Source organism: Dipodomys merriami, unplaced genomic scaffold (assembly GCF_024711535.1).
Source record: "Dipodomys merriami isolate MVZ:Mamm:240054 unplaced genomic scaffold, mDipMer1.0.p SCAF_59, whole genome shotgun sequence".
Classification (NCBI taxonomy): domain Eukaryota; kingdom Metazoa; phylum Chordata; class Mammalia; order Rodentia; family Heteromyidae; genus Dipodomys; species Dipodomys merriami.
The window spans coordinates 4,301,001-4,414,264 of NW_027206168.1; the positions used below are offsets into that span (position 1 = coordinate 4,301,001).

At 48.4% G+C, this 113,264-nt stretch overlaps 5 protein-coding genes across 19 annotated transcripts; 4 read left to right on the forward strand and 1 right to left on the reverse strand.

Annotated features, from left to right (window-relative positions):
- The first annotated feature begins 1,717 nt into the window (after positions 1-1,717).
- Positions 1,718-5,066, forward strand: Psmb6 (proteasome 20S subunit beta 6). The gene is made up of 6 exons (XM_070001633.1): positions 1,718-1,847; positions 2,215-2,282; positions 3,238-3,369; positions 3,483-3,612; positions 4,022-4,166; positions 4,840-5,066. The coding sequence occupies exons 1-6, from the start codon at positions 1,746-1,748 to the stop codon at positions 4,980-4,982; spliced, it is 720 nt and encodes a 239-aa protein (XP_069857734.1). The 5' UTR covers positions 1,718-1,745; the 3' UTR covers positions 4,983-5,066.
- A 12,547-nt stretch (positions 5,067-17,613) lies between these two features.
- Positions 17,614-37,774, forward strand: Pld2 (phospholipase D2). 2 transcript variants are annotated; one of them, XM_070001635.1, is made up of 25 exons: positions 17,614-17,636; positions 18,327-18,436; positions 18,513-18,643; positions 18,756-18,898; positions 19,359-19,464; positions 19,780-19,845; positions 19,986-20,044; positions 20,169-20,261; positions 20,344-20,496; positions 21,665-21,814; positions 27,477-27,560; positions 27,683-27,761; positions 28,462-28,572; positions 28,691-28,861; positions 29,886-30,012; positions 30,185-30,303; positions 30,439-30,552; positions 30,721-30,825; positions 31,030-31,118; positions 31,226-31,339; positions 32,073-32,122; positions 32,357-32,491; positions 32,685-32,838; positions 36,363-36,477; positions 37,037-37,774. In XM_070001635.1, exons 2-25 carry the CDS (start codon positions 18,328-18,330, stop codon positions 37,262-37,264), a joined length of 2,805 nt encoding a protein of 934 aa, XP_069857736.1. In that variant the 5' UTR covers positions 17,614-17,636; position 18,327; the 3' UTR covers positions 37,265-37,774. The 2 variants fall into 2 exon arrangements, with proteins under 2 accessions (XP_069857736.1, XP_069857735.1); XM_070001634.1 differs by lacking the exon at positions 17,614-17,636 and adding an exon at positions 17,748-17,928.
- A 6,947-nt stretch (positions 37,775-44,721) lies between these two features.
- Positions 44,722-99,611, forward strand: Mink1 (misshapen like kinase 1). 13 transcript variants are annotated; one of them, XM_070001636.1, is made up of 34 exons: positions 44,723-44,995; positions 82,033-82,098; positions 84,809-84,865; positions 84,950-85,075; positions 87,383-87,493; positions 87,845-87,935; positions 88,338-88,468; positions 89,108-89,162; positions 89,302-89,380; positions 89,609-89,784; positions 90,173-90,242; positions 90,540-90,750; positions 91,693-91,809; positions 92,272-92,358; positions 92,565-92,795; positions 93,010-93,183; positions 93,518-93,778; positions 94,098-94,183; positions 94,329-94,439; positions 94,575-94,693; positions 94,924-95,015; positions 95,249-95,272; positions 95,380-95,543; positions 95,859-95,964; positions 96,047-96,184; positions 96,332-96,437; positions 96,808-96,972; positions 97,059-97,202; positions 97,449-97,583; positions 97,729-97,829; positions 97,912-98,061; positions 98,148-98,307; positions 98,394-98,533; positions 98,763-99,611. In XM_070001636.1, the coding sequence occupies exons 1-34, from the start codon at positions 44,939-44,941 to the stop codon at positions 98,844-98,846; spliced, it is 4,125 nt and encodes a 1,374-aa protein (XP_069857737.1). In that variant the 5' UTR covers positions 44,723-44,938; the 3' UTR covers positions 98,847-99,611. The 13 variants fall into 13 exon arrangements, with proteins under 13 accessions (XP_069857740.1, XP_069857745.1, XP_069857743.1 ...); XM_070001637.1 differs by having other exon boundaries at positions 95,862-95,964; XM_070001641.1 differs by having other exon boundaries at positions 93,578-93,778.
- A 725-nt stretch (positions 99,612-100,336) lies between these two features.
- Chrne (cholinergic receptor nicotinic epsilon subunit) lies at positions 100,337-105,301 on the reverse strand. Its single transcript, XM_070001651.1, has 12 exons — positions 105,225-105,301; positions 104,877-105,019; positions 104,708-104,752; positions 104,493-104,602; positions 104,194-104,349; positions 103,418-103,518; positions 102,894-103,094; positions 102,703-102,817; positions 101,112-101,226; positions 100,848-101,034; positions 100,653-100,759; positions 100,337-100,573 (listed from the first exon to the last, which is right to left on the reverse strand). The coding sequence occupies exons 1-12, from the start codon at positions 105,268-105,270 to the stop codon at positions 100,418-100,420; spliced, it is 1,482 nt and encodes a 493-aa protein (XP_069857752.1). The 5' UTR covers positions 105,271-105,301; the 3' UTR covers positions 100,337-100,417.
- CUNH17orf107 (chromosome unknown C17orf107 homolog) lies at positions 101,324-102,711 on the forward strand. 2 transcript variants are annotated; one of them, XM_070001652.1, is made up of 4 exons: positions 101,324-101,499; positions 101,616-101,834; positions 101,912-102,211; positions 102,305-102,711. In XM_070001652.1, exons 1-4 carry the CDS (start codon positions 101,434-101,436, stop codon positions 102,392-102,394), a joined length of 675 nt encoding a protein of 224 aa, XP_069857753.1. In that variant the 5' UTR covers positions 101,324-101,433; the 3' UTR covers positions 102,395-102,711. The 2 variants fall into 2 exon arrangements, with proteins under 2 accessions (XP_069857753.1, XP_069857754.1); XM_070001653.1 differs by having other exon boundaries at positions 101,329-101,499; positions 101,933-102,211.
- Positions 105,302-113,264: the final 7,963 nt, after the last annotated feature.

The window sequence follows — 113,264 nt, forward strand, 5'->3', positions numbered from 1 at the left end:
GGGACATTGCTCAGGCCCTAAGTTCAAGCCCTATAACCAACACACACACACATTCAAGGCTAGCCCGGACTACCTAGGAAGACCCCATCTCAAAACAAAACAAAATTTCTTAGAACTAAACAGGTGCAGACTGGGAAAGTGTAGAGTGCTTGCCTAGCATTCATGAAGCCCTGGGTTCAGTTCCTCAGTACCATATACACAGAAACCAGGAATGGCGTTGTGGTTCAAGTGGTAGAGTGCTAGCCTTGAACAAAAGAAGCTCAGGGACAGTGCCCAGGCCCTGAGTTCAAGCACCAGGACTAGCAAAAGAAAGGAAGAAAAAAAGGAATGGAGGAAGGAGGGAAGGAAGGAAAGAAAGAAAATGAGAAGTGGTGCTGTGGCTCACAGCACCCAGGCCCTGAGTTCAAGACCCACCACAGGGCCTGGGAATGTGGCTCATTGGTAGAGTGCTTGCCTAGCATACATGATGCCCTGGGTTCAATTCCTCAGTGCCACATAAACAGAAAAATCCAGACGTGGAGCTGTGGCTCAAGTTTTAGAGTGCTAGCCTTGAGCAAAAGAAGCTCAGGGACAGTGCCCAGGCCCTGCATTTAAGGCCGAGGACTGGTGAACAATAACAAATAGACCCACCACAGACTTAAAAAAAGAGAGTAAAGAGCAAAGACATGGATTTAATGGCCTGCACTTGTAATCCTAGCTACTCAAGATGCTGAAATTAGGAATATCAAAGTTCAGTGCCAGGGAACATTGCGTGTGTGTGTGTGTGTGTGTGTGTGTGTGTGTGTGTGTGTGTGTGTGTGTGTGTGTGTGTGTGTGTGTGTGTGTGTGTGTGTGTGTGTCCATCTCACCAAATTTAGATAGAAGGAAGGAAAAAGAGAGGAAGAAAAGAAAAAAAAAATAAAAGAGAAAGGCTGGGCATAGTGGGGTAAATCTATCATTCTAAGTATGCAGAAAGCATAAACAGAATCATGCTCCAGGCGCGGTCCCAGCCTAAAGTAAGATACTATTTGAAAAATAATAAAAACAAAAAAGGCTGGAGTTGTAACTCAAATGGTAGAGCACTTCTCTGGCAAGGCCCTGAGTTCAAAACTCCACAACTCAAACAACAAAAAAAAAATCTAAGAACTTGAATACACATTGCATGACTCCAAAGATACACAGATTGCCAATTAGCACGTGAAAATCTGACCCACATCACTAATTATTAAGAAAATATAAATCAGAGCCACAATACAGCATTCATACCCACTATAATGACAGCATGAAAGAGTTAGTGAGGACTTCCAGAATTGTGCAAATGAAAGCGGTGCAATTGAGAAAAAAGAAAAAAGAAAGCGGTGCAATTGGTAAGGCAAAGTTACTGGTTCTTCGATAAGTGAAAATAGCATAGGGCCCAAGTAATTCCATCTCTTATGCTACTCAAGAAAATGAAAACATGGCGTGGTCATTCCAACTCTCACTCTCCAGTGTTTACCACACTCCAATCAAATAGATAATTCAGCCCAAGGCCAAAGGGTTTTTCGTTTTTTAAGTGAACACTTATGCTTTTTAATTGCTCTTTCCCTGCCACACTGCCATCAAGTGTTCCAGTGTCGCAAAAGAACCGCGTCTATGCGTCTCTTTTCCCTTCTGCCGTCAACCGCGCTCTAGCTTTGCCCCCTTTCCGGAAAGACGCAAAAAGCTACTTAACGAGAGTGACAGCGCGCTTTACGACAGTTGCTTTGTGGTAGCGCTGGAGGAGGAAGATGGCGGCTGCCTTAGTAACTGCAGCGGGAATGGGACCTTCCCCGGCATTGGGGCCCGAGGCCCTTGCTCCTGATTGGGAAAACCGGGAAGTGACCACAGGGGTGAGAAAAGAAAGAATCAGGGTTCAGGAGATGTGAACCCAGCCGAGCTCGGGGGAAGGGGGAAGCCTGAGTGGGGTTGCGCGGGGCGGGTGGGGGAGGGGAGGCGGACCCTGCGGCGCGGGAGGCTGCGGGAGGCTGCGGGAGACGACTCCTCGGGATGCTGGAGTGGGCGAGAACTTCATTTCGTAGAACTTCATTCTGCCTGCATCCTGAAAGCGACTGAGTGTGAGAGTTGACATTCTGATCTTCTGCAGGTGTTGACCCCCTTGAGTGTGGCACAGATTTGGTAGTCTGGAAACTGGGTGAGGGACGGTTGAAGTTGGGGTGTGAAAAAGCCTAGACTCACCCTTCCCTTCCTTTTTCCTAGACCACGATCATGGCTGTGCAGTTTGACGGGGGCGTGGTTCTGGGGGCTGACTCCCGAACCACCACTGGGTAAGCCGTGCTCAGGACAGATTGGTGAACACCCATCTTTCCTTACCTGCCCTGTCTGCCAGCTCTTTTTTTTTTCCTGCCGTACTAGAGATCAAACTCAGGGCTTTGCACATGCTAGGCAAGTGTTCTGTCACCGAGTCATCTCCTCAACCCTTCCAGCCCATCCTTGCCCTTCACACACTGTGGAAAAAGAGGTTTCAAATCCCCCTGAAGATAAGGATTTATCCCTGAAACGACTACTTCCAGTTTCCCTCATCCTTTGGTGAAATATTTGTAAAAATCTGATCTCCATCCAGTTTTGGGTGAGAATCACTAGGTAATAATTTGATTTTTTTTTTTTTTGGAAGGAGGATGATTTGGAGTTTTAACTCAGAACCTTGACTTTGCTAGACAAAAGTCATTGCCACTTAAGCTAGTCTCTGATAATGCTCTTAGATAATTTCTCCCCCCAAGTACTGGCCAGCACTGCCCTTTAGCTTTTTCACTCAAGACTGATGCTCTACCACATTTAGCTTCTTTATTTTTGGGTCTGGTCCTGGGTCCTGAACTCTGGGCCTGGGCACTGTCCCTCTCAGCTCTTCAGCTCAAGGCTAACGTTCTACCACTTGAGCCACAGCGCCACTTCCGGCTTTTTTCTATTTTCTTATGTGGTGCTGAGGAATTGAACCCAGGGCCTCAGGCATGCAAGGCAAGTGCTCTACCACTGAGCCACCTTCCCAGCCCCCACATCTAGCTTTTTGATGGTTAGAAATAAGAGTCTTAGAGACTTTCCTGCCCCAGGCTGGTTTTGAAACTATGATCCTCAGATCTCAGTCTTCTGAATAGCTGTCAAAACTGACTTGAGTCATCAGCACCTAGCCTTGAATTTCTGTCCATGAGCCCTGAAGGAGTGGATGGGATGGATGGAAGTAGAAGGAACATGAGGTCCTTCCCTCACTATTCTGCCATCCTGCAGGTCCTACATCGCCAACCGAGTGACTGACAAGCTGACCCCCATTCATGACCGAATTTTCTGCTGTCGCTCAGGTTCAGCAGCTGATACCCAAGCAGTAGCAGATGCCGTCACTTACCAGCTTGGTTTCCACAGGTGCTTGTGGGCAGGGGAGGAGCAAGTAGCCAAAGGGATCTGGGACTTAAGACATTAAGTGATCTGACTTAGGTTTTGACACTTAACTTTCTCGGTGTCCTCTCCTTCCCCAGCATTGAACTTAATGAGCCTCCACTGGTTCACACAGCAGCTAGTCTCTTTAAGGAGATGTGTTACCGATACCGTGAAGACCTGATGGCAGGAATAATCATCGCAGGCTGGGACCCTCAAGAGAAAGGGCAGGTCAGGCTCTCCCTCTGCCAGAGCACTGGAGTCATGTCTGTGATCACCCTATCCTAGCCATTTTTTTATTTCTCTTTTTTGTCTCTACCTCATTTTTTTTTTTTTTTTTTTTTTTTTGGGTCCGGTCATGGGGCCTGAATTCTGGGCCTGGGCGCTGTCCTCAGCTCTTCAGTTCAAGGCTAGCGCTCTACCACTTGAGCCAGAGCGCCACTTCTGGCTTTTTTCTTTTTGCTTATGTGGTGCTGAGGAATCAAACCCAGGGCCTCATGCATGCAAGGCAAGCACTCTACCACTGAGCCACCTTCCCAGCCCCTCTACCTCATTTTTTAACTCTCCCTAAAGCAGCCTAAAATGGACACCTGTATTGGGAGAAAGTAAATTTGGTGACTCTTCTCCCTTCATCTGGCAGGTATACTCCGTTCCTATGGGAGGTATGATGGTAAGGCAGTCCTTTGCCATTGGAGGCTCTGGGAGCTCATATATCTATGGCTATGTGGATGCTACCTACCGGGAAGGCATGACCAAGGATGAATGTCTGCAGTTCACTGCCAATGGTGAGTATTTGGACTTCTGGGCCTATGACCTTCCTGCTCTCCTTACCCAAAACTTTTTTTATTTTTTTATTTTTTTATTTTTTTTTATTTTATTTGAGAACATACTGTACAGAGGGGCTACAATTACATGGGCAGGATAATGCATACATTTCTTACCAAGCATTGCAGCCTCCTCCTTTGTTTACCCTTCACCTCCCTTCCCCGCCTCCCCCCTCCCCCCACCCAATTATACCCCCCTCCCCCCCCACACCGACATTGTAAAGCTGGTTTTGACATGACATTTTGTACTTCTCATTGTTGCAACAGGTCCACCTGAATCCTTAAACGACTTGTTTGTCCCCATCTCCTCCACATGTTATACTGACATCAAATATAGTGAAAGCGGGGGTTACACTGTGGGGGAGGGAACTTTTTTTTTTTTTAATGTGCTGTTCATGGCTAGTTCTCTACTACTTGAGACACAGCTTTGCTAACAGTTTTTTGATGGTTAGTTGAAGATAAGAATCTCAAGGACTTTTCCTGCCCAGACTGGCTTCAAACCATAGTCTTCAGAGCTCAGCCTCCTGAGTAGCTAGGATTACAGGTGTGAGCCACCAGCACCGGGCGCTTTCTTTATTCCTTATGGCATTCCCAGCAACTAACTCTAAGCCCAACTTTCTCCTTATATCCACAGCTCTCGCTTTGGCCATGGAACGGGATGGCTCCAGTGGAGGTGTAATTCGCCTGGCAGCTATTGAAAAATCAGGAGTAGAGCGACAGGTCCTTTTGGGAGACAAAATACCTAAATTCACTATTGCTACTTTACCGCCCTCCTGAATTCTGAGATTCTAGAATACAATAAGAGACAACCCTCCACCCCCATACTAATACCAAATTTAATAAACAGTTTGTCAAACAGAATCTTTGGACTTTGGGGTTCTTTTCTTGACTTCAAGCCTGAACTTGTCTAGACAACTCCTATTTGTGCACTGAGCTTTCAGGAAGTTGGGAGAGAGATAAAGTGAGCTTATGAGTGCTTCATTACTTCTAGAAGGCCTTTGAGTGTGTGGTTTATAAGCATTTTTTCAGACCACCTGGATAAAGCCACTTAAGCCACCAGAGTTGGTAGATGTGGGGGCTACCAACTACTCCTTTCCTGTTCGTTCAAGTTTGGGGTAGAAATCTAAATTTTTTTTGGGGGGGGTCTGGTCGTGGGGCCTGAACTCTGGGCCTGGGCACTGTCCCTCAGCTCTTCAGCTCAAGGCTAGTGCTCTACCACTTGAGCCACAGCGCCACTTCCGGCTTTTTTCTTTTTGCTTATGTGGTGCTGAGGAATCGAACCCAGGGCCTCTGGCATGCAAAGGCAAGCGCTCTACCACTGAGCCACCTTCCCAGCCTGAAATCTAAATTTTTATATGGGGGAGTCATCTTCCCTACTCTTCCTCCTGCTAGTCATCAGTGTTAAAACACATAAGAACTTGGGCTGGGAAGGTGGCTCAGTGGTAGAGCGCTTGCCTTGCATGCCTGAGGCCCTGGGTTCGATTCCTCAGCACCACATAAGCAAAAAGAAAAAAAAGCCGGAAGTGGCGCTGTGGCTCAAGTGGTAGAATGCTAGCCTTGAGCTGAAGAGCTGAGGGACAGCGCCTAGGCCCAGAGTTCAGGCCCCATGACCGGACCCCAAACAAACAAACAAAACACATAAGAACTCTCTGATTTTAACCCTTCCATCTTTATCCCCTCTCATCTCATCCTAATGCCAGTACGCAGCAGTGTGACGTCTTGGCTTTGGGGAAAGAAGTGGGCCTTGTCTGCAAGTGGAATTTAAAATGGATGTTGGGTGACAGTGGTCAGACATGGGAAGAGCTTTTGGCCAGCTCTGGAAGTCACCATTTCCATAGGAGGCTGAGAATGAACTCTGGCCCTTCCATACCTCTCCCTACTTAAGCCAAGGACTAAAAGAGCTTAGTGGCTCTTGTTAACAGTGATACATTCCCAGTCTACTAATAAACCTCTTTTTCTCCCCACCTATGGGTCTAAAGTTCATAGAAACTACATTTGAAATACTCCCCTGAGAGGTTCAGTGAACAGGAGGGAAGATTTCTACAAAACTGATCTGAACTAAAAAGCCAAGAAGTGATAGAGGAGAGAGAATTCCTAAGGAGATAATGAGGTTTTTGATTCAGTGAAGAATAGAGGAACCTCTGAACCTAAACATGTATACCTCAAAGTTAAGTAACATGCAGTACTTTTTTTTTTTTTTTTTTTTTTTTTTTTATGGCACAGCCCTGGGACTTGAACTGGGCCTGGGTGCTGTCCCTGAGCCCTTCTGCTCAAGGCTACTGATCTACCACTTACACCATAGCTCCACTCTGGCTTTTTGGTGGATAGTTGAAGTTAAGAGTTTCACAGACTTAGCTGCCCAGGCTGGCTTTGGACTGTGATTCTTAGATCTCAGCCTCTTGAGTAGTAAGAATTACAGGTGTGAGCCACTGGTGTCTGACAGTACTTTTTGTTGTTGTTGTTGTTGGTTTTGGGGCCTGAACTCTGGACCTGGGCGCTGTCCACCAGCAGTTCAGCTATAGACTAGTGCTCTACCACTTGAGCCTCAGCCCCGCTTCAAGTTTTTTCTGCTTATGTGGTGCTGAGGAATCAAACCGTGAGCCTCATGCATGCAAGGCAAGCACTCTACCACTGAGCCACCATCCCAGCCCCTGACAGTACTTTTTGATTTTTGTGGCAGAGCCTGTTCTTACAGACCTTCCTGTCTTACCATCATTTTTTTTTTTTTTTTTTTTTTTTTTTGGTTATGGGGCTTGAATTCTAGGCCTGGGTGCTGTCCCTCAGCTCTTCAGCTCAAGGTTAGTGCTCTACCACTTGAGCCACAGTGCCACTTCTGACTTTATCTGCTTATGTGGTGCTGAGGAATTGAACCCAGGGCCTCATGCATGTGAGGCAAGCACTCTACCACTGAGCCACCTTCCCAGCCCCCTTACTATCATCTTTGATTCTTTTTTCTTCCCCCTTGCACGACAGGTTCAACCTAGTAGTTATGTTCTAAAAATGTGTTCAAAGGGGGCTAGAAAGTTGGCTCAGTGGTAGAGTGCTTGCCTTGCATGCATGAGCCCCTGGATTTGATTCCTCAGCACCACATAAGCAGAAAATAATCTGGAAGTGGTGCTGTGGCTCAAGTGGTAGAGTGTTAGCCTTGAGCTGAAGAGCTGAGGGACAGCGCCCAGGCCCAGAGTTCAGCCCCCATGACTGACCAAAAAAAAAAAAAAAAAAAGTTCAAAGTAAATGATAGAATTAATCTCCCTCTAACCATCTCCACACAACTGTTCTGAACCATACTTAGCCTTGTACAATCCTTTTCCCGTACAGCAACCAAAGGATCTTTGTAACGGAGACTGTGTTGCTTCCCTGCTTAATGTCTTCCCACTCCTTACCATGATCTGGAAGACCCAGCAAGTCCCCTCACATCGACACTCAAAAGCCACTGGCTTTTTTCTGTTTCCTTCTATGGGATTTTGCATTTGTACTTATAACACTTGGCTATTTTCTCTGCCTGGTCCTATTCTTTCATAATCCCTGCCCCTCTCCGGTTCTAGGAATTTAACCCAGGGCCTCACACATGCTAGGCAAGCACTCTACTGCTAGTACAATGCCACCCTTACACATTCTTTTTATAATAAACTTTATTTTTTAGAGTAGAGTAGAAAGCCCAGAGAGCCCACACCCCCATGCACAGACTCCCTCACTGTCTATACTCTTCCATCAAAGTAGTACATTTGTTGATATCAGTGACTCACATTGATACATCACTCCTTGGTTTTCCTTTAGCTACTCATCATTCAAGTCTCAGATCAGATGTCACCTCATCAGAAAGGCCTTTCCTAACCTCCTGAAACTGGAGAAATCCCACTCTTTCTGCCCCACTGATATTACCTGTTTGATTTCTTCATAACAGCATCTGTTAGTATCATATTATCACTCTTATTTACTTGCTTCTTGTCTGCCTTCCCCTAATAGAAAGTCAGCTTAGAAGAAACAATTTTTATCTCGGTGCCAGTGACTCAATACCTGGAATCCTATAATCCTAACTATATAGGCAGCTGAGATCTGGGAATGACAAGTTCAAAGTCAGCCCAGGCAGGAAAAAGTCCATGAGACCCTTCTCTCCAGTTTACCAGCAAAAATCCAGAAGTGGAGGTGTCACTCAAGTAGTTGAATGTCAGCTTTGAGTAAAAAAGGCCAAATGAGCATGTAAGGCCCTGAGTTCAAGCCCCAGTACTAGCACCAAAAAATAAATAATCAGCCAGGTGCTGGTGGTTCATGCCTGTAATCCTAGTAACTCAGAAGGCTGAGATCTGAGGATCACAGTTCAAAGCCAGCCCAGACAGAAAAGTCCCAGGAAAGTCTGTGAGACTCTTATCTCCAATTAACCACTAGAAAACCAGAAATGATACCATGGCTCAAAGTGGTAGAGCACTAGCCTTGAGCTGATGAGCTCAGGGACAGCACCCAGGCCCAGAGTTCAATACCCATGACCAAAAATAAGTCTTTTTTTCTTCCTGGCTCATTGGAGTCAGGAAATAGGCACTAGATACTGTGTAGATATGCTGCTTCTTAATCCCATCTAGTGTATTGCCCAGACCCCAACCCTGCAGATACTGTTACCACACTCAACTTGCTCAAGGGAAGTTTGCTTGATTTCAGCAAATTTACTTTCCTGCTAGCCCCGCCTGGGATCAGTGTTTTGTTCACCATTCACTGCCCCATTCCCAACACACACATATACAAACACTTGGCAACTCAGGACGAATTTAATGAGGCCATTTCACATTTAGAGGAGCCCAACTCTAGGACCGGAAGGAAGGTTGCCAATTCTTCCTGGAAGTTCAGTCCTCCTGAGAGTCCCCTTCAAATGGTGGAGTCATTGGCTGAGGCCACATCATGGAGCTGGTGGCGAAAGGAGAGTCGGGCTTTCCTACTGAAGTAGGCACCAGTGCCCTGGGAAGACAGCCCTCCTTCAATCACAATGGGAACAATAGCTGGGCTGGGATCTGGAGGAGCAGTGGGATCCAGGCCTAAAAGGGGGATTGAAGGAAGAAAAGAGGGGTTCAATGTTTAACTCCCCTCCACCTTTACCCACAGTTGAGAAGGAAAGAAGCTAGAGAAGATGCCTGGGTTTTTTTGTTTGTTTCTGTTTTGGGGTGCTGGTCCTGAGGCTTGAACTCTGGGCCTGGGTGCTGTTGTCCTTGAGCTTTTTTTTTGCTCAAGGCTAGTACTCTACCACTTGGGCTATAGCTCCACTTATAGCTTGTTGTGGTTAATTGAAGATAAGATTCTATGGACTTTTTTTTTTTTTTTTTTGCCCAGGCTGGCTTTGAACCATGATCCTTAGAACTCAGCCTCCTGAGTAGCTAGGATTACAGGCCTGAGCCACCAGCACCTGACTATGCCTGGAGTTTTGAAGAGGTGAGGAGTGTGGTGGTAGAAGCAGGGTTGTGAAGAGGAGATACTGAGAGGAGAAATGCCTTCATGGAGATGCAGCCAGAGCAATTACAAAGTCTCCCTGCTCTCCCCCGAGTCTCTTTTGCTCCAAAGAGCCCCCATACTTCAGATAGTGTTCTGCCATTTCCATGTTGAAATGCTTAAAGCTTTATCATCTGCACTGGCCCCTGCACGGTGAAGAATCCCCCTCCCACTAGGGATCCTCTTCTGTTTGCTGATTTGAAGGTTGGTGTCTCTCCTACTCAGCTGCCTGCCTGCCAGCCCCCTTTATCCTCATCTACCTCCATACCTGCTCCTCTTTCAGTCCTCCGCTGTCTCCGGCACCCACACCATGGGAAACACCAAGCGCCCTTCAGACCCATCTCAACAATGGAGGGATAGGGGTTGCTGGGAATGGCCAGGATGGCCCCTGGGGCAGGCGTGGTTTCTAAGCCCCCCCACCGTGGGCAAAACTACCACTTAGCCTCAGACCGACTAGTCATTATAGGCGCCAAGGGATAGAAGGGGGGAGAAGAGGGAGGAGGAAAAGGATGGGGGAATACCCCCATTCAAACACTTACTTTTGTGCCCCCTTAATTTTAGGGTCCTCTCATACTTATGGAAAAGCTGGTGGATGTTGGCAGGGGTAACATGGCAAAGACAGATACAGGGGGCTATGGCAGAGTGAAAATTCAGTAGACAAATACTTGGTGCCCTGCTAGATTGCCATTGTGTGTGTGTGTGTGTGTGTGTGTGTGTGTGTGTGTGTGTGTGTGTGTGTGTGTGTGTGTGTGTGTGTGTGTGTGTATGTGTGTGTTGGGGTTTGACCCCCAGCCTTCTTTGGTGTGCTATAGGTCAAACACAGAGCCACCTGCATGCTAGGCAAAGGCTCTGTTTCCTCATTAATCTTCTTCCTCCTCTTTTTTCCCCTTATACTTTAGAATGAGAATTTGGAGTCCCAAGATGTAATTGTTTTTATTTTTGGTACAAGGTTGGAACTTGAACTCAGTACTTGATTCTAACTGCTTTTTTTTTTTTTTGGTCAGTTGTGGGGCTTGAACTCTGGGCCTGGGTGCTGTCCCTCAGCTCTTCAGCTCAAGGCTAGCGCTCTACCACTTGAGCAATAGCGCCACTCCCAGCTTTTTCTGTTTATATGGTGCTGAGGAATCTAACCCATGCATGGAACTCATGCATACAAGACAAGCACTCTACCACTGAGCCTCCTTCCCAGCCCAGTACTTGATTCTTTTCTTTTTTTTTGTCAGTCATGGGCCTTGAACCCTGGGCTAGGGCGCTGTGTCTGTGCTCTTCAGGTCAAGGCAAGCACTCTACAGCTTGAGCTACAGCACCACTTCCTGTTTTCTAGTAGTTTATTGAAGCTAAGAGTCTCACGGCCTTTCCTGCCTGGGCTGGCTTTGAATGGTGATCCTCAGACCTCAGCCTCCTGAGTAGCTAGGATTACAGGGGTGAGCCACCAACGCCTGGCTCAGTACTTGATTCTTTTGCTCATTGGCTGGCATTCTACTAACTGAGCCATGCCTCCAACCCCTCAAGATGCAAAAAAAATGTTAATTTTTTTTTTTTTTTTTTTTTTTGCAATACTGTAGTTTGAACTCAGGGCCTCATACTTGTTAGGCAGGAATTCTAACACTTAAGCCACATACTTTCCCCTCAGCCTCCCTCCTTTTTATTTCCCAGACATGGGGCTTAAACTCAAGGCCTAGGCCTATCCCTGAGCTGTTTTGTACAAGCTATCTCTCTATCACTTAAGCCATAGCTCCACTTCCAGGTTTTGGGGGATTCATTGAAGATCAGAAGAGTCTTAGGGACTTTCTTGCCTGGGCAGGCTTTGAACTGTGATCCTCAGATCTTAGCTTTCCTCTGAGTAGCCAGGATTACACGGAGCCAGGATTACATGCATGAGACACCAGTGCTTGGCCTCCACAGTCCCTTTTGTTTTAGAGTTTTTGTTTTTGTTTTTCTGACTGGATCTTTAGTTTTTTCCCAGGGTTGGCTGTGAAGCACAAATTCTACTTAGAGCATCTCATATAAATGGGATTATGGATGAAACTACCATGCTTTGATTATTTGTAGAGATGGGGATCTCACTAACTTTTTGCCCAGGCTGACCTCAAACCTGAGTACAAGTGGCTCATGCTTGTAATCCTAATCGGTGGGTAGGAAGACTCCATCTCCAATTAACCAGCAAAGAGCCAGCTGGAAGTATGGTTCAAGTAGTAGAGTACCAGTCACAGACTAATAAGCCAGGCAGCTCAGAGCCCTGAGTTCAAACCCCAGTACCACAAAGGGGGAAGATTATAGATAGACAGATAGATAGACAGATAGATAGACAGAGAGCTGATATCATGCTTATCTCCCTGTCTCCAGTATATGAATACAGGCATAAGACATCATGCCCAGCCTCTTTTTTTTGGGGGGGGGAGGGTCCAGTCGTTGGGTCTGAACTCTGGGCCTGGGCGCTGTCCCTCAGCTCTTCAGCTCAAAGCTAGCGCTCTACCACTTGAGCCACAGCGCCACTTTCGGCTTTTTTCTTTTTGCTTATGTGGTGCTGAGGAATCGAACCCAGGGCCTCAGGCATGCAAGGCAAACGCTCTACCACTGAGCCATCTTCCCAGCCCTCTATTTATTTATTTATTTTTAAGAATGAGAAATTTTTGCAGAAAACTAAAAGTGGACCCCAGCCTATCACCATGCACCAACATCAACTCAAAATGGATTAAAGACCTTAACATTAAACCTGAATCTCTGAAACTACTGCTGGACAGAGTAGGAGAGACACTTGAACTAATAGGCACAGGAAGGAACTTCATGAACAGAGTCCCAGGTTCACAACAAATTGGAGAGAGACTTGACAAATGGGACTACCTTAAAATAAAAAGCTTATGCACAGCTAAATCTATCGCAACCAAGCTAGAAAGACAACCAACTAATTGGGAAAAAATATTTACCAGCAATATATCAGTCAAGAGGTCAACATCCTGTATATACAGGGAACTCAAGAAACTAATCCCAGGAGGAGGCTGCAATGTTTGGTAAGAAATGTATGCATTATCCTGCCCATGTAATTGTAGCCCCTCTGTACAGTATGTTCTCAAATAAAATAAAATAAAATTAAAAAAAAAAAAAGAAACTAATCCCTCCCAAACCTAACAAACCAATTACTAAATGGGCAAGGGAACTAAAGAGGGACTTCTCAAATGAAGAAATAAAAATGGCAAAGAAACACATGAGGAAATGTTCATCATCCCTGGTGGTGAAGGAAATGCAAATAAAGACTACCCTGAGATACCACCTTACCCCAGTCAGAATGTCCCACATCCACAAATTAGCCAATGACAAATGCTGGAGGGGATGTGGAGAAAGGGGAACCCTATTACACTGCTGGTGGGAATGTACACTTATACAACCACTTTGGAAAGCAGTCTGGAGGGTCCTTAGAAAGCTAAAGATTGACCTCCCTTATGACCCAGTCACACCACTTCTAGGCATCTACCCTGAACAACAGGAACCAATATACAAGGACACGTGCACCTCCATGTTTATTGCAGCACTGTTCGCAATAACTAGGATATGGAAACAACCCAGATGCCCCACCACAGATGAATGGATCCAAAAATTGTGGTATCTATACACAATGGAATATTATGCAGCCATTAGAAATGACAAAATAATGGCATTTGCAGGGAAATGGATGGAGCTAGAAGGAATCATGTTGAGCGAGGTAAGCCAAGAGCAAAGAGACAAACAGTACATGGTCTCCCTGATAAGTGGATGCTAAATCCAAAATGTTAGGTGATACGACAAAACTAACAGGACTTAAGAAACAACTCCCACTCATCTGGTCGAACCACTACTAAATATCCCCATACTGCTGATCACATGTATGGTGTATATGTGTACACTGTTATATGTTATAGACTGTGATAGACAATTTGCTCCAGGAAAGTTAGAATGAACTTGTGACTTTAAATGAGCATCATTATTCCACAATACTGTGAAATTCGGGAAATTATGTAATCACTTAATCACAATTAAAAAAAAAAAAGAACCTCGGGGAAGGAAGGGAGGGAAGGGATGGTAGGGGGAAAACAATGGAGGGGGTAACAATGCTCAATAGGAAGTGTACTCATTGCCTTACTCATATAACTGTAACCCTCTGCATAGTATCTTTACAATAAAAAATTTAAAAAAAAGAATGAGAAATTTTACTGGGGAAATGGTTTGGTAGCCCTTTTTAAAATTCATTTTGGAATCTCCTGGCCATGACCTCCTGAGTCCTGGATTTCAGACATGTATGACCCTTTTGGTTTGTGTTTTGTTGTTTTATTATGTGGAGCTCACTGGGTTGCCCAAGCTGGCTTCAAACTTGAATTCAAGTGATCCTTGTGTGTGTGTGTGTGTGTGTGTGTGTGTGTGTGTGTGTGTGTGTGTGTGTGTGCGCGCGCGCGCGCGCGACACGCGCGCACAAGTCCAGGGGCTTGAACTCAGGGCCTGGACTTTGGTCCTGAGGGCTTTTTTGTTTGTGTGTGTATGTGTGTGTGTATGTGTCGTTGTGGGGCCTGAACTCTGGGCCTGGACACTGTCCCTCAACTCTTCAGCTCAAAGCTAGTGCTCTACTACTTGAGCCACAGTGCCACTTCCGGCTTTTTCTGCTTATGTGGTGTTGAGGAATCGAACCCAGGGCCTCATGCATGCATGGCAAGCACTCTACCACTCAGCCACCTTCCCGGCCCTGAGGGGTTTTTGTTTGTTTTGTTTTTTAGTTGTGGGGCTTGAACTTTCAGGGCCTGGGCCTCTTTGTGATCAAGACTAGCCCTCTGCCACGAGAGTCACAGCACCATTTCCTATTTTTAGTTGTTAACTGGAGATATGAGTACCTCCAGGGATTTTTCTGCCCAGCTTGCTTTGAACCAAGATCCTTAGATCTCAGCCTTTTGAGTAGCTAGGATTACAAGGGTGAGTCACCAGCACCCAGTTTCAAATGATCCTCTTGATTGCTGTGACTACAAGCGTGTGTTGCTGTATGTGGGCCCAAACAGTCTTGTCCCTACGTAGATGCTAGAGACTTTCACTTGTTACCGTATCTCAATCATCTCAATCATAAAGTCCTATCCCTGAGGTACCCCCAGCCCTCAAAGGTCTTTTGAGGTGTTATTACCATCCTGATTTTACAGATGAGAAAAGGGAGACACTAAGAGATAAGGTAAGTATATTGCCCAAGGTCATATGGGCAGTTATCCAGGCCAGAAACCCTGCCCCTTAAACCCCAAAGGCTCTATTAAGGAGCACGCTGAGCTTCTGCAGCACATTCCTGCTGCAAGCCTCAGGACCAGCACCATTGCCAAGGACCCAGAAATGTTCTGGAGTAAAGCTGTGCAGAAGCACTGATGAGTACACTGTACCATCACACGTATACAAACTTGATCATTTGGGGTTGTTGTTTCATTTTTGCAGTACAAGGATTCAGGGCCTTATGTAGACTAGAGCTTTACTTATTTAATATTTTACATAGTTAACACTAGGTAAGGGCTCTACCATGGAGCTTCTGCCCCCAACCCCTGAATTAAAAGTAAAAATTACTGAAGCAAAAAAATGTAGATGTAATTGATACTTTTATTATGTATCATATCAGTATCGAGGCTTGACCTCAGGGCCTTGCACTCTTACTTGGCTTTTTCCACTTAGGGCTGGCGCTCTACCACTCGAGCCATATCTCCAGTTCCAGCTTTTTATTGGTTAATTGGAGATAAGAGTCTCATAGTCTTTTTCTGCCTGGGTTGGTTTTGAACTTTTATCCTCAGATCTCAGCCTCCCAAGTATCTAAGATTACAGATCAGAGCAGGTGCTCATCACTTACACTTGTAATTTCTAGCTATTCAGGAGGCCAAGATTTGGAGATCAAGGCTCAAAACAAGCCTAAGCAGGAAAGTCTGTGAGAGTCTTATCTCCAACTAACCACCAAGAAGCTTAAATGGAGCTGCATGTAGTAAAACATTAGTCATGAGCCAAAAAAGCTCAGGGACAGCACTTAGATCTGAATTCAAGCCCCAGTACAGGACAAAAAGAACAAAACAAAACAAAACATTCCCATTATTCCAGTATATTTCTTTGAAGAGGTCCTAGGCAACTTCTGATCAGATTTCCATTACTATCTATTGGGTTTGCCTTTTTTCAGAGCTTTATTTACTTTAGGTTTTTTCTTTTCTTTTCTCTTTTTTTTTAATTGTGAAAATACTATACAGATAATGAGTACATTTCTTATCAAGCATTGTTGCCTCCTCCTTAGTTTCCCCTTCCCATCCCCCCCCTCCGCCATCCCACCACCAAATTTGTAAAGTTCTTCAACATAATGACTTGTACATCTCGTTCTTTAGGTCTTCTTCTTCTTCTTCTTCTTCTTCTTCTTCTTCTTCTTCTTCTTCTTCTTCTTCTTCTTCTTCTTCTTCTTCTTCTTCTTCTTCTTCTTCTTCTTCTTCTTCTTCCTCTTCTTCTTCTTCTTCTTCTTCTTCTTGGGTTTGAACTCTGGGTACTGTCCATGAGCTTCTTTTGTTTGTGTTTTATTGGTCGTGGGGCCTGGACTCTGGGCCTAAGCACTGTCCCTCAGCTCTTCAGCTCAAGGCTAGCACTCTACCACTTGAGCCACAGAGCCACTTCTGACTTTTTCTGCTTATGTGGTGCTGAATAATCAAACCCAGGGCCTCATGCATGCAAGGTAAGCACTCTACCCCTGAGCCCCCTTCCCAGCCCTTCCCTGAACTTCTTTTGCTCAAGGCTAGCATTCTACCGCTTGAACCACAGTGCCACTTCTGTTTTTTTCTGTTTATATGGTACTGAGGAATTGAACCTAGGGCTTCATGCATGTGAGGCAAGCACTCTACCATTAAGCGACATTTCCAGCTCTTTAAGTCATTTTTAAATTTAGAGAATATTAGTTTTTGAAATCACATTCATGTAGTAAAGACTACATATTAATCAGATTTTTTTTCTTTTGGGTCGGTCGTGGGGCTTGAACTCTGGGCTTGGGCGCTGTCCCTGCTGTTAAGCTCAAGGCAAGTGCTTTACTGCTTGAGCCACAGAGCGCCACTTCCGGCTTTCCAGTGGTTTATTGGAGATAAGAGTCTCACGGACTTTCCTGCCTGGGCTGGCTTTGAACCGTGATCCTCAGATCTCAGCCTCCTGAGTAGCTAGGATTACAGGGGTGAGCCACCAGCGCCCGGCTAAGACTATGTATTTAATACACTGTGTTATTCTGTACAAGTAGGTGGGGGTTTTTTGTTTTTCATTTTTGCCAGTTCCAAGGCTTGAATTGTCCTGCTTACTAACTGTAGCACAGAGCAAGTGCAAAATAACTGTTTTGTTTTGTTTTTTTGACAGTCCTAGGGCTTGAACTCAGGGTGTGGGTGCTGTCCCTGAGCTTCTTTTGCTCAAGGCTAGTACTCTACCACTTAAGCCACAGCATGGGTTTTTTCTGTGTATGCGGTACTGAGGAATGGAACCCAGGGCTTTATGCATGTTGGGAAGCACTCTACCACTAAGCCACCTTCTCCAAATAACTGTTATATGAATGAATGCTACAATGTAACATTTTATACAGTGATGAACTTGTAGTCATCATCCTTTGGGGCTTTTGTCTTCTCATTCCCTTCATCTACAAACGCAATCTGGACCAGGTCGCATAGACTTCGCAGCTAGCCTGATAAGGGGGTGGCACCAGCAGGTCGCCGCCAAGCAGGCGAATCCTGCCACGGATCCCGGGGCCGGAGCCGCTGTGGAGGAATGTGTGTAGCGACGGACGCGCGCACTCCGGATGGCAGGACACACTCCGCCCGACGGCGGCATGGGACAGACGCAAGGACACTCACCGGGAAACAGAGGGCGGGACCGGGGAGTGGGCGGCCCCTGGGGCCGGGTTGAGCGCCGGACGGCGGGGCGGGCCGAGGGTGGCGAGGGCGGGACAGGACGAGTGACAAACCCGGGGAGGTGAGGCGCGGGGGAGGGGGAGGGTGAGGGTGGTGGTGGTGGAAGGGGGGGGCTCGTCCCGCCCCCCCGGAGAGGCAGGCCCCGAGCCCCGGCCCCGCCCCCGCCAGCCCGCTGGGGTGTGGGCCGATGCTCCGGCTGCGCCCAGCTCGCTGCGCTGCGCGGGTGCCGGCGCCCGCAGCCTGGGTGAACGGGCCCGGGGAGCGGAGGGTCCCGGGCCCCGGAAATCGGGAAGGGTTGGGGAGCAGGCTGGAGCTGCCGGGCCTTTGGAATCAGCCGCACGCCCAGATTTCGGGTTTGTCTCCCGGGCGGGGAGCGCGTGACTTCCTCATTCCCGCCTGGACCCCCCGCTCCCAGCGAGGCTGGCCCGGCTTGAGCCCCGGGGTCCCCGTGGCGGCTCAGCCCTCCGGCGCTTCTTTTCCCGGCTCCTGCGCCGGCGTAGTTCCGGGCCATCCCGGCCTACAAGGGTGTTTCCCAGGACCCCGCCCGTGGAATGGGGGGGCGCGCGGAGGGGGCCGGCGCGGGGGGGGGTTCTGCGTGCCGGACTGAAGGAGTGGTGGGGGATAGAGGGGTGTCGACGGGGCGGGGTCTGCGTTCGGGCCGAGGTCGGCGGTGGGGGAGGGACTTGGGTTCGGGGTCGGGGAGGTTTTCTTTAGGGCCGATCGCCTCCCTGAAACGACCTCATATTCCTAGGATGACGGCAACCCAGGAGAGCCCCTTCCCTTATGGAGACTACCTGAACTCCAGCCAGTTGCACATGGAGCCTGATGAGGTGGACACTTTGAGAGAAGGAGAGGACCCAGGTACTTAGGAGGATGGCCCTCAAAGAGGTGAGAATTTAAGGTTGAGTCTACATCCTTGGGCTTTCTGTCCTCACAGCTGATCGGATGCACCCCTTTCTGGCCATCTACAACCTTCAGCCTCTGAAGGTGCACCCCTTGGTGTTCGCCCCCGGAGTCCCTGTCACAGCCGAGGTGGTGGGCACTGAGAGATACACCAGTGGATCTAAGGTAGCAGGGCTGGCACTGGTGTGGGGGGTGTGGTCAGTAGCGGAAGGTCTGCCCAGACCCGAGGGCCTAAGACTCCACTAGGGGACATACATTGAATTCTTGACACCCTTAGGTGGGAACCTGCACCCTATATTCTGTCCGCTTGACTCATGGCGACTTTACCTGGACAACGAAGAAGAAGTTCCGTCATTTCCAGGAGCTACATCGCGACCTCCAGAGACACAAAGTCTTGATGAGTCTGCTTCCCCTGGCTCGGTGAGGGGCAGCCTACTTCCTGTGAGGGGCAGGTCCCCCTCATTCCTGATCTGTCTCTCCACCCAAGGCCATCATCACCTGTCTTTCTGACTCCCCAAGACACAACCCCCTTTGTTTCTAACCCCCCCCTTCTCAGGCAATAACACTCCTGTCTCATTCCTTGGCTGTTGGTTCCCCCCTCTCCTGACCCTGGTTACTAGGAAACTTTCCCTGCTCAGCTTTCCCTGTTCATGGTTCTGTGCCAGCATCTCAGGCAGGCTGGATGCCCAAAATGCCCTTGGCAACTTCCCCCTTCTCTTGTCTCCAATCCCAGGGTAGAAAGCCCTTTTTTTTTTTGGTTTTGTTTTGTTTTTTCCCTGCTAGCCTTGAGGGCTCTGCCCCTCCTCCAAGCCCCCATCTCTAGTATGTCAGGTACCCAAGCCTCCCAGCTCTTACTGACCTCACTCCATCTGTTCTGCAGCTTTGCTGTTCCCTATGTTCCAGCCCAAGAGGCAACTGACACGGAGATGCCCCCTCTACCCAGAGGAGGCCCTGAGGGCTCCACCAGACATGCAGCCAGTAAACAGGTATGACTGTACACCATGTCCTCTGAGCATCCAGGGTGCAAGAGCCTTTCTGGTCTATCTTCTCTTTTTTAACTTTTGTTGGTCTTGGGACTTGAACTCAGGGCCTGGGTACTGTCCCTGAGCTTTTTCACTCAAGGCTAGTGCTCCACCACTTTGAGCCACAGTTTCATTTCTGATTTAAGTCTCATGGGCTTTCCTGTCTAGGTTGGTTTTTAACTGTGATCCTCAGATCTCAGCTTCCTGAGTAGCTAGGATTACAGGCTTGAGCCACCACCACCTGGCTCATCTTATTTTCCCTCTTCCATCTCCCTTCAGAAATACCTGGAGAATTACCTCAACCGTCTCCTAACTATGTCATTCTATCGCAATTACCATGCCATGGTAAGGTCCAGGGATTGGACACTGGGGTTCTTTTGAGGTGGAAGAGGATCTCGGACCCCTAGGAGGCCAAGAGAAATGTTAGGGGCTGGGAAGTTGAAAATCAGGTCTCCCCCTAAACCTGTGTGTTTGTTCCTCTACAGACAGAGTTCTTGGAAGTCAGTCAGCTCTCCTTTATCCCAGACCTGGGCTCCAAAGGACTGTGAGTGTGGCCCCTCATCCAACCCTCTGCAGATATCTCTCCATCTCTTTTGGCTTGAGAATGAGGCAGACAGTAAAGGAGTCTGGAGTCTCCATCTAGCATTGCTTCCTGATTTTCCCTACAGGGAAGGGGTGATCCGGAAGCGCTCAGGTGGTCATCGAGCTCCTGGTTTCACCTGCTGTGGCCGGGACCAAGTTTGTTATCGCTGGTCCAAGAGGTGAGGTCTAGGGCCAAACAGCCAGGTAATGGCTGGGGCAGAGCGCAGGCAGGGAGGATTGTACACAGCCCTTCCACTGCAGGTGGCTGGTGGTGAAGGATTCCTTTCTGCTGTACATGTGCCTGGAGACTGGCAACATCTCATTTGTTCAGCTCTTTGATCCTGGCTTCGAGGTGCAGGTGGGGAAAAGGAGTACAGAGACCCGGTATGGAGTGCGGATTGATACCTCCCACAGGTAAGATATCCCTGGTATGAGAGTCATCCCTGAGGGAAGTTGAGCAGGAAAGAAGTTTGGTTTTGGAGTTTTTGGTTGTTTCTTTTTTTTGTCAGTTGTGGGGCTTACACTCAGGGCCTAGGTGCTGTCCCTGAGCTCTTTTTGCCCAAGGCTAGTGCTCTACCACTTTGAACCACAGCCCTACTTCCAGTTTTCTGGTAGTTAATTGGAGATAAGAGTCTCATGGGGACTTTTTTGCCCCTGCTGGCTTCAAACCAATATCCGCAGATCTCAGCCTCCTGAGTAGCTAAGATTACAGGTGTGAGCCACCAGTGCCTGGCAGAAAGCCTGTTTTACACCAGGTTCCCACCTTCAATCTGGCATGGTAGGGTTTGTTTTGGTGCCAATACTGGGTCTTGAACTCAAGACCTGGGTGTTGTTATCTATTTCACTTAAGGCTAGCGAGCTATCACTTGAATCACACCTCTGCTTCTGGCTTTTTGGTGATTAATGGGAGATACAAATATCATAGACTTTCCTGCTTGGTCTGACTTTGAAATTTGATTGTCAGATCTTGCCTCCTAAATAGCTAAGAATACAGGTGTGAGCCACTGGCACCAAGTATTTTCTTTTTCTCTTTTTTTCCTTGTTTCATTTTGAGACAGATTCTTCTTATGTAACCCAGGCTGGCCTTGAACTGTGTGAAGCACCATACCTGGCTGATGAGTTTTTTTAAACTAGGAAACTAGTCCAACCAGATGCTTTGGATATCTTAGGGTCAGGTATTAGTCAGTGTAAGCCTGAAGATTGATGTGATGGGTCATATTGGGTTATCCCCATATTAAGGAAGATCAGTCAGGAGGAACTCTTGGGAAAGTCCAAAGCCAGCCTGAGATACTTAGCAAGTTTGAGGCCTGGGTGACATGTCTCCAAAGCAGAAAGCAAATCACAAAACCAAAAAGAGAATTCTATTCATTTATTCATTCAACAGACTTTGCGCCTGACACAGTATTTGTGGATTGTTGGTAACCCAACTTTGAGCAAAGCAGGTATCTGCCCTGTGTCTACGGAGTCCTGATTAGAGACTAAGAGATAGGATGGGTGACAGCCAAAAGTGGGGAGGTCTCTGGGAAGACCCTAGGTATGAAGGAGAAGGAGGATTAGTGGTCATCTCCTTGTTCCGGTCCAGGTCCTTGATTCTCAAGTGCAGTAGCTACCGGCAGGCACGGTGGTGGGGCCAAGAGATCACTGAGTTGGCACAGGGCCCAGGCAAAGACTTCCTCCAGCTACATCAACATGACAGCTATGCCCCACCCCGGCCTGGGACCCTCGCACGGTGGTAAGATGCTGATGTCCTTCTCCAGCTCATTTGTGCCTTTCTTGATGCTGTTGCTTCTTTCTGACTTCTTCTGACCTCTTTAACCTCATTGATTTTTCTGATGCCTTTTTAACATTCCTAAGTGCCAGACTCAGTGATCTGCTCAGAACCTCTCTTGACCTTATAAGTTACATGGACTCTCTGTTTATGGTGTCAAATCTCTCCAATTTATCTTTCACATAAATATTTAATAAGCATCTTTTTAAAAAAAATTTTTTTGGGTCCAGTCGTGGGGCCTGAACTCTGGGCTTGGGCGCTGTCCCTCAGCTCTTCGGCTCAAGGCTAGCGCTCTACCACTTGAGCCACAGCACCACTTGTGGCTTTTTTCTTTTTGCTTATGTAGTGCTGAGGAATTGAACTCAGGGCCTCATGCATGCAAGGCACGCGCTCTACCACTGAGCCACCTTCCCAGCCCTTTAATAAGCATCTTATTAAGCATCTACTTTGTGCCCATGGTCTGGTGCTGGCTGTAAGGCACAGGCTTATCTATCTGGTTTAGGAAAGAACATGATCTAATTGGAAGACCCTATGAATTTGCCATACTGGTATTGTGGTGTATAGTTGAGGAAGGGATGTCAGGACCAGTTCCCTGAAGGCACATGGTAAGGTTTGCATTAGTAGGATAAAGAAAATAGAGCAGGGAAGTCCAGGCAGATAATAGGAATAGCTTGGTATATTTGAGAAGTAGATTGGGAGTTGAAGCAACTGATTCTATATGGTCCATCATGCTAAGCCTTGGAGATTGAACTTTATCATAGGCAGAGAAGAGTTGTGGAAGGGGGGATGGTGGAAAGGGAGGGAGAGAAAATGCTGGTCCTGGGGTTTGAACTTAGCCTGGGCGCTGTCCCTAAGCCTCTTTGTGCTCAAGGCTAGCTAGCACACTACTAATTGAGCCACAGTACCATTTTTGACCTTTTTTGAGTAATTTATTGGTGATAAAGTCTTTTTTTTTCTTTTTTTCTTTTTGGTTGGTTGTGGGGCTTGAACTCTGGGCTTGGGTATTGTCCTTGCACTCTTCAGCTCAAGGCTAGTGTTCTACCACTTGAGCCACAGTGCCACTTCCAGTTTTCTAGTGGTTTATTGGAGATAAGAGATTCACAGACTTTCCTGCCTGGGCTGGCTTTGAACCGCAATCCTCAGATCTCAGCCTCTTGCCTAGCTAGGATTACAGGCGTGAGCCACCAGCTACAGGCTATCCCTAAGTTTTTTTTCTTTTTTTTTTTTTTTTTGTCAGTTGTGGGGCCTGAACTCTGAGCCTGGGCGCTGTCCCTCAGCTCTTCAGCTCAAGGCTAGCACTCTACCACTTGAGCCACAGCGCCACTTCCAGCTTTTTCTGCTTATGTGGTGCTGAAGAATTGAACCTAGGGCCTCATGCATGTAAGGCAATGAGCCACTGAGCCACCTTCCCAGCCTCTCCCTAAGCTTTTTTGCTTAAGGTTAGCACTCTACCACTTGAGCCAGAGCTCCACTTTTGTCTTTTTGGTGATTAACTGGAAAAAGAATCTCACAAACTTTTCTGCATGTGCTAGCTTCAAGCCTTGATCCTCAAATCTTAGCTTCCTGAGTAGCTAGGATTACAGATTTGTTGACCTGGGTTTTTTTGTTTGTTTTGTTTTGTTTGTTTTCATGTTGAGCTGTGTTTTTAGTTTTTTGGATTTTTTTTGGTCAGTTGTGGGGGTTGAACTCTGGGCCTGGGCACTGTCCCTCAGCTCTTCAGCTCAAGCACTCTACCACTTGAGCAACAGTGCCACTTCCAGTTTTCTGAGTGGAGATAAAGAGTCTCATGGACTTTTCCTGCCCGGGCTGGCTTTGAACTGAGATCCTCAGATCGCAGCCTCTTGAGTAACTAGGATTATAGGTGTGAGCCACCGCGCCCAGCCTGAGCTGTGGTTTTAAGATTTGGTTTTGAGGGGCTGGGAAGTTGGCTCAGTGGTAGAGTGCTTGCCTTGCATGAATGAGGCCCTGGGTTTGATTCCTCAGTACCACATAAGCAGAAAAAGCCGGAAGTGGCGCTGTGGCTCAAGAGGTAGAGTGCTAGCCTTGAGCTGAAGAGCTGAGGGACTGCGCCCAGGCCCAGAGTTCAGGCTCCATGACCAACAACAACAACAACAAAAGATATGGTTTTAAAACAGGTCCCACTATCTTTTGATTGGGCTGGCCTTGAACTCTTCCTGAGTAGCAGGGCTTACAGGTATGTGCTATCATGTCATATAAGATTAAAAAAACAAAACAAAAAAACATAAGTACTAATAATAGTACTTAAATAGCATTTATTATGTGTCATAACTGTTTTACATATATTAACTTTTGGGATGCTCCCCACAACTCTATGAGGTAAAATTGTTATCTCATCTTATTGATAAGAAATCTAAGCAAAGAGTTGTTAGCTAATAAAGGTTATAACTCTTGTGAACCATGAAACTAGGAATCAGTTCAGACAGCCTGAGTCAAAAATGTTCTTTTCCATCACCCTAAACTGTTGGTTATTAAAAAGTCAGGAATTGCCTGGTGCTAACAGCTCACTCTTGTATCTTAACTACTCAGGAAACTAAGATCTGGAGGAATGAAATTTTAAAACCAGCGCTGGCAGAAAAGTCGGCAAGATTCCCATCTCCAAAATAACCAGCAAAAAGCAGGGCTAGAAGCGTGGCTCAAGTGGTAGAGCACCAGCCAGACAAACACAAAGCTCTGAGTTCAAACTCCAGTACCACCTAAAGGAAGAGAGGGAAGGAAGGAGACAGGAAAGATTCCCAGCCCTGAAAACAAAGTCAAGCAATAAAGTAACATATTAAGTAAAAAATTTTGCATCCCTACTCATTGCACACCCTACTCATTGCACAATCCTTTACTCCACGTCACCTTTTTATTCCTCCTCCCAACAATTCCATTTTTTCTTTCCAGAAGTAACCCAGTAACCCAGGGGTTGGGAAGTTAGCTTAGTGGTAGAGTGCTTGCCTTGTATGCATGAGACCCTGGGTTCAATTCTTCAGCACCACATAAGCAGAAAAAAAGCTGGAAGTGGCACTGTGGCTCAATTGATAGGGCACTAGCCTTGAGCTGAAGAGCTGAGGGACAGCGCCCAGCTCAGAGTTTAGCCCATGACCAAAAAAAAAAAAAGAAGTAACCCAGGCAACAGTTTGGTATTTATCCTCCTAGATCCTTTTCTGCAATGTTAGTTTTTGCTTGTATATGTTACTTTTTGCCTTATCACAAATGACATATCACATGCCCTCTTCTGCAACTATTTCCACTTAATACATATGTTAGAGAGCCCACATTTAGGTCATTTCCTGACTTTCACTCTTACAAATAATGCTTCCATAAATAGAATTTTTGCCTAAGCATTTTAGAATATGTATTTCTAGAAATAAAATTGCTCTTTGTACTTATTAGTACTTAAAAATATGTGCAGCTGCATATGTAATGCATTCCTATAATCCCAGCATTTGGGAGTCGGAGGTAGGAGAAATCTTGAGTTTAAGGCCAGGCTGAACTACATAGTGAACCTTATATAAAAAGCAAGCCAAAAAAGTATATATGCATTTTATATAGGTGTGTATACATATATACGTATATTTAGTTATGGTCATTTGAAACAAATATTTATTGGGTATTGTTTTCCTGAACAATACCCAACAAAAAAGAAAAGAAAAAAGAAATGAGAGAAATATGGTGGCTCATACATGTAATCCTAGCTATTCAGGGAGCTGAAGTCTGAGACTCAGGGTTTGAAGCCAGCCTGAGCAGAAAAATCCATGATAACTTTTATTGCCAATTAACCCACAAAAAGTTGAAAGTAAAAGTTTGGTTCAAATTAGAATCATTGGTAACACAAAATAGTAACATATGAGGAAGTGAGTAGTTTCATAGACTATGGGAATAGATATTGGTTATTTACTTTTTTTGTGTGTGTCAGTCGTGGGGTTGAACTCTGGGCCTGGGTGCTGTCCCACAGCTCTTCAGCTCAAGGCTAGCACTCTACCACTTGAGCCACAGTGCCACTTCTGGTTTGCTGGTGGTTTATTGGAGATAAGAGTCTCATGGACTTTCCTGCCTGGGCTGGTTTTGAACTGCGATCCTCAGATCTCAGTCTTCTGAGTAGTTAGGATTATAGGTGTGAACCACTGGTGCCTGCCTGACTTTTTTTTTTTTTTTTTAGACAAGGTCTAGCTATGTAGCCCAGGCTGTCCTTGAACTTACCATCCTTTTGCATTAGCTTCCCAAGAGCTGCGATTATAGTGTAATATCACACTTAGCTGGTCATACCAACTTTTTAGAAGACAGTTTGGCGGTATCAGTCAAAATAGCAAATATATGAAGTAACATCTTTTTTGTTTTGGTCTGAGACTGGTACTCAAACTCAGTATCTGATGGCTAACATACTACTAACTGAGCCTTGCCACATCTTTCTTTCTTTCTTTTTTTTTTTTTGTCGGTCGTGGGGCTTGAACTCTGGGCCTGGGTGCTGTACCTCAGCTCTTCAGCTCAAGGCTAGTGCTCTACCACTTGAGCCACAGTGCCACCTCCGGCTTTTTCTGCTTATGTGGTGCTGAGGAATCAAACCCAGGGCCTCATGCATGTAAGGCAAGCACTCTACCACTGAGCCACCTTCCCAGCCCCCACATCTTTCTTTCCTTCTGTGTGTGTGTGTGTACCTGTACTGGGGCTTGAACTCAGAGCCTTGTGCTCTCACTTGGTATTTTGCTCAAGGCTATCTTACTACCATTTGTGCTATACCTCCACTTCTGCCTTTTTGCTGGTTAATTGAAACTAAGAGTCTGTCAGGTTTGTCTGCCTGGGCTGACTTTGAATTGTCATCCTCAGATCTCAGCCTCCTGAGTAGCAAGAATTATAGGCATGAGCTGGGCGCTGGTGGCTCACGCCTGTAATCCTAGCTACTCAGGAGGCTGAGATCTGAGGATCACGGTTCAAAGCCAGCCCGGGCAGGAGAGACCGTGAGACTCCTATCTCCAATAAACCACTAGAAAACCGGAAGTGGTGCTGTAGCTCAAGTGGTAGAGCGCTCGCCTTGAGCTGAAGAGCTGAGGGACAAGTGCCCAGGCCCAGAGTTCAAGCCCCACAACCACCAAAAAAAAAAAAAAAAAAAAAGAATTATAGGCATGAGACACCAGTACCTGACTGTATGCCTTTTCTTATTGATTTATATATGGTGTCTTCTACTACCTTAGTTTTTTTTTTTTTTTTTTTTTTTGTCGGTCGTGGGGCTTGAACTCTGGGCCTGGACGCTGTCCCTGTGCTCTTCAGCTCAAGGCGACCGCTCTACGGCTTGAGCCACAGCGTCACTTCGGTTTTCTGGTGGTTTATTGGAGATAAGAGTCTCACAGACTTTCCTGCTTTGAACCGTGATCCTCAGATCTCAGCCTCTTGAGTAGCTAGGATTACAGGCATGAGCCACCGGCACCTGGCTACCTTAGTTTTTTATGTAGCTTATTCTGGCTAATCATACTGATAAACCCTACTTTGATTTATCTGATGCCATCTGACCTCTCTAATCTCAGACACTGCTGTCATCTCTGACCCATGACTATCCTCTCTGATCTTTACTCTTCAGAGCTTTCTGGCTTCTGACTCCCCTGACCTCCTTGGCTTGGCCTCCCCCCAGGTTTGTGAATGGGGCAGGGTACTTTGCTGCTGTGGCAGATGCCATCCTGCAAGCTCGACAGGAGATTTTCATCACAGACTGGTGGTAAGTGGGGAAAGTGGGGTGGGGGGAGCAGGACAAGGCCTGGGGCAGCACCGAGGGGAAGGGAAGGAATGGTTGGTTGTCCAGCACTTAGTTTGCTCCCTCCACCCTATTCCAAATCCTAGGTTGAGTCCTGAAGTTTATCTGAAGCGTCCAGCCCATTCCAATGACTGGAGACTAGACATTATGCTCAAAAGAAAGGCGGTAAGAAGTGTAGACAGGCTGGAAGGGGGAGGCCTGTGGGTAGAGGTTAATTAGGACTGCAGCATAAGAGAAAACTGGGGATCTGAGGTTTCAAGAAGGAAAGAAATGTAGCTGTCCTGGCTCAAGGCCTGACATTCATCACCTTCTCCCTACTTCCTCTTCCCAATACATAGACTTCTCCTCTAGTGTCCATATGCTGTCTATATTCTGTTACCTAGAGACACCCATTCTGTCTCTTTCACTGGAACATCACTAGTTCCAGTCCGGAGCACAGCGTCTGTTGCGCAGAGGGAATTTGTGAGTGTGGATGAATGGGAGGAAGGATACACGAATGGCAGGTGTGCAGATCAGTGGATGGATAGATGGTAGAAAGGGAGAGGAATGGAAGGATATGAGCTGGAAAGGTGGAAATATAGAAGGATGTGTGGGAAGGTAGATGAATGACAGAAGGTAGATAAGATGATGAATAAGTGTTTGGGAAGATGGATAATGAAGTGTAGGTGACAGATGACAAGGCAAGAAGAGAGCTGACAGTCTATGTTTGTTATAGGTATGAAGGCACGTGGGAGAGCATCTGGTCTCTCCAGGCAGGGTGGAGGGTGTACAGGCATCAGAGTGTGGAGAAGGTTTTGGGAGGGTGGAAAAGAGCCACTCTGGAAGAGGCACTGGGATCTGATTCTTCCACTCACCTAAATTTAAGGAGGAGGGTGTCCGTGTGTCCGTACTACTGTTTAAGGAAGTGGAATTGGCCTTGGGCATCAACAGTGGCTACAGCAAGAGGACTCTGATGCTGTTGCACCCCAACATAAAGGTGACGCTTCCTTGCCATTCTTCCCGACCCTTCTCTGGAGGGTCAAATCCTTTCAGCTTTTTCTCCTCATACCTTCTCATGAAACACACACCCTCATGAACTCCGGTATCTACTCCAGGTGATGCGCCACCCAGACCTGGTGACATTGTGGGCCCATCATGAAAAACTTCTGGTGGTAGACCAAGCTGTGGCCTTCTTAGGGGGGCTGGACCTTGCCTATGGCCGCTGGGATGACCTGCACTATCGACTCACAGACCTTGGGGACACCTCTGAGTCAACTGCCTCTCAGGTAATTCCCCTGAGACCTTCTCAAGCTCTCCCAAGCCCAAATAACATAGATTCACACCCCTTTCCAGTTGTATCCTTCTTCTGCTAGTCATCTACTAGGTTTCTCAGCCTCGGTTGCTGCCCCTTAGCTTTTTCACTCAAGACTGGCACTCTACCACTTGAGCCACAGCTCCATTTTCAGCTTTGGGTGGTTATTCAGAGAGAAAAGTCTTGGGCCGGGAAGGTGATTCAGTGGTAGGGTGCTTCCCTAGCATGCAGGAAGCCCTGGGTTCTACTCCTCAGAACCACATAAACAGAAAAAGCTGGAAGTGGTGCTGTGGATCAAGTGGTAGTGCTAGCCTTGAGCAAAAGAAGCTCAAAGACAGCACTCAGGCCCTGAGTTCAAGCCCCAAGACTGGCCAAAAAAAAAAAAGTCTCAGAGAAAAGAGTCTTTCAGACTTTCCTGCCTGGGCTGGCTTTGAACTGTTACTCTCAGATCTCAGCCTGAGTAGCTAATTATAGGTATAAGCCACTGGCACCCAGCAGCACCCACTGTTTTTTGTTTTCTGGCCATGAGGCTTGAACTAAGGGCCTGGGCACTATCCTCAAGCTTCTACCACTTGAAGCCACTGTTCCACTTTCGGTTTTCTGGTGGTTAATTGGAGACAAGAATCTCACAGACTTTCCTGCTCAGGCTGGCTTTGAACTGTGATCCTCAGATCTCAGCCTCCTGAATAGCTAGGATTACAGGTGTAAGCCACCAACGCCTGGCCACCCACTGTTTTTGAAACAGGATCTCATTAGATATCCCAGACTGGCCTGAAACTCTTGTGCATCACCACATGTAGCCAAAAATTCACTTTGAAAATACTATCACCCAATCCCTTCCCAACATCCACGGACCCCCAAAATGCAGCTGAAAGTGAAGGGCTGGCATGAGGGGCTTTCTGTGTCTCTCATACTTTATAGCCCTTGTCTTCTCCTTGGCCTGGTTCTCCAGGGCCTATGACCTCATCTTGCCCCTGGCCTTGGTGTGTCTTCTGCAGCCTTCCACCCCGTGCCCAGACTCTGCGGGCACTCCAGACCTGTCTCACAACCACTTCTTCTGGCTGGGCAAGGACTATAGCAATCTTATTACGAAGGATTGGGTGCAACTGGACCGGCCTTTTGAAGGTGAGGCTCCCCTCCTACAAGGCCTGTGGGAGCTGGGAGCAGGGCAGGAAGATGGGGCTGGAACTGGGGTGGGACTGGGTGAGTCAGTCAGCCTTTGCCTCCTCCCTGTTCCAAGAATTCCTCACACACCAGCCCTGACTTTTCTCCTGACCCTTCTGGGTGGGGCGCTCAGATTTTATTGACAGGGAGACTACCCCCCGGATGCCATGGAGGGATGTGGGCGTGGTCGTCCATGGCTCAGCAGCACGAGACCTAGCCCGTCACTTTATCCAGCGCTGGAACTTCACCAAGGTGTTTGCTCCCTTTGGGGTAGTAGGGAGAGCTGGGGGGCGGGGGGTAGAAAGAGAGAGAGACAGAGACAGAGACAGACAGAGACAGGCTTAATTGCTACCTCCTTCTAACTCTGCCATCCTCCTTCTACCTCAGACCACCAAGGCCAAGTACAAGACACCCATGTACCCCTACCTCCTGCCCAAATGCACCAGCACTGCAAGCCATCTGCCATTCACACTCCCCGGTGGACAGTGCACCACTGTACAGGTAAGACTCCTGACTTCCACCAGCCCCTTCCTTTCTTGCCTTTAGCCCTATGTTCCACTTTCCTTCCTGATGGGAGAACCATTACCCTTCTTCCCTCCACCCCCCATCCCTGCCCCAGATTCCTCTTTTCTTGTGATTAGGAATCACATCATATCCACCATTCACTAGGTGCTGCGGTCTGTGGACCGTTGGTCAGCAGGGACTTCGGAGAATTCCATCCTCAATGCTTATCTCCACACCATCAGAGAGAGCCAGCACTTCCTCTACATTGAGGTCTGACTGGGGTGAGGGTGGAGGTGAGGACCCAAGAGAGAACTTGGGGATGCCAATAGGATCTAGGGCTGGTGTGGCCAGGACTAAAGCACATAGAGAATCGTGGGGCCAAGGCCTCTGGGCTGGGGCTAGGGACTGGAGAATGGGAGCCCAGGCAGGGACCAGGGCCAGGCGGCTGATGTTGCTTTCTGGTCTCTGCCCCAGAATCAGTTCTTCATTAGCTGCTCAGATGGTCGCACGGTTCTGAACAAGGTGGGCGATGAGATTGTGGACAGAATCCTGAAGGCCCACAAGTAAGGTGGACTGTCAGGAAGGCGGGGGCAATGGGTATGGTTTAGACCCAGCTAGATGGGGTGAGCTCCCTGGATCTGTCCAGTGCTGACTCTGCCCCTCTGTCTAGACAGGGCCAATGTTTCCGTGTCTACGTGCTCCTGCCCTTGCTTCCTGGCTTCGAGGGGGACATCTCCACAGGTGGCGGTAACTCCATCCAGGCCATTCTGCACTTCACTTACAGGTGACTCCCACCCCCAGCTAGACTCCACCTTTCCATGGCCCCACCTAACCCCCCCCATTCCTTCCTGTTGGACCTCCCTCTCTCCCTCCTCCCTCCCTTTCCCCCTCCCTCTTCCCTCTCTCTCTCTCCCCCTCCCTCCTTCTTCTCTCTCTTTCTCTCTCTCTCTCCCGCTCTTCTCTCTCTCTCTCTCTCTCTTTCATACTGGTACTGGTACTTAAACTCAGGGTCTCACAGTCTTACTTGCATTTTTACTCAAGACTGGCACTCGGGCTGGGAAGGTGGCTCAGTGATAGAGCATTTGCCTTGCATGCATGAGGCCCTGGGTTCGATTCCTCAGCACTACATAATCAAAAAGAAGGAAGCTGGAAGTGGCACTGTGGTTCAAGTGGTAGAGCGTTAGCCTTGAGCTGAAGAGCTGAGGGACAGGGCCCAGGCCCAGAGTTCAGGCCCCACAACCGGACCCAAAAGAAAAAAAAAAAAAAAGACTGGCACTCTACCACTTGAGCCATGGCTCCATTTCAGGTTTCTTGGAGAGAAGAGTCTCATGGACTTTCCAGCCTGGGCTGGCTTCAAACCACAACTCTCAGATCTCAGCCTTCTCAGTAGCTAGGATTACAGGCATGAACCACCAATGCCCAGCCTTTTGGGCCTTTGAGGTCTACCTTTCTCCTGATACTGGCCCTCTCAAAACAAAACAAAACCCAAGATAGCCTTACTCTTTCCTTTCCCTCAGGACCCTGTGTCGTGGGGAGTATTCAATCCTACATCGTCTCAAAGCTGCCAGTGAGTGCTGGGGACTATGGGGGACTGGGGAGGCCACATTCTGATATATGGGAAGAGGGAGATGAGGGGAAAGGAAGCCATCATTCTAGCATGCCTGGGGGCTCCTCAGGACCTAGGTGGCCTCTCACTTCTAGGACAAGTATACACATTAGACTAGGCAGGGCTGAAGTGAGGAGAGGTGGGAGAGGGGAGCCTTCATCTCACTCTCCCTCCTCTTCCCCATCTCTTGAGCAGTGGGGACGGCATGGAAGGACTATATGTCCATCTGTGGGCTTCGCACACATGGAGAGCTGGGCGGGCATCTGGTCTCAGAGCTCATCTATATCCACAGCAAGATGCTCATTGCAGATGACCGGAAAGTCATCATTGGTCAGTATTGGATTTGAGCCTGGTATTCAGAGGAGGGTGGGGTGGGGCAAGGTTCTGGGAGATGACAGAGACTGCATCTGGGGCTCAAGGTAGAGATTGCCTCAAGTCTGGTACTTGGGTGAAGGTGATGAGGAATTCTGGGAGAGAAATCCTCCAGCCCAGACAGACACCATGTGTCCCATACACACCCCAGGTTCTGCAAACATCAACGACCGAAGTTTGCTAGGGAAAAGGGACAGTGAGCTGGCTGTGCTGATTGAGGACACAGAGATGGAGCCTTCCCTCATGGATGGGGTGGAGTACCAGGCCGGCAGGTTTGCCTTGAGTTTGCGGAAGCACTGTTTCAGGTAGGTCAGGTGGGATGCTACAAGATGGAGGCAGAGCAGTTGGTATGGAGGGCGGGGGGCGCGGGAAGATCCTGACTTTTTGAGCAAAGTCTCCTTAGAGCTAGTTCTGGATTTCCCTGTAGGCACATTAACCCAGTTAAGAGTATTAGCAAACTAAGGACACACACACACACACACACACACACACACACACACACACACACACACACACAAAATGAGTGGATGATAGGGGCTCACATCTGTAGTCATCCTAGCACACACACACACACACACACACACACACACACACACACACACACACAAAATGAGCGGATGATAGGGGCTCACATCTGTAGTCATCCTAGTTACTCAGAAGGCTAAGATCTGAGGATTGCTGTTTGAAGCCAGCCTGGGCAGGAAAGTCTCTTTATTATTATTATTTATTATTATTATTATTATTATTATTATTATTATTGTGAAAATACCATACAGAGGGGTTACAATTACATGGGAAAGATAACGAATACATTTCTCATCAAGCATTGTTGCCTCCTCCTTTGTTTCGCCTTCCCATCCCTTCCCATCTCCCACCCACCCCCACCCGCACCCCCCTGTGAGACTCTTATCTCCAATTAACCACCAGAAAACTAGAAACTAGAAGTGGAGCTGCAGCTCAAAGTGGTAGAGTGCTAGCCTTGACAGAAAAGCTCAAGGATAAGTCCCAAGACCAACACACACACACACACACACACACACACACACACACACACACACACACACACGAAAAAATACTTTAAGGAATACGTATATTTTTAAGAATATATATAATATATATATGCACATATATACTCAGCCAGTCCTGGGGCTTGAACTCAGGGCCTGGGCACTGTCCCTGAGTTTCTTTTGCTCAAGGCTAGCTCTTGAGCCACAGTGCCACTTCCAGCTTTTTCTGTGTATGTGGTACTGAGGGATCGAACCCAGGGCTTTATGCATGTAAGGCAAGCACTCTGCCACTAAGCCATATTCCCAGCCAAGATTTTTTTTGTCAGTTGTGGGGCTTGAATTCTGAGCCTGGGCACTGTCCCTGAGCTCTTCAGCTCAAGACAAGCATTCTACCACTTGAGCCACAGAGCCATTTCTGGTTTTCTGGTGGTTAATTGGAGGTAAGAGTCTTACAGACTTTCCTACCCAGGCTGGCTTTGAACTGTGATCCTCAGATTTCAGCCTCCTAAGTAGCTAGGATTATAGGCATGAGCCAGCTAAGAATAATTTTTTTTTAATATCAAAATAGTTATCAGCAGGCAGTGGTTGCTCACATCTTCAATCTTAGCTACTCAGGATGCTGAGGTTTGAAGCCAGTTCAGGCAGACAAATCTGAGAGACTGTTACCTCCTATTAACCAGAAGAAAGCTGGAATTGGAGGTGTGATTCAATAGGTAGATCACCATCTGCGAGCAAAAAAGCCGAAAAAGCTGATTGAGAGCATAAGGTTCTGAGTTCATGCCCTAATACCAAAGTAGTCATCAAAGTAGAGAAAAATGTGCTGGACTCATTTGAACTTATTTTACTGTTTATTGAATCTATTATTAAGTATTAAAACTAGGATTTTTTGGAGGGGGTCCGGTTCTGGGGCCTGTACTCTGAGCCTGGGCGCTGTCCCTCAGCTCTTCAGCTCAAGGCTAGCGCTCTACCACTTGAACCACAGCGCCACTTCCGGCTTTTTTCTTTTTGCTTATGTGGTGCTGAGGAATCGAACCCAGGGCCTCATGCATGCAAGGCAAGCACTCTACCACTGAGCCACCTTTCCAGCCCCATAAAACTAAGATTTTTTTTTTTTTTTTTTTGCCAATCCTAGGGCTTGAACTCAGGGCGCATTGTCCCTGAGCTTTTTTTTTTTTCCTGCTTTTTTTTTTGGTTGTGGGGCTTGAACTCTGGGCCTGGGCACTGTACCTGAGCTCTTCAGCTCAAGGCTAGCACTCTACCACTTGAGCCACAGTGCCACGTCCAGTTTTCTGGTGGTTAATTGGAGATAAGAGTCTTAAGGACTTTCCTTGTGAGCTGGCTTTGAATCGCAATCCTCAGATCTCAGCCTCCTGAGTTAGCTAGGATTACAGGCCTGAACCACTGGTACCCAGCTTCCTGAGCTTCTTTTGCTCAAGGCTAGCATTTTACCACTTGAGCCACAGCACTACTTCTGGCTTTTTTCTGTTTAGGTGGTACTGGGGAATCAAACCCATGCTAGACAAGTACTCTATCACTAAGCCACATTCCAGCTCTGAAACTAAGATTTTAGACCCCAAGCACTGATGTTAAGTTTGACCACCCAATCCCATATGCCAGAGTTGTTGTGAAAGGCAGAGAATGGAGATTTATTACATGGTAACCATGGAAAGACAGAACTTTAGTATGTTTTCAGCACGGTCATCTTCAGGATACAGACACTAGCTTTAGGATAGAGAAAATTGGAGGTGGAAGATGAAAAAATATGTATAGTTAAAACAGTACCAAAGTGCCAGGCTCTGGTGGCTCATGCCTATAATTCTAGCTACTCAGGAGGCTGAGATCTGAGGGATCATGGTTCAAAGCCATCCTGGGCAGGAAAGGTTGTGAAACTCTTTTTTTTTTTGCTTATATGGTGCTGAGGAATCGAACCCAGGGCCTCATGCATGCAAGGCAAGTGCTCTACCACTGAGCCACCTTCCCAGCCCCAGTTGTGAAACTCTTATCTCCAATTAACCACCAGAAAACCGGAAATGGTACTGTGGCTCAAGTGGTAGAGCGCTCACCTTGAGCTGAAGAACTGAGGGGCAGTGCTTAGGCCCAAAGTTCAAGCCCCATTACCAACAACAACAAAAAAGCCCCAAATCACAGGCATTACCTGGTTATCTAAGCTTAGTCTTTGTCTCTAGAGGCATTCTAGAAAAGTTAATTATTTTACCATAGGGACAAGTGGCCTAGCTGATGATGAGAGTTTTGGGCTGCTTCTTTAAGATGCTAAGAAAGCATTGCCTCTTTGAGGGGCAGTTTGCCTTCCACACAAGATGATTATTGGTAGCGGGTTTCCGTAGTGTAGTGGTTATCACGTTCGCCTCACAAGATGATTATTGGTGAATCTTCTCTTTACTGGATCCAAAGGTGGTTTTAAACTGATTGCTTCAGAGAATAGCTCAGATCACAGGGCACAGATATGAAGTTGAGGGACTTTTAGTTAATTCACAGGGCTTAGCAAAAGCATCTTTTCAGTTGTCTCTTTTTTTTTTTTTTGGTCGGTCGTGGGGCCTGAACTCTGGGCCTGGGCACTGTCCCTCAGCTCTTCAGCTCAAGGCTAGCACTCTACCACTTGAGCCACAGCATCACTTCCGGCTTTTTCTGCTTATGTGGTGCTGAGGAATCGAACCCAGGGCCTCATGCATGCGAGGCAAGCACTCTACCACTGAGCCACCTTCCCAGCCCCTCAGTTGTCTCTTACAATACCTGGAGAGGAAGGTCATGACTTCTGTGGTCTTTAGAATCAATCTGGCCTCATTGGGCCATTTCTTCCACAGTGTGATTCTTGGGGCAAATGGCCGGTCAGACCTGGATCTTCGAGACCCTGTCTGTGATGACTTCTTCCAGTTGTGGCAAGAGACCGCAGAGAACAATGCCAATATCTATGAACAGGTGGGCAATGAGGGCCACTGGCCTGGAGTGACTAATGGGTTATCCTGTTCTGTGACATGGAGAGAAGCCCCACTACACAGTCCTTCTAGAAAGGGAATGAAGGCTGAGTGCTTGTGGTTCACATCTGTAATCCTAACTACTCAGAAGGCTGAGATCTGAGAACCTTGGGTCCAGATTAGCCTGCAGAAAAGTTTTTGAGCCTTATTCGGACCACTTGACCAGCAAAAAGCCGGAAGCAGAGGTGTGGCTCAAGTAGTAGAATGCTAGCCTTGAGTGAAAAAAACAAACAAGTGAGAATGCAAGGATCTGAGTTCAAGTTGCAGTACATACACAAATGTGTGTGTGCATGTGCATACACACATGTGTGCACACATACACACACAGAGGAAAAGGAATTAATAAAGGTCTGATGGCACTTACTACTGGGAATTGAGTATCCCAAGTCAATATGAAGGGTATTTCAAGGAGATATGAGAAGTGTGGAGTCCACCCTAGCTGGCTTGAACTCTTGAGACTCCCCTAACCTAATTAGCTTCCATGTCCTTTCTCTCATCCTCAGATCTTTCGATGCCTGCCAAGCAATGCCACACGTTCCCTGCGAACTCTCCGGGAATATGTATCTGTGGAGCCCCTGGCTGTGGTCAGCCCTCCCTTGGCTCGGTCGGAGCTCAGCCAGGTCCAGGGCCACCTGGTTCATTTCCCCCTCAAGTTTCTGGAGGAGGAAGAGTCTTTGCTGCCCCCGTTAGGGAGCAAGGAAGGCATGATACCCTTAGAAGTATGGACGTAAGAAGGTCACCAGGTCTGCCTCCCTGCCCCAAATCCTGAGAACCGAGGGCCAGCATCCCTTGAGCTCTGGAGAGCTGGAAATCCCTGAAGAGGACTAGAGGAGTCACAGAGTACCCTTACTTGGAAAGTATGTAAAGGGGGTACCTCGAGCCTGGCATACGAAGACAAAAATGGGGTCCTAGTGATGTTCATCCATCTGCTGCCCAGCTGAAACCACTACTACAAAAGGGAAACATGGGAACTGGGCCTCTTATTCCAGGAATATAGGGTGCTGTCTTAGGCCTTTCCTGACTCTCCCTCTTCCTGCTCTTAACCCCTTCCGTGTTCTAGGCCCGTTCCTAGCCCACTGCTCCAAGATGGAGGGCAGGATGGATCCACTCTGGCTGCAGTCTCTGCTGGAGATTAGGACATGGAGTACATATTAACTCCCTCAACCAACCAACCTGTTGAAAGACACTAATTTTGTACCAGTTCAGTAAACATTTCATAAATAAAAAATGTAGGAAAAACTCATGTCCCTTGGAGGAACTAAGTGCTGCTGTCTTACCTTATTTTTCTTTTATTTAATTTTATTATCAAGGTGATATACAGAGGGGTTAGTTACATAAGTAAGGTAATGAGTACATTTCTTGTCTAACAATGTTACCCTTCCCTTGTTTTCTCCCATTTTCCCTCCCCCCTCTTACCTTCTTTACTTCAGTTCTTTCTGCATTTCTGTGCTGCTGCTTTTTTAAAATCAGCATATATTGTACAAAAGGGTTAGCATTTCTTTTTTCAATTTTAAAAATTATTATTAGGAAAGTGATACACAGAGGGGTTACAGTTGTATAATTCAGGTAAAGGAAGTTTAGGAAGTGGTGCTGTGCTCAAGTGGTAGAGTACTCATCTTGGGTTGAAGAACTCAGGGATAGCACTCAGGCCCAGAGTTTAAGATCCATGACTTGGGACTGGGAAGGTGGCTCAGTGGTAGAGCGCTTGCCGTGCATGCATGAGGCCCTGGGTTGGATTCCTCAGCACCACATAAGCACATAAGCAGAGAAAGCTGGAAGTGGTGCTGTGACTCAAGTGGTAGAGCACTAGCCTTGAGCTGAAGAGCTGAGGGACAGCTCCCAGGCCCACGACCACCACCAACAACAACAAAAAGTTCCACGACGGACTGAAAAAAAAAAGTACATTTTATTTTTATTTTATTTTTTGTGCTAGTCCTAGGGCTTGGGCACTGTTTCTGAGCTTTTTTTTTTTTTTTTTTTTGCTCAAGGCTAGCACTCTACTATTTGAGCCTCTGCTCCACTTCTGGCTTTTTGGTGGTTAAGTAGAGATGAGAGTCTCAAACATGCTAGGCACCAGGGACTCATGACAGAAATCCTAACTACTCAGAAGGCTGAGATCTGAGAATCAGGGTTCAAGGCCATCCTGGGCAGGAAAGTCCATAAAACTCTTATCTCCAATTATCAGAAAACTGAAAGTGATTACGTGGCTCAAAGTGGTAGAGCGCTAACTTAAAGCAAAAAAGCTGAGGAACCACTCCCAGACCCTGAGTTTAAGCCCCATGACTGACCAAAAAAAGTCTCAAACATTAATCTAGGCTGGCTTCAAACCCAAATCTTTAGCTCTTAGTGTCCTGAATAGCTAGGATTACAGACATGAGCCACTTATACTTGGCTACTTCTTCATTTATGCAAATAAACTACAGTCATCATATTCATCCTCAATTTCCCTCCCCTTCATGCTGGTGGCCCCTTCCCCAGCAGAACTTGTTTTACGTTTTACTTTCCTGTCTTTTTTTTTGGGGGGGGGGAGGGTGGTCAGTCCTGGGGCTTGAACTCTGGGTCTGGGCGCTGTCCCTCAGCTCTTCAGCTCAAGGCGAGCACTCTACCACTTGAGCCACAGCACCACTTCCAATTTTTCAGGTAGTTAATTGGAGATAAGAGTCTCACAGACAGGCTGGGAAGGTGGCTCAGTGGTAGAGCACTTTCCTTGCATGCCTGAGGCCCTGGGTTCGATTCCTCAGCACCACATAAGCAAAAAGAAAAAAGCCAGAAGTGGCGCTGTGGCTCAAGTGGTAGAGTGCTAGCCTTGAGCTGAAGAGCTGAGGGACAGTGCCCAGACCCAGAGTTCAGACCCCACGACGGACCCCCCCTACCCCACCCCCGCCAAAAAAAAAAAAAAAAAGAGTCTCACAGACTTTCCTGTCTGGGCTGGCTTTGAACCTTGATCCTCAGATCTCAGCCTCCTGAGTAGCTAGGATTACAAGTCTAAACCATGGGCTCCTGACTCTGTCATTTTTTGTTGTTGTCACGATTTTTGTTTTTTTTTTTTTTCTTGGTGGTTTTGAACTCAAGGTCTCCCTCTCATTGGGCTTATTACTGAGCTGGCTTCTTACCCCTGGAGCCATGTACCTAGACCAGCTCCTTTGCTGGTTATTTTGGATATAGACTCTCTTGGACTTTTCTGCCCCCAGGCTGATTTCTAACCTTGATCTTGTAGATCTCAGCTTCCCTGAGCTTCTAATGCCCAGCTTCACTTTTTTTTTTGTAGTGCATATTAATTGTACCATAGTGTTTCATCATGATGCTTTATACATGTATGCAGCCTTCTGAATAACTAGGATTACAGGCACAAACATGACATCTATTTTTATCGAATGACCCTCTGCTGTTTTCCTAGTCTCCTTAATCTTCAGCTGGGTGCTGGTGGCTCACACCTGTAATCCTAGCTACTCAGAAGGCTGAGGTCTGAGGATCATAGTATAAAGTCAGGCCAGACAGGAAAGTCCCTGAGACTGTTATCTCCAATTAACCACCAGAAAACCAGAAGTGCCACCGTGGGTCAAAGTGGACCAAAAAACTGGAAGTGAAGCTATGGTTCAAGTGGTAGATCACCAATCTTGAGCAAAAAAAAAAAAATCTCAGGGACAGCCCTTAAGCTCTGAGTTCAAGCTGCAGTACCACCATTTATATAGAGAGACACACAAACACACACACACACACCCCCCACACAAATATATATCATGAGATTCCTTATGCCATCTTCATACATAGCTATAATGCATTTCAAAATTATTCACCCTCCATTTTTATCTCATCCCCTTAACACAGTCTCAAAGTTAGAATCATGCTCTTTGTGTATATAAATAGATTATATTCAGGAAGGGGTGCTGTGGCTCAAGTGTAGAGCACTCGCTTTGAGTTGAAGAGCTTGGGACAGCACCTAGACTCAGAGTTCAAGCCCCATGACTGACAAAAAATTAAAAATTCATAGAATTATATTCATATATATGTGAACATGTATGTCTTTTATATCTAGCTGACCCATATGAGCAAAATATATAATATTTGGCTTTTTTTTGTTGTTGGTTGTGAGGCTTGAACTCTGGGCTTGGGTGCTATCCCTGCCTTCTTCAGCTCAAGGCGAGCACTCTACCACTTGAGTCACAGCACCACTTCCATTTTTCTAATGGTTAATTGGAGATAAGAGTCTGACAAGATTTTTCTGCCCGGGCTGGCTTTGAACCGTGATCCTCAGATCTCAGCTTCCTCAGTAGCTAGGATTACAGGCGTGAGCCACTGGCGCCAGCTTATTTGGCTTTTTTCAACTTGGCTTTATATTGCTGAACTTAAATATTCTCCAATTACATCAATTTTCCTATACCTTCTCTCAACTCCCTTCCTCTCTCCCTTCTGCAGTCTCTGTACTTTCTTGTCCAAGGCTAGCCTGGGCAGAAAAGTTCACTAGGGTCCATCTCCAAAAAGATGTGGCAAAAAGCAGTGCTGAAAGCATGAATCAAGTAGTAAAAGCCAGTCTAGCAAGCCCGAGGCCTTGAATTTAGTCATCTAAACTCTCTCTCCCTCCCTCCCCGCCCCCCCCCCCCACACACATCCAAGAAATCTCCCTCCTACACAAAGCAATCTCCTGGTACTAATTGGCATTTTGTTAATTAGTCTCATTGTTGGCACCAAGTGCCTCTTTCCCCAAGGGAACCATTGCCTACTTAATGGTGGGGCAGGGTAGAAGCAGCAGCTGCCTCAGGACAGTGCACGGACCAAGTGGGCTTCTTCTGTTTTCACATCATCTGCCCTCTCTTTTATCTTGTAGGGCTCTTTTTTCATCTTCTTCCCCTAGATTGGGTCTTGCCTGGGCTGACCTTGAACTCTTCATCCTCTTGCCTCTGCTTCTTGGGTTCTGGGATTTCAGGTGTGTGCCCCCAAGTCAGGCCAGTCCTGGAGTCTTGACTGGAGGCAGGGAAGGAAAGCAGAGAAGGCTTAGGAATAAAGTGGCTCGGGCTAGGAATGTGGCTTAGTGGTAGAATGCTTGTCTAGCATGCATGAAGCCCTGGGTTCGATTCTTCAGTACCACATTAATTGGAAAATCCAGAAGTGGCACTATGGCTCAAGTGGTAGAGTGCTAACCTTGAGCAAAAGAAGCTCAGGGACACAGTGCCCAGGCCGTGAGTTCAAGACCCAGGACTGGGAAAAAAAAGTGTCTGTAGGGGTTGGGAGTGTAGCTTAGGGGCAGAGCTAGTGCCTAACATGCTGGAGGCTCTGGGGGAAATAAAGTATTAGACCCAGAATGGAAAGAGTCCAAGATCAGTGGTAGCTCTTGAGAACAGCTAGGTCTGATCCAGTGTCCATTCATCTTCCAGGGGACCTATAATTAGTTTTCTTGGATCAGGCCAAGGGCACTGCTGCATGCAAAAGCACATGGTTCTATTACTAAGCTATATACCCAGCCTTTTTTTTTTTTTTTTTTTTTGGTCCGGTCGTGGGGCCTGAACTCTGGGCCTGGGCACTGTCCCTCAGCTCTTCAGCTCAAGGCTAGCGCTCTACCACTTGAGCCACAGCGCCACTTCTGGCTTTTTTCTTATGTGGTGCTGAGGAATCGAACCCAGGGCCTTGAGCATGCAAGGCAAGTGCTCTACCACTGAGCCACCTTCCCAGCCCCCACACCCAGCCTATCTTATGTTTGATATTTTGATTCTTTCTCCATCTCACTCTTCCTTCCTTCCTTCCCTCCCTCTCTCTCCTATCCTGGGGCTTGAACTCAGGGCTTGGGTACTGTCCGAGCTTGATTGCTCATGGCTAGCACTCTACCACTTGAGCCACAGCTCCATTTCTGTGTGTGTGTGTGTGTGAGAGAGAGAGAGAGAGAGAGAGAGAGAGAGAGAGAAGAGAGAGAGAGAGAGAGAGAGAGAGAGAAGAGAGAGAGAGAGAGAGAGAGAGAGAGAGAGAGAGAGAGAGAGAGAGAGAGAGAGAGAGAGAGAGAGAGAGAATTGCATCACATACTTTCCTGCTCAGTTTGGCTTCGAACCTCAAACTTTAGATCTCAGCCTCCTGAGTTGCTAGGATTACAGGGATAAACTACCAGATCTCAGCTTGCTTGTCTTTTCTCTTTTCCTTTGTTTTATTTTCTTTGCCAGTATTGGGATTTGAACTCAGTGCCTGGCCATTGCTTGCTCAGCTTGCTTGTTGTTTGGCTGATGCTCTACCATTTGAGCCACACTTCTGAATTTTTTGCTGGTTAGTTGGAGATAAGATCTCTGATTTTTCTGCCCAGGCTGGCTTTGAACCTTGATCCTCAGATCTTTGCCTCTTAAGTAGCTAGGATGAGAGGTGTGAGCCATGGGCAACCTTATACAATGCCTCAAGTGGCCATTTATCTTTGTGATCTTGATTTGCTCATTCATTCATTTAATATCTCTTTATTAAATATGTGAGTGGGGTATTAGTAAGTTTACTGAGGGCCTGATATGCATCAAGTACTTTCTTTCTTTTTTTTTTTTTTTGTCAGTCGTGGGGCCTTAACTCTGGGCCTGGGCACTGTCCCTCAGCTCCTCAGCTCAAGGCTAATGCTCTACCACATGAGCCATAGCGCCACTTCCAGCTTTTTCTGCTTATGTGGTGCTGAGGAATTGAACCCAGGGCCTCATGCATGCAAGGCAAGCACTCTACCACTGAGCCACCTTCCCAGCCCCACTAAGTACTTTCATATATATAATTTTATTTTATTCCAACCTCTGTACTATTATGTCTGTTTTACACATGATTATTGTAGCACTTCAGAGGTTAGTGATTTGCCTAAAGCACTAACTTCAAAATTTGTGTTTTACTTACTATTCAATGATCTTGATGTGGACCTGCCAGGTAACAAAAGTCTTCTTTTTTGGGGGGTGCAGGGCTGGTCCCAGAGGTTGAACTCAAGCCTTGGGTGCTATCTTGAGCTTTCTTTGCTCAAAGCTAGTGCTCTACCACTTGAGCTACAGTGCTCACTTCCAGCCTTTTCTGTTTATATTAACTGAGAAATCGAACCCAGAGCTGCATGCATGCTAGGCAAGCACTCTACCATAAGCCACATCCCCAGCCCCTGTCTGGGAGACTCTTAATCTCCAATAAACTACTCAGAAAAAGCTAGAAGTGGTGTTATGGCTCAAGGGGTAGAGTGCCAGTCTTGAGCACAAAGAAGCTCAAGGACAGTGTCAGGACCCTGAGTTCAAGCCCCCCAGAACTGGAAAATAAAAATCATAGTGAAAGAAAAACCCAGAAAAGTAAATCCACTTGTTCAGTCAGTGGTCTAACATGCTTTTCTGTATTTTCATAAACATTATCAGACTTCGAGTGAGGCTAATAGCTTTGGGGCACTGTGCCAACAGGACGAGATCTAAAGTGACTCTTGCAAGATAGGAAGGTACTGGATACAGTTTCTTCTCCTTCCACTTTGCCACTGAGGATTCCATCAATTGTTCCTCTGTGGAGAACACTTTACTAAGAGAGGTGCAGAGATAAAGTTCTGCAGTAGGATCACTTACCCGGAGATAGGAGATCCACTCCCCAGCCCTCCCTCCTCCAGCTAGGGAAGGGAGTCAAAGGGCCCTCCAGAGGCAGCCAGACTCCCCTCAATCTCCGCCCCCACGTGGTTTCTCCAGCCGAGTTCTCCCCCAGAGCCCCCCCTCCGCGGCTCCGCTGTTGCCATGGCAACTGAGTGGGTGGACAGCCCGTCCTCTCCAGAGGCTAGCAGCCCTCGCGTGGGGAGTTACCATAACAACCCCCCTAGTAATAGAGGGGGTTGAATTCCGCCTCCCTTCCCCCGCAAATAGAGAGGAGGGTGGCTTGATTGGCAGCTGGGCATAGGGAAGAAAGAATGAAAGGGAAAGAAAGGCATCAAAGGAGATCTACGGAGAAAAAATAGGAAGAGAAAGGGGGGAAAAAAGAAAAAAAAACAGGGAAAGCGTGTGCGCACGCGCAACAGCCGGTGGGCGCGCTACGCAGCCGCCTCGGCCGCCACCCACTGCTTTCACGCCAGGCTCGCAAGGTTGCCCAGTCCCCGCGTGCGCCATGCGCCGGGTCTCCCGCGCGTGCGCGCAGGTGTGGGCGCCTAGGGGGAGGGGGGAGCCCTGCGCGCTCGCGTCACGTTCCCTCCCCCCCCTTCTCCCGGGGCTCGGCCGTTCAGCGCCTGCGCAGAAGCTCCGGCGGCTCGGGTTGCAGGCTCCCGGGCGCGCACGCTCCCCTCAGCCGGTGGGTCGGTCCTCCCGCCGGTCCTCTCCGCCCCGTTCCACGGGGGAGGCGCGGTGGAGCCCGCCCCCAGAGTCCCCCCGATGGGGTTGAAGCGGCGTCGGCGGCAGCGGAATAACCGAGCCGGAGCGTGAGCGGCCCCGGGGCCCGGTTTCCCCCCCGCGGAGGCCATGGGCGACTCAGCCCCAGCCCGCAGCCTGGACGACATCGACCTGTCCGCCTTGCGGGTGAGCGTCCTCCCTCCCCTCTCCCGGGTCCCCCTCGCACTCCATCGCCTCGCTGCCGGCGACGGGGAGCGGCGGCCGCACGCTTCCCCGGCTCCCCGCTCGTCCCCTCCGCCAGCACCGGGCCCCTCGGCGCTCCTCGCCCCATCCCCGGGCTCCCGCCGCCCCGGGGCCCTCGCTGCAGATTCTGAGAGCCAGTTCTCGGTCTCCACCCTGTGGGTGCCCCGCCTCCACACTTGCCTGACCCCTTTCCCTTCATTCTGGGGGGTTCGGGACTCCCTCCAGAGTATCTGAGGGTCACCTCTGGGTTTGCCTGCACCCCACCGTCCCCAAGCCCACGGAGAGACTTCCTTGTGGCCTCTCACCCATCTACCCTCTTGCTACCCACTTTCTCCTTCCTCCACCTCCTCTCTCTCTCTCGGCTCTTCAGATTTGACTTTGCAACTGCCTTGACAGCCTCCCCCTCATTCTTGCTCTTCCTCGCCTACCCCTGAATCGCAACTCTCTGCTGGTCGGCATTTCAGCCTCCCACCCCACCCCACCACATCCACGGTCTCCCTCAATCCCACGTTCATTTTTCTGTATCCCTTCTCTGGCGTTTCAAGTGCTGCAGTCCAGATCCAGGCATTTCCGGTCTCGGGGTCCCTGCAGATTACATTGCCAACTCTGCAGCCATGTGTGTGTGGGGGGTGCGGATTGACAAGTGCACTGATTCCCTTGGGAAACTCGAGCTGGGAAGAGGATGTTTACATACATGTACACACACAAAGCATATGCTGCGTGTTTTGGAAGGCAGTGAGGGTGCAGGCCATGGCAAGCTGTCTCAGGGGAGGTGTTCATTAGCAAAGGGGTTAAGAGGAAACCATCGCAGCGGAACCCCATTTCTTGTGCACGTGGTCTACTTACTTGCTCTCCTTTAAGAGCATTTATGTTTTTTTCTCCCAGGAAGCTTTGGCTTAAGGGCAACGTAGTGATTTCAAGGTGAACGTTCCAGACTGTTCCCCAGGTGGTGTTTTGATCCTGTGCCCTTTCAGGTTTATCAACAGGCCAAGGTGGGGGGGGGGGAGAGGAGGAGGGAAGAAGCAATAGTGCGATCCAGCAGTTTGTTTTTTTTTTTTTCCCCAGGAAACCCCTTGTGTACATTGTCTTATGGTTTTTGAGCCTGGGGTACGTGGGTGGCAGGGTGGTGAGAGGAGCCGCTTGCCCACACATAAATGCCCCTGATAGGACTGGAGGGAAAAAGAAACTAAAGAGAGCAGAGTCATGTTGTTAATTGGGTTTCTCTAGGTGACACACTTTTGCTTGCCATTCAGGTCATAATTTGTTTGGTGCAGTACTGGGCTATGAGACCTGACTTGCTGGAGATAAAATAAGTTGCTGAGGAGAGAGACCGAGCAGTGAAGTCCCATTCCCCCATGTTTTCATAGGGAGAGAGGCTGAAGGATTCAGAGGTTAGCCTAGTCAGGGTTTAAACTGGGGTGCTCACCTCAGTTGGGATGTAAGCAGGCTGGAAGTCCAGGTTATGAGTAAAAGTTTCTTCAGGTACACTTTAGGATGAGCCTCCACCTTCCTGTACCATCTTGGTTGTTGATAACTTTGGCCACCAGTTCTTTGGTTTTGGTGACTGAAATATAATACAAAATGGGTGGATCCAAACCATGACCTTTGATTTTGACCCTTGTTGGACTCTGCTTGCTTTTCTTTTTGCTTCTTCTGGTAGCATGGCTTGGCCCCCAACCTGAGATTTCCAACAATTCTACAAGTACCCTTTGACCTTGGAAATGGTATTTCCCTCTGGACTTCCTGCTTAAAGAACTGTTAACTTCCTTCCTCAATTAGCTCCTGCCTTATTTTCCTCTCTTTTTTGTCTGAGAGAGCCAGGTGACTTATTCCCTGGTCTTCTGTGCTTCTGTTTAGGATCCTGATGAAAACATTGCACATCCTCTTATACTACCACTACAAGACTTGAAAGAGCTAGCTGAGTTTTCTTTCTCATAGAGCTGGAAAGGACTGTTTTCTCCTTGCTGCTGATCCTTTCTCAGTGCCATCCCCTCCACATCACCTCTGAGAGCTGCTCTGGCAGGGTTAAGCACTCAGTCATCCTGGTTTAGCTCCTGACTGCTTTCCAGAGAGAAGTGGTAACCTGAAGAATTTGCAGCCAAAGTGTGTTTCCCTTTACTGTATCATCTTGTGTTGGGGACTGGGGTAGAGAAGCTGGCCCTAGAGAGCCCAAGTTGTCTTTCTCCTCTTGTTTCAAGGTAAGGCTTGCTTTTCAGCTAGTGATGAGATTAATAGTACGCTATTAACCATGTGTGGGGAAGCTAGATGGACCTGACACTTTGTGACCACAGCCACACTTGACCTCTTTGTGGTCTCTGCCTCTACCAACATGGTAGCGTGGGCTCTGGAGTTGCATTCTTGAGTTCTTAAATCCTGACTTACTTGCTTCCTCTGTAACTAGTCCTTCATTCTCCTTTGCCTTCCCACCCCATACAGCAGACTGTAAACCTAACCTTTTTATCTACATTCTATTTTCTCACCTATATGGTGGGAATGGTAATAGCACTGAATTTAGAGTTGCTGAAGATTAATGAAATGCTGCAAACGAGTACCTATAGTTCTTGGTGCACAGTGATCATGTATGTGGTAGTTTTTATTATTGCATCAGTCAGAGAAGCCTTCCAGAACAATTCTATCGCATCCCCCTCCCCTTGCTTTACTTATTCTTGTTATTTGTTCATTTAGTGGTACTGAGGATGGAATCTAGGATTGCTAGGAAAGTGCTCCACCACTGAACACCATTTTATTTTTTTCTTTCAACCGTAACATGTAGTTTCAGGTTGGGGGAATAGCTCGGTGGTAGGTTTGTCATGCATAAAGCCCTGGGTTCAAGCCCCTAGCACCACAAAAGTAAAATATAAGTGAAAGCATGGATTTTGACTGTTTTGTTCATTTTTGTGTGCCTCAAACAATATTTTGTTCATAATGGGTCTCAAATGTTTATTGAATAATAACAATCATTACAATAATCGAATATAACACTTGGTATAACAGTGAAAAAACTCAGCACAGTGCTAAGAGTTTTTCCACCCCTAAACATATACATATACATACACATTGCAAACATGATTACAAACATGTCTTTTTTGAGATGCTTTTAGATTCAGACCTTGTCTTGCTTAGATGCAAGCTTCCATCTGAGTGATGACCCTTGACCTAGTGTTAGGATCATCCAAGAGAAAATTTGGACCTCTTGTTTTAAACCTCCTTTCTCTGTGTCCAAGCCTGGTTATATTCCAGAAGAGCCTTCTGATTTGGAACTCTGGGGTTCTCACAGTGGGTAAAGTATGAATGGAAGTGGGCAGGAAATGTTGACAGATCCCAGCCTGTCCTCTTTCCTTTCTCATTGCCTCTTTTTTGGTTGACCCATTTCATAAATCTCTTACTGCCCAGCCAGCTAGAAGTTTCAGACCACAGAAGAGCTGGTCTGTGTTGCAGTATTGAAATGTCATGGAGGACATTTAAGAAGGTCTTATTACTAGGTGGTAGTTGTTGATGGAGATATTCCTTTTCAAGCGGTTGTGCAGTGTTGTGTCTGTTCTTTGGGGAAGTCCTTTCCCCTTCCTTTCTCTTCAAGTAACTGTGGAACCAGTACCAGTTGGAAAGCTGGCAGCTTGGGGCATATGTTTCTAGGCTGCTAGCAGTGCAGGACTGCTGCTGTGTTCTGATGTGAGAGCTGTCCAAATGTTGACAGCAGACAGGGGACTGGGAAGACTGACCTCCTTTAGCACAAGGGCATTTAGTGCCTTTTTTTTTCCCCTAGAAAATTGCACATGGGGGTAGTTCTTTCCAAAAGTGCTGGTGACATTTGGAGTGAGATGCTGCTGTAGCAGAATGATGGAAGATACCTTAGAATGTTGCTAAAATTAGGCGTTCAGTCACTTCCTAGACAAGGGGAGGGCTACAACACAATATTTCAAGTGGTGGGAGAGGACAGATTGCCATTGCTCTTAGCAATACATTGAGGGGGAACTTTGTGGAAAAGTGAGGTTTTGACAGGTAAAAGATAGGAAGGTGGGGCTGGGAAGGTGGCTCAGTGGTAGAGTGCTTGCTTTGCATGCATGAAGACTTGAGTTCGATTCCTCAATACCGCATAAGCAGAAAAAGTTGGAAGTGGTGCTATGGCTCAAGTGGTAGAGTGCTAGCCTTGAGCTGTAGAGCGGAGGGACAGCGCCCAGGCCCAGAGTTCAGGTCCCATGACCAACTGAAAAAAAAAGGAAGGTCAGCAAGACAGCCACCCAGTGTTCCCTTTACTCTCACCTTCAAGAGCTTGGTTAACATCATGCTATATGGGATCTTGACATCAGATCAGGCTTCTGTTGCTTTCAGCTATAAGCTGTGTGCCTAACATGCACAGTTAGGGTTATGTAGAACATTCATTTAAGGGCCCAAAGGACAGGAAGTGTTTTGTTGCCTTTGATAAGCTTGTGTTCTGGTGTAGCTCTGTAAATAAGAAACACAACCCAACCATATACTATCGTGCTGGGCCTGGAGAGCATCTCCAGAAGCTGTCTCTCTGTGGAACCTTTCTGTCTTCAAAGTTGCATCTGAGAAAGGACTCAGTACTATCTTTCTGGGTATTGTCAGTGTTCCATTGAGAACCATATTCTAGATCCTATGGGAAGGCTGAGATATTGTACTCACTATTATAGTAAACTGCTTAACTAGAGTTCTGTAACATCCATCTAAGAAATGCCTTTGTAAGCTCAGGCTTGTTTTCTCTACCCACCTCTTTCTGTCTGTCTCGTCTCTCTCCATCTCTCTCTGTCTTCGTCTCTGTCTGTCTCTCTTTCTCTCTTTCTCTCTTTCCGCCTCTCTCCCTCTCCCCTCCTTCCTGTCTCTCTTGCTCTCTCTTGGATTTGTTGGTATTGTTTTGTTATTTAGATGGACTCCATGCTGCCTAGGCTGGTCTCAGACTACTTGGACTCCAAAGCTCCTTCTATATCAGCTTCCAAAGCAGATGAGAATAGGCTGAATAGGCTAGATGCTGAAGGGTTGCACCTGTAATCCTACATACTTAGGAAGCTGAGATCTGAGGATCAAAGGCTTTCCATTTCTCAACTTTTTTTTTTTTTTTGGTCTGTCCTGGGGCTTGAACTCAAGACCTAGGTGCTGTCTCTGAGCTTTTCTGCTCAAAGCTAGTGCTCTACCACTTTGAGTCACAGCTCTGGTGGTTAATTGGAGATAAGAATCTCACAGAGACTTTATCTGCCCAGGCTGGCTTCAACCCTCGATCCTCAGAGCCTCCTGAGTAACTAGAATTACAGTTCGAAGCCACTGGCACCCAGCCCCTTTCACTTTTTCATACTAATCAACCAGTTCTTAACTTGAGTCTGGGATTCTGTATCTATAGGAAGCTTCTCTAGAGGATTGAGAAAGTACATTAGACTCCATTTTTGCCAATAGTAGGGAATAGTGGAGGGAGGAGAAAGGAAAGGGACCCAAAAGGAGCCCCTGAAGATTTTATCCAGTGGTCAGATAGCCTGAGAGTGTACCTGCAATATGTAAATAGGATTTTGTTTTCTGGTCGAGAAAAGACCTGGGGCTAGTAACAGAGGAAACAGTGGTGAAGAAGACAGATAAGGTTTTCCTAGTCTAGTAGGGAGAAGGTTAAGTATAGCTGGCCCTCGGTATCTATGGTGTCTACTTCAATGGATTTAAACCAAACTCAGATTAAAAAAAAAATACTGGAGAAGCTAGGCCTGGTAGCACATGCTTGTAATCCCAGTACTGGGGAAGCTGAAGCAGGAAGATTTTAAGTTCCAGGCCAGCCTGGGCTACATGGTGAGACCTTGTCTCAAAAAAATCTAAATATAGGAAAAAGCTGGGTGTGGCAGTAGACACCTGTCATTCCAGCTACAAGCATATTACTGTGAGGATACATGCCTGGACAGGAAATGAGACACCTCTCTTCTGCCAAGGGCCATGGGATAGTTATACAGTAACATAATTCAAAAACCATACAGAATTATGAATACAGGTTGAATTATATGTGTCTATCCTATCATGTACCAAATAGTTTCCAGGGCCTTATAGTGCCCATAGGCTAGACATTCCCCATTCTGTAACTTTAAGGATAACCAGTGCTGGTGCTGGGAAGGTGGCTCAGTGGTAGAGTGCTTGTCTTGCATGCATGAGGCCCTGGGTTCGATTCCTCAGCACCATATAAGCAAATAGAAAAAAGCCAGGAGTGGTGCTGTGGCTCAAGTGGTAGAGCACTAGCCTTGAGCTAAAGAACTGAGGGACAGCGCCCAGGCCCAGAGTTCAGGCCTCATGACGGGACCCCCCCCTCCAAAAAAAAAAAAAAAAGAAAGGATAACCAGTGCTAAAAAGGGAGGTTCATTGGCAGAGTGCCTGCCTGGCAAGTGCACGGCCCTGAGTTCAAACCTCAATACCTCCTACAACTCCCAAAAAACAAATTTGTGTGTGTGTATGTGTGTACACACATACATACACATACACAACTATATATTCAGGGAAATTTTTTCTTCTGTATTTAACATGTACAGATTTTTAAAAAATCTTGTCATCATTCAATAAACAATACAATATAAAACTATTTACATTGTAGTAGTATTAAAAGTAGTGTAGAGATTATTTAAATTATTACCAAGAGAGCCCATTGTTGGCAGCTCACACCTGTAATCCTAGTTAAGACCTGGATGATTGTGGTTCAAAGCCAGCCTGTGTAGAAAAGTCCATAAAACTCCATCTCCAAAACAATCATAGCTCAAGTGGGCAAATGGAAGCCACAAGCAAGAAAACTGAATGAGCCCGGCGCCGGTGGCTCACGCCTGTAATCATAGCTACTTAGGAGGCTGAGACCTGAGGATCTTGGTTCAAAGCCAGCCCGGACAGGAAAGTCTGTGAGACTCTTATCTCCAATAAACCACTAGAAAAACGGAAGTGGTGTTGTAGCTCAAGCGGTAGAGTGCTCGCCTTGAGCTGAAGAGCTGAGGGACAGTGCCCAGGCCCAGAGTTCAAGCCCCACGACTGACCAAAAAAAAAAAAAAAAAGCTGAATGAGAATGTGAGGCCCACTACCAACAGAATATGAGCCACAGTACCAGCACATGCGCGTGCGCGCGCGCGCACACACACACACACACACACACACACAATGTATGCAGGAGGATCTGTGTAGGACCTGTGTAGATAGTATACTAATTAAGGGACTTGAGCATCCATAGATTTTTATATCCTCAGAGAATATCCTGGAATTAATCTGCCCACAGATACCTATGGGTGACTGGATAGGTAAAATTGCAAGCCATGGTAAGGACTTTAACAGAAGATTTTAGTATGCCATAAGCGCATGATAGTGGTAGTTTGGAGTTGGCTAGATTTGGGAAACCCCGGAGGGAGGCCATTTTTAGTGTGTAGCATTTGGTCAGCAGTCAAGGGCCAAGATTCTGAGGAAGGATGGGGGACTACAGAATTGACTTGGGTTCAAAAGGATATTATGGACTTTCCCTATGGGAACTGAAAAAATTGTTTTGAAAGGTGAGGTCATGTATAGGGAAAGGGCATACACAGCTTATAGCTTTCATGTATGTTTATTGGGGAGAAGGTCTCTGGGTACTAGATCTGTGGTCTCACTGTGGCTCTGGGACGAGGGTGGCGTGTGAATGTACTTGCAAGCTGGTATATGAGAGAAAAGGGTATTCATTGTATGTGTGTTGTGTGTGTGTGTGTGTGTGTTTTGTTTGTCAGTTGTGGGGCTTGAACTCTGGACCTGGGCGCTGTCCCTCAGCTCTTCAGCTCAAGGCTAGAGCTCTACCACTTGAGCCACAGCGCCACTTTGGGCTTTTTCTGTTTATGTGGTACTGAGGAATCGAACCCAGGACGTCATGCATGCAAGACACTCTTGCACTGAGCCACATTCCCAGCCTCTATTTGTTAGGTATTATTAGTCCAAGTGATAGCTTAGTGATGGCCAGAGTTTGATAGGTAGGTAAGTCACCTGGAAGAAGAACAAGTAGGTCCAGCCTTGGGCTTAATGTCTGTGAGAAGTGGGATTCTTCCTAATGTTAGATAGAAACTATATAAATAGATAAGACTCTCAATTTACATTGTGTACAAGTAAAGGATGAGTGGGGTGTGTAGGGGGAGTGTTAGTGATTTGGCATGTTTGAAGTGAAATAGGGCTGGGAAAGTCTTAAGCAGAATGGAGGAGCCAGACTCCAGGAGCAGCTTGAATGTCAGGTGGATGGTGGTGTAGAAGATGGTGGGATGGGCTGTGAGAAATATTAATGTAGGACCCAGGGAGGAGCCTGGGAAGCTGTAGGGAGATGAATGGAAGGACTATTTGCCTAAGAAAAATGGTGATGTTTGGGGAGGGAGGCCAGAGGAGGTAGTAAAGGCCTGACAAACCTGTGTCCTCACAGAAGGAGACTGTTAGAGCCAAAGGCAGTCACATGTGGGAATCCAACCACTCATCATCCATGACTTAAGTATATATCGCAGTGAATGCTTTTGGTTCCTTTCTGGACACTTCTACCTTGCCTTTGGGATGAAAGGCCTACCTAAAACAGGCCTGCGGATAGCTGGTCTTCCAAGAGAATGGAAATTTTCTCACTCCCTTTTCTACCAGGGGTTATGCTGAATTAATTAATTCTGGAACCACATATCAAGAGAAGTTTTCCATAAACATTAGTTCTTGCAGGAAAGGACAGGATTAGAAGGGCTAAGTAAAGACTATTACACCGGGGCTGGGAAGGTGGCTCAGTGGTAGAGCACTTGCCTTGCATGCCTGAGGCCCTGGATTCGATTCCTCAGCACCACATAAGCAAAAAGAAAAAAGCTGGAAGTGGTGCTGTGGCTCAAGTGGTAGAGCGCTAGCCTTGAGCTGAAGAGCTGAGGGACAGCGCCTAGGCCCAGAGTTCAGGCCCCACGACCGGACCCCCCCCCAAAAAAAAAAGACTATTATACCACCTTAAGAGCCATCTCAGCTTTGGTGTTGCCCACCCCCTAAAAAACAAAAACAACTTCCACTGACAATGCCAGCCTTTAACTGATTACCTTATCCACTTCTTCACAGGCTTTCTGATTTAATTTGATTAGATATTACATTACATTGAATGATGTTTTATGTGTTGGACTGTGATCTATATTTCCTATTGACTCCTTAATGTGCCTTTAAAATGCTGAGTCCATAGAAAGGGTTCAGCAGTTACTTGCTTGGTTAGAGGAGGAATATAAGTATTTCTGTGATTTGTCCTTTCCCACTAAATTCAAACTGCAGGACATAAAAGGTGCCTAGTATGTGCTGGGCCCCAGGAGACCTCAGAACAAATACATACTCAGTGTTGCTCAGTTGGGATGGTACTGGCCTTCAGGAGATAATTTGGAAATGTTGAAGAAGGAGGTTTAACTGGGACTGGGTCTTGGGAGCACTAATGATACTTAGTACCTGGGAATGAAGGATGTCTACCATTCTGCAGTCTCAGGGACTATGTGTGCATTGAATAATTGTTTCTCCACAAAGATTGCCTCTAGAGTCCTGGTGAGTGAACTTCCTGTAGGTGGACCTGGGGAGACCAGGAAACAACCAGATAGGATTCTGTGGAGTCAGAAGGAGTACCTATATCCCTTTGTTTACTTCTTCCTGGGTGGGATGAGGAATGTAGGCTCTGAATTACTCTTAGGCATGGCATGTATCTCTTAGACTAACAGCTTTTATTTGTCTGCCAGCACACCTCTGAAGGTAAAATGGGTAGGCTCCAAGCCAGACTGTAAGGAAGACTGCTTTCATGTTCTCTCCTCACCACCCACCCACACTTTCTTTCAAGGCACATTTGTAAGAAAGTGGCTGAAGCAGGCAGTCCTTGGGCTTTAATTCTCAGTGGCTGAGGAAAGAGTCTTCAGGAAATCATTTGAACAGCCTAAGCAGCATGAGGCAGAGGTAGGCAGTGCATGTAGTGTTGAGAAAGGGTGTCAGCACATTGTCTTTTCTCTTGTGTCCTTTGAACCTCTGGTTGTCCCCTTAAAGACAGATGTGAAGAATAATTGTCATCTCTTGAGATGCTGAGGGTAGAGGCTCCTTGCCCTAGTGTTATCCTTTGGTGGCAGGCCGCTGAAGTTGTCTTTCCATGTAACTATCTCCAGATCTGAATTAGGAGAGCAGAACTAGGTGCCTAGCATTGTCTAGCTGAGGTTTAGAGAAGTCCCTCTGTCCCTAACAAGCTGTTCCTCATCGTGGAATGACCACAGACCCACATGACAGAGCAGGGTTATGACAGGCAGCACATAGTTAGGAGTCTGTGGTCTCTGTACCCTCTGTCCTCTCTAGTAAGCCCTTCTTTTTTTGTCTGTCTTCAGTTCAGAACAAAGATCGCTTTGATACTAGTCATTTATATTTTAATGTGGGTTCTTTGGAGTTTGGGGGCTGGCATATGAACAAGGAGCAACTTGCTATGCAGTAGGCTCTTTCCTTATGTAATCTCATTATCCCTCACAATAACCCTTTGAGGCAAATGATTGCCCACACTTTCAACATGAAACACCAAGTCTTAGAGAAGTTACTTGGAAATGAGGTAACTTGTCTGCAGTTGGACAGCCAGTAAGTGGCAGGCCCCAGAATCAGCTTCAGGACTGATTTCTCCCAGAGCCTAGGTTTCTCCAGCCTCTTGCTCCCAGGTGGCACGGAAGGGGGCACATGTGGCATGGAGGGAGCACGTGTGGCAGGAGGGCAGAGTGTCTCCAGTGTGCAAGACCGCAACCAGCACTGTTTTTTGCTTGCTTTAATTGCAAGTGTGTAATATTTCTGTGATCTGTGGCAAACAAGTGATTGTAGGCTTGCTGGAGTTGAACACCATCCATGTTTCTTGGTAAAGAACCTGGAGACTAGCACTTGGCCTATTTCATGGATTAGAAACAGACTGTTTGAGGAAGTAGTGCTGTGGCTCAAGTGGTAGAGCGCTTGCCTTGAGCTGAAGAGCTGAGGGACCAGTGCCCAGGCCCAGAGTTCAAGCCCCCAACTGACCAAAAAAAAAAAAAAAGTTATCCAGAAACAGACTGTTTGATCTTCCAGGAACAAGTGGTTCAGATCTGTGTTTTAAAGGAGAGACCTTATTTGTGTACTTGAAACTTTTTTTTGTGGGTAGGAGGGAACTGCAGGTAGATTGGCATTAGTGGACACATTTTTGGAATACAAAAATACATAGGATCTGTGCCCTACACTGATGTCAGTTTCATTGAGTTGCTGGGTAGAATGCTGCATTGACAGGAGAGAAGGCCATAAAAGAGTTCAGAAGATTTTGTTTGAAAGGGAATGTTAAATAATTCAAAAGAGGGCCTGTGCTTTGGAAAGAAGAGAAAAAGCCTATGTCATTACCTCTTTCCTTAAAAACAAAAAACAACTTTTTTATTATGGTTAAATATTCATTATACTTTACTTTTAATTTTTTTTTTTTTTTGGTGGGTCTTGGGACTTGAACTTAGGGCCTGGGCAGTGTCCCTGAGCTCTTTAGTTGAAGGCTAGTGCTCTACCACGTTGAGTCATAGCTCCACTTCTGGTTTTCTGGTGGTTAACTGGAGATAAGAGGCTCACCAGGAGGTACTGGGAAGGGGGTTCAGTGGTAGAGTGCTTGCCTTGCATGCATGTGGTCCTGGGTTGGATTCCTCAGCACCACATAAGCAGAAAAGGCCGAAAGTGGTGCTGTGGCTCAAGTGGTAGAACACTAGCCTTGAGCTGAAGAGCTTGAGGGACAGCTCCGAGGCCCAGAGTTCAGGCCCCACGACTGACAAAAAAGAAAAAGAAAAAAAGAAGAAGGTACACATGAAATGACTGTAAGGCATCACAAGAGGATGGAGCAGTATAAAGAGAAGCAAAGGTTTCTCTTCCATGTTCAGAGATCCCAGCTTTAACTTTCCTGTTTTATTATTATTCTGTGTTATCTTGCTTATTCTCATCCTCTTCATCTTTCCTTTAGGGGCTCTAGAAGTTGGAAAGAAGGTCATTTAGAGGATGAAGATGATAAGATTTAACTGCCATTCTGCATTTATTACGTGAAGGGTTCTGTGTGGGTGTCAAAGGGAAAGTTTAGAGCCAGGTTAGGCATCCCTCTCATGGACAGACCCAAGGCAAGAAGTAGAAGTGTGCTAGAGGTCTTAAAACAGAGGTGATCAACTTGATGACCTGCCTAGCTTTCTAACTTGCCCTTGTCCACACTACTTATGGTTTCTACTTCCACCTTCAGCTAAGAAATGGGAAAACGTGGAGAGGGAGACAGGCTTGGTATTCAGGTGATCCAGGAATAGTGGGAGAGGAGATCAAGAAAGATTATTGTCTAGGGGCTGGGAAGGAGGCTCAGTGGTAGAATGCTTGCTTCGCATGCATGAGGCCCTGGGTTCGATTCCTCAGTACCACATAAGCAGAAAAAACTGGAAGTGGCATTGTGACTCAAGTGGTAGAGCACTAGCCTTGAGCTGAAGAGCCAAGGGACAGCGCCCAGGCCCAGAGTTCAGGCCATGACTGACCCCCCCCCAAAAAAAAAGAAAAGAAAAGAAAAGAAAGATTATTGTCTAAAGAGTCCTGTCTAGGATAAATCAAAATCCAGGCAATGGGGACAAAAGGGAAAAACTGGGAGAGAGCAAGGAAAGGGGTGACATTGTCTAAAAAGAAATGTACTCATTACCTGACTTATGTAATTGTAACCCCTCTGTACATCATCACCTTTATAATTATAAAGAAGAGAAAGAGGAAGAAGAAGGAGAGAGAGGGAGAAAGAGAGAGAGGAAAAAAGAGAGAGAGAGAGAGAGAGAGAGAGACATATCCAGGCAGAGGTCTCTGACGGGAGGCCTCTGGGCAGTAAATTGGGATGGTATTGTGGTGGTGCCTTGATCGGGACTGTCCTCCTGGATTGCCAAGCAAAAGCTTGCAGCATGAATCTTCTATATTTCCTCAAAACAGTGTTGAATCTCAAGGAAAAGCTAGTGAACTCATGAGACCTTTTTCTCTGCCTGTTATGCATGACCTTAGGGAAGACTGCATTTACATCACCTTCATTGGCTGCCCAATACTCAGTGCAGGTCCTCCCTCTGCACAGCCTGCTTTTTTCTTAGATCAAGAGACTGAGCCTCATCTATCCAAATTCAGTGTTCACAGTTTGAATGAAGGAGTGTTTCAATGCTCACTTCTAGAACTCTGACCTTCCTGAGGGGTTATCCTGTGGTCTGGTATTATGCATGTCTGGATGTTACTATCACCACCCCTAGAAGTAAAAAGTAACTTAAGTGCTTGTACGTAAAGTAGGGCATCTCCTAGCCATCTTACATTTCAAAAGGTGTCAGCAATGAGTAGGCCAGGGTTCCAGAGCTAACTTCGCTGGAAGACTGGTAATATCTGGTTATTCTGCTGGGTGGCTCAGTTCCCACCAGAAATGAAATGGTCATGTGACAAACATCCTGGGGTACCAACTGCAGTCTCTGTAGATTAGGTATATTTTGTAGTTTAACAAGAATTGCCCTGCTATTACTCAGATTTCCTGCCATGGCATGGTGATCTGCTTGGGTAAAATTGGTGTCTCTAAAGAGCTCTCCATTGGAGGGCTGTTGGCATGTAGGCCTATTCAGTTTGGGCCTTTGGCCATGTGATCCATGGAGGGAACATAACATTAGGAGCTTGGAGACCTGGTTCCATTTCTAGTTTTTAGTCTCTCTGGGACTTGGTTTTCTCACTTGAACAACTGAGGCTTTCAGAGGCTTAATCAGAATCACTTGGGTAGCATTTAAAACCCTGAACATGGGCTGGGAAGGTGGCTTAGTGGTAGAGTGCTTGCCTTGCATACATAAGGACCTGGATTCATATTCCTCAGCACCACATAAGCAGAAAAAGCCAGAAGTGATGCTGTGGCTTAGATGGTAGAGTACTAGCCTTGAGCTAAAGAGCTGAGAGACAGTGCCCAGGCCCAGTGTTCAGGCCCCACGACCAAAAAAACAAAAAACAACCACAACAAAAAAAGCCCTGCCCAGGAGGTGATTCAGTTCACTAGGGCAGGGCCTTAGTTTGTGTGCTTTTCCTGTGAGCAGATGGTGACTTCCTGCAAAGAACAGCAGGATCACATGATTGCTAAGGGCCCTTTAGACCCACAAGGCCATTTTCCATCCCTAGAAATTTTCAAGTGCCTACTCTGTGTTGTGCTGTTTGTTTTCAGTACTAAGACAGGAGTAGATCCAATCTGGAATTTTTTTATGTTCTCTAGAAGGAAAAATGCTTGTATGAGATGGTGTTGATATATTAAGCTGGGCAAAAAGGGATCGAGAGAAATGATATTGGGGTAGCCGATGGTGGCCAGGATGGGCTAGGGTCTCAGAGCTGCTCTAGAAGAGACATAGTTCCCATTGTGTGAGAATCTCATGTGGGTGTGATATGGGAGGGGTAGATATAGGGTGGTCTGTGGGAAGGACACAGAATAAGTTAGGTGCCCTCAGGTACCTCAGAACTGTTTCCTGAGTCTTTCATGGCTGACAGGGAAGAGCAGTCAGAACGAATGAGATTATTTGAGGAAGCAGGGAATTTGATTTGCATTTTTAAGGATCGGGGAGGGACCTAGAATAGGTATGGCTCTTCTAAAAGTGTAGGCCTTGAATACAGATGTGGATTCAAATCCCAGTTCTGCCACATACTGTATGTATCAATACTACATGCCTCATTTTTGTCCTTTGTAAAATGAGGACAAGAGAACCCACCTAATAGGGCTGTTCAGAAGATTAAATAATGGTGGGAAGTGCTTCACCTGATAAATGCTTATTATTGAAAAAAGTACCCAGAAGGAGTGTCTCCTGGGCTCAGTTAACATTCCTTTGCTCCTCACCCTGTGTTTTATTTAAGAAAGAGAAAACCGCTCAGCCTATTGATTTTAGTCTCAATGGCTGAGTGACAGCCCCTGGTGTAGGCCTTGTATTCTGTGTACCTGGCTCCCTTTCCCTGTACTAGAGTCTGCATCTACTGAAAGTCTTCCAGCTCCACTGGAAGAAAGAATGACTTGAAAATCACACCAGAACATGTAACTCCTATTTGTCCTGCCCCCTGAGTCAGGAATTCCTACAATCCCTATAAGTCATTCACTCTGGCCCCATGTGCCAGAGTGAATGGACCCACCCAAGAGCAAGCATTCAACCTGCAAGGGAATGCTTGTGCCTCACCTTAGAGACATTCTGGCAAGTTACACTTGGGATATGAGAGGGGAGACATCTAGACAAGTGCGTGAGTGTTACCATAGGCACTGACTCAGGGCTAAGTGGTTGAGGGTGGGTGGTTTCTTCCACTGCCTGGAGACTTGCGCTTCTTTTCTGCCTTAGAACCTTTGCTTCTCCCCCTCCTCATTCCTCCACTCTGCCTTGGCTTTTGCTTTGTTAAATATTACTTGTCTTTCTGGTCCCAGCTTAGGTGGTACTCCCTTACCTGGTCTTTCCTGGCCCTTCCCTACCATTACATGGCTCATCTTTATGTTAGTTCTTAGGACTTTTTCTTCAGTTTCTCACAGGTGCATGTTCTGTAATTGTTTTTCTTTTCTTTCTTTCTTTCTTTCTTTCTTTCTTTCTTTTTTTTTTTTTTTTTGTTGGTCGTGGGACTTGAACTCTGGACCTGGACATTGTCCCTCAGCTCTTCAACTCAAGGCTCTACCACTTGAGCCACAGTGCCATTTCTGGCTTTTTCTGTTTATGTGGTACTGAGGAATAGAACCCAGGCTTCATGCATGCTTAGGCAAGCCACATTCCCAGCCCCACATTTTAGTTTCTTGGAGTCCCTAAATCCCAAGCACACAGTGTTTGTTGAATGAATGCATGAACTGGTTCTTTTTTTTTTTTTAACAAGAAAGAGAAAAGACAGGCATGGTAAAAAAAAAAAAAAAATATTGAGCATGCTTGCTCTATCCTGTTAGTCAGGAAGTGCCTCCTCTGTCGTTACCTATATCCCTTCATCTGTAATTTATTTTGGGTTGGTCCTTGGTGGAGCTGGAGCATATCTGGTCTCCACCCTGTGGAAAGTAACCCTGGTCCTCCTTTGCTAGTCGGTGATTCAGTCCTCACTCCCTCCCTGCCAGCCCCACCCTCCACTTGCTCCTCTTCCTCTGACTCAGCTTGCCTGCTTCTTGTCTTTCTTCATTGTATCCTGATCTTTCACAGCCTTTTCCTTTGCTCTTGTGACAACTGATTGGACTTCTTCCAGATTAGAAGCAAAATCGAGGGAGAACAGATTTGAAGAATGACTTGTGCCCAGTTATGAAGCAAGGCTTGGCCACACAATGTTCTCCGATCTCTTTCTCGGGCTTTGTAGACACCTGACTCCCAACAGTAGGAGGCTGGCAATGAGGTATAATGATTTGTTTGTGCTACAATTGAAAGCCAGCAGGGAGAAGCCTTATTATTACCCAACCCTGATTACTAGTGTCTTCCTCCGTTAGCCTGGTTTCTGCCAGTCTGGATGGGCCTCAAATCTCCCTACTTACCCACCCGCCTGCTTCTCCTGCATCTAGACTCTGATCTCTGCCTCTCACTGGTGTCTGTTTCCAGAGACTTACCCTCCTTCCCTTTTTTCACTAGCCTCAGTGCTACCTTTTAATCCTGTCTGCTTATGAGCTACCACTCTTTACCCTAAATTCCAGCAATACCAACCATTTTTGTAAATCACCTTTTGTCTAGTTTCTCTGCCCTCGCTGAGTGTACTTTTTTTTTTTTTTTAACAGTAACTCTGTGCAAATTTGTAGCATTTTATGGATTTCAAAGTGGGGTTTTTTTGTTTTTGTTTTTATTTTTGTTCTTTATTTTTTGTTTTTGGCTAGTTCTGGGGCTCGAACTCTGGGCCTGGGCACTGTCCCTGAGCTTCTTTTGCTCAGGGCTAGCACTCTTAACCACTTGAGCCACAGCACCACCTCCGGCTTTTTCTGTTTATGTTGTACTGAGGAATTGAACGTAGGGTTTCATGCATGCTAGGCAAGCACTCTACCACTAAGCCACATTCCTAGCTCCTGAGTGGTTTTGTATTCATGAATTTTTGTGAGATGAGATTGGGTAGATGAGAAGCCATAAGAGAAATTAAGTGATTTGCTCTGTTGCCTAATTATATAAAGGAATCAGAGCCAGGGTCCAGGCTTTGGGGGTTCTTGGTACAGTAAAACCCTAACCATTCCCTCTTGTTATGTCTCACCACAATTCTAGCTTTCTTCTTCACCATGTGTCATCCTCATACACTTTTTTTTTGTTGGTGGTGTTAGTCATAGGGCTTGAACTCAGGGCCTGGATGCTGTCCTTGAGCTTTTTCCACTCAAGGCTAGTACTTTACCACTTTGAGCCACAGCTCTGCTTCCACTTTTATCATTAATTGGAGATAAGAGTCTCAAGGACTTTCCTTCTCAAGCTGGCTTTGAACTGACATCCTCAGATCTCAGCCCCCTGAGTAGCTAGGATTACAGGCATGAGCTAACCACTGCCTGGCCTCATACACTTGAACTTTTCTGGTAGGCTGTCCTCTAAAAGGTGAGGCCTTCTGCTCTTCTCACCTTGCTCAGCCTTCTTTAACTCTGTTCCCTTTAAGGCCCTGCTGGCTTCTGTGGTCTTTTGGCCCTTATTAGTGTTCCTAAGGTTTTTCTGACCCTTGAAGAGTTTCCTCCTTTAAGAAAGTCCACTTTCAGCTGGGCGCCAGTGGCTCATGCCTAATAGCTACTCAGAAGGGTGACATTTAAGGATAGCAGTTTGAAGCCAGCCCCAGAAGGAAAGTCCATGAGACTTACCTCCAATTAGCCACTAGAAAACTGGAAGTGGAGCTGTGGCTCAAAATGGTAGAATGCAAGCATTTGAATTATGGGGTACTAATTCATATCACCAAGAAAGATTCACTTTTAGTAGTTACCCTAATGTACTTAGGAGCCATTTTGGAATGATGAAGGTAAACCCACAAAAGTGTAAGAAACTAGTGCCTTAAGGAACAGGAAGGCAGTGTTGTTTAGAGAACACCAACTTTTATCCATTCATTCAACCAATATTGAGTGCATCCTGATCTCCCCCTCCCCTTTCTCTGTCTCTGTCTCTGTCTCTCTCTCTCTCTTTCTCTCTTTCTCTCTTTCTCTATTCTGTCCCTGAGCTCTTCAGCTCAAGGCTAATGCTCTACCATTTGAACCTCAGTGCCACTTCTGGTTTTCTGGTGGTTAATTGGCGATAAGAGTCTCATGGACTTTACCTCCATAGGCTGGCTTTGAACCATGATCTTCAGATCTCAGCCTTTTGAGTAGCTAGGATTACAGGAGGGAGCCATTGGCACCCAGCTGCATCCTGATCTCTAAGAACTTAGTCTAGCTGAGGAGACAGAGAAACAGAACATTGATTTCAAAAATATAATTGGTGTCATAAAAGGGACACTATAGGGCGCTGTGGGAGTGAGGAAGCGCAGGAGCACTTCTTGGTGGTAGGATGTTTAAACAGGTCTGGAAGGATAGGCAGGAGGTAAGAAGAGGGGAATGATGAGCTTGGAATAAAGAAGAACATGTACAAAGACCTAGAAGCAAGAAAAGGTGTGGCACAGTATAAGAACAATAGAGACCCAGTAAAGTGAAGGGCTCCAATGCTACCCTTCTCCCTCCCCCACATAAGCAAGAGACAAGAGTACCATATGGCAGTTGGAAAAGCTCCAGGTAAACCATACCTGGAACAGTCCGCTCTAAGGCAGTCATATATGAGCCTGAGCAGTTATTCTTTGATCTGCAAATGGCAAATGGAATCTAGTAGACAGAGCTGGTAGGGGACAGTGTGTGTTTTCTTCAAAAAACTAAACAGCCTTGAATTCTGGCCTCACTTTGACCAGTGGAATGATAATTCCTGCCTAGCTTCCCTGCAAGTCTGAAGAATAAATGAGCTAACAACTGAAATGCCTTATAGACTGTAAAGTGCTGCGCCATTCGAGGATGGCAGCTGCCATTAACTGATGAAATAGATTACTCACCAGGGACAGAAACAGGAGACAGACCCAAGCTTCTCTGACAGCTTTTGTAACATTAAAAGCTAAGACCTTACTTACCTCAGGCAAGACTTGGGAAGGAGGACTGGAGAGGTAAAAGCAAGACACCATTTTGGCTGTCTGGAAGATTTGCAGGATCTTCCAACTAGGGTCAGGCCAGTGCCTGGAATGCATCCATTGTTTCCTGACCCCGGGCTCCTCCCCCCCTTAGGGCTTGGCCTTCCTGGCCTACAGCTCCCTATTTTCCCTTACAAGACTGTAGGCAGGCAGAACTTCAGAAAGAAGCTGTTTATCTTTTAGGTTTTTCAATTTATTTTTAAATTCCTGACTGTGGTGGTATTTATTTTTTCCTTTTCCCTTTCTCTGTTTCCCCAGCTCAGCATCAGAAGGAGACCATCTGTCTCTGCCTTGCCTATGGCCATTTTAGAACCCGCACCAGGCTGCTTGATTTCTGGTTCCCCCTTTCTCCCTCCCTTCCTCCCCCACTCATTTTTCTACTTTGCACAACCCCAAAAGCTCTCTCCTGTAGCTTCCTCTACATGTCAGCTGCCACCTTCTCTGGGTCAGGCAGCCAGCCCAGGACACTCACTGTCTGGGGCTACTACAACATGGATGGAGGCAGCAAAAATATGTATGGAAGGAGGAAGGAAGATTCCTGCCCTCCTTGCTGCAGGCAGGACCCTCTGCTCTGACTAGTTTATGATGAGAATGGTATTTGTGTTTATGAATGTGTCATGTCTTAACTTGTTTCTGCCTCTGCCTGTATCTGTACATGCACGTGTGTGCATTTCACATGTCCTTCTGACTTAGAGACCCTGAAGAAAGTAAGTTATAATTACTCCTTGTTCCTAACATAAGCATCTTCTGCTTTCTTTCCCTCCTCTTTGTTGTTGGAGTCTACTTGATTTCCTCTTTCCTGTGCTGCTTTCCCATGAAAACACTTGAGAATATGGATACGCAGAGGACTAGTGCCTCAATACACAATCTGAATAGAAGGAGGTGATTGCGTTCCTCAGTATGATCGCTAGGGCAAGCAGAGTGGAGTTGGTTTTAGACAGTAAGTTCAATCAGGAAATGAGCTTTTTTTTCTCTTTCAATTTTTAAATATATTTTGAATATTTAAAATTGGTATGATAAAGCAGTGGATAGTCTCAGGAGTTAATTTTACTTCTGTGATGAGTTGACGCTTCGAAATAGTGTTATTTTTTTCTGATTTACTTTATTGTTGTTTTGGAGATGATATACAGTGGGGTTACCCTTACATCTGTCAGATAATAAGTATATTTCTTTTCCCATAGTGTCATCCGTTCCCCCGTTGTCTCCCCTTCCCTCCCTCCCATCTCCACCCATGAGTTGTATAGTTCACTTTCATCAATGTCCAGTGTGTTCTACTGCTGTACTTTTTCACCCTTTTCCCTCTGATTATGTACCCTCCCCCAACCCTCCCACAGATGGGCACATGAGTACACCGTATATAAGGTAAAGAATATAAAGTCATCAGAAAAAGAAATAACAAATTAAGAAAGAAGTCTTTTGTTTCCATATCTTTGGAGTTTTTTTCCATATGTTTGAAAATGAGTTTTTGGAAGGTCTTATGATAGAGTGCAGTTTATTAATGGACATGATAAAAGGGAATTAGGTGTAAATAATTAAAGGATGCGTGTAGGAGAAAAATATATAAGCAGGAATGTGAGAATGTCAGTGTGAGAAAGAGTTTAGTCTCCTTTTCACTGGTTCACTGCGTGCTCTTCTGCATTCACTTCCTTTCTCCTCCTAGGAATATTTAACTTGTCCCAAATGCTTTGGGTCTGCTCTCCAACCTGAGCTCTCTGGGGTAGGAGCAGGGTCAAGTTGCAGACTTCCCACAGTTGGCTCTGATACATGGAGGCTTAATCTAACCTCACAGGCTATCTCCTGTTGACAGTCAGCCATCTGCTGGCTACTTTCCCTTTGGGTCCTTAGGGCTGGTGTCTGGTGTCTGCTTAGGCAGGATGCTTGGGTAAGGAGTGATGTCATGAGTCTTTTCGTGCTCTACCATCCACATGCCCATTCCCATTTTCTCTCTTACACTCTTGCTGGCTGGCTTTCTTACACTCCTGCTTACATTTTGTTTTTCTTTTGCATACAACCTAAAGCTACTCGTATCTAATTAAAGGATATCTAAGACTCCATGCCAGAATAATTGCACCTCCTTCCACATCTCTGCTATTGCCAACTGGATAAGGCCTGTGTCCTTATGGGCCTTGAGTTGTTGGGGAAAACCAAGTACCCTTTGCTGGTGGTGGCCTGTAGGAGGGTTAGCGAGCTGGTTGGTGTAAGGGAGTAAGGGATATGTTTTAAAGCTATATTTGCACAGTATATGCTGTTTTATTATTTCCATTGTTGGTGTTTGGAATGGCTTTAAGAGTCCCTTAGGACTGCCACTGCCTTTAACCCTCTCCCTCTCCTCCTCTTGTGGACCTTCTGGATTACAGGAAGAGCTCAGGAAAACAGGCCTATTGTTTTCATGTGGGTGGGAGAGAGGGAAAGGGAGCCCAGCTTCTCAGCCCAGCCCAGCCGCAGTCTCCTTTCGCATGGTAGCAGATAAATAAAAGCTCCCTAGGCCCTGGCATCCCTGTCTTTCAGATCAAGTTGCCTGGCTTGAAACTTTGTTAAGTCACTTCTTGTTGCTTCTCTGTTCATACCAAGTTTCTATTCTCCTTCCTTAGTAAACCCCTAGTTCTTTTTCCCCCCTGCCCCCATCTCCTCTTCTCTATCATGGGGTTTCTCTGGGTCTCTCAACCATAACCTGGTCACAGGAGGAACCTGCTACCTGTGCAAATGAAGAGCTGAGACTGTGGCCCAGCCTCACTGTTAACCTACTTTGCCTTATCCTCCTGTCCCCTCACACCATTCAGCATCAACACCCAGCACTGGCTGCAGCAGCAGGATCTACTGAGGCATATCTGAGTGAATAATCACTGCTGGGTTCAAACCACAGGGAGACCAGTCCTTCTCTGGGCCTTTTTATGCTTCTCAAAGACCTCCTACCTTTCCCTCCAGGATGTAGGGTTCTAGATCTTTCTACCATTCAAGCAGCTTTTTAGACTTTCTGGTTTAGATTCATAATGAATCCTTTCAGATCTAAATTTCTATAATTATAAGACTTATGGGTCAGCAAAAGCAGGATCCATTTTCTCCTCCTCTCTGCTTCTCTTGTAGTTGGTTCACAAGCATCTTACCCTGTGTGCTTTTTATTAGCACATGTGATACTTTCTCAGGACATTCATTCTCTCCTGCTTGTCTTCTGTTTGTATCTGATTTTAAAGCTAAAGCCAGTCAACAAGGTATTCTTTAATAGGTACTTATTTATTGGCTAATACTGATAACAGTTTGCATTTTTTTTCAAGTATTACGAACCTTACCCCTTCAAGGGTTTCATCTATAGGCAAGGCTAACCCAGAGGAATTACTTTTTAGGGTACAAAGATACCCTAGAAAGAAATCTGGGGCACAGACAAACAGGCCCTGATGTTAGAGAAGTTATTGTTAGTGGAATGAGGACAGGGGCCAGAGTTCTAGCTCTAACTTTGAGCCACTTCCAAGAAATTTCATTCCAAGTCTCAGCTTCTGACCCCCTTTTAACCATTCTGTCATCTATACCTTTCTTCTTTTCTTTTCCTTCCTCCTGCCCTCTCCCACTTTTTTTGTCATATGTGGGGCTTGAACTCAGGGCCTAAGCACTATCCCAGAGCTCTTTTGTCTCAGGGCTCGTGTCCTACCACTTTGAGCCACAGCTCCACTTCTGGTTTTCTGGTGGTTAATTGGAGAAAGAGTCTCCCAGAGAGGAGGCAACAATGCTTGATAAGAAATGTACTCATTATCTTGCCCATGTAATTGTAACCCCTCTGTACGGTATTTTCACAATTTAAAAAAGGGGGGTGGGCTGGGAAGGTGGCTCAGTGGTAGAGTGCTTGCCTTGCATGCATGAGGCCCTGGGTTCGATTCCCCAGCACCACATAAGCAAAAAGAAAAAAAAGCCAGAAGTGGTGTTGTGGCTCAAGTGGTAGAGCGCTAGCCTTGAGCTGAAGAGCTGAGGGACAGCGCCCAGGCCCAGAGTTCAGGCCCCACAACCAGACCCCCCCCCCAAAAAAAAAAAAAAAAAAAAAGAGTCTCACAGAGGAAGTGGCGCTATAGCTCAAGAGGTAGAGTGCTAGCCTTGAGCTGAAGAGCTGAGGGACAAAGCTCAGGCCCAGAGTTCAAGCCCCATGACCAACAACAACAACAAAAAAAAGGAGTTTCATTTTAGTCGGGTGCTGGTGGGTCACGCCTGTAATCCTAGTTACTTAGGAGGCTGAGATCTGAGGATCGCGGTTCAAAGCCAGCCTGGGCAGTAAAGTCCGTGAGACTCTTATCTCCAATAAACCACTAGGAAACTGAAGTGTTGCTGTGGCTTAAGTGGTAGAGCGCTCGCCTTGAGCTGAAGAATGCAGGGACAGCGCCCAAGCCCAGAGTTCAAGCCCCACGACTGACCAAAAAAATAAGAATCTCACAGACTTTCCTGCCTCAGCTGGTTTCCGACAGTCCTTAGATCTCAGCCTCCTGACTAGCTAAGATTTCAGGTATGAGCCACCAGTGCCCCCACTTTTTCGTCCCTCCTTCCCTGCCTTTTTTCTGATATGGGGACTTGAACTCAGGTCCTGGACACTGTCCCTATTTCTCTCAAAGCTTACCTGCTCTACCATTTGAACCACAAATCCACTTCCAGCATTTTTGCTGATTGCTTAAAGAGTCTTACAGACTTTCCTGCCTGTTTGGGCTTCAAACCATAATCCTCAGATCTCTAGTTTAGCTCACCACTTGAGCTACAGCTCTACTTTCACCTTTTTATTTTCATTTGGTAGTTTATTGGAGATATAAGTCTAATGGACTTCCCTGCCTGGGCTGGCTTTGAACCATTGATCCTTAGATCTCAACCTCTTGTGTAGCTAGGATTATAGGCATGAGACACCAGCACCTGGCAGATCTCAGGTTCTTGAGGAGCTACTACAGGCATGAACCACCAGTGCCACTTTATTCTTTATCCTGGTAGAAGCCATGGGAAGAGCCCTGGTAGGGAGCCCGTGAGAGTCAGCAGAACAGGGAAGGAAACATTCAAAGGCTATGGCTGCTTCTTTTCTAGTTAGTTTTGATGAGCAGAGTCCAAGGTAAAGGCATAAATAGTGTCTGTGGAGAATCAAGATTTGCTGTGCCCAGTTGGTCAGAAACTCTCATGCCTCTGGGCTGAGGAGAGTCTAAAGCCTTTAGGAAGTTTAGGGCTATAGCTGGGAAGACTGACCAACACTCTGAGGCCAGTTCAAGACCCACGACAGACAAAAAAAGCTATCCTTGTAATTTTATATCATAGATGAGCTGATAGGTATAAAGCACAGGGCCATGAAACATGTTGCTTTCTTTTTTCCCTCTGTAGTGCTGTGGATGGGCCCAGGGGTGCGTGTACAAGGCAGTGCTCCACCATTGGGCTGCATCTGAGCCACATGAGGAGATCGGTCAGTTTCTCAGAGGCTCCTTCAATAATTGAGGCTAACTCTTTTTTAAACTTTTTTTAAAATTTTTACTTTTTAGTATTTTTTTTATTGTGAAAATACCGTACAGAGGGGTTACAATTACATGAGCAAGGTAATGGGTACATTTCTTATCAAGCATTGTTGCCTCCTCCTTTGTTTCCCCTTACCATGTTTCCCCTTACTATCCCTGCCCTCCACCTCCCTACCCCCCTACCCCAACCCCCAGCCAAAGTTGTAAAGTTCATTTTTTGACATAACATTTTGTACATCTCATTGTTGCAGTGGGTCCACCTGTATCCCTGTTTAAGCAATTTGTTTTTTGCCTTTCCCTCCACAAATTATACCAACATCAAATACAGTGAAAACAAGTCGATGGCTCACGCCTGTAATCCTAACTACTCAGGAGGCTGAGATCTGAGGATCTCGGTTCAAAGCCAGCCAGGGAAGGAAAGTCCATGAGACTCTTATCTCCAATAAACCACTAGAAAACTGGAAGTGCTCCTGTGGCTCACACTATAGAGCGCTCGCCTTGAGCTGAAGAGCGCAGGGACAGCGCCCAAGCCGAGTTCAAACCTCATGACCCACACACAAAAAAAAAATACAGTGAAAACAGGGATTATACTGTGGGGGAGTTGAGCCTAACTCTTTTATGATGCCTCCCACAGTTTCTACCAGCTGGAAATTTTAATTAAATGGGAAAATGTTAATGTTTGTAAAATTTGGGAAGAAATGCTCTAAGATTAAATGCTGCAAACCAAGGTCCAGTGGTTCATGTTTAAAATCCTAGCTATACAAGAGGGCAGGACCTGGAAGATCACAGTTTGAGACCAGCTGGGGCCGAAAAGTCTTGATAACTCCATCTCCAATTAACTAGCAAAATGCCAGACTGGAAACATGGCTCAAGTGATAGAGCACCAGCTATGAGCAAGAAAGCTAAGTAAGAGCTAGAGGCTCTGAATTCAAACCCCAGTACTGGTACAAAAGGGGAGGGAAAAAAAAAGAGACAGACCTTGATTGTTCACTGTTCAGTGAAAGTAGTTTTGCATCTGCCTTATAGTTAGTCTTTTCATTTGTTACTTTTCCTTCTGGCATTATATCATTATGAATCTATAAGTCTCATACTGTGTATAATACCCAGGTGTCACCTAAACATAGTTCTTGCCCTTAAGCAGCTTCTTTTCTATGTGGGAAATGAGACCTGTGTGTGGTCTCAAAGTGAGGATAATAATACTGTCTACCTCACGGAGTTATATGAGGATTAAATTGTTGGTATGTGAAAAACTCTCAGCACTGTGCTAATTAGTTGAGAATCTCATTGGCAGCTGAGAAGAACTGCAGCATAGCTGAATCCTTGAAACTGGAATTGTGGGGGTAGTTCTGGACTTGTAACAGCAGGGGATGGCTAGAATCCCTCACTCACCCACCCCCCACTTACAGCTCCTCTGTAGCTCCTCTCCCTTTGAGTCTGCTTTGCTCACTATGTATAGTCTGCCCTCTCTGACAGCTCTGCTTTCCTTTACCTGAGATAATAATGGCTTCTCCAGACCTGACCTTCATTTTTCTATCTGGCATCTTCCCTCTGAGTTGGAACAGCTGAGAGGAAGTTTGCCCTAGGTCATTGTTTCCCTTCAGTGTTGAACTGATTATCTTGGGTTAGGAATTTGTTTCTTGGAATCTTGCTAGGACCAGAAAGAGAACCAAATGGTTAAAAACACGTTCAGGCAACAGGAGCTGTGAACTCGCTCGGCAAAGCGCTCTGTGGGCCTTGGAGTCAGATTTTTTTTGAGGTCAGATCTTGGCTCTACTACTTCCTGAGCAAGTCATTGAATTGCTCTGTGCTTCCTTCAGCCGTGAGCTGAGTCTAACAATAGTACCTACCTCAAAGTTGGTTATTAGACAATACCTCTAAAGAACTCGGCAGTACCAGGAACAAAAGGAAGTGCTTTAAAATTACTAGCTATTATGATTATTAAGGCACATAGGGAGCTTGGGCAGTGAGCCCATTCCTGAGACAGCTCGGTGGAAGATGGCAGGAGGTGGTATAGGGAAGGCTGGAGGAGGAATAGATGATTGCGTGTATTGTTCAGAGGTGGCACTGGGAAGATCGCAGCTGTGAACGTACTTCCATGATGCCTGTATTCGGGACTTGGTCAAGTTTGTTCTCTTAAAGCACTCTGTACACCTCCATAGCACTAAGACTTACCATAGCTATAGGTAAATAATCAGTTGTAGAGTTGTTTTGTGTATGCCTCCCCATCAGTATGTTACCCCATTTTATTCACTGTTCTGTTCCCTAGCCTAACACAGTCGCTGTCAGAGGAAGAAGGAATAGACTTATGTTATCAGCATCGTGGAATGTGGACTAGAATGATAGAATTGGAAAGGTTTCTTAGCTTGTCAAAGGGAACCCAGAGATTTAAGTGATTTGTGCTGAAATACAGTAAAGCTGAGAATTGAAACCAAATTGTCTGTTAATGACATGAATGAGTTATTTTATTACATTATTTTCTTTGTTTGATGCAGGACTTTTCATATGTGTTATTAGACCTGAAGCTTTTTTTTTTTTTTTTTGCAGGGGGAAGGGGGGGTGTCAGTCATGGGGCTTGAACTCTAGCCTGGGCGCTGTCCCTCAGCTCTTCAGCCCAAGGTGAGCACTCTACCACTTGAGCCACAGTGCCACTTCCAGTTTTTCTGGTGGTTAATTGGAAATAAGAGTCTTATGGACTTTACTGCCAGGGCTGGCTTTGAACCCTGATCCTCAGATCTCAGTCTCCTGAGTAGCTAAGATTACAGGCTAGACTTGAAGCATTTTAAGGGTTCCCTTCCATGTTGGTAGGAACTTTTAGTACTCTTAGCTAGTTTTCTTAAGAGGGGAAAAAGGGATTAATGAGAACTTATTGAGTACTATGCAAGATAATCTTAGGGTTTTTTTAATAATAGCTTTATTGAGATACAATTCACACTGCATGAAAATCTATATCCCTTTCAAAGTATTTCGGATGGGCTGGGAATGTGGCTTAGTGATAGAGTGCTTGCCTAGCATGTACGAAACCCTGGATTCTATTCCTCAGTACCACATAAACAGAAAAAGTCGGAATTGGCTCTGTGGCTTAAGTAATAGAGTACTAAGCTTTGAGCAAAAAGAAGCTCAGGGTCAGTGCTCAGGCCCTGAGTTCAAGTCCCACAACTGGCCAAAAAAAAATTCTGAGTAGCTTTTAGTGAATATACACATTTATACAACCATTACCGCTAATTCTAGAACATTTCATCAGCCCACATGAAACACAGTTGTCACTAGCAGTCTCTGTCCATGCCCTCCCTCTCTACCAGACCCGCCAGCACTAACCTACTTTCTGTCTCTGTGCGCTGACTTGCTTCTTCTGGACATAACATGTTAAATGGGTTCTAGAATGTGTGGCCTTTGTGACTGGCATCTTCCATTACAACATTTTCAAGGTGTTACAGCTTTTAGCAGCAGAACTGCATTTCATTTTATTGTCAGTAATCTCCATTATATAGATAGACCATATTTATGCATCTGTAAGTTGATGGGCATTGATTGGGCATTGATGGTTTCTGCTTTCTGACTATTGTGAGTAATTCTGCTGTGAACGTGCACATACAGGTTCTTGTTTGGACATGTGCTTGACTAGAATTCCGCCTTGCCATGGGATTGCTGACTCATGATAAGTCTGCTTAACCTTTGAGGAATTGCCCAACTGTTTTCCAAAGTGGCTGCATCATTTCAAATGCCTGCCAGTAATCTTACTTTGGGGCGGGAGGGGCAGGGTGGGAGGAAAGGGTTCCCAATTCCCAATTCCGGTTCCTTGCCAACACTTGTCATTGTTTGTCCTCTGGTTATAGCCATTGTGGTAGGAATGACCTGGTATATCATTGTAGGGTTTTTGTTGTTGTTTTGTTTTGTTTTTGTCTCTTGTGGGACTTGAACTCAGGGCCTAGGTGCTATCCCTGAGCTCTTTTGCTCTAGGCTAGCACTCTACCACGTTGAGTCACAGCTTCCCTTCCAGTTTTGTTGTGGTTAATTAGAAATAAGAGTCTCACAGGACATGTTTCTGCCTGGGCTGGCTTTGACAGTGATCCTCAGACCTCAGCCTTCTGAGGAGATAGGATTACAGGCATGAGCCATGGGCACCCGGCTGAGATAGGATCTTAACTATATTGCCTAGGCTGTTCTGAGTCTCCTGAGTTGCTGAGACTACAAGTTTGTACCACCCTGCCCAGCCTGCTTTTGGTGTCGTTTATAAAAATCCATTATTGATCCCTGGTCATGAAGACATACTTCTGTGTTTCTTTGCTTGTTTGTTTTATTCTTAGGTTTTTGTTTGGTTTTTGTCGGTCATGGGGCTTGAACTCTGGGCCTGGGCACTGTCCCTCAGCTCTTCAGCTCAAGGGCTAGTGCCCTACCACTTGAGCCACAGCACCACTTCTGGTTTTTTCTGCTTATGTGGTACTGAGGAATCGAACCCAGGGCCTCATGCATGCAGGGCAAGTACTCTACCACTGATCCACCTTCCCGGCCCCATTCTTATGGTTTTAACTCTTCCATTTTTTAAGTCTATGATCTATTTTGAGTTAGTTTCTGCCTGTGATAAACTACAGCGGTCCAACTTAATTCTTTTTTTTTGGTCATGGGGCTTGAACTCTGGGCTTAGGCGCTGTCCCCGTGCTCTTCAGCTCAAGGCGAGCGCGCTACTGCTTGAGCCACAGCACCACTTCTGGTTTTCTAGTGGTTTATTGGAGATAAGAGTCTCACAGAGTTTCCTGCCCAGGCTGGCTTTGAACCGCGATCCTCAGATCTCAGCCTTCTGAGTAGCTAGGATTACAGGCATGAGCCACTGGCACCCGGCTAACTTAATTTTTATTTTTATTTATTTATTTATTTTTTGGGTCCACTCATGGGGCCTGAACTCTGGGTCTGGGCGCTGTCCCTCAGCTCTTCAGCTCAAGGCTAACGCTCTACCACTTGAGCCACAGTGCCACTTCCGGCTTTTTTCTTTATGTGGTGCTGAGGAATCGAACCCAGGGCCTCAGGCATGCAAGGTAAGCACTCTACCACTGAGCCACCTTCCCAGCCCCATAACTTAATTATTTTTTTTATTTTTTTATTTTTTTGGTCCAGTTGTGGGGCCTGAACTCTGGGCCTGGGTGCTATCCCTCAGCTCTTCAGCTCAAGGCTAGCGCTCTACCACTTGAGCCACAGCGCCACTTCCGGCTTTTTTCTTTTTGCTTATGTGGTGATGAGGAATCGAACCCAGGGCCTCATACATGCAAGGCAAGCGCTCTACCACTGAGCCACCTTCCCTTCTTTTGTATGCAGCTATCCAGCTGTTTCTGAGCCCCTTATTGAAGAAACTATAGAATGATCTTGGCATCGTATTGAAAATACATTGATCATTAATTTAAGAATCCTACTTTTGGGGCTGGGAAGGTGGCTCAGTGGTAAAGTGCTTGTCTCGCAAGCATGAGGCCCTGGGTTCGATTCCTCAGTACCACGTAAGCAGAAAAAGCTGGAAGTGGCGCTGTGGCTCAAGTGGTACAATGCTAGCCTTGAGCTGAAGAGCTGAGGGACAGCACCCAGGCCCAGAGTTCAGGCCCCATGACCAACCAAAAAAAAAAAAAAAAAGAATTCTACTTTTGCCAGTGTTCGTAATCCTAGCTACTCAGGAGACTGAGATCCGAGGATCATGGCTCAAAGCCAGCCCAGGCAGAAAAGTCTGTGAGACTCTTGTCTCCAATTAACCACCAAAAAACTGGAAGTGGTGCTGTAGCTCAAGTAGTAGAACACTAGCCTTGAGCTGAAGAGCTGAGAGACAGCGCCCAGGCCCAGAGTTCAAGCCCCACAACTGACCTAAATAAATAAATAAACAAATAAATAAATAAATAAAAGACTTCTATTTTTGTATTCTCAATTATTTTCCTCTATCCTGTCTACCCTGTATTTCTGTCATTAATGCCAGTATAAAGCTGTCTTGATTACTGTAGCTTTGTAGCAAATTTTCAAACTGGGAAATGTGAATCCTCAACTTTGTTCTTCAAGACAGATTTGTGTGTGTGTGTGTGTGTGTGTGTGTGAGAGAGAGAGAGAGAGAGAGAGAGAGAGAGAGAGGGAGAGAGGGAGGAAAGGAGGGAGGGAGGGAGGGAGAGAGGGAAGGAGGTAGTGAGTGGGAGGAAGAAGGAGAGGGAGAGAGAAAGATGAGGCTTGAACTCAGGGTGTGGGCCCTGTCATTGAGCTTTTTCACTTAGTGCTGCCTCCCCTCTAGAGTCTTCTTCAAAGAGAGTGACCCAAACCAGGTAGTACAATATTTGAAGGGCTACGTTTGTAGCCCCGTCAGTACACAAATCAAATCTAAAGTGTTATCCATACCTAGGCATTTGAATCCTTGAATTTGTGTATGAAAGGGAAATAGGCAAGGTTGGATTTTTATTGCTGCTACAAACCAGAGGAAGCAAGTAGAAGCATATATATTCCCTGGGTTGGGAATGTAACTCAGTGGTACAATGTTTGCCTAGCTTATGTAAGACCTGAAGTTTGATCTCCAGCATCACCTAAACCAATCCTTCCCACCCACCCCCAAAAAACCCCATCATACTGACATACAGATACATACATGTGTATATAAAATTAAATAATCAGCTGGGTGTCAGAGACTCATGCCTGTAATCCTACTCAGGAGGTTGAGATCTGAGGATCAAGGTTCGAAGCCAGCCCAGGGCAGGAAAGTTCATACGTCTCTTATCTCCAATTAACCACCAGAAAACTGGAAGTGGCGCTGTGGCTCAAGTGGTAGAGCACTAGCCTTGAGCTGAAGAGGTGAGGGACAGTGTCCAGGCCCAGAGTTCAAGCCCCACAGTTGACAAACAAACAAATAAATGAAATAAATCAATCCATCAAGTTTCCTGATCTGTCACCTTCCTGTTTCAGCTTCTTCCTATCCACAGGCATGTCCCACTTTGAGAACCCTTTCATCTGACCCTGCTGCCTCCTCCAGGCATCATCTGATTTCCCTTCCTCTCAAAGTTAGATTCTCCAGAGGGGATACTTCCTCCAGCCCATACTTCCTCATCTGTTGTCTCCTCCTGCCCTGCTGTCTGCTGTGTTCCAGGAAGGGTCCCTAGGTTAAAGTTTGGTGTCTGCTCTGCTGCCAGCCTGTCATCCACACAGAAAGGCTCAGAGTCTGTTCAGTCTGATATGCAGCATGCAGCCATTCCTGCAGCCCATTCCTGTAATCCGTCTTCTTTTCACAGATTCTGTTTCTAATTGCTTGATAGATATGGCCTCCCACACCTCCCCTAGCATCCCAAACTCAGCATCCAAACCCAAAATGCTGCCCCTCAGCAAGACACACACAGCCTTTGCCACTCTCCAGTTCCTGTCACCAACTGGAAACTTACCCAGTTTCCTAAGCCCTTCCACCCGGTCTCCTCCAGGGACCTGCTGGAAACTTCCTTACCTAGACTTCCATTCTCTTTCCTAAAGCCAAGGAGCAGACTTTTTTTTTTTTTTTTTGTCGATCATGGGGCTTGAACCCTGGGCTTGGGCGCTGTCCCTGCGCTCTTCAGCTCAAGGCGAGCACTCTACCACTTGAGCCACAGTGCCACTTCCGGTTTTCTGGTGGTTTATTGGAGATAAGAGTCTCACGGACTTTCCTTGCCCCAGCTGGCTTTGAACCAAGATCCTCAGATCTCAGCCTCCTTAGTAGCTAGGATTACAGGCGTGAGCCACTGGCGCCCAGCTAAGGAGCAGACTTTCTACCCAATGCAGTTCCCTTGCAGTTTGTGAGAAGAAATGAGGCCCCAAGCAAGCACTTGCTCTGGGACCCATGGCTGGTGTCCAGGTTCTCACTGGAAGCTGTTTGCCAGTGTTTTCCCACACCAAGGGCATTTCCAGCAGCTTTCATGCTTTCTACTGCTCTGTGCTGTGTAGCCTGTGTGTCTGAAATGCTGAGGTAATAGTTCTCGTGTATGCTTGGCTCTGTTGTTTAGTCCCCTGTGTGAAATAAGATAGGCTTTCTTATTGATTTCTCTGGATTAGGGCCCAGCCCAGTGTAGGGCAAACAGATACTAATGCAAGATGGATAATAATGGGGCAACTGTAAATACCAGGCTCAAGCGGGCCTTTCCTTGTGAAGCAGGTAGGAGTCTTGTCAATGCTGGGACAGGAGCACAAGTGTTAAACCTGTCACTGGAGGCAGCAGGGAGCTCCAGGAGGAAGGGCAGAGGACAGGTCTAACTGGCAGCCCAGGAACTGAAAGTAAAGCAGAGACCTGGAGGAAAAAGGGCAGGATGGCTGTGGCTTGGAGAGAGGAGGCATGGAGCCTAGATGGGATTGTAGAGGGAAGAAAAAGAGCTGCTCACGCCTGTAATCCTAGCTACTCAGGAGGCTGAGATTTGAGGATCATGGTTCAAAGCCAGCCCGAGCAGGAAAAGTCCATGAGACTCTTTATCTCCAATAAACCACTAGAAAACTGGAAGTGGTGCTGTGGCTCAAATGGTAGAGCACTAGCCTTGAGCTGAAGAGCTGAGGGACAGCGCACAGGCCCAGAGTTCAGGCCCCACAACTGACCAAAAAAAAGAAAAAGAAAAAGAGCTGCTGTTGAAAAAGCAGGGTGGGCTCAGCCTTTGTGGAACATCTTTGGGACTGGGGGCATACAAGAAGCTGGCAATTTCTATCTCTAGGAGGTGTGGTCAGGAAGCAGAGTTGAAACTCATTGGATATTAATATCTGAACTCAGTGATCCAGCTTACAGAGATTATTAAGCCAGGTGCTAATGGCTCATGACTATACTTGCTACACTGGAGACTGCAATCCAAGGATCAAGGTTTAAAGTTAGTCCAGGCAGGAAGAGAGAGACTCTTATCTCCAATTAATGGCTAAAAATTAAGCCAGAAGTACAGCTATGGTTCACAAGTGTCGAGTGAAAAAACTCAGGGACGGGCCCTGTGCTCAAGCTCCAGGACTGGTGTGTGCGTGTGCGTGTGTGTGTGTGTGTGTGTGTGTGTGTGTGCGCGCGTGCGCATGTGCATGCGTGTGTGCACATACACACAAATTATAGCATTAAAATGCATCGTGGGGGGGGCTGGGAAAGTGGTTCAGTGGTAGAGCACTTGCCTTGCATGCATGAGGCCCTGGATTCAATTCCTCAGCACCACATAAACAGAAAAAACCAGAAGTGGCACTGTGGCTCAAGTGGTAGAGCGCTAGCCTTGAGCTAAGGAGCTGAGGGACAGCGCCCAGGCCCAGAGTTCAAGCCCCATGACTGACAAAAAAAAAAAAAAAAAAAGGTTTTGTGGCCAGGGAGCCAGCCAGTGGCTTATACCTGTGATCCTAGCTACTCTGGAGGATGAAATCTGAGGATCATAATTCTAAGCCAGCCAGGGCAGCAAAGTCTGTGAGACTCTTTATCTCCAATTAACCAGCAAAAAGCCAGAAGTAAAGCTATGGTTGAAGTGGTAGAGAATGCCAGCCTAGAGCAAAAGTGTTAAGAGAGAGGGTCCTTGCCTTGCATTCAAGCCCCAGTACTAGTATGTGCACATGTGTGTGTGCACGCGCGCATATACACACACAGTTATTGGTGGTAATTTATGGCAATGGTAGAATGTCTCTATGCCTTTAACAGTCCCATCAGATTTTCCTAGATTTGGAGCATTCTGAAAATAACAACCGTGAGTCCTTATTCCTGTCTCAATCCACTGAAAAAAGAACTAATTAGATTCAAGAAAGGACTTCCCAACAGTGAGTGTTACAAGATCCCAGAATGTTGAGGTCCTCTCTTGGGGAGATTTTTAGGGAACTATGTTCTCTTCCAGCCAAACCTTAATGCCTAGAACTTTAGATAGATAACTTCTTTCCAAATCCTGGCAGCTTTCAGGTTCAGACAAACCTCTCATTCACAGCACCTCCTCCTCGCCCCCCCCCCCACATGCCCTGCAACAGCAGTACCTCCCTTTCCTATGAGCTCCATTGACTTTTTTTTTGGGGGGGGGGCAGTTGTGGGGTCTGAACTCTGGGCCTGGGCGCTGTCCCTCAGCTCTTCAGCTCAAGGCTAGTGCTCTACCACTTGAGCCACAGTGCCACTTCTGGCTTTTTTCTTTTTGCTTATGTGGTGCTGAGGAATGGAACCCAGGGCCTCATGCATGCAAGGCAAGCGCTCTACCACTGAGCCACCTTCCAAGCCCCTCCATTGACTTTTTTTTTTACTTTCTTTTTTTTTTTGGGGGGGGGCAGTCCTGGGGCTTGAACTCAGGGCCCTGGGCACTGTCCCTGAGCCTCTGTATGCTCAAGGCTAGCACTCTACCACTTAAGCCACAGTGTTACTTACAGCTTTTTCTGTTTATGTGGTACTGAGGAATTGAACCCAGGGCTTCATGTTTGCTAGGGAAGCACTCTTACCACTAAGCCACACCCCAGCCCCCATTGACTTTATAGATCTGGTAAAGATTTTCAGTAACTTTAGGTGGAACAAAATAATTGACTACACACAGACCATGAGGTGCATTTTTGTTCTTGTTGTTGGTAGTGGGCCTTGAACTCAGAGCCTTATGCTTGCTAGGCAGGTCTATCATTTAAGCCATGTCTGCAGCCCTTTTTGCTTTTTAACCCAGTCACCCTCAGCTGTCACACCACTGCCTACACTTCCTATGTAGCTGCAGTTATAGTTGTGTGTCACAGTGCTTGGCCACCAGGACCTATCAGAGTATGTAGAAGGCCCTTAGAGTTCTGTCCGATGCTTTCTGGATTGGTCTGTCTAGGTACTCTTGGGCTATCAAGTCCCAGCCATTAGTGCTAGACAGATTTCTTGAGCTAGGACTGCTTCCCTCTCTCTGGGGAATTGACAAAACACATTTATAGCCAGGCACGTGCCCTGTAATTCTAGCTATTCAAGGAGCTGAGATCTGAGGATCACGGTTTAAAGTGAGCCTAGGGAGATAAAGTTAACCACCGAAAAGCCAGAAGTAGGGCTGGGATGGTGGCTCAGTGGTAGAGTGCTTGCCTTGCATGCCTGTGGCCCTGGATTCGATTCCCCAGCACCACATAAGCAAAAAGAAAGCCAGAAGTGGCGTGTGGCTCAAGTGGTAGAGCGCTAGCCTTGAACTGAAGAGCTGAGGGACAGTGCCCAGGCCCAGAGTTCAGGCCCCATGACCGGACCCAAAAAAAAAAAATCCAGAAAGTGGAACTGTGGCTCAAGTGGTAGAGCACCAGCCTTGAGTGGAAAAAGCTAAGGCCCTGAGTTCAAGCCCCACTACCCGCACAAAAATAAATCAATTTTTTTAAATGCACTTATACATGCTTTAGTCTAGCTGTTGAGGGAGCCGGGGTTCGTCCATTCCTCCCCTTAAGTTCCTCTGACAAAGTGGCAATGAGTTCAGTGAAGACATTCTTGGAAAGCCTTAGGCTGGTGCCTGCTGGTCTCTGCCATGACCAAGTCCTGCCCTGTGTGCTGATTATTCTAGTGAATGAAGGCGTTTGGGGCTTGTGTGTGGGTCTCTTCTGTTGTGTTTTTTTGTTTTTTAATTTTAGAAATACTATATTGTTTTTCAAAAACAATGAGAGAGGTTTAGATTTCATACTGTTACCTGATCTCTACACGGTTCATTCCTCAGTGGCTGCCTTCCTCCCTGCCTCCTCCCCCAGGAGCTGCAGAGCAGGATGGTACAGGGACCGATTTCTCCAGCTCGTAGCCCTACCTTCCAGTTTCTCTCTTTCAAAAAAGCAGTTCTGCCATGGGGGTGTGGGGAGCCTCGGGACAGGCTGGCAGCTGTGTAGCTCTGGCCCGCACAAGGATAGGCCTCTTTAGAGGCTTTGTTCAGCCCTAGGCCCTCCTCCTGGCACTGCTAGGCTCAGAAGAAAGGGGATGCAGAGTTCTCCCTGTTCATCTGACCCATCAAAGGCCCTCTCCCAAGTCACCTGCTCTCCCTTCTTTCCTTTACCTGCTCCTAGATGACCTAGCATCTGGCCAGAAGCCCTCATTTTGGAAGGACTCGGAAGGGGAGGGAAGGACTAAAGGAGGTGGCTCCTTGCTGCCTCTCCTGTGATCATCCTGTCTTTAAAATAAAATAAGAACAATGACAATTAACTTTTATTGCGCGCACACACTCTGTGCCAGGTTCCATCTTGGCATTTTATGAGCATTACTTCATTTAAAGTCCTCACCAGACCTGAGGTGTGTCCTCAGGCACCCTTATTTTGCAGGCAAGGATAGAACAGAGATTGTCAGCAAGTTAGAAATTGGGAGTCTGCCTTGAAAAGCCATGGGGACTCTGACATTCATCTTCTCTCCTTTGAACTCTTCCCTTTCTCCCATTCCTTCCACCATCAGGAAGAGGGCCCCCCATAGGCCCCCAAGTAGGTCCTGCTCCCAAAGTGCAGTCTGAATGAGTGCTCTCCTCCCTTCTAGCATCAAATCCTTTTTGGAGTTCTGACATCTGTCCTTTCTGTCTTCTTCCCGTCCCCTTACCCCAGGACCCAGCTGGAATCTTTGAGCTGGTGGAGGTGGTTGGCAATGGAACCTACGGACAGGTGTACAAGGTGAGACACTCATGGTGCAGAAGTGTGACCTGAACAACTGTGGGCTTTCTTGAGAGGAGTGGGAGAATGGTTCTGGGCCTGGAGGTTTGAGGGGAGCTACAAGAGACCTACAGAGGATAGGGGGACCTAGGAAAAGAAAGGACCTGAGAGGAAAACAGAACAGCAGCGGGGGGGGGGGGGGGGGGTTGTCATTGGCTGGTTTCTCCCTCTGATACAGAACTGGTTCTGGGTGTGGCAGGACAGGACAGGACTGGAGCTGGCAGCTGTGAGACTGGAAACAGGAAGAGCCAAGAGGGCAGTGGGGAGAGTGTGGCAATGTGGGTGTCAGAGTTCACCTGGGAATTCAGGCCAGAGATCTGGGCTTGGTTCCCTCCCAGGTTTGACAGGTGGCCTTCTGCAGAGAAGACGCTGCTTTCTTGACCTCCTGCAGCTGCCTCCCAGCAGAGCTGCAGCCAGAGCACAGACCTGTTTCTGAGGGTGTCTATCTTCACACAAGCAGTGTGTGAAGCCATTGATTGCAGCTGTTAGCCTGGCCAGCCAGGCAGCCCATTCACATGACCTGCCTACTGCCCACACTTGAATTGGGGAGGGGAGCGGACACAGCAGGGAGTATGTGTTCAAGGTGGTGCTACCCTGCACTGGTGGACCCTCTAGAACACAGAGCGAAACCTACTTTTTCTTTCTTTTTTTGGGGGGTCCAGTTGGTCCTGAACTCTGGGCCTAGGCACTGTCCCTCAGCTCTTCAGCTCAAGACTAGTGCTCTACCACTTGAGTCACAGCATCACTTCCGGCTTTTTTCTTTTTGCTTATGTGGTGCTGAGGAATCGAACCCAGGGCCTCATGCATGCAAGGCAAGCGCTCTACCACTGAGCCACCTTCCCAGCCCTGAAACCTACTTTTTCATCTCCAGACATAGTGCTTGCTGTTTCCATGAGTCTAATGCATTTCTGGGTTACTAGAACCACTTCCTCCTTCCCTTGTAAGCTTTGGGAAACAGGCTTCCCTACTTCTTGCCTAGTTGTTTCCATGGGAAAGGCAGCTCTGTGTGCTGTGCTTCTCTGTTCTTGGAACCTTTTTTTTTTTTTTTAAGTTTTAGCCAGGACTTTTGATAATATAACAGGATAAAGTAAGGAGAGTTGAAAAAAGGAAGATACACTTCCTGTTCTCCACACAGGAATTGAGAGTAAAGCACACCCCCTGGGCTTAGGATTCATGAATGGCTGCTGAGGACAAGATTAATCCAGGAGCTGGCAGTACCCGTGTCTATTGCACAAAAGGCTGCCTTCCCCCACTCTGCCCTTCTCAGGAAGCTGTAGGCTTTCCTGTCTAAGCCTTTGATGGCTCTGGCTAAGAATTTCTCCAGGATGGTGGAGAGAATGAGGAATAGCTGGGGTACAGTCAACAAAGGGACTTTCCTATTAGACTGATTTTGGGCCAGGTGCCAGTGGCTCATGCCTGTAATCCTAGCTTCTCAGAAAGCTGAGATCTGAGGATCTGAGTTAAAAGCCAGCCTGGGCAAGAAAGTCAGTGAGACTTTTATCTCCAATTAACCACCAAAAAACCATGGCTCAAGTAATAAGAGCACTAACCTTGAGCAAAAGAGCTCAGAGACAGTGCCCAGGCCCTGAGTTCAAGCGCCAGTACCAATGCACACATACACATACAAAGACTAGTGATGGTAACTGGGTCCCTGTGGGTCACACCTATAATCCTGCCATACCTATAATCCTACTTAAGAGGCTGAGTTCAGGGTATTGTGATTTCAACAAATCCTAGAGACTCTTACTTCCAGTTAACCAGCAAAAAGTCAGAAATGGAGTCATGGTTCAAGTGGTAGAACCCCAGCAGTAAGTGCAGAAAGTTGAGTGAAAATGAGACCCTGAGTTCAGATCTCAGCACATACAAGACTGGTGCTGGGGTGTCAGCCTGTCAGCCAGCCCCTCTCTTTGCCCAGTCTCAGTTGTGCCATTCTTCTTTCCCTGTTAACAATGAAAAGCTTTAGGAGTGGGTTTTTTTTTTTTGTCGGTCGTGGGGCTTGAACTCTGGGCCTGGCCGCTTGTCCCTCAGCTCTTCAGCTCAAGGCGAGCGCTCTACCACTTGAGCTACAGCGCCACTTCCGGTTTTCTAGTGGTTTATTGGAGATAGGAGTCTCACGGTCTCTTTTGCCCGGGCTGGCTTTGAACCGCGATCCTCAGATCTCAGCCTCCTGAGTAGCTAGGATTACAGGCGTGAGCCACCGGCGCCCAGCTAGGAGTGGGTTTAATCATAGTAAATAGGCCTTCTGTCTGGAGTAAGCATTTTGTTTTACATAGAGGAGAAGGGTGAAGCCCCTTCCTTCCCAGCACCTCCACTGGGATGCAGAAGTACCTTCACTCTGACGGAAGTCTGTGCCAGGGAGGTGAAATAGAACACCCTGCCTGTCACTCATCTTTACTGGGGTTTTTTTGTTTGTTTTGTTTTTCTGGGAAACCCTCATCTCTGTCACGTCTTTATAGTGTGGAAATGGCAGTCTAAGTAGTTTTTCTATTAGCCACTAGGCTCAAGAACTCTCTCTTGATTCCTACTTCTGTGACCACATATAGACTCAGGTGTCTAGCCACAGTGAAGGCACAGAAAACAGCTCTAAGATGTACTCCTCCAGAAATCAAACCTTCGTTATTGTTCTACTCCCTGAGCATAGATCCTCCACACTGTGCTTTTTGCCCTGTAGGGTCGGCATGTCAAGACTGGGCAGCTGGCTGCCATCAAGGTCATGGATGTCACGGAGGTAGGGAGTGGAGCTGGGCAGGGTGGGGATGGCATCAGCAGGGGCTGTTGGGGTCTCAGGGTTTGCCTCCTCCCATTCACCTAGGATGAGGAGGAAGAGATCAAACAGGAGATCAACATGTTGAAAAAGTATTCTCACCACCGCAACATTGCCACCTACTATGGGGCCTTCATCAAGAAGAGCCCCCCTGGGAATGATGACCAGCTCTGGGTGAGAAATGCCTCTGTCTACCCCTCCTGCGTCTCCCACCTCCAGGCACTCGTGTGGAGCCCCAGCATCTCTTCCTGCCAGCAGCCCTACCTTCAGTGTACCCAGCCTCTCCTGCTTGCGGATCACCTTTGCCAGTCTGACAGGCACTATATAAATGGCCATAGACACCTGGTGTTGGCCAGAAGAGACTGGGGAAACTTCTCCTACTTGTGAGCACAGCTCTAGGATCCTGGGAAAGCCACAGAACCAAAATTCCTATGGGAAACAATAGGACTCAGATACCAGCACTGTACCCCTTCTAGCAGTATACTTGTGGGTTTTGAACCAGAGCCTACCCAAATTCCTTATGACCCAAAACATTCCTAAGAGTCATTCCCCTCCCTAGCGTGGGCATGGGTGCCAACAATTCTCCAAGCCTCACCGTAAGGAAAGAACAGCATTACAGTGGCTGAGGGCTTTGATGATCATGTTAAGTCTCCCCTCCCACAAGTCAGCAAGACAAATATTCAGCAAGCACCTTCTGTGTGCCCTGCACAGATAAGCATGAGCCATAGTTCTGGCTTCTGCAACGGGGACCCCACACACACACACACACACATTGCCAGGTTGTGAGCAGTGGGAGATCATTGAGGACTAGCAGTGAGGCATAGTTCCCTGGCACCCTCTTGACATACTGAGCACCATCCTCTTGTCCCTCCCTCCCCCCACCCACTGCTTTTTTTTGTCCAAGATCAGGCCCAGGACTTAGGGCACATGCAAATTCCTTTTATTGCATAGCCAATATCTGTGTCCCATCTAGCATTTTCCTGCATTGTTTGAGGCTTTTGGAGAAGACACTGGGAGAAGAAGTCTTCCCAGGTTTCCTCCAGGACTCACTGAGTGCATTCCCTGCACTTCTCTATTAAAGCAGGCATGGAGGACCAGATTCTTAGCCTCATTTTTAGAGGCAAACTACTTCTGTGGGGGGGCCAGATAGTAAGTAGGATTGGTTCTGCTGGTCATATTTGCTCCATCACAACAACTCAGTTCTGCTGCTATGATGTCATAAGAAAAGCAATAGAAGCCGGGCGCTGGTAGCTCACGCCTGTAATCCTAGCTACTCAGGAGGCTGAGATCTGAGGATCGCGGTTCAAAGCCAGCCCGGGCAGGAAAGACTGTGAGACTCCTATCTCCAATAAACCACCAGAAAACCGGAAGTGGCGCTGTAGCTCAAGTGGTAGAGCGCTCGCCTTGAGCTGAAGAGCTGAAGGACAGCGCCCAGGCCCAGAGTTCAAGCCCCACAACCGACAAAAAAAAAAAAAAAAAAAAAAAAGCAATAGACAATATGTAAAAAAGAAAAGTGTGGCGGTATCCCCAGACACTCATGTTTTGGTCACTAAAATTGAATTCTATATCATTCTCATATGTCATGAAATATGATTCTTTAGAATTTTCCCCCAACCATTAAAAATTATAAAAATCAGACTGGAGATATAACTTAGTGGTAGGATGTTTGCTTAGCGTTTATGAGGCCCTGAGTCTGATCTCCAGCATGGAAGAGAAGAAAAATTACAGAACTATTCCTTGTTTGGTGGATGAACAAAATCAGCCTTGAACCACTGCAGTTTGCTGACCCCTGCCCTAAAGTAATGGCTTACTTTAGGGTCAAGTCCTAGTGAGAATCTCATAAAAGCATGAGCCCTTCTTTGAGCAAAGTGTGCCCTGCATTATTTGTGTGCAGTTTTAGGGTTTCCTTGAAGAAACACCTTGCAACACCATGTGGACAGTTTCAGGGGTTCCTTGGGGAATAACATACCCTGCATCACTATGGGCAGTTTCAGGGAGTCCTGGGACTCCTGCCCAAGGCTCAGCTTCATCCTGCCAGTTCCTTCCCAGCTATGTGCCTTTTCCTCCATTCCTCCCTCCCTCCCTCCCTCCTTGAACTCTGGGCCTAGGCACTGTCCCTGAGCTCCTCAGCTCAAGGCCAGTGCTCTACCACTTGAACCACAGCGCCACTTCCAGTTTTCTGGTGGTTAGTTGGAGATAAGAGTCTCACAGACTTTCCTGCCTAGAATGGATTTGAACCACATTCCTTAGATCTCAGCCTCCTAAGTAGCTAGGATTACAGGCGTGAGCCACTGGTGCCTGGCCTTCCTTTCTCTTCTGATCTCAGAAAGTCCTAGAGGGTTCATACAGACCCTGCCGTCTGGCTCAAACCAGTTCTGGTCCCAAGACCTCCGGTCCTCCTCCAGGGGTCTGGAATGAAGGCCAGGGGTAGAGGCCTTGCATGATAAATAATTTCCCTTCTGATGCTTCCTGGGATCATAGCTGGTGATGGAGTTCTGTGGTGCTGGTTCAGTGACTGACTTGGTAAAGAACACAAAAGGGAACGCCCTGAAGGAGGACTGTATTGCCTACATCTGCAGGGAGATTCTCAGGGTGAGCTTGGGCCCTTGCCTTTTGTCTCACTGACTACCCTCGGGAAGGAGTGGCTGGCCTGATGGGGTGGGGTGGGGATATAGGCTCCCAGCTTTGGGAACTCGGGCTGCTGGAAGAGACAAAACTGTTCCCAGGCTGTGCCATGGCTCCACTTGGAACCCTGCAACTGCTGGTGCCTCTCCAGAGGCATCACTTGGAGGAAGCGCTCCTCAGGATTGCTCTGCCTGTACTTAGGACTGTGGGGTGGGAGTCTAGAAAGCCCAAGTTCTGTGTAAACTGATGGCTACCCCTCCCTGAGCCCTTCACCTCCTTACTCTTTCCCACCCCTCTTTCTCTACTCTGCTGTCCCAGGGTCTGGCCCATCTCCATGCCCACAAGGTGATCCATCGAGACATCAAGGGACAGAATGTGTTGCTGACAGAGAATGCCGAGGTCAAGTTAGGTGCGCTGCTTCCTTCTGAGGTGCTCTTACCTCCAACACAGAATGGGGTCCCTTTCTCTCTCCAGTGTGCTGGGGAGGCCTACTCCCTCCCCTGCTCCCTGCCCTGGGATGCCTCTCTCCTGCTGAAAAATCTTAAGGAGCTTCTTACCTGCCACCTGCGTAGCACACAGGTGTCTACCCACAGTCAGCGGGAGATGGGATGGTGTGATCCCCATTGTCAGGGATTCTTTCCCTTGGTCCCCAAGAAGCAGGAAGAACAGGTCAAGGTGGAGTGGAAGGGGGGGCTAAGGTGACTGGATAGAAACAGGCCTCAGCTGCCCCGGGCCAGGCACATCCACATCCTGAGATGTGAGACAATGGAGCACACAGTGTTCCTCATGCTAACTCCTCCCCGTTTCGCAGTGGACTTTGGGGTGAGTGCTCAGCTGGACCGCACTGTGGGCAGGCGGAACACTTTCATTGGGACCCCATACTGGATGGCCCCAGAGGTCATTGCCTGTGATGAGAACCCCGATGCCACCTATGATTACAGGGTATGAAGTGGGAAGAAGGGAACGAAGGGGCTTCCAGAGGACATGTATGACTCATATGGGGTCTAATGGATAGCTTCAAAGTCAGGCATAAACAGAGTGGGAAGCAAAATGAAGATGTGCTAGCATGTTAGCAGTGAGATTGAGTGCAGCGAGACCTACCTGCTTGCCTGCCTATAATGTCAGCATTTGGGAGCCTGAGGCGAGGATCTCAAGTTCCAGACCAGCCTGAGCTATCTCAAAAAATTGGGCACTTAGTGATTAACTCCTTTTATCCTGGCTACTTAGGAGGCTTGGTTCTAAGGATTGTGGTTCGAAGCCAGCCTACGCAGGAAAGTCTGTGAGACTCTTATGTCCAATTAACCCCAAAAAGTTGGAAGTGGAGGTGGGGCTCTAGTGGTAGTAGCACAAAAGCTCAGGGATAGCACCGAGGCCCAGTGTTCAAGCCCCATGAATGACAGAGAAAGAAAAGAGGAATGTTTTATGGCAAGGAAGGTATGGATGGGAGGCCCAGATGACTTGGCATACACTGGTCTCGGGAAAGAGTGTGGAGCAGAAAGGGGTTGTGGAGATGGCAGTGTGGTAGATAGAAAAATCACTGGGCATAATTGTCACCTGTCACCACCTCTCTCCCCTCCACAGAGTGACATTTGGTCTCTAGGAATCACAGCCATCGAAATGGCAGAGGGAGCCCCCCGTAAGTGCTGAGTCTCTCCTGGGTAGGATGTGAGAAAGGGGACCGAGAGGTTGGGCGTGAGGGAGGAGGTCATGTTGAGGAGTGGTCCTTTGGGCTCACCAAGTGGCAGAGGGGACCAACTGTCCTTTCCGTGTCCCAGCTCTGTGTGACATGCATCCCATGCGAGCCCTCTTCCTCATCCCTCGGAACCCACCACCTAGGCTCAAGTCCAAGAAATGGTAAGTCTTTGAAGGGGTGAGATGTGGGAAGAAAGGTCATACCAACCCAATGCCCCTTTGTGTTCAGGCTTGGATCTGTATCATGAAAGAGGTGTAGGGGTGGTGGGATTCGGTATGGAGGTCAGGAAGGGAAGTCAAAGTGGTTGGGGATAAGTGCTTCCCCCCTCTTCTTCCTGTGATCCTCCATCCCAAGGGGGGCCCCCGAGTGTGAGCCACCACCATTTCCAGGTCTAAGAAGTTCATTGACTTCATTGACACCTGTCTGATCAAGACTTACCTGAGCCGCCCACCAACCGAGCAGCTGCTCAAGTTTCCCTTCATTCGAGACCAGCCCACGGAGCGGCAGGTCCGCATCCAACTCAAGGACCACATTGATCGCTCCCGGAAGAAGCGGGGTGAGAAAGGTCAGTGGGCAGATGGGAGCCAGAAACACTTAGGAGACAATTCTGCCCCATCTATTCTCTGCTGCCCCTGTGGCTTCTTTGCACATCTCTCCCAGGCCCCAGCTCTCCCCGTAGAAGGAATATCCCCACATATCCAGCCCGAGTCACCTTTCCGAATGAGGATGGCCTTTCTTGTCCCTCACGCGCATGTGTGAGCGCACAGAGCATCTTGAACCCTGCCCACTTCGGGGTATGGCCCCTGTCTGTCCAGCTCCAAACTGAGATGTCTCCCCACTGCTCCAGGAGCTGGGCCACCTAGACAGGCCTTACTGGCCATCTAAGATTGCCCTAGTCCAGAGTGGGGCCTGGGGCACTGGGCAGATCAACAGAGGAAGTCTACCCCCTGCAGAGGAAACGGAGTATGAGTACAGTGGCAGTGAAGAAGAAGATGACAGCCATGGAGAGGAAGGAGAGCCAAGGTGGGTTTGGCTAGGAGGCAGGCAGGAGCTGGAGGGGACAACAGTGGACATTGGCTTGGGGACTGTCCGTCTTGGGGAGGGACAGGGTGGTTCAGAGCTGAAGTGGACAAAAGGCTGGACGGAAGCTGGCTGTGGTGGTGTGCATCTGTGCGCTCCTCACTACTCAGGAGGCTGCAGCAGGAGAAAACAGATCTCCTGGGAGTGACCAGAGGCAGATTGGCCTAGTGGACAGGTTCCCCTGGGCTGAGGGAGCACTAGTGAGTTCTGACCTTGTGCTCCTTTGTGTCACTGATGCAGCTCCATCATGAATGTGCCTGGGGAGTCTACACTACGCCGTGAATTCCTCCGACTCCAGCAGGAGAATAAGAGCAACTCAGAGGCTCTAAAGCAGCAGCAGCAACTGCAGCAGCAGCAGCAGAGAGACCCAGAGGCCCACATCAAACACCTGCTGCACCAGCGGCAGCGCCGCATAGAGGAGCAGAAGGAGGAACGGCGGCGAGTAGAGGAGGTAGGACCATTCTGGCCCACCTACCTGCCTTGACCCCCATCCCTGGTTCCAACAGGACAGTGGGGACAATAGGGGAGTGACCAAGGGCCTTCCTTCCTATTCCTTCTCTAACACATACAACCATGTCATGCACATTAGAATACAGTCTTACACAAATGGAAGAATTTGAAGGAATTTTCTGGTTTCCATGTTCATAGATGGACTTTAAACTTTTGTCTAGACAGGAGGTAGCAGGCTGAAACATCCTCCCCACAAAGCAGGTCCCCATCTCTGTTGAACAAAGACTAGGTTACAAGAAAGCCTGCTACAGAAGCACCTTCTGCAATTTTCTTTTAGTGTAAATAGCATTAGGAAGTGAGGAACAAAGGAGAGCCTAATGAGGTAGGTGAAGGCTGGCCAGCAAGCTCACTGCCGAAATGGTCGCTCCATGTGTATGGGCTCCTTCTGCAGCTGTGCTTGTTTGGGGGAGACAGATTCTGGTCATGAAGATTACTGGTGTGTCAAAAATTACTCCTTAAATCCACAGATTGCTTCCCTATGCATGGCCACGTAGTGTCCTCTAGTGGCCAAATGCCGTCACTGGTGTCCACCAGAGAAAGGTTGAGTTGAGAGGCCAGGGTTTACTGTGGTGGACCCTTGGTTTCATTTGTTGTTTTGTGGAGCCGAGAGTAGAGAAAGGTGTTACCGAATTCCTCCTACCCCAAGGTCAGAGTTTGCTTTCAGCTCCTCTTCCCAAGCTAAGCCCTTGCTGGTCATGGTGCACCAGGAACTGACTCTGAAGCAGGTGTATTATGCAGAAACATGGTGGAGCCATTCTCTTACTACCATCCCTGTGAAGCAAGGAGTCACTCCCCTACCACCTATGGGAAGGGTCCCCCTCCCAGGGCTGTGCTGCCCTAACATATAGTGCAGTCCTCAAGAGCACCCCTATTGGACCCACAGCAACAACGGCGAGAGCGAGAGCAGCGGAAGCTGCAGGAGAAGGAGCAGCAGAGGCGGCTGGAGGACATGCAGGCCCTGCGTCGGGAGGAGGAACGGCGGCAGGCAGAGCGGGAGCAGGTACTGAGGCCAGAGCACACTGCACACACCCGCCTCCCAGTCCTTCCCTGCCCCTGCCCCCTGCTCCTGCTGCCTGCCCACCCCCCTGTTGCTCCCTGAACCCCAGATTCCTCCTATCTTTTCTAGCTTCACTCTTTCTCTCTGTTTTCTCCCACCCTTCAACCCCCACCCTGGCTCCCTGTCCTCCTCCTGTCTCTGTGCCTTCATTCCCCATCTCTACCCATCCCAACTCCTCTCCCTGGTACCTTCCCTCATGGTCCCCACCTGCTTCCTCCTCATCACCTCTGCCCTCTTCTTCCCATATGTACCTCCTCACCCCCCCCCCCCGCCACTCCGGGGGGACTCATTTTTCCTCGGCTCCCCGTCATCCTCACCCTGCTGATTCCTTCCTTTGCCGCCGCTGCACCCTCCTCCGCTGCCTCTCCCACTCTCCCTGCCCTGTGCCCCCACCCCACCCCCCAGGAATATATCCGTCACAGGCTAGAGGAGGAGCAGCGACAGCTCGAGATCCTTCAGCAACAGCTGCTCCAGGAACAGGCCCTGCTGCTGGTAACGGGGTCCCTTGGCGTCCTCAGGAAGATAGCATCCAGGGCTGTTTTGCTGGATTGGGATGGGAACACTGTAGGGGACGGGACTCGCCAAGATACCAGGGGAAGCAGCTCTTCTAGGCAATTGGAGGAAAGACAGGGCATGCCTGCTCGAACTCCCAGGGCCACATCCTGCTGAGCCCTCCCTCTCCCTACCCTTGGGCCCAGGAATACAAACGGAAGCAGCTCGAGGAGCAGCGGCAGTCCGAGCGGCTCCAGAGGCAGCTGCAGCAGGAGCATGCCTACCTCAAGTCCCTGCAGCAGCAGCAACAGCAGCAGCAGCTCCAGAAGCAGCAGCAGCAGCAGCAACAGCAACAGATCCTGCCTGGGGACAGAAAGCCTCTGTATCACTACGGCCGGGGCATTAATCCTGCTGATAAGCCAGCCTGGGCCCGAGAGGTACTCTCTGTCTCCTTTGCCCCTAAGAAATACTCCATTCTGCCTGAGGCCAATGAATTTGTGAGAAGCAACTGATCTACCACACTGGGCCCTGGGAAGGGGGAAGATTACCTGGCACAGGCCATAGTGCTACAACAGTTGGAGCAGTGGGGATGTAAATGTTGAGATGAAAGAAGCAAGGAATCAACCTGCTTGACACCCCTTTGTATCGCAGGTAGAAGAAAGAACAAGGATGAACAAGCAGCAGAACTCTCCCTTGGCCAAGACCAAGCCAAGCAGTACAGGACCAGAGCCTCCCATTTCACAGGCCTCCCCTGGTCCGCCAGGACCTCTTTCTCAAACTCCTCCCATGCAGAGGCCGGTGGAGCCCCAGGAGGGACCACACAAGGTGAGTCTCTGCCATTCCTAGATAACACATGGGCCCAGGGATCCCTGCGCACAGCACAGGTACAGTGTCCACAGACATGCCCTCCTTCACGCACACAGCTCAGGTCATGTCCACCTTCCATGTATACAGCACAGGACATGTTGTTCTTCATGCACAAAGCACAGGCCACCTGGGCAGATACCTTCACCTGCTGGCTGCTGTGTGTCTGCCCTCCTTACCTGCTAGTCCCTTGATGAAAGGGGCAAGTGATGCCCTTTCTCAGCCCAGCCCCAGCCGCAGGTGGGGGTGCAGGTGGCAGAGCAGGCTGCCCACCCTCCCTGGTCTCTCCCTGCAGAGCCTGGTGGCACACCGGGTCCCACTGAAGCCATATGCCGCACCTGTGCCCCGATCCCAGTCCCTGCAGGACCAGCCCACTCGAAACCTGGCTGCCTTCCCAGCCTCCCACGACCCGGATCCTGCTGTTCCCACACCCACTGCCACACCCAGTGCCCGAGGAGCTGTGATCCGCCAGAACTCTGATCCCACCTCTGAAGGGCCTGGCCCTAGCCCGAATCCCCCATCCTGGGTCCGGCCAGATAATGAGGCCCCACCCAAGGTAAGGACAGCACTGGAGAACAGAGAGAACAGAGGGCGGTGAAGGCAGGGCAGGCAAGGCAGAGTTCTGAGTGGGAAGGGAAGAAAGAGAACGCAGCCCTGCTGTGCCTGGTGATCTGCACCTAACTGGATCGCCAGGACACTAGGGAGCAGCCTTTCTGGGCAGGAATCCCAGCTCCACCATTTCCCAGCTTCCACACTTCCACCTGTTTGCCTATCCACCAGTGCTGGGAAGGGCACCTCAGGGTGGCAGGAGGAGGATGAGTGTCCATGGTGTGCTGCGCAGGGCTGACAGGCTACCCTGGCTGCTCTCTTCGTAGGTGCCTCAGAGGACCTCATCTATTGCCACTGCCCTTAACACCAGTGGGGCTGGAGCATCCCGGCCAGCCCAGGCTGTCCGCGCCAGGTAACCCTGCAGAGGGACTGGGTAGCAGCCTAGGGAGTAGGAGCATAGGGGACTTGACCAGGTTCCCCACCCAGGGACGGGCAAGCCTGACCCGGTCACCTCAGCCCCTCCCTGCCCCCTCCCGCGCCCTGTGCTCCCTCCACAGACCTCGCAGCAACTCCGCCTGGCAAATCTATCTGCAAAGGCGAGCAGAGCGGGGCACCCCCAAGCCTCTAGGGCCCCCTGCTCAGCCCCCTGGCCCGCCCAACACCTCTAGGTAATGGAGTCACCCCTCACTCACTGTCACCTCTCACTTCTGCCAATGGCTCTCCTGGTGATGGCCCCCTGCAGGTGCAGCCGGACCCCAGGGATGGGGTGCAGCTCCTTGACCCTCCGCTCTGCTCCCTTTCAGTAACCCTGACCTCAGGAGGAGCGACCCTGGCTGGGAGCGCCCCGACAGTGCTCTGCCTGCTTCTCATGGACACCTCCCCCAGGCTGGCTCGCTGGAGCGAAACCGGAACCGGGTGGGAAGTACGTGAGCCAGGGCTGTGCCTTGGCCTGGCCCTTGACCCAGGCTTGATCTGGACGGGCCCTGTCTTTGATGGCTGTGGGCCAAAACAGCAGAGGGGCAAGGGAGACCAGGGCGGGCATGGAACATGGTGCTGGGCCCTGGGCTCAGGGCCACAGGACCAGCTAGGGTATGGGCAGGCCACCCCCTCCAGGTGCCAGTGACCTCCCTTCTCCCACCTTGCCACGGCCAGCCTCCACCAAACTGGACAGCTCCTCCCCAGTGCTTTCCCCTGGGAACAAAGCCAAGCCTGATGACCACCGTTCCCGGCCAGGCCGGCCCGCAGTGAGTCATCTGATGGCAGGCGTAGCCCTGCATTCTCCGGGTGGGGGGGCCTTGGGGCAGCATGTGGAGCCTCCAGAGCCCTGGGGTAGGCACTGGGTACCAAAGATGGGACCTTCACTAATGCACACAACAGGAGAACTGTGGGGATCGTGACAACGTGTCTCATGTTACTAACCTCTCTTACCTCTTATGCCTCCTCCTGGCTGCCTTTCTCCCCCTGCGGCCCCTCCCAGAGCTATAAGCGAGCAATTGGTGAGGTTAGTGAGAGGGGCTGCTGTGGGAGCTTCTCCTGTCTCTTGGTCCCCTCTGTACTGCCTTGTACCTGAGCCCTACTGGCTCCCCTCAAACCTCTCCTCTCCTGTAGGATTTTGTGTTGCTGAAAGAACGGACCCTGGACGAGGCCCCCCGGCCTCCCAAGAAGGCCATGGACTATTCATCCTCCAGTGAGGAGGTGGAGAGCAGTGAAGATGATGAAGAGGAAGGCGATGGTGAACCATCAGAAGGGAGCAGAGATACTCCTGGAGGCCGGTAAGGGGCATCCTGGGGTTGGGCCCACCTGCATCAGAGGGGAGCAGTGGAGGAGGGGTTACATTCCAGCTGTGGCAACTGTGAAAATGGGGGGGTGCTGGCTTTCCACCTCTCCCACAGTTCTGCTGATGGTGAGGCCCTTGCAGATGCTGTCTCTGCACCAGCCTTCTCTAAGTGCCACATGGGGAACCCCCCCTCCATTCATGGAGGGCTGAGCAGTGTTTCAGTTACGCTGAGAGCCCAAGTCACTGTGATGTGCTTTCTGTGGCATTTGGGTGGCAGGCAGAACCTGGAGGTCCCTCTTCTCTTCCACAGCAGCGATGGAGACACAGACAGTGTCAGCACCATGGTAGTTCACGATGTCGAGGAGATGTCTGGGACCCAGGCCCCATATGGGGGTGGCACCATGGTGGTCCAGCGTGTAAGTGGAACCCTCTTGCCTCTGCCAATACCTGAGCGTTCCTTCTGAAGACTCTGTGCTAACCCTTCCCTCTGTTGTTCAGACTCCTGAGGAGGAGCGGAGCCTGCTGCATGCTGATAGCAATGGCTACACAAACCTGCCTGATGTGGTCCAGCCCAGCCACTCCCCAACAGAGAACAGCAAAGGCCAAAGCCCCCCATCAAAGGATACAGGCAGTGACGTGAGTGGGTTGGTACAGGTCCCTGGAGTGAGAGGAGAGCCCTTGGGGTGGGCAGGAGGCCTGGGCTTGCTGGGGCCCTGAGATGTGCTCAGTGGGGACCTGGAATCGCGTTATTCGCCTGACTGCTGACTCTCTCTGCTCCCACAGTACCAGTCTCGAGGGCTGGTGAAGGCCACTGGCAAGAGCTCCTTCACAATGTTTGTGGATCTAGGGATCTACCAGCCTGGCACTGGGGACACCATCCCCATCACAGGTAAGGACACAGCTGCTGTGAGGCCTGCCTGGCTCACAGCGGGCCTGGAGGGGAGCACAGCTGTCTCTGAGGATGAGCTCTTTCTTTTGGGCCTTAGCTCCTTCCCTGGTACAGGTGCAAGAGAAGGGCTTCCCAGACTGGATGGGGAGGGGCGTGCTAGAGTAGTGTGTAAAAGGAAGCCAGGACTGTCATCAGGCATTTTTCGCCTTGCGGCCACAGTGCTCTTCATCTCTTCCCTGTACCTCCTATTCTCCAGTCTTTCCCTTCCTTCCTGATTATCCCGAAACACCAAGATCAGATGTTAGAGGCTTAGGGTAGATGAGAGATAGCTGAATGAACTGCAGGTTACCCCCCTTCCTCTTCCTCCTAGCCCTGGTGGGCGATGGTAGTCGGCTGGATCAGCTGCAGTACGACGTGAGGAAGGGTTCTGTGGTGAATGTGAATCCCACCAACACCCGCGCTCACAGCGAAACACCCGAGATTCGCAAATACAAAAAGCGGTTCAACTCGGAGATCCTCTGCGCAGCCCTTTGGGGTAAGCTGGGGCTGGGAAGGTGGAGAGGGGTCTAGTGAGTAAGGGCCTGCTTCTCCCTCTCACCTACCAAAGGGCTCCTGTTGTAGGAGTCAACCTGCTGGTGGGCACAGAGAATGGGCTGATGTTACTGGACCGCAGCGGGCAGGGCAAGGTGTATGGACTCATCGGGCGGCGACGCTTCCAGCAAATGGATGTACTGGAAGGCCTCAACTTGCTCATCACCATCTCAGGTATGTGGGTGGGGGCTGGGGCTGGGGCTCAGCCCGTTGGCTCTGTTGCTGTCTTCAGCCTGGGAGGAGGGCAACCTTGGTCCAGAAGACAGAAGGTGGGACAGCTTTCTCACCCCTAGTGGTGTGTAGGGGTGGGGGAGGTGGCAGCTTGGGCCTTCGATGAGGACGGGAGTGTGTGTGTGTATGTGTGTGTGTGTGTGCATGTGCGTGTGTACGTGTACGTGTGTCTGTGTGTCCATCTCTCAGGGAAGAGGAACAAACTTCGGGTATATTACCTGTCCTGGCTTCGAAACAAGATTCTGCACAATGACCCAGAGGTGGAGAAGAAGCAGGGCTGGACCACCGTGGGGGACATGGAGGGCTGTGGGCACTACCGTGTCGGTGAGAATGTCACTGGGGGCCTGAGCTAAATGCTGGCAAAGCCTTGAAGTCCAAGAGTTGGGCCTGGGGCTGGGGTGACCTAGGGAAGGGACCTGCAGCATGAGAAAGGGGAGTCCTCACATCCCTCTTCTTTTCCTGCCCCCAGTGAAGTACGAGCGCATTAAGTTCCTTGTCATTGCCCTGAAGAACTCTGTGGAGGTGTACGCCTGGGCCCCTAAACCCTACCACAAATTCATGGCCTTCAAGGTAATCTTAGCCTCGACTCCTAACTCTATTCTAAGGTCCTGCTTCTCCACCTGCCCACCCTGATCCCTTCTCTCCTCAACAGTCCTTTGCTGACCTCCCTCACCGCCCACTGCTGGTGGACCTGACGGTGGAGGAGGGGCAACGCCTCAAGGTTATCTATGGCTCCAGCGCTGGCTTCCATGCTGTGGATGTGGACTCGGGGAACAGCTACGACATCTACATCCCAGTGCACGTGAGCTCAGCAGGGCTGCAAGGAGAGTGGGGCCAGGGAGTCTGGGTTCCTAGACCAGAGACCCCAGCCTGCCCTGTCCTCCTCAGATCCAGAGCCAGATCACACCCCATGCCATCATCTTCCTCCCCAATACTGATGGCATGGAGATGCTGCTGTGCTACGAGGATGAAGGCGTTTACGTCAACACGTACGGACGGATCATTAAGGATGTGGTGCTACAGTGGGGAGAGATGCCCACCTCTGTGGGTGAGTGCGGGGTGTCCTCCACGCTGCCCATCCCTAGGGTGACCCAGGAGTGGCTTACTTACCCTTCCACTACCCTCTCCCCACAGCCTACATCTGCTCCAACCAGATCATGGGCTGGGGCGAGAAAGCCATTGAGATCCGTTCTGTGGAGACAGGCCACCTGGATGGGGTCTTTATGCACAAAAGAGCCCAGAGGCTCAAGTTCCTGTGTGAGCGGAATGACAAGGTGAGAGGCTCTGCTAGAAGGGCCTGAATCCCTGTACCAGGCTGGCTCCTACCACCCTGGGGTCTATTCAGAGATCTGTAGGAAGGGACGGTTCTGGTGTCTTAGTACAGTACACAATCACAGCCTCCCTCATCTCCCTCTTGTCCCATTCTGCAGTTTCTTTTACTTCTTCTCTGTTCATTGAGACTCACCCCCATCCCTTGGTGATGGCTTCTTCTACCCCAACCAGGTGTTTTTTGCCTCAGTCCGCTCCGGGGGCAGCAGCCAAGTTTACTTCATGACTCTGAACCGTAACTGCATCATGAACTGGTGATGGGCCCCAGTACTGGGACTGCTCCACTTGGACCCAGCTCTTCTCCAACAGCCAAACTTCCCAGGCTGCCCCTAATTCCCCTCCCTGGGCTTTTGCTTTACTGGTTTGATTCACTGGAGCCTGCCGGGAACGTGACCTCTGATCCCCGATGCTTTTGTGATCACGTGACCATCCTCTTTCCCAAAATGTTCTTTCCCCAAAACTGTGCCTGTCCCCAACTTCTGGGGAAGGACACAGCTCCCCTTCCCAGGAATTGAATGGGCCTTGTCTCTCCCCTTTAATTAAGAGGAGAGTGCTTGGGGCTTGGACCCCTTAATCCATTGCTGCTGACTAGGCAGGGCTCTGGACCCCTTTATTTGCACGACAAGGGAGCCGGCTCCCCCCCTTGAATGTACCAGACTCTGGGGGGGTCACTGGGCCCTAGATTCTAAGGGGGGGGTCACCAGCCACTCCAGGGGCAGGGACCATTTCCTCATTTTCTGAAAGCACTTTAATGATTTCCCCTCTCCCCAAACCCCAGGGAATGGAGGGGAGACCCTGCCAGCCAAAACATTCCCCCTTTCTAGCCCCCATCTCTCCTAGCCTCTCCCCTTTCCTGGTAGGGGGGAGGGGAAGGAACAGGGAGTTCTTGCCCTCCACAACCCCTTGCTTGCATCTGTATATAGTGTGAGCAGCAAGTAGCCCTTCTCTTTCCCTGACCCCCCTCAATGTAGTGGCCTTGGATATTCCGTTTGTTAATAAAGACAGTTCAACCAGCTCCCACCATTTCAGGCCTCTTATTATTGTATTTTTTTTCTTTTTTCTTGTTACTAGTTCTGGGGCTTGAACTCTGGGCCTGGGCTCTATCCCTGAGCTTTTATGCTCAAGGCTAGCATTCCACCACTTGAGCCACAGCTCCACTTCCAGCCTTTTTGGTACTTAAGAGTCTCATGGACTTTCCTGCCCAGGCTGGCTTCCAACTATGATCCTCAGATTCAGTCTCCTGAGTAGCAAGTATTACAGGCGTGAGCCACCAGCATCCAGCTATTGTGTTTTCTTTCACAATACTGGGTATGGGTCAGGGAGAGCCAGCAGGAGGTGGGACAGGAGCACTGTGTGTGTAATCTGTTAGTGATTACACTCATAGAGGTGAGATGTATGAGGCCGGGCCCAGAAAACTTAGGTGTCATGATTGAGGAAGAGCAGGACATCCGGGCCCTAAACCTGAAATGGTCTTCCCCTTCAGCAAGATAAAGCCAAAGAACCTGTGGATGCTCCCCAGGCCTCACTTTGAGGGGACTATTCTATTGTCTAGCAAGTGGACAAAGATCACTTAAAAGCTCATAGGTCTAGAGAGTCACTGTGCTAAGAGAAAAAGGCAGAGATCTACAGAGCTGAAGTAAGGGCAAACTGCTCTCTGGAGGGTTGGCACCAAGGGCCTACTCACGGCATGCACCCCCTACGGGACCACAGTGGCACATGCAATCTCTGGGGGAAGTTCGCAAAACAAATTCATTGTCAAGGGATTATAATTCAGCTTTTCGAGATCTATGTCCTGGGTAAGGAAAATTGACGCTGGGGCAAGTGCAGGCTCAAGGTTGGATGCATGGCGAGTAAGGGAGATCGGGCACCTGGTTGAAGTAGCCCCCAAGGAAGATGAGGGCGGAACCCACACTGAAAAGCACCAGGGCGGCCCAGAAGCAGACGTTGTCCAGCGCCTTTCCCATGCGCACCCAGTCGGACACCTCCTGGGGAAGAGAGTCAGGCTGAGTCCCGGGAAGGGGCAGCTTCCCGGCCCTAGGCCCCTGCCTCTGGCTCCTGGCCCACCTCGCCGGCAGCCTCCTGATCTCGCATGCTCTCGGCCACGAAGTTCACAGCGTCCACACAGCACCGGATCTCGGGGGCTGCGGCTGCCAGGCTCTGGCAGAGGGCCGCTGGCGGAGGGACACGGCCTTTCACGAAGTGCTTCCTCCGCCGCGGCACCCTCCTCCGCCCCCCTCCCGCCCGGGACGCGCGGCTCACCGGCGCAGGCCCCGTGCCGGTGCCGCTGCCCCTCAAACACCAGCTCGCTCCGCGGCTTCTTCAAGATCAGCTCCTCCGCACGGAGCAGTATGCCCACGGAAGAGGCCCGCCGGGGCGGCGAAGCGGCGCCGGGCGTCTCGGAGGGCGGCCCCGAGCCCAGGAGCCGCGGCAGCAGCTCCAGCAGCACCTGCAGCCGGGGGCGGGGTCAACCGGAGGCCCCGTCCCCGCCCGCCCCTCCGCTCCCTCCCCCCTCTCCCTCCGTACGTGGCGCAGCCTCGGGGACGTGGCGTGAGTTGTGGGTGTCCGCAAGGAGACGTTGAGCACAATGACGCAATTCATGACAATGAGCGTGGCGACCACCATGACGAAAATGAGATACCTGGGGAGTCCGGGGTGCGTGACGTCACGGCACCCCGCCTCTGACGTCACCTCATTGCCCACAGCCAATAAAGACGCTGGTGCGAGCCTCTGACCTCACAAACGCACCCCCTCCGCAAGTGGTGGTGATACGGCCCTTCAGGGTCCCCCTCGGCGAGGCCCCGGGCAGCCACTAGCCCCTCTGCCCTCCCTACCATCTGTGGCAGCCATGAAGGGCGCCCCCAGCAGCCTGGAAACGCTGCTATGGGTCTACAACTTCCACAGCTCCACCGAGGTGAGGTCGCAGAGCGGCTGGAGACGCCGCCCCCCACCACGGCCTCACTCCCCCCCACCCCGCCGGGAGCCTGGCCCCCTAACCCCAAGGCCCCCCCACCCCTGGTCCTCCCGCAGGTGGCCCTCCAGTCCCCGCTCCTGTCTTCCCTGGAACTCGCCGTGGCCGCCGCTCACGAATATCTGGAGCAGAAGTTCAAACAGCTCAACTCCACTGAGCCGCAGGAGCCACGCGAGCCGCAGGAGCTGCCCACGCCGCCCGCCCCGAAGCCCACCCTAAGGCTGGTGCTGCGAGAGGCAGCAGCCAGCATCGTGAGCTTCGGCGCCACCTTATTAGAGGTACGGCGTTGGGGGTGGGGGGAGGACGGGGGGGTGAGAAAAAGGGGCAGCAAGAGGCAGGAACCCCACTTCCCCAGCCCTGTCCCCCCCCCATGCAGATCTCAGCCCTATGGCTACAGCAGGAGGTGCGGCGCCTGGACGGCAGCGGCAGCCGCTCTAGCCTGGCCCCAGACGCCGGGAACCCGGCCGGAGCGCTGACCCGCATAGCCCAAGCTGCGGGGCAGGGGGCTAGGCAAGCGGGGGCCGCCGCGGGCGCGAGCGCCCGGCTCATGGTGCAGGGCGCGTGGCTGTGCCTGTACAGACGGAGTCTGCAGGGATCCGCCACACTCCTGGAACAGTGGGGACGCCAGCTGGGCTTTGGAATCCCCGGGGAAGCGGTGAGTTCGGGAGGGGGGGAGGGGGTGCCCTCGGAGCCATGGTAAAGGGGAGGGGGGCTGGGGAGACATTAAGCCAGATTGTCCCCTCAATAGACATCTTCAGCAGAGGTGTTGTCCAGCAGCAGTGAGGAGGAAGAAGCAGAGACTCCATCACAGTCCCAGCCCCACTCCGCATCCAAATAAAGCCCCACAAAGAACGTCCGCCAAAGGCCCTCCTCAAGTCTCTTGATTCGCGGCTGCACCTCTACCCAGGCTGCCCCTGGCTACAACTCCGGCCAGCATGGCCCCGCCCCTACCCCCCAGCCTTTCACAGGCCCCGCCCTCGTGACCACGCCCCTTCATCCTCACGGCCTGTCTCAACCCCGCCCCGCAGGACCCGCCTCTACTGACGCCCGTCCTCACCTGGCCTCGGCCCCGCCCCCTCCGCAGAGCCCCGCCCCTGCCTGGCCTCGGCCCCGCCTCCGCAGCTCCGGGCTCCGCCCTGCAGTTACCTGCCTAGCAGCGGCACGCTCAGTGACGTCTCTGGGATTTTCTGGGCAATTAGGAACAAGAAGACAGTCTGGGCGAGCAGGACGTTGATAGAAACCGTGCATTTCTGGCCGCCGGCTGCAAGGAGCTTCCGGTCAGACCCAGCCCCGGCCTTGGAAGCGAGTTTGGGTTCAAGTTCGGGATCCTTTCTTACCCTGCGCTGGCAGGAAGTAGGCCAGCAGCACGAGGCCCGAAATGAGCACGCAGGGCACGATGATGTTAATGATGTAAAAGAGCGGCTTCCGGCGGATGATAAGAGAGTACATGACGTCAGTTTCCCCCTGGCTGTCAACCGAGTCTCCTTGGTGGCGGCGGATCACCCCAGGGCAGAAGTCGATGGCCCACTCCCCGTTCTCTGCAAGAAAGGATGGGGCTCAGTCTGGCCTCTCTCACATCTGACCCTGAAGCCTGTAAACCCCATCCTCAGGAGGAAAGGGGCCGGGTGCACCACCGGGGCCCCGGGCCTTCAGGATGGGGACGTTTCGGGCAGCCAGACGACAAGAGAGGAGACAGGACGTGTGTGACAGCTGAGGATGACTTTAGAAAGGGACCAGCTAAAGCCGGGTTGCTGCAGTCAGACCTTGGTATGTATGGGCGGGGGGCACCCTATTCTGGAAGGCCCCTCCGGAGCTTGTGTAAAGAGAGGGGGGGGAGTCTGGGGGCACATGGGGGCTTCACCAGTAAAGGCCTCCGTGTCGATTTCAATCTTGTCGATAGTGTCGCCATTGTCGTCCACAGCAAAGATGAACTCCACCTCTTGGGCATTGTAGGTCTGAGAGCTGTGGGACCAGAGCCAGGGTTCCTATGGCAAAACCTCAGGCCTGGGCCCTGCCTGCGGCCCACCCTTGAAGCCCGGATCTGGCCCGATAATAAGGCCCTGTCTATACACCTGTTAACATCCCTAAGTTATGGGGGGGGGTTGTTTTTTTGGTCGTGGGGCTTGAACTCTGGGCCTGAACGCTGCCCCTCAGCTCTTCAGCTCAAGGCCAGCACTCTACCACTTGAGCCACAGCACCACTTCTGGTTTTCTGAGTGGTTTTTTTTGGGAAATAAGAGTCTCACAGACTTTCCTGCTCGGACTGGCTTTGAACCACGATCCTCAGATCTCAGTCTCCTGAGTAGCTAGGATTACAGGGTTGAGCCACCAGGACCGGGCTCCTATGTTTTGAGACAATGCCTCAAAACCAGCCTAAGTGGTTCTTGAACACCTGGCCTCAAGTGATTTCTCCTCCTTCCAATCCATCACCACCCTTTACCCCCCCCCCCCACACACACACACACTTAAACTGGGACTACAGGCTGGAAGTACTGGTCAGTGCCTCTCCGCCTGGTTCCACCCACTAATTGATTAGAAGGAGGTCCCCTGGTCCACCCTGGCATCCCACTTCCCCATCTGGCCCCGCCCCCTGCTCCAGGCTCTTCTAATCCTGGGATCTCTGAGTAACTCTTCCCACCGGAAAATGAGCGAGCAGTTCTGCCAGTCGAAGGGGAAGTAGGTGACCTCCACGGCGCAGGTGCTGCGGTAGATAGCTGGGGGCAGCCAGCTCACGTAGCCACCCTCCGAGACCAGCACGTTGCACTCATAGGCCACGCCGAACTGGCCATCAATACTGTGGGTTCGGGAAACGGAGCTTTTCACAAAAGGTCCTCACCCCGATCCAAGTACCCCCCAAGCCCGGTGCCCCACACCAAGCCTAACCCAGCCGCCACCTCCAAGGCTTCCCTGAATCCTGGCTTCCTGAGCGGTCCTCACTTATTTTCCAGCACAATCTCTGGCAGCCACACGAGTTCCGAAGGGACCCGCAGCGTCTCTATGCCCCCAAAGTCGTCCTTGCTGTAGTTGAGTCGGTAATCCTGCCAGTCCTGGAGTTGGGGGACAGAGGGGGCTGGGCCTCTCCTCCCCCCACCAGCAGGCTCCCAAGAGGAATGGAGGGGGAAGGGTCCACACTGCTCCCACATCCCACTCACGATTCCAATCCAGACGTTTGTGGTGAGAGTCTCCTCCTTCTCGTTCTACCCTCAGGAGGGAGGGGGGCAATTGAAACGGGGGTTCAAGACCCATAGGAAACATTAGACTGAAGCTCAGAGTTTGCACAGCCCGCTGTGGGATTGCAGGTTCTGGATTGGGGCATCTTACCAGTGAGATGAGGTTGGTCAGGGTGACCTTGAGGGTGATGGACACCGTGTCCTCCGGTGCCCTCACAGGCCGGCACCCGGGGTCATAGTTGTCAAAGAGGTGGTGATAAAGACTGTCCTCCTCATTCTTCCCGGAACCTCTGCCTGCCAGGAGTCAAGAGAAGCAGCTCCCTGGACATGCAGAGCGGAGAAGGCCTCTCCTCTCTGCCCCTCTGCACAGAAGCTCTGAGTCTGTCTTTGCAATCAACTACATCGCACCTGGGAACCCAACACTGTGCCACAGGCTACTGCTTTACCCTGGCCCCTTCTATGTGTCCACTTGCCTCCCCTGACCCCTGTCCCTACCTACCAAGAAGCCCCAAGAGAAGCAGGACACACAGCTGAGTCCTGGCCATCCTGCCGTCTGACTCTGGGTTATTCTGAGCTTTGGCAGGCCTGGAGGGAGGCAGACTAAGGTGCACATGGTGGGGGGGGGATGAGTTCCGGGCCGGGTTAGGGAACTGTCACCTAATCCTTTCCTCATCCCAGCTGCAGCTGGGAACAATTTGGCTGCTTCCAGAGGCAGCTGCCCCCTCCTGTGTTCCCTGCCTCACCCCATCCCAGCATCCTTTGCTTGGTCTTCAGCCAGCTCCCAGACCTGAATCAGGACAGGAGCAGACCTCTTTTAAAAAACAAAAAACACCCATATTGGGACCTGAACTCAAGGCCTGAGGTGCTATTCCTTAGCTTTAACTCTCAAGGCTCACTTACAGCTTTTTGGTGGTTAATTAGAGCTGAGTCTCACAGACTTTTCTGCTTGGGCTGGCTTTGAACCTCAACCCTCTCAGCCCCCTGGGTTGCTAGGATTACAATGTAAGCCACTGGCACCAGGGTTAGGAGCATGCCTAGAACTACAGACAGCAGGGAGGGATAGGGACCTTGCTCCTGGCATGCATTGATGTCCTTTGAGTAAACTGCCCTGTGTAGGTGATTCTGCCTGATTGAACACCCACCTGCGGCCCTATTTACCCATGTAGAACCCACGCAATCACTACCCACACTCTGGCCAAGGTTCACTAACTCAGTTTCTACCAGCAGAGTTTGGAAAAATACAAAATCTCCATAAAGACTTAGTCATGAGACACGAAGTCACAGGGGATTATTCTGCAGTAACAGATGCCACCTGGCAAAACCACACTACAATGAAGAACAGAGCCAGCACCTAGAATTACACCTACAAATCCTAGCTACTCAGGAGGCTGAGAGCTGAGGATTTCAATTCAAAGCCAGCCCAGGCAGGAAAGTTTGTGAGACTCTTCAGTTAACCAAAAAAAAAAAACAAACAGAAATGATGCTGTGACTCCCAAGTGGTAGAGCTCTAGCCTTGAGCAAAAGAGCTCAGGGACAGGGCCCTGAGTTCAAGCCCCACAACTGACAAAAATAAAATAAAGGACAGGACTCCTTTGACAACCTGATCCCCAGGTCTGTCTACCCCTTGTGAGAGCACTTACCAAAGAGACTGCTGTTTTCCCCTCACCTCTTGCAGATGCCACCTCTAGTCATAGAGGGATAGGACTGTCTATCTATTCACTACCCAAAACACACATATCATAAGTGATGGGGACTGAAGCTATATTGTAGCCCCAGCTGGCCACCTGCCACAACCTCCTGAGTACTGGGATTACAGGTGTGTAGCACCAGCCAACGTAACAAGCTTGCTCTTTGAGTTGCACTTCTCAGTCACCTAGGTGCTTATTTAAAATGCAGATTCCTAAACCACTAGAAAACCAGAAGTAGTGCTGTGGCTCAAGAGCTAGAGCACTAGCCTTGAGCTGAAGAGCTGAGGGACAGCGCCCAGGTCCAGAGTTCAAGCCCCATGACCGACAAAAACAAAACAAAAAAACAAAACAACAGCTTGCAGGCATCAGGATCAGCTAATCAGCCGAAACCTGCTCATCCATCAAATTCAGTCCAGAGGCTACCAAAGAATGAAGAAGGATGGGACAGTAAATCTTTGACATGGTCTCAACCTTACAGAAAACCTTAAAGTGGATCTACCAATCAGCCATCTAGTTCTTAATATTTAACCCAAGGTCAACCTCAGTAATTAGCAGAGCTGAGAGGAGCGTGCTGTCTTCCCTATGGAATGTCTATGCCATGTGCTTCATCTCTACCATCTTTCTTTTCCAAAAAATGCTATCACTTTTCTGTTCACATCTTGCCTCGATTCGTTTCTTGCCAATTTAACTACCTAATTTCTGGCAACCCATTTGGTTGAGCAGGCCAGACGTTAGGAATTAAGTATCTTTTTCAGACTTGGATTCATCATAAGGTTTCACTACTTTTAACCTTGTTCCATTAAAATAAATTCCTGCTAAAACTTTTTTTAAAAAAATGCAGATTCCTATACTACATCCCCAAATAAGACTGACTGGGGAAGATGAGTGGCTAGGGATCCATAATTTTGTGTGTGCCTGAACCAGGGCTTGAATTTGGGGCCCTGCATTCTCTCTCAGTTTTCTTACCCATGGCTGGTACTCTACCACTTGAGCCATGCCTTGTTAGTTAATGGAGACACTCTGGCTTTTATGCCTGGCTTCAAACCACAATCCTCTGATCTTAGCCTCCTGAGTAACTGGGATTACAGACTTGAGTCACTGGTGTCCAGAAGTAATCCATATTTTTTTCTTTTTTTCTTTTTTTTTTGGGGGGGGGGTTCAGTCATGGGCCTGAACTCTGGGCCTGGGCACTGTCCCTCAGCTTTTCAGCTCAAGGCTAGAGCTCTACCACTTGAGCCACAGCACCACTTTCAGCTTTTTTCTTTTTCCTTATGTGGTGCTGAGGAATCGAACCCAGGGCCTCATGCATGCAAGGCAAGCACTCTACCACTGAACCACCTTCCCAGCCCCTCCATATTTTTTCAAAGGCAAGTGTTCTTCATGAAGTGGGAAGTACAGTAATAAACACTTTTTTTTTTTTTTTGGCGTCCGGTCATGGGGCCTGAACTCTGGGCCTGGGCACCATCCCTCAGCTCTTCAGCTCAAGGCTAGCGCTCTACCACTTGAGCCACAGCGCCACTTCCGGCTTTTTTTCCTTTTTGCTTATGTGGTGCTGAGGAATCGAACCCAGGGCCTCAGGTATGCAAGGCAAGCGCTCTACCACTGAGCCACCTTCCCAGCCCCGGAATAAACACTTTTTGTACCATATACTTCACCAATCCAGCAAAGCAATTACCATTGTCCTGAATTTGTGTACAAAGTCAAAGGTTGAAGCCTAAGGAGATTGGAAATAATGCATAAGACTTAGCAACCAATGTTATTATCAATTATGTACATCTGTGTTCACAAATATGTGTCAAGGACTAACCTGGATAGTGACCCAAGGACAGACAGTAACCCCCAGACTATGAGCAGAGTAAAACCCAGGATCCATGGAAGGTCTTGGTAGGGTAAACCAGATCTACTCAGATTTGTCTTTAAGAACATGAAAGCACTGGATGCCAGTGGCTCATGCCTGTATGCCTGGCTACTCAGGAGACTAAGATCTGAGGATCACGGTTCAAAGCCAGCCTGAGCAGGAAAGTCTGTGAGACTATTATCTCTGTTTAACCCCCCAAAAGGCAGAATTGGAGCTGTTGCTCAGTGGTTGAGCTGAACAAAAAAGCTCAGGGGACAGTACCCAGACCCAAAGACCAGTACAAAAAAAAAGTCCTTTTCAGCACTTGGGGGGCTGGGAAGTTGGCTCAGTGGTAGAGCACTTGCCTTGCATGCATGAGGCCCTGGGTTCGATTCCTCAGCACCACATAAGCAAAAAAGAAAAAAGCCGGAAGTGGTGCTGTGGCTCAAGTGGTAGAGCACTAGCCTTGAGCTGAAGAGCTAAGGGACAGACAGCACCCAGGCCCAGAGTTCAGGCCCCACGACCGGACCCCCCCCCAAAAAAAAATCAGCACTTGGGAAGTAAGTGCAAGAAGATCACAAAATCAAGGATTATGAGTTTGAAGCCAGCCTGGACAAGAGCCTCTCAAGACAAAACAAAATGCCAGGTGTTGATGGTTCACATCTGTAATCTTGGCTACTGAGGAGACTCAGATCTGAAGATCTGAGTTCAAAACCAGCACAGGTAGTCTCTGGTCTCCAATTAACCAGTAAAAAGCAAGAAATGGAGGTGTGTCTCAAGTGGTAGAGCATCAGCTTTTCGCAAAGTATCCAAGCAATGACATAGGCCTTGATCAAGCCCTAGTACAGGCACCGTACTAGGGAAGGGTGGGCACTGGAGGCTCATGCCTGTAATCCTAGCTACTCAGGAGGCTGAGATCTGTGGATCATGGGTCAAAGCCAGCCCTGGCAGGAAAGTCTGTGGGACTCATCTCCAATTAACCACCAGAAAACTGGAAGCGGCACTGTGGCTCAAGAGCACTAGCCTTGAGCTGAAGAGCGCAGGGACAGAGCCCAGGCCCACAGTTCAAACCTATGACCAAAAAAAAAAAATTATATATATATATATATTATATATATATATATATATATATATATATATATAATATATATATATATATACACATATGGAATAACAAAAGACCGAGAATAGTCAGAGCAGTTCTAGGCAGGGGGCAGGGGACAGAGATGGGAATGGATGGTATCACAATAACAGACCTCAAACTCTACTACAGAGCCATGATTTAAAAAAACCAGCTTGGTATTGGCGCAAAAATAGACCTGAAGATCAATGGAACAGAATAGAAGATCCAGAAATAAAACCATATATCTGATATTTGATAAGGAAGCCAAAGACATACAGTGGAGGAAAAAATAGCCTCTTCAGTAATTGGTGTTGGGAAAACTGGGCAGCCATATACAGAAAACTAAACGTGAATCCCTGTTTGTTACCATGTACTAATATCAATTCAAAGTAGATCAAAAACCTCAACATCAGCCCCAAAATTTTGAAACTACTACAAGAGAGAGTAGGAGAAACATTAAAACGTATAGGTAGAAACTTCTTGAATAGAGTCCCAGGGGTACAACAGGAGAGATTTGACAAGTGGGACGACATCAAAATAAAAAGTTCCTGCACTGCTAAAAACATAGTTACTGAACTAGAAAGACGGCCAACAAACTGGGAAAAGATCTTTACTACTAATATATCAGACCAAGGCCTAATATCCAATATATACAAGGAGTTCAAGAAACTAACCCCTCCCAAAGTTAATACACTAATCAGTAAATGGGCAAGGGAGCTAAAGAGAGACTTCTCAGAAGAGGTGAGAATGGCAAAGAAATACATGGGAAATGCTCATCATCCCTGGATACAAAGGAAATGCAATTCCATCTCACCCCAGTTAGATTGGCCAACATTGTGAATTTGAACAACGAATGTTGGCAGGGACGTGGGGGGAAAGGAACCCTACTGCACTGCTGGTGGGAATGTAAACTCGTACAGCCACTCTGGACAGCAGTCTGGAGGTTCCTCAAAAAATTAAATGTAGACCTTATGACCCAGCCGTACCACTCATAGGCATCCACTCTAAATATGAACCAGGATATGATAAGGACACCTGCACATCCATGTTCATTCCCACACTATTCACAATAGCCAAGATGTGAAATCAACCAGATGCCCCACAACGGATGAGTGGATCCAAAATGTAGGACCTATACACAATGGAATTTTACACAGCCATTAGAAAGAATAAAAGTCATTTGCAGGGAAATGGATAGCACTAGAACAAATCATGTTAAGTGAGGTAAACTAAGCTCACAGAGATAAGGATGCATGTTCTCTGATTTGTGGAAGTTAGATCTAAAATACACTAGGATATGATAAGTTCGAGAAGCCCACATACAGTGAGATACTCTTAGGGGAGAAACACAAAGGCACAATGCCTAAGTGCCTCCTCGAATTTATCTAAAATAATATGCAGGAAGTGGTGCTGTGGCTCAAGCGGTAGAGCACTCACCTTGAGCTGAAGACCTCAGGGACAGTGCCCAAGCCCAGAGTTCAAACCCCACAACCGACCAAAAAAAAAAAATGCAAAAGGTAAATAAAATAATATGCATACTGAAACTAACTCCAAGATATGGAAACAAGGGAACATTTTTTTTTAGTTTTGGATGATTCTGTGTTGTTTATGTATGATGTATTCAAGATTATGTCTTTGGGAGGGGCGGTCACAGAACTTGAGGGAAAAAGGGTAAAAAAGTGCAGCAGTGGAGTTCACTGGACACTGATGAACATGAACTATACAACTTATGGGTGGAGACAGGTTGGTGGGACTGAGAGATAATGAGGGAACAAATGACACTGTACAAAGAGAAATGAACTCATTACCTGACTCATGTAATCCCTTTGTACATCACCTCTATAATAACAATAAAGTAAATTCATAATATATATACAGATATAGATATAGATATATAGAGTCTAGAGTCCTTTGGTTCAAGTATAGTCTCCAAATGATGGACTTTAACCACAGCAACACTTCCAACTTTTTCTGAGTAGTTTATTGGCGATAAGAATCTCACAAACTTTTCTGTCCAGGCTGGCTTTGAACTATCATTCGCAGATCTCAGCCTCCTGAGTAGCTAGGATTACAGGCATGAGCCACTGGCACCCAGATTTTTTTTTTTTTTTTTCGATCGTGGGGCTTGAACTCTAGGCCTGGGTGCTGTCCGTCAGCTCTTCAGCTCAAGGCCACAGCTTCACTTACGGCTTTTCCTGTTTATGTGGTGCTGAAGGAATCAAACCCAGGGCTTCATGCATGCGAGGCAAGCGCTCTACTACTGAGACGCCTTCCCAGCCCCAGCTTTTTGTTGTTGTTGTTGTTGTTGTTTTAAAGAAAATATTATCATAGGGCTGGGAAGGTGGCTCAGTGGTAAAGTACTTGCCTCACATGCATGAGGTCCTGGGTTCGATTCCTCAGCACCACATAAGCAAAAAGGAAAAAGCTGGAAGTGGCGCTGTGGCTCAAGTGGTAGAGCGCTAGCCTTGAGCTGAAGAGCTGAGGGACAGACAGCACTGGGGCCCAGAGCTCAGGCCTCATTTACAATTGTATGCCACCATACCTGGTGACTCTCAAGACACAATATATTTCAGCCTGGGCCAATGGTCTCACACAGAACACTTTAGGTGGCCTCAACAGCTCTCCTGCAGTCCATACATCAGAAATCTTTTCCCTGCAGGAGGTTTGAGAGGCCTCTTCATAGCCGCTGACCCCAGAGTCTATTCCTGCTGATGCTGGGCCCAGAGCAGGAATCACAGTTGTGATACACTGAGGCTTTGAGACCTCCCAGCCAGGTCAGGAGGTGGACACAGGCCTGTGAGCTAGGCTGGGAGTTTGTAATTTATATCGTGAGATTTTCATTTGGTTTCTGGGACTGCCTTGCTTCACCAGCTAGACCTCGGACCTTCAGCAACTTCAGCTGAACAGGAAGCCACTCCCTTCACCAACAGTTCTTGGCCAGAGACTTGGAACAGCTGCAGCAGCTGCCAGTGACATGGCTGCCAAGCAGTAGCTTCTCAGCCATCAGGGCATTGCTGAGTAGAAATATCCCCCTGCTGGACTGATGAGGGCCCCCTCTGCACAAGGAACTGCTGCTTTCTCCTGTGAGCAGGGGAGGTAGGTCTGACAGATAGGGCAGTTTCTAGTAGATGCTAATGGCTCGGCTGCTTTCCTCGCTACTGTCTAAGCTAATGCCTGAGATGGAGTCTTTTTCTTTTTCTTTTTCATTTTATTGTAAAGATGTTGTACAGAGGGGTTATAGTTCCATGAGTAAGGCAGTGAGTACATTACTTGTCGATCATTGTTACTCTTTCCCTTCCTCTGTGTCCCACTATCTTTTTCCTCCCCCACCTCCCCCACTTCTCCCCACCCCACTCCATCTCCCCCTACCCCCTGAAGTTGTAAAGTTCATTTCCAATATCCTGTCCTGTGGGTATCCTTGTTGCAATGGGTCATCCTGTGTCCTTGTTTCAGTGCTTTGTTATTCCTCTTTCCCTCCCCAGATTAGACATGTATACACAAGATGCAGGGAACCAAAATGAAGTACAGTGACAACAGGGGATGTGCCATAGGGGGAAGAACATACAAAGGAAACAACACAAAAATAAAATCACGTGGTACATTTAAAGCAACAATAAAGGCAGACCTCTTATGTCCATATCTTGGGGTTCACTTCACTTAGCATCATCTTATATAGTCATATGTATACTAATTATTGCAAATAAGGGAAACCATGGGACCTAAATTTCTTTGGGACTGGCTTACTTCACTTCATGTGATTTTTTTTTCCAAGTCTTTCCATTTCCTAACAAATGGGGTGATATGAGATAGCGTCTTGCACATGACTAATGTCTGAAAACTATCTAGTAGACCAACACTGGAAGTAGAGGTATGGTTCAAGTGATAGATCAC

What these genes read in the sequence shown, in the direction of transcription:
- Mink1 (XM_070001636.1), top strand. Translation starts at nt 44,939, where the DNA reads ATGGGCGACTCAGCCCCAGCCCGCAGCCTGGACGACATCGACCTGTCC. An exon ending in TCTGCAGGGAGATTCTCAGG is followed by an intron (nt 87,494 to 87,844) that starts GTGAGCTTGGGC and finishes CTGCTGTCCCAG; the next exon opens with GGTCTGGCCCATCTCCATGC. An exon ending in TGTGTGAGCGGAATGACAAG is followed by an intron (nt 98,534 to 98,762) that starts GTGAGAGGCTCT and finishes TACCCCAACCAG; the next exon opens with GTGTTTTTTGCCTCAGTCCG.
- Psmb6 (XM_070001633.1), top strand. Translation starts at nt 1,746, where the DNA reads ATGGCGGCTGCCTTAGTAACTGCAGCGGGAATGGGACCTTCCCCGGCA. An exon ending in ACCGGGAAGTGACCACAGGG is followed by an intron (nt 1,848 to 2,214) that starts GTGAGAAAAGAA and finishes CCTTTTTCCTAG; the next exon opens with ACCACGATCATGGCTGTGCA. An exon ending in TACCAGCTTGGTTTCCACAG is followed by an intron (nt 3,370 to 3,482) that starts GTGCTTGTGGGC and finishes CTCCTTCCCCAG; the next exon opens with CATTGAACTTAATGAGCCTC.
- CUNH17orf107 (XM_070001652.1), top strand. Translation starts at nt 101,434, where the DNA reads ATGAAGGGCGCCCCCAGCAGCCTGGAAACGCTGCTATGGGTCTACAAC. An exon ending in TCGGCGCCACCTTATTAGAG is followed by an intron (nt 101,835 to 101,911) that starts GTACGGCGTTGG and finishes CCACTTCCCCAG; the next exon opens with CCCTGTCCCCCCCCCATGCA. An exon ending in TTGGAATCCCCGGGGAAGCG is followed by an intron (nt 102,212 to 102,304) that starts GTGAGTTCGGGA and finishes TCCCCTCAATAG; the next exon opens with ACATCTTCAGCAGAGGTGTT.
- Chrne (XM_070001651.1), bottom strand. Translation starts at nt 105,270, where the DNA reads ATGGCCAGGACTCAGCTGTGTGTCCTGCTTCTCTTGGGGCTTCTTG. An exon ending in GCTTCTCTTGGGGCTTCTTG is followed by an intron (nt 105,020 to 105,224) that starts GTAGGTAGGGAC and finishes GACTCCTGGCAG; the next exon opens with GCAGAGGTTCCGGGAAGAAT. An exon ending in AACTGCTCGCTCATTTTCCG is followed by an intron (nt 103,519 to 104,193) that starts GTGGGAAGAGTT and finishes CTGGTCCCACAG; the next exon opens with CTCTCAGACCTACAATGCCC.
- Pld2 (XM_070001635.1), top strand. Translation starts at nt 18,328, where the DNA reads ATGACGGCAACCCAGGAGAGCCCCTTCCCTTATGGAGACTACCTGAAC. An exon ending in TTATGCTCAAAAGAAAGGCG is followed by an intron (nt 27,762 to 28,461) that starts GTAAGAAGTGTA and finishes CCTAAATTTAAG; the next exon opens with GAGGAGGGTGTCCGTGTGTC. An exon ending in ACATCGTCTCAAAGCTGCCA is followed by an intron (nt 32,123 to 32,356) that starts GTGAGTGCTGGG and finishes TCTCTTGAGCAG; the next exon opens with TGGGGACGGCATGGAAGGAC.